Here is a 139,543-nt window from a genome sequence, read left to right on the forward strand (position 1 = left end):
CCCCTCTGAGCTGCTTTTCCTTCCTGCTGCTGGAATGTGGATGTGCCGCTCAGCACTGACCTCCAAGTAGACACCAAATGCTGGGAGTGTTGGAGGGAAAAGACAAGGGCCTGGGTTCCAGTGCTTGTGCAGCCATAACGCTGGCCTGGGCTGAGACTGAAGGAAGAGAAATAGGTGTCTGCACTGTTTGAGCCTGTGTTGTTGGGGTTTTCTGCCTCAAAGCCAAACCTCATCCTGATGGAAGCCGCACAGGATCACAGAGCCTTGGAGGTGAAGCAGAAGGATTCTTAGGGCTCCTCGCTCCTGGTCCCTAAGTCAACCTGCTCTTCCAGTTTCTCTTTGCAGAGAGATCTGGATCACGGCCTGCTCTTTTGTGTTTTCCCTTGGCATTTTTCCCAACTGTCCCCACAAAAGCCCAAAGTGAGAACAGAAAGACCATCCTCATCAGCAGTGGAGTTAGCCAGGATGCCCAGGCCATCACCTCATAATGAAGTGTCACATTCAACCTTCAGTTGCTTGCAACCTGCAGGGAAATGCTGCTTCTGTATAGTAAATACACACTTATGGTAAAAACGAACAAACCAAAAATCAAATAAAAATTTAAAATAGGCCAGGCAAGGTGGCTCACGCCTTTAATCCCAGCACTTAGGAGGCTGAGGCAGGAGGATTGCTTGAACCCAGGAAGTGAAAACATAGTGAGACCTCATCTCTATAACAACAACAACAAAACAAATGGGCTGGGCGTGGTGGCTCACACCTGTAATCCCAGCACTTTGGGAGGCTGAGGCAGGCAGATTACCTGAGGTTGGGAGTTCAAGACCAGCCTGGCCAACATGGTGAAACCCCGTCTCTACTAAAAATACAAAAATTAGCCGGGCGTGGTGGCACACGCCTGCAATCCCAGCTACTCGGGAGACTGAGGCAGGAGAATTACTTAAGCCTGGGAGATGGAGATTGCTATGAGCCAAGATTATGCCACTGTACTCTAGCCTGGCCAACAGAGCAAGACTCTGTCTCAAAAAAAAAAAAATTAAAACTTAGCTAGCTGTGTGCGGTGGCTCATGTCTGTTATCCCAGTACTTTGGGAGGCCGAGGCAGGCAGATCATGAGGTCAAGAGATCGAGACCATCCTGACCAACATGGTGAAACTCCATCTCCACTAAAAATACAAAAATTAGCTGGGCATGGTGGCGCATGCCTATAGTCCCAGCTACTCGGGAGGCTGAGGCAGAAGAATCACTTGAATCCGGGAGGCGGAGTTTGCAGTGAGCCGAGATCACGCCACTGCACTCCAGCCTGGCAACAGGGCGAAACTCTGTCTCAAAAAAAAAAAAAAAAATAGCCAGGCATGGTGGGCACACACCTGTAGTCCCAGCTCAGGAGGCTGAGGCAGGAGAATCCTTTGAGCCCAGGAGGTCGAGGCTGCAGTGAGCCGTGTTTGCACCACTATACTCTGGCAACAAAGCAAGACCCTGTCTCTCACACACACAAAAATTAAATAAATATATAAATAGATAAAACAGCAGCACAACAGGAAATCATTGCTGGTGGGAATGCAAAATGGTATAGCCACTTTGGAAGACAGTTTGGCAGTTTCTTTTTCTTTTCTTTTTTTTTGAGTGCAAAAAAACAGCATGGGAGTGCAATGGCGCAATCTCAGCTCACCGCAACCTCTGCCTCCCAGGTTCAAGCAATTCTCCTGCCTCAGCCTCCTGAGTAGCTGGGATTATAGGCATGCGCCACCACACCCAGCTAATTTTGTATTCTTAGTAGCAACGCGGTTTCTCCATGTTGGTCAGGCTGGTCTCCAACTCCTGACCTCAGGTGATCTGTCTGCCTCGGCCTCCCAAAGTGCTGGGATTACAGGAGTGAGCCACCGTGCCTGGCTGGCAGTTTCTTATAAAACTAAGCATATAATCCAGCAATCACGCTCCTTATATTTACCCAAATGAGTTTAAAACTTATGTTCACACAAAAACCTGTATGCAGTTGTTTATAGCAGATTTATTCATAATTGCCAAAACTTGGAACAACCAAGATGCCCTTCAGTAGGTGAATGGATAAATAAACTCTGGTACCTCCAGACGATGGAGTATTATTCAGCACCATAAAGAAATGAGCTACCAAGCTGTGAAAAGACATGGAGGAGGAATGTTAAATGCATTTTACTAAGTGGAAGAAGCCTATCTGAACAGGCTACATACTGTGTGATTCCAACTCTATGCATACTGGAAAAGGCAAAACTTTGGAGACAGTAAAAAGATCAGCAGTTGCCAGGGGTTAGTGGGGAGGGAGGGAGGGATAGGTGGAACACAGAGGATATTTAGGGCAGTGAAGCCACTCTGAATGATATTATAATGGTAAAATTACACATACAAGATTCAAAAGTGCTCTAGAAAATAAAGACAGTTTTGGCCGGGCATGGTGGCTCAAGCCTGTAATCCCGGCACTCTGGAAGGCCGAAGCAGGCGGATCACCTGAGGTCAGAAGTTCAAGACCAGTCGGGCCATGGTGAAACCCCGTCTCTACTAGAAATACAAACAACTAGCCAGGCATGGTGGTGTGTGCCTGTAATCCCAGCTACTCGGGAAGCTGAGGCAGGAGAATCACTTGAACCCGGGAGGCGGAGGTTGCGGTGAGCTGAGATCACGCCATTGCGCTCCAGCCTGAGCAACAAGAGCAAAACTCCGTCTCAAAAAAAAAAGACAGTTTTTAAAATTAGCATCTGTATTAGTCAGGGTTCTCTAGAGGGACAGAACTAGTAGGATAGATGTATATATGAAAGGCAGTTTATTAAGGAGTATTGACTCACATGATCACAAGGTGAAGTCCCACAATAGGCCATCTGCAAGCTGAGGAGCAAAGAAGACAGTCCGAGTCTCAAAACTCAAAAGTATGTAACCTGACAGTGCAGCCTTCAGTCTGTGGCCTAAGGCCTGAGAGCCCCTGACAAACCACTGGTATAAGTCCAAGAGTCCAAAAGCCAAAGATGTTTGAGGGCAGGAAACATCCAGCATGGGAGAAAGATGAAGGAGGGAAGACTCAGCAAGTCTGCTCTTCCCACCTTCTTCTGCCTGCTTTATTCTAGCCACACTGGCAGCTGATTACATGGTACCCATGCAGATTGAGGGTGGGTCTGCCTCTCCCAGTCCACTGACTCAAATATTAATCTCCTTTGGCAACACCCTCACAGACACACCCAGGAATAATTGCATCCTTCCATCCAATCAAGTTGGCACTCAACATTAACCATCGCAGCATCTTACATATTATTTGTAAATACCAAATAACATCCATAATTATTTTTATTGATTAAAAACAAAAAAAAAACAAAAAAAGGCCGGGCACAGTGGCTCACGCCTGTAATCCCAGCATTTTGGGAGGCCGAGGCGGGTGGATCGCCTGAGGTCAGGAGTTTGAGACCAGCCTGGCCAACATGGAGAAACCCCATCTCTACTAAAAATACAAAAATTAGTCGGGTGTGGCGGCTCACACATGTAATCCCAGCTACTTGGGAGGCTGAGGCAGTAGAATTACTTGAACCTGGGAGGCAGAGGTTGCAGTGAGCCAAGATTGTGCCACTGCACTCCAACCTGAGTGACAGAACGAGACTGTCTCAAAAACAGGCCAGGCGCAGAGGCTCACACCTGTAACCCTAGCACTTTGGGAGGCTGAGGCAGGCGGATCACGAGGTCAGGAGATGGAGACCATCCTGGCTAACACGGTGAAACCCTATCTCTACTAAAAAAATACAAAAAAAAAAAAAATTAGCCAGGCGTGGTGGTGGGCGCCTGTAGTCCCAGCTACTCTGGAGGCTGAGGCAGGAGAATGGCGTGAACCCAGGAGGCGGAGCTTGCAGTGAGCCAAGATCGCGCCACTGCACTCCAGCCTGGGCGACAGAGCGAGACTCCATCTCAAACAAGCAAACAAACAAACAAACAAAGAAACCAAAAAGCATATATGTAAGTCTAGAAAGACATTTGCCATATGTAAGTCTTCTTCTGCCTGGACCCCTGTCCACATAGACACCTCCAGTATGAGAGGACTGGGGCTCGGCCTTCCCATAACAGCAGCTATGGCAGGCTTGTGGCCTGGGCTCAGGTGTAGTGAGGTGGGGATGCTGCAGGTGCAGGCCAGTCGGGTGGTGAATGGGGCTGTAGGATGTCCGGAACAGGGGACCTCATCCATCCCACACTGATCACCAGGATAATGCCACCAATTCCTTCTGTGTATGTTCCCTTAGTTCCTGCCCATTTTCTAAGCGTGAGTCTCCTGGCTTCCCACTGTATTTGTGAGTTATGAGAGAGAGCCTTCCAACAAATTCCTTTTTGGTCTAATTTAGCTAGAGTTGATTTCTGTTGATTACAACCAAAATTTTTTATTGGTACAGAACCCTGCATCTTTTTTTATTTTTATTTATGTATTTATTTATTTTTGAGATGGAATCTCACTCTGTCCCTCAGGCTGAAGTGCAGCGGCATCATCTCGGCTTACTGCAACCTCCGCCTCCCAGGTTCAAGCCATTCTCCTGCCTCAGCCTCCCGAGTAGATGGGATTACAGGTATGTGCCACCATGCCCAGCTAATTTTTGCATTTTTAGTAGAGACAGGGTTTCACCATGTTGGCCAGGCTGGTCTCAAACTCCTGACCTCAGATGATCTGCCCATCTCGGCCTCCCAAAGTGCTGGGATTACAGGCATGAGCCACTGTACCCAGCCCCTACATCTTTTAAAAGGACACATGGATTCCAATTCTGGTCATGACAGAGTGACTGATTGGAAACTTGCCCTCCTGTCAACACTGGACTTTGGAAACAACAGCTTTCAGCCACTAGTCAGCCGGAGCTGTGGTCTCTGGGAGAGGCAAGGGCTTGGGGCAGGCCCCACATTCCCTCTGGCCTCAGTCAAGCACAGTGCTGAGAGGTGGAACCCAGACAGCGGGGACCTCATGGGGCCAAGGAAAGGCTGTGGCCAGGACTCCCAGACAGTTGGGACTTGGGGGACAGGGTCCCAGAGCCAAGAGGGCTGCAGAGAAGCACCACTAGCCCTGGGTGGTGGTTCCTCTTGGGTCTTCAGCTGCACCTCAGGTTGCACGTGTGTGGGATGCAGGCCCAACTTCAGACAGGCGATTCTGGCAGTCACATAGGACTCTCTCTCAGAAGGGCTGGGCTCAGGTTAAGCTCTGCCATTGCTGTTGTGAAATTCTTCATAACACTTGAACAAGTGAGGTCTTGGGAGAGGTGCCACAGCCCTGGGGAGAAGTGCCATTGCACCAGGGTGAGGTGGCACAGCCCAGGCAGCCCCAGAGAGATGTGGCACAGCACCAGGAGAGGTTGGCACACCAACCCAGCCAGGGAAAAGGCCTTTGAACACTTTGGAGTGAGGACCACATCCAGCAATCTCAGGAGAAACGGGGTCTCTTTCCCAATATTTTCAGCACAAGTCCTGAGAAGTTTCACCTAGTCAAGATTTGGGGTTTGTGCCCATCCTGAACCGAACACCAAAGTTTTTACAGGCCAAAGCCAAGTGACTGCTCCATTCTGGAGCTGGAAATGAGGTCAGCTCCACCCAGACCACATACACCGGGCACGGGGTTCTCTAAAGGGAATTAAGGTATTGTTAGCAAAAACAGAGAGCAGTGCTGCCGATCTGTCAGAAGGCATAGGCATCCATCCATGTGATCACTGACTCTTCATTGTTATTTCCTGTGTTTAGATGCCTTGTGTTTTGTTGTTGTTGTTGTTGTTGTTTGAGACGAAGCCTCGCTCTTGTCCCCCATGGGGCAATCTCGGCTCACTGCAACCTCCGCCTCCCAGGTTCAAGCAATTCTCCTGCCTCAGCCTCCCGAGTAGCTGGGACTACAGGTGCATGCCACCACACCCGGCTAATTTTTTGTATTTTTTGGAGAGCCGGGGTTTTGCTGTGTTAGCCAGGATGGTCTCGATCTCCTGACCTCGTGATCCGCCTGCCTTGGCCTCCCAAAGTGCTGGGAGATGTGAGCCACCACACCTGGCACCCTGTGTTTTTTTACACACCCCTACCCTGAGTCTCAGAGCAGGATTGGCACTTCAGAGAGGGGCGCCCCCTCTCTCAGCCTGCCGGCACCAGGCTTTGGAGGAAGCAGGAAGGTGTACCCAGGCTCATACATATCCACTGAATGAACAGAGGTTTGAAATGTGAAAACAAATTGTACAGCAGGACACCCCTTCCCTCCCAGCCTGACCAGGCCACTCACACTGACTGTCTCGGAGGGATGCTTTCTGGTTAACTGGCTGGAGTAGGGTTATTTCCCCTAATCACTGTTTTGTTGTGGGATGGGGTTTGGGGGATTCATCTATGGCATCCCTGCTGTGAGTCTCCATTGGCAGTTGGATAGGACTAAGGAGGGAAGGGACCCATGGAGATTTCCACTGCAATCAGAAGAGAGAGACCTTTTAGGGAATGGGGAACCTCAGGTTTCGCTTTACCCCAAGTCAGAGAAGAGTTACATTCAGCACCTCTGGGAGAGGTGTGAGCCATGGCCCAGTGTGTTCTCCCAGCCAAGAATCAATGATGATTCAGCTGAGGGCCTTGCTGGACAGGGCTGATGGTAGCTGGGAGACCAACACAATGAGCCCAGCCCAAGGTAAGGAAAGGAAAGGGAGACATTTGTTGAGTTTGAATCTTGTCTCAGGAACTTGTCTTGAGCTCCAGTGAAACAGCAGGTAACATAGAACTTTGCCTGTCAAACACCAATAAATGAATCAAATGAAGCAGTGAGGGCAGATGGCAGAGGGGTCCAAGCAGGGAGAGCAACTGCTAGAGGCCAGGAGGCAACTGCTACCGCTTTGCAGCCCCAGCCTTTCGGGAATAGCCAGGCCTGAAGGACACCCCCAAGAGCCAGGGCGCCTCTCTGGAATTCCAAGTAAGGCTTAGACAGGGTTCTTGGTTCTGAATCGGGTCTCACCAGATGATATGCTGGCCCAACTTGTCCCAACCACCCAGAAACACACTCATAACCCGTGGTGAACATTTGTGGCTCCAGGGGGATATCAGCTCTGCTTTATCTTTTTTTCTTTTCTTTTTTTTTTTTTTTTTTTGAGACGGAGTCTTGCTCTGTCGCCCAGGCTGGAGCACAGTGGTGTGATCTTTGCTCACTGCAACCTCTGCCTCCTGTGTTCAAGCGATTCTCCTGCCTCAGCCTCCTGAGTAGCTGGGACTACAGGCACAGGCCACCATGCCCGGCTAATTTTTTTTTTTTTGTATTTTTAGCAGAGACAGGGCTTCATCATGTTAGCCAGGATGGTCTTCATCTCCTGACCTTGTGATCTGACTGCCTCCGCTTCCCAAAGTGCTTTAATCACAGGTGTGAGCCACTGTGCCCAGCCATATCAGCTCTGCTTTTCTAAGGATCATGCCCATTGTAGATCAGTGAGTATCCTCATAGAGGCAGTGCCTTCTCACTGCATCCACACATGGCAAACAGGCAAACAGGCTCCCCCCTTTTCATGCATGTTGTACACTCTTTGCACTGCATCCTGTTAAACATTTCTCATGGCCAATGTCTCTCTGAGAATGTAGGCCATCTCTGGATCTGCTTCTATTGACTGTTGCCTCTCTGAATGATGGATCACATTATCTTGTTTTTTGGGGTGTCTGGATTAGGGTTCTCCAGACAAAGAGAATATATAGGGATCTATAGGGTGAGCTAGCAAGCTGGAGACCCAGGAGAGCAGAAGGCATGAGTTCCAGTCCAAAGGCCAGCAAGCTGAAGACATGGGGAGGACAAATGTTTCAGTTTCAATCTGAAGGCAGGAAAGAGTTGATGACCCAGTTTGAAGGCAGCCAGGCTGAAGAATTTGTCATTAAATGCTAGACCTTGTGTGTAAAAGAATATCAGAGGCCAGGCGTGGTGGCTCACACCTGTAATCCCAGCACTTTGGGAGGCAGAGGCAGGCAGATCACGTGAGGTCAGGAGTTCAAGACCAGCCTGGCCAATATGGTGAACCCCTGTCTCTACTAAAAAATACAAAACTTAGCCGGGTGTGGTGGCAAACACCTGTAGTCCCAGCTACTTGAGAGACTGAGGCAGAAGAATTGCTTAATCCTGGGAGGCCAAGGTTGCAGTGAGCCGAGATTATACCACTGCACTCTAGCTTGGGCAGCACAGTGAGACTCCATCTCAAAAAAAAAAAAAAGGAATAGCAGAGACTGAAGTAAATAGCAGTTCTGCTTGGAGAATTGCATACACCTTCCTCTGGCAGGCTGTTAGTGTTGGGGTCAAGCCCATCTAGTCTTCAGGGAGCTGGGTCTGGACTTTGCTGTGGAATTCAGTTCACCAAAGGCTTCACATTATTTGAGGGCAGACACCTTCCTTTATTGGTTTGGCATCTCCGTGTTTGCAGGGTTTGTTGCAGTCAGCCCTGTGCACCTGCACCCTAGCAGGGTAGCCTGCTGCTGCTCTCCCTTCCCTCTCCAATGAGAGATGGCTGCTGCCTGGCAATCAGTGCAACCCCTGGGAACACCTGTGGTGTTTCTCACACTGCTCCTTGCTTGCAGAATGTACTCACCCTGACAGGCCTCAGTTCTCTTGTCACAGCCCCCATGGTGGCCAGTGTAGGACATGTCCAGCAAGTTCCCACTAGAACTCTGGCTCTGCCCCCAGGTCTCACTCATGCCCCTCCCCAGGGGCACTCTCAGGCTCTCACTGCAAGGCCCCTTGTGTTAGGAGGGCTCCTCTCAGCACTCCTTCTCCACCTTCAGACTCCAGCATCTGTACCTCACGTAGGCTTCTTCGGTCTCTGGACTGGCCTCCACTCTCCCCCTTGAGCAGTGGGCGATGGCTCTTGGGAAAGAGTGGGTGAGTGGGTACAAACTCTCTTGCATCTGGTGCACCTAGAGGTTGACTGCAGTGGCAAGGCCAACGTCCTGGGTGTGAGTGTGCAGCTGCACAGACCCCATGCTCAGAAGGGCTTCGTGTTTGGTTTAATGCTTTGCTGTTACAGTCTTGAAATTCAATTCTTGTTAATTTTTGGATGAGGAGCCCCACATTTCATTTTGCTCTGGCCCTGGGCAGAGGGTTCATCTTCAGCTGCCGCTGTTTTCCCTCCTGCTTCATCCTCACCTCCTGCAATTCTGCCTTTGGCATCAGAAGCCAAGATGATCACCTCAGGGACCAAAATCACCCCAGGAACCTGGAGAACTGGGCCTTGTGGGAAATGTTGACCTTACATTTGGTGGTAGGACCCAAACCCATACCAGAGCTAAATTTGAGTTATTGCGCAGTTGAATACAGGACATGGCCAAATGAACACAAACTGTGCACTCAAAAAAAATCAGGAGAGTCCGAGTGTGGTGACTCATGCCTGTAATCACAGCACTTTGGGAGGCTGAGGCGGGTGGATTGCTTGAGCCCAGGAGTTTGAGACAAGCCAGGGCAACATGGTGAAACCCTGTCTCTACTAAAAATGCAAAAATTAGCTGGGCATAGTGGCACACACCTGTAGTCCAACCTACTTGGGAGGCTGAGGCAGGAGGATCACTTGAGCCTGGGAGGTGGAGGCTGCAGTGAGCCAAGATTGTGCCACTGCACTCCAACCTGGGCGACAGAGTAAGACTCTGTCTCAGAAAAAAAGAATAACAATAGTAAAAATAAATATTTAGGCTGAGCGCGGTGGCTCACGCCTGTAATCCCAGCACTTTGGGAGGCTGAAGTGGGTGGATCACCTGACGTCAGGAGTTCGAGACCAGCCTGGTCAATGGTTTTTTTTTTTTTTTTGAGACGGAGTCTCGCTCTGTCGCCCAGGCTGGAGTGCAGTGGCGCTATCTCGGCTCACTGCAAACTCTGCCTCCCGGGTTCACGCCATTCTCCTGCTCAGCCTCCCGAGTAGCTGGGACTACAGGCACCCGCCACCACGCCTGGCTAATTTTTTGTATTTTTAGTAAAGATAGGGTTTCACCGTGTTAGCCAGGATGGTCTCGATCTCCTGACCTTGTGATCCACCCGCCTCGGCCTCCCAAAGTGCTGGGATTACAGGCGTGAGCCACCACACCTGGCCTGGCCAACGGTTTTCAACATGGTAAAACCCTGTCTTTACTAAAAATACAAAAATTAGCTGGGTGTGGTGGCATGTGCCTGTAATCCCAGCTACTTGGGAGGCTGAAGCAGGAGAATTGCTTGAACCCAGGAGGCGGAGGTTGCAGTGAGCCAAGATCACACCACTGCACTCCAGCCTGGGCAACAGAACGAGACTCTGTCTCAAAAATAAATAAATAAATAAGGTCGGGTGCGGTGGCTCATACCTGTAATCTCAGCACTTTGGGAGGCCGAGGCAGGCGGATCACCTGAGGTTGGGAGTTCGAGAACAGGCTGGCCAACGTGGAGAAACCCTGTCTCTACTAAAAATACAAAATTAGTTGGGCATAGTGGCGCATGCCTATAATCCCTGCTACTCAGGAGGCTGAGGAAGGAGAATCGCTTGAACCCGGGAGGCGGAGGTTGCAGTGAGCCAAGATCGTGCCATTGCATTCCAGCTTGGACAACAACAGTGAAATTCCGTCTCAAAAAATAAGAATATAAATAAAAAAATAAATAAATATTCAAAGGACTGCTGTGAGAATTTAACAATGACCAACCATTAGGGCCAGGTGCAGTGGCTCACACCTGTAATCCCAGCACTTTGGGAGGCTGAGGTGGGTGGATCACCTGTGGTCAGGAGTTTGAGACCAGCTTGGCCAACGTGGCGAAACCCTGTCTCTATTAGAAGTACAAAAAATTAGCTGGGCATGGTGGCGGGCACCTGTAATTCCTGCTACTCGGAAGGCTGAGGCAGCAGAATCACTTGAACCTGGGAGGCAGAGGTTGCAGTGAGCAGAGATCGTGCCATTGCACTCCAGCCTTGGCAACAAGAGGGAGACACCGTCTCAAAAAACAAAACAAAACTAAATAAAAAAACCCAATGACCATTAATAACAGCAACTAACACTTTCTAGGATTCTGTGTTTACTAACTGAAGACTTATTTCTGGGGTTTTTTGTTTTTGATATTGTGGCCCTTCCTGTTAGGGAAATTCCCCACCTTCTGAGCTCAAGTGGAAGGCAAAGTCTGAAGACCTTAGACACCGAGGCCTGAAGGCACAGGCGGAGATTAAGGGCTCAACCCAGCAGGTGCATCCTCCCCGCCCCCAACTTCAACTTTAGCATCGCCCCAGAGGGGTGCTTCAGGGCTGGGTCCACTGAAGAGTTGGTAGAGTCCTCCTCAGGCCCATGCTGGGCTCTGTTTGTGCCAGCTCCCCAGGTGCCCAAGGACTCTCCAGTCACTCCCTTCCCTCCTGAGTGAGGTCATAAGTGCATCAGACATCCACCCATTGTCTACACAACAGGCTTCTCTCTTGCCTTCTTCCTTACTATCAGGACCTTGAGTGGTGTGGGCAGCCACAGGCCCAATCAAAATACAGTTGACCCTTAGCCGGGCATGCTGGCTGCACCTGTAGTCTCAGCTACTCAGGAGGCTCAGGCAGGATTGCTTGAGCCCAGCAGCTCAAGGCTATAATGTACTACGATTGTGTCTGTGAATAGCCACTGTACTCCAGCCTAGGCAACATAGCAAGACCCTATCTCTAAAAAGAAAAATACAGTTGACCTTTGAACAACATGGACGTTAGGGATGCTGATACTCTTTACAGTCAAAAATCCACATATAACCTTTGACTCCTCAAAAAGCCTATTTAGGCCAGGTGCGGTGGCTCACACCTGTAATCCCAACACTTTGGGAGGCTGAGGGCAGATCACTTGAGGTCAAGAGTTTGAGATCAGCCTGGCCAACATGGTGAAACACCATGTCGTTCAAGGTCAACTGTAGTTATCTTCCTGAATGCTTATAGCCAAGAGTGGAAGCTGCCGAGTGGGGCTCCTGGGAAACTTTTGAAACAGGACAGATGGTGGTGGCTCCTCCCTCAACTTTTGCCCTTCTTCCTTCTTTCCTGGTTTTCCTGTCCAATCCCAGGCACCTGTTGTTGCAGTTTTGTGTCCTGTGGCTTTCCTATGTAGAAAGACTATTCAGGGGTTATTATATGTTAACAACTGATATTTAATTCATTAAAGCTACAATTTTAATTAAAGCAATTTTTTTTTGTAGAGATGGGAGGGGTCTCACTATGTTGCCCAGACTGGTCTCAAACTCCTGGGCTCAAGCAGTCCTCCCACCTTGGCTTCCCAAAGTGCGAGGTTATGGGTGTGAGCCACTGTGCCCAGCCTAAACTACAATTTTGTTTTTTATTATTTTATTTTAAAAACATCAGGTTAGTAAAAAATAAACTATAATTTTAAAACCTACTTCTTTCCTGGGTTTTAAGTTTACCTTAGAAATAATATTAGTCTCTTTATAAGTATAGCAAATTTGAACTCTTTGAACATATTTGCAAACTTTTTTTTTTTTTTTTTTTTTGAGACGGAGTCTCTCTCCGTCTCCTTGCTCAGGCTGGAGTGCAGTGGCACGATCTTGGCTCACTCCAACCTCTGTCTCCCAGGTTCAAATGATTCTCCTGCCTCAGCCTTCTCAGTAGCTGGGATTACAGGCGCCCGTCACCATGGCTGGCTAATTTTTGTATTTTTAGTAGAGATGGGGTTTCTCCATGTTGGTCAAGCTGGTCTTGAACTCCTGACCTCAGGTGATCCACCTCCCTCGGCCTCCCAAAGTGCTAGGATTACAGGTGTGAGCCACTGCGCCCAGGCATCTTCTAACATCTTAAACTACATTTAACAATGTAATAAATTTGATTTCCAATTAAAGTATGTAATTGTCCAAATTAACAAAGAAAACCTCCCTGACTATTAAATAACTCTAATAAACTTTTAAATATGTTGAACTTAAAGTTATCTTAAATATTAAAATGCAGGCCAGGCACGGTGGCTCATGTGTAATCCCAGCACCTTGGGAGGCTGAGGTGGGCGGATCACGTGAGGTTGGGAGTTCGAGACCAGCCTCACCAACTGGAGAAACCCCGTCTCTACTAAAAAATACAAAATTAGCTGGGCGTGGTGGCGCATGCCTGTAATCCCAGCTACTGGGGAGGCTGAGGCAGGAGAATCGCTTGAACCCGGAAGGCGGAGGTTGCTGTGAGCTGAGATCGCGCCATTGCACCCCAGCCTGGGCAACAAGAGCGAAACTCTGTCTCGAAAATAAATAAATAGGCTGGGTGTGGTGGCTCATGCCTGTAATCCCAGCACTTTGGGAGACCGAGGCAGGCGGATCACGAGGTCAGGAGATCGAGACCATCCTGGCTAACACAGTGAAACCCCGTCTCTACTAAAAATACAAAAAATTAGCCAGGCAAGGTGGCGGGCGCCTGTAGTCCCAGCTACTCGGGAGGCTGAGGCAGGAGAATGGCGTGAACCCCGGGGGCGGAGCCTGCAGTGAGCCGAGATCGTGCCACTGCACTCCAGTCTGGGCGACAGCGAGACTCTGTCTCAAAAAAAACACAAAAAAACAAAAAAAAAAAAAACAAAAAATTAGCCAGGCGTGGTGGCGGGCGCCTGTGGTCCCAGCTACTCGGGAGGCTGAGGCAGGAGAATGGCGTGAACCCAGGAGGCAGAGCTTGCAGTGAGCTGAGATTGTGCCACTGCACTCCAGCCTGGGCGACAGAGCGAGACTCCGTCTCAAAAAAAAAAAAAATGCAATAAGTTTTGTGATATTTCAATTAAAAATCACAAGTCTCAGTCAACTTTTGCCCACATATGCGCTTACTGGGCGGGAACAGGGAGTTGCTAAATAGAGCACAGGTTTCTTTTGGAGTGAAAGAAAATTTCTATTACTAGATTGTGATGTTTGCGCAATTCTGAATTTACTAAAAATTATTAAATTGTATGCTTAAAACAAGTGAATTTGAGGGTGTGTAAACAACACCTCAACAAAGCTGTTGAAAATGGATACATAAACCAAAGTGAGAAAAAAACTACTATATGTTTTAATTAAAATTAAATAACTATCCCTTTTTAAATGGAACTATAGGTTGTTGCTGTAAAAAAACAAATTCACTTAAGTATTACAACTCCTGAACGCATGCCTGAGGTATGCAACACACCTGCCTATGTGTGTGACAGCTAGACTCTGGCCTGGCTGTGGACAGTGTCCTTTTGGCTGCCCCGGGTGCCTGCCATAGAAAGACCTCTATGCTTGAGGACAGCACAGACCTGTTTTCCTTCCACTCACTGTTCTTTCTCCATGCCCTCCCTGGGTGGAATGTGCGGGTCTCTTTTGCTTCTTCTTCTAAACGCTTTTATATTTGATGAAATCCTCATTTATATTAATATAAATGTCTTTTCTGGGCCAGGTGCTGCGACTCACACCTGTAATCTCAACAGTTTGGGAAGCCGAGGCAAGAAGATTACTTGAGCCCGGGAGTTTGAGACCAGCCTGACAACATAGCAAATAAAATTCTTTTTAAAAAATTAACTGGTGTAGTGGTACATGCCTGTGGTCCTGGCTGCTCAGGAGGCTGAGGTGGGAGGATCAACACTGCACTCCAGCCTGGGCAACAGGGTAAGACCCTGTTTCAAAAAGAAAAAAAATAAAGATTAATGTCTCTGACCATTTCTGTGCTTGACAGGCATTTAGGAATCTTTCATATACTTCAGGGCCTGCATAACTCTTAGGGCTAATAATGTGATACCTATTTGAATTTGTTATTCCACATTGCTTTTCTGACTTCTGATCACCACTTAGTAGGTCCATTCTACTAAGAGCACCTTTGAGTTGCTCTTTGCCTCTGGATTTTTTATTGTATGAGACAAATAAACTCCTGTCTAAGCCAGTATTGATGAAGTTTTCTACTGCTTGCTAGAAAACTTGGTTGGTTTTTTTTCTTTGTTTGTTTGTTTTGAGAAAGTTCTGCTATGTTGCCCAGGCTGGAGTGCAGTGGCTCGATCTTGGCTCACTGCAACCTCAACCTTCCAGGTTTAAGAGATTCTCGTGCCTCAACCTCCCGAGTAGCTGGGAATACAGGTGCACACCACCACCCAGCTAATTTTTGTATTCTTAGTAGAGATGGAGTTTCACCATGTTGGCCAGGCTGGTCTTGAACTCCTGACCTCAGGTGATCCGACTGCCTTGGCCTCCCAAAGTGCTGGGATTACAGGTGTGAGCCACTGTGCCTGACTGAGAACTTGGTTTAGAATCATCTGAGAATTTGAGTCATGGGAAAGGATGAGGTTCATCTTGGAGGGTATGTAAGGAAACAAAACAAGATCAAATGCTTAATTCTGACAGAGGAGAAATTTGTGAAAAAGCTAAAGGGGAAATGGTAAAGGAAACATGAGAGAAAAGTCAAAGCCATCAAGGAAAGGAAGCTTTCCAATCAAGGAGGTGATGAAACCTGTCTGATGCAGGCAGTGTCAGACCTGCAAAAAGCACCTGGGTTTGTGGGCTGAGAGGTCACTGATGGTCTCAGCAGAAGCGGTTTCCATTCAGCCTGGAGAGCAGAGGCACCAAGCTAGGCCTTGGGCAAGAGGCACAGAGAAGACAAGTTACTACCCAAAGTCGTCTGTTTTCATAATTTTGAATACCCTAATTTTTTCCCTGGTTACCTTCTCTCTTGCTCAGGCACATTTTTGAGATAAGCATTTGTTTATAAGATGCTATATGATCAGGAGCTACAGTTGAGTTTCAGAGTTCTGCTTGCTGGCATGGAACACCTCCATCTAGCCAGAACAGGGCACTGTTGAGTTCAGCTGGATTTGCTTTTGGTCTGATTCATCCAAATAAGGCATGGACAGCTCCACATTCCTGAGGTTCTGTGTCTGCTGATATTTTCCACAGTTAGACAGTCCCACTCAACAGATAATGTCAGAAAAGGAACCCCCAGAATATCAGCTCCCCACTTAACAAACAAAACATGAACATTTGTATTCTTGAGTGTACATACCCCATGCCTGTGTAGATGAAATGACAAGAACTAGGACTTTGCTGTGACAATGCTGACGGTGACAAAAAGGCAGGACTTCAAATAGTAGCGAGAGGGAGGACAAGTCACAAGGATGTATTCATTTATTTGTTTTGAGACGAAGTCTCAGTCTGTCACCCACGCTGGAGTGCAGTGGCTCGATCTTGGCTCACTACAACCTCCACCTCCCAGGTTCAAGCGATTCCCCTGCCTTAGCCTCCTGAGCAGCTGGGACTACAGGAGCCCACCACCATACCAGGCTAATATTTGTATTTTTAGTAGAGACGGGGTTTCGCCATGTTGGCCAGGCTGGTCTTGAACTCCTGACCTCAAGTGATCCACCTGCCTCGGCCTCCCAAAGTTCTGGGATTACAGGTATGAGCCACTGTACCCAGCCGGATGTATTTATTTTTATTTTTATTTTTATTTTTGAGACAGGGTCTTGCTCTGTTACCCAGGCTGGAGTGTAGTGGCACCATCATGGCTCACTGCAGCCTCAACCTCCTGGGCTCAAGTGATCCTCCCATCTCAGCCTCCCGAGTAGCTGGGACTATAGGTATGCACCACCGTGCTTGGCTAATTTTTATTTTTAAAAATGTTTTGACCGGGCACAGTGGTTCATGCCTGTAATCCCAGCACTTTGGGAGGCTGAGGCAGGCGGATCACCTGAGGTCAGGAGTTCGAGACCAGCCTGACCAACATGATGAATCCCATCTCTACTAAAAATATAAAATTAGCTGGGCATGGTGGTGCATGCCTGTAATCCCAGCTACTTGGGAGGCTGAGGCAGGAGAATTGCTTGAAGCCAGGACGTGGAGGTTGCAGTGAGCCAAGATCACGCCATTCATTGACCTCCAGCCTGGGCTTCAAGAGTAAAACTCACTCTGTCTCAAAAAATAAATAAATAAATAAATAAATAAATAAATAAAAATAAAATAGGCCGGGCATGGTGGCTCACACCTGTAATCCCAGCACTTTGGGAGGCCGAAGTGGGTGGATCACCTGAGGTTGGGAGCTTAAGACCAGCCTGACCAACACGAGAAACCCCATCTCTACTAAAAATACAAAATTAGCCGGGAGTGATGGCGCATGCCTGTAATCCCAGCTACTTGTAAGGCTGAGGCAGGAGAATTGCTTGAACCCAGGAGGCGGAGGTTGCAGTGAGCCGAGATCAAGCCATTGCACTCCGTCAAGAGCGAAACTCTGTCTCAAACAAATAAAAATAAAAAATAAAAGAAAATACATATTTTTTTGTAGAAGCAGGGTTTCCCTCTGTTGCCCAGGCTGGTGTTGAACTCCTGGGCTCAACCGATCCTCCTGCCTTGGCCTCCCAAAGCACTGGCATTACAGGCGTGAGCCACCACGCCCAGCCTATTTATTATTCATTCATGCATTCATTTACTTTTTTTTTTTTGAGATGGAATCTCACCCCATCCCCCAGACTGGAGTGCAGTGGTGTGATCTCAGCTCACTGCAACCTCCGTCTCCCAAGCTTAAGTGATTCTCCTGCCTCAGCTTCCTGAGTAGCTGGGATTACAGATGCGCACCACCATGCCCGGCTAACTTTTGTATTTTTAGTAGAGACGGGGTTTCACCATATTTGTCAGGCTGGTCTTGAACTCCTGACCTCATGATCCACTCACCTCAGTCTCCCAAAGTGCTGGGATTACAGGCGTGAGCCACTGTGCCCAGCCCTAATTTTTGTACTTTTTAGTAGAGATGGGTTTTCCCTGTGTTGGCCAGGCTAGTCTTGAACTCCTGGCCTCAAGTGACCCACTTACCTCGGCCTCCCGAAGTGCTGCAATTACAGTGTGAGCCACCATGCCCAGCCCTGCCCAGTTAATTTTTGTATTTTTAGTAGAGATAGGGTTTCACTATGTTGTCCAAGCTGGTCTTGAACTCCTGACCTCAAATTATCCACCCGCCTCTGCCTCCCAAAGTGCTAGGATTACAGGCATGAGCCACCTCACCCGGCCTCATTCATTTACTTCTTTGGAGGAGTTCCTAACTGCTCTACGTTTTAGGATGGAGAGAGAAATGGTAAGAATTTATGCCTGAAGGCCTTGGGCATTTTTTTTCAGTGTCAGATGAGGACAAGTGGCTTTCTTAAGATCACAAAGCAAGAAGTGATGTGGAGTGGGGGGGAAAAAAGCAGTTTCCAGTTTGGCTTTGCTAACACTCATAAGCGATTACTCTGAACAAGAAGCCAGAGCTTTACTTTACGCATCTGTAAAATGGGGATAATGGGATGGTGATGAGAACAAAACAACATAGTCTAAATTTCCAACACAGGCTGAGCATGGCGGTTCACCTGTAATGCTAGAACTTTGGGAGGCCAAGGTGGGAGAATCCTTTAAGCCCTGGAGTTTGAGACCAGCCCTGATAACACAGCCAGAACCAGTTTCTGTTAAAAAAATTTAAATTAGCTGGCACAGTGGCTTGTGCCTTTAGTCCCAGACATTTGGGAGGTTGAGGAGGGAGGAATGCTTCAGTCCAAGAGTTCGAGGTTACAGTGAGCTAGGATTGCACCACTGCACTCCAGACTAACCAACAGAGTGAGACCCTATCTCAAATAAATAAATTCCTAACACGTTGGCTCATGGTTATTAACAATGGCAAGAGGCCAGAAACTGTACTTCATCTATCAGATGAATTATCATTTTTGTCTCACCACAACCCTATCCTGGTTGTGCAGATGAAGAAACTGAGTTTTAGAAACATTAAACAACGTCCAGGTGCAGCAGCTCACGCCTATAATCCCAGCACTTTTGGGAGGCTGAGGCGGGTGGATCGCTTGAGTCCAGGAGTTTGAGACCAGCCTGGGCGATGTGGCGAAACCCCATCTTTACAAAACACACACACACAAAATGAGCTGGGTGTGGGTGCATGCCTGTAGTCCCAGCTACTTGGGAGGCTAAGGTGGGACGCTTGCTCGAGCACGGGAAGGGGAGGTTGCAGTGAGCCGATAACACACCACTGCACTTCCAGCCTAGGTGAGAGTGAGACCTTGTCTCAAAAAAACAAAAAGAAACATTAAATAATATCCTTAATATTGCAACTTAAGTGACAGCCCAGGATATATGAATTCCCTTGTAAGGTTTTCTTAACAAAACACCAGTCACATAAGTGCATTTTATTTTATATTTTTGTTTATTTATTTGAGACGGAGTCTCTGTCTCTCAGGCTGGAGTGCAGTGGCGCCATCTCTGCTCGCTGCAACCTCCACCTCCTGGGTTCCAGCGATTCTCCTGCCTCAGCCTCCCGAGGGGGTAGCTGGGACTACAGGTGCGCACCACCATGCCCAGCTAATTTTGTATTTTTCGTAGAGATGGGGTTTCACCATGTTGTCCAGGCTGGTCTTGAACTCCTGACCTCAGGTGATCCTCCCGCCTCGGCCTCCCAAAGTGCTGGAATTACAGGCGTGATCCACCGCACCCGGCCTATTTTTTGAGAGAGGGTCACACTCTGTCGTCCCGGCTGGAATGCAGTGATGCGATCACCGCCCACTACAGCCTCGACCTCCGGGCTCAAGCAATCCTCCCCGCCCAGCCTCCTGAGTAGCGAGCGCCTCGACGCCCAGCTAATTTTTATTTTTATTTATTTTTTTGTAGAGACGGCGTCTCTCTAAGATGCCCAGGCTGGTGGCCGGTGTCGAACTCCTAAGATGAAGCGATCCTCCCCGGCCTTGGCCTCCGCGCCTCCTAAAGCGCCAGGTATGAGCCACCGCGCCTGGCCTACAAGTGCATTTTAATTAAAGTATTATTAATGTCTTTGCCTGAAGAAATTCGCTTTTAAATTGTGACTTATCTTTCACCCAAAAATCAAAGCACAATTCAGCCCCGAGGCGGGGGCGGTAGGAGCTGGGCGGGGCGGGGGCAGGGAAAGACCAGGAGCAGAGATTCAAAAAGAGTAAGAGGGCAAAATGTGCATAATGCATCTTCACAGGTAAGAGCCTGGCCAGGCTCCTGTTTTAATGGCTTCCTCCTGAAGAAGATTCAAGCAGAGTGTAAGATATTTTCGGAAAGTAGAGCATTTTGAAAGCATTTCATAATCTCTCAAAACCGGAGACTGCTCCTGTCCCACCTCGTTAGAGAAAACAGCGATGCTCAAAGGCAACCTCCTTCCTGACATTGCCTGGTAGGACGCGACGTGGTGTTTGCCCGCGCGGAATGCGGACGCAAGGCTGCTCCTAGGTCTCGGGGACGCGCCATCCCCATTTCCGCTCGCGGAGGCGTAGGGTCCGGGCGCGGGACCCCAGTCGACCTTGACTGGCGGCGCGACCTTGAGGCCTGCGTTCGCCTCAGTTGCCCCCTCTGTGCAATGGGGAGACGCGCCTCATCGCTTGACAACGGCCGAAGAGCCGCCGCGCTTCCGTCTCCCGCGTGCGCGCGCCATGCTGCCCACCCCCGTTCCGCACTGACCCTCCCCCGTGCCCCGCGTCCCGTACTGCCGCCCCGCCCCGAGTCCCATGCCGCAGCCACCGCGACGGAGCCCGCAGGCGGGAACCTGCCTCCGCGCGTTAGCGCGCACGCGCGCCTCATGTGTCGTCCCCATCAGCGCCGGCTTCCGTCTATAGGCCAGATGCACTGTCACTCTGGCGAAGTCGCAGACCCGATTGGCCGGGACGGAGGCGCGAGACCGGGTTGCGGGCGGGGCCGAACGTGGTATAAAAGGGGCGGGAGGCCAGGCTCGTGCCGTTTTGCAGACGCCACCGCCGAGGAAAACCGTGTACTATTAGCCATGGTCAACCCCACCGTGTTCTTCGACATTGCCGTCGACGGCGAGCCCTTGGGCCGCGTCTCCTTTGAGGTCGGGCGGGCGGCGGCGTGCGGGAATGGGGCCCAGAAAGTGGGCCGGGGTCGGGGTGGGTGGTAGCGCCCCAAAGGCCCGGGCGCGGGGCGACCCTGCTTGAGGGGCGAGCGCGGGCGGGCTGCGGCGCCATTTCCTGACGAGGGGCCATTTTGGGAGGTCCGCGAGTCGCGGGGAGGAGGCCGGGACGGCGGCGGACAAAGGCAGGCGGGGCGGCTGCGAGGCCGTTGGGGGAGGGGGCCCGCGTCCGCCCGCCCGCCTCATGTGGCCGCGCCCTGTCCTGTCCGACGCACGTGCTCGGCGGCCGCGCTCAGGTCCGCGCCTTGAGAGTCGTTGGGCTCCGCCCTAGCTTGGCCTGGGCGCCGCAGACCGGAGCCAGAAGCACGCTCGCGGGGGCTTGCGACCGCCTTCCTGGGAAGCTGTCCCCTGGCAGGCATGGGTGCTTTACATCCTGAGCTGGGAAGCTGTTTGCTTGAGGGTTTTTCTCAAGGATCGAGGCGCGGTGTGAGCCCGTCCATGCTCGGTCCTGTAGATCCCGGGAGGCCATGTTATAAAAGGAGACTTGCTGGGATGTGACGGGTTGCCACTTGAAATATCTTCCATTTGGATAAAGTAGGAATATTTATACATGTGCCCCAAACGTCCCTCCGTGTCCCCCACCCCCAAGCGGAAATGTGAAAATGGGCCTTGCCTTTGCTGGTGCCCAAGGACCGCCTTCCACTGCAGTGACGGCGCTGGCGGGGGAGGCGCTCTTGAGCCCCTCCCGATTGTCCCTCTGCCTAGCAAGCAAGTTGCGACTGGCCACAAGGCAGGCCTCTTCCGACCAAGGTGGATTACCAGTGATTACCTAATTAGTTTTGAGAGCGTTAAATGAGTTCTTAAAGATCAGTTGTAATTATAGCATAGTATCTAAACTTGGCGCGTGTCTTCAAAGTTAAATATTGAGTACGATTCCGTTCCAGTTAACATGGATAGACCTTAGGGAGTAGCGAAATAGGATGTTAGTGGTTTTATTCCTTTAAATCACATCTCAAAAGGCCACCAATGGCTAGTTTGGGATCTTATTCCGAAAATAGATTGATCCTCATGCAGTCTTCGTGAGGACAGAGCGATTTCCTTGTTGCCTACCCTGTCCATAGTGCCTGGCACATAGGCACTGAAACACTGCATGTTAATCCACACCCCACCCCACCTATGAGTGTAGTCAAAGCTGGTAAGTGACAAGGGCTTTCGTGGAAACTTGGCCTGACCTAATGTTGGGCATCAGGTTACCCAAAGAGCTTCAGGGAAATGAGAAAGGACTTGCAGGTCTTGATGAGAATGGAGGGGTAACTGCCAATGAGGGCTTTGGCTTTAGCGAAAGTCTGAAAGGGAAGCCATAGGAACTTAAACGTACCGACTATAAAGCTCTGAGAAAAGCTGATGTTTTAGAAAGACCATACATTCTAGGTACAAATACCTAAAAACTAAAAAATAAGTACGTTGGCCAGGCGGGCGGATCACGAAGTCAGGAGATTGAGACCGTCCTGGCCAACATGGTGAAACCCCACCTCTATTAAAAATACAAAAATTAGCTGGGCGTGGTGGCGCTTGCCTGTAATCTCAGCTACTCTAGAGGCTGAGGCAGGAGAATCGCTTGAACCCCGGAGGCGGAGGCTGCAGTGAGCCGAGATCGTGCCACTGCACTCCAGCCTGGTGACAGTGAGACTCTTGTCTCAAAAAAAAAAAAGTACATTGCTATAAGAGAAGTGCACACGGATACTAGTAGTTAATTCAGTCACATCTGTGAAATAGCTTATAAAATGCTACTTTTAAACAAGCTGTTTTTATGAAAGGGCTTGTAAATGTTTATGGTATTTAAGCTACCTCTCTAGCCATAACGTATTATACATTCAAGAAAGGTTCAAAACCAGATATACTAGAAACCAATCTTTATTTTTTACCCCACTACTAGGTAAGGGGCCTGGATACCAAGAAGTGACTGCTCATCTAATCCATAAAGCTATGTTAACAGATTGGAGGTAGTAGCATTTTCATTACAAGTGACTAAAAGAACAGCTGTTTACCCCTGATCGTGCAGCAGTGCTTGCTGTTCCTTAGAATTTTGCCTTGTAAGTTCTAGCTCAAGTTGGGGGGTGGTGATAGACATTTAAGAAGCCATATATCTTTTCAGAAGTAGGTGTGATGTACTAAAAGTTTGAGACACTTTCTAGAAGTCTCACTATTTAAGTTATGACTAGTATTGGATTTTTGGCATGTCTTTGGGTTTCATGTTTCTTAACCCAACTGCCTGCAGGGCCTTATGGCTGTCAGGAGCAGTTCTTGGGAATTAAAGTAATTACTGAAGAAGTATTCTAGTGAGAAAATGAATTTATGACTCAGAAGCCCCTAAAGACATGGGTACTAAGCAACAAAATAAGCAGATGTTAATTAACTGTAATTTTCTCTTACAGCTGTTTGCAGACAAGGTCCCAAAGACAGCAGGTTGGTCCATTTTCTAAGTTTAACAAAGATGTTCCAATTGTGACAGTTTGTGTGTGTGTGTGTATATATATATTTTTATGTATGTATATATGTGTTTAATTTTTTTTTAAACAGAAAATTTTCGTGCTCTGAGCACTGGAGAGAAAGGATTTGGTTATAAGGGTTCCTGCTTTCACAGAATTATTCCAGGGTTTATGTGTCAGGTACGAAATTTACTGAATTTTATTTTATTTGGGTTGCTCCCTTCATTTGGGATTGAGCCAGAATATTTCAGGATACACATATCTGAACTGTTACTCTACCATTTCGGTTCTATTTAACCCTTCTATTCAGTTTGAACTTGGGTTTAAAGTTTGAACCTTGCAGATTTGGCACACTTCATGGTTATGTTGTCAGAAGTGACATTTTTCCTATATGTTGACAGGGTGGTGACTTCACACGCCATAATGGCACTGGTGGCAAGTCCATCTATGGGGAGAAATTTGAAGATGAGAACTTCATCCTAAAGCATACGGGTCCTGGCATCTTGTCCATGGCAAATGCTGGACCCAACACAAATGGTTCCCAGTTTTTCATCTGCACTGCCAAGACTGAGTGGTAAGGGTACAACATGGCACACTAACCACCTGACTAAATGAAAAGTTGCCCTGGGGGGAACGGAACAAACACTACTTTTCTTCAACCTTTGCTTCCACAGACTTTTTCATCCCTAAGATACTAGAAGAAGAGCATACATAAACGACAAATATAGCCAATGTGATACAGAATGTCAGATACTATGATAGAAACTTGGCCCTTAGCTGGGTGGTTGAATTAGGTGCTACTTTTTTGAGATGGAGTTTTGCTCTGTTGCCAGGTTGGAGTGCAGTGGCACAATCTGGGCTCACTGCAACCTCTGCCTCCTGGGTTCAAGCGATTCTCCTGCCTTGGCCTCCTGAGTAGCTGAGAATACAGATGTGTGCCAGCATGCCTGGCTAATTTTTTGTATTTTTGTGGAGACGGGGTTTCATCATGTTGGCCAAGCTGGTCTTGAACTCGTGACTTAAGGTGAACCACCTGCCTTGGCCCCCCAAAGTGCTGGGATTTCAGGCATGAGCCACTGCGCCCAACCAATTAAGTGCTTTTTTTTTTTTTTTCTTTTCTCAGACTGGATCTCGCTCTTATCTCCCAGGTTGGAGTGCAGTGGTGCCATCTCAGCTCACTGCAACCTCCTCCCGGGTTCAAGCAATTCTTCTGCCTCAGCCTCTCAAGTAGCTGGAACTACAGGCATGCACCACCACTCCCAGCTAAATTGTGTATTATTAGTAGAGCGGGATTTACCATGTTGTCCAGGCTGGTCTCGAACTCCTGGGCTCAAGTGATCTGCCTGCCTTGACCCCCCCAAAGTGCTGGGATTACAGGCATGAGCCACTGTGCCCACCCAATTAAGTGCTGCTTTTATGTTACTATTAATAACATGCGGTTGGTTGGGTTTTTTGTTTCTTTGGGGTTTTTGTTTTGTTTTGTTTGTTTTTGGGGGAGGGGGGCGCAATTCATTCTATATGTGTAACTCTTTTTTGAGATGGAGTTTCGCTCTGTCGCCCAGGCTGGAGTGCAGTGGCGCGATCTCGGCTCACTGCAAGCTCCGCCTCCCAGGTTCACGCCATTCTCCTGCCTCAGCCTCCCGAGTAGCTGGGACTATAGGCACACGCCACCATGCCCGGCTAATTTTTTGTATTTTTAGTAGAGACAGGGTTTCACCGTGTTAGCCAGGATGGTCTCGATCTCCTGACCTCGTGATCCGCCCGCCTTGGCCTCCCAAAGTGCTGGGATTACAGGCGTGAGCCACCGCACCCGGCCTATATGTGTAACTCTTTAATGGTAATTGGAGAATCATGTTTAATGACATTTAGTACAAAAGGCTTCAGTTAAAAAAAAAAAAAAAAGCTACCTTTCTCGTCTTGGTTCATGACACATGGAGGCTGCTTGTTTGTGGTTGCCAGTCATAGTGATTGTTCTTCCTTTTCAAGGTTGGATGGCAAGCATGTGGTGTTTGGCAAAGTGAAAGAAGGCATGAATATTGTGGAGGCCATGGAGCGCTTTGGGTCCAGGAATGGCAAGACCAGCAAGAAGATCACCATTGCTGACTGTGGACAACTCGAATAAGTTTGACTTGTGTTTTATCTTAACCACCAGATCATTCCTTCTGTAGCTCAGGAGAGCACCCCTCCACCCCATTTGCTCGCAGTATCCTAGAATCTTTGTGCTCTCGCTGCAGTTCCCTTTGGGTTCCATGTTTTCCTTGTTCCCTCCCATGCCTAGCTGGATTGCAGAGTTAAGTTTATGATTATGAAATAAAAACTAAATAACAATTGTCCTCGTTTGAGTTAAGAGTGTTGATGTAGGCTTTATTTTAAGCAGTAATGGGTTACTTCTGAAACATCACTTGTTTGCTTAATTCTACACAGTACTTAGATTTTTTTTACTTTCCAGTCCCAGGAAGTGTCAATGTTTGTTGAGTGGAATATTGAAAATGTAGGCAGCAACTGGGCATGGTGGCTCACTGTCTGTAATGTATTACCTGAGGCAGAAGACCACCTGAGGGTAGGAGTCAAGATCAGCCTGGGCAACATAGTGAGACGCTGTCTCTACAAAAAATAATTAGCCTGGCCTGGTGGTGCATGCCTAGTCCTAGCTGATCTGGAGGCTGACGTGGGAGGATTGCTTGAGCCTAGAGTGAGCTATTATCATGCCACTGTACAGCCTGGGTGTTCACAGATCTTGTGTCTCAAAGGTAGGCAGAGGCAGGAAAAGCAAGGAGCCAGAATTAAGAGGTTGGGTCAGTCTGCAGTGAGTTCATGCATTTAGAGGTGTTCTTCAAGATGACTAATGTCAAAAATTGAGACATCTGTTGCGGTTTTTTTTTTTTTTTTTTCCCCTGGAATGCAGTGGCGTGATCTCAGCTCACTGCAGCCTCCGCCTCCTGGGTTCAAGTGATTCTAGTGCCTCAGCCTCCTGAGTAGCTGGGATAATGGGCGTGTGCCACCATGCCCAGCTAATTTTTGTATTTTTAGTATAGATGGGGTTTCATCATTTTGACCAGGCTGGTCTCAAACTCTTGACCTCAGCTGATGCGCCTGCCTTGGCCTCCCAAACTGCTGAGATTACAGATGTGAGCCACCGCACCCTACCTCATTTTCTGTAACAAAGCTAAGCTTGAACACTGTTGATGTTCTTGAGGGAAGCATATTGGGCTTTAGGCTGTAGGTCAAGTTTATACATCTTAATTATGGTGGAATTCCTATGTAGAGTCTAAAAAGCCAGGTACTTGGTGCTACAGTCAGTCTCCCTGCAGAGGGTTAAGGCGCAGACTACCTGCAGTGAGGAGGTACTGCTTGTAGCATATAGAGCCTCTCCCTAGCTTTGGTTATGGAGGCTTTGAGGTTTTGCAAACCTGACCAATTTAAGCCATAAGATCTGGTCAAAGGGATACCCTTCCCACTAAGGACTTGGTTTCTCAGGAAATTATATGTACAGTGCTTGCTGGCAGTTAGATGTCAGGACAATCTAAGCTGAGAAAACCCCTTCTCTGCCCACCTTAACAGACCTCTAGGGTTCTTAACCCAGCAATCAAGTTTGCCTATCCTAGAGGTGGCGGATTTGATCATTTGGTGTGTTGGGCAATTTTTGTTTTACTGTCTGGTTCCTTCTGCGTGAATTACCACCACCACCACTTGTGCATCTCAGTCTTGTGTGTTGTCTGGTTACGTATTCCCTGGGTGATACCATTCAATGTCTTAATGTACTTGTGGCTCAGACCTGAGTGCAAGGTGGAAATAAACATCAAACATCTTTTCATTATCCCTAGTATTTCTTATTCCATTAATTAACAGAATAGCCTCACCACGTTGTCATTAACTGCTTTTATTCATCCAAGTATTTAACTTTTTTTTTCTTTTTTATTTGAGACAGTTTGGCTCTTGTTGCCCAGGCTGGAGTGCAATGGCACTATCTCCACTCACTGCATCCTCTGCCTCCCAGGTTCAAACGATTCTCCTGTCTCAGCTTCCAGAGTAGCTGGGATTACAGGTGTATGCCACCACACCCAGCTAATTTTTTGTATTTTTAGTAGAGTAGGGGTTTACCATGTTCATGGCCAGGCTGGTCTCAAACAGACCTCAGGTAATCCGCCCGCCTTGGGCTCCCAAAGTGCTAGGATTTCAGGCGTGAGCCACCGCGTCCAGCCCCATTCCTTTTTTTTTTTTTTTTTTAATTTCTCCAGTGCCCAGCGTGATCCCTGACATCTGGTATTAGAGTTCAATACTTGGGCCGGGCCTCGGTAATCCCAGCACTTCGGGAGGCCAAGGCAGGCAGATTACCTGAGGTCAGTAGTTTGAGACCAGCCTGGCCAACGTAGAGAAACTCCATCTATTAAATATGCAAAAATTACATGGTCATGGTGGTGCATTTCTGTAATCCCAGCTATTTGGGAGGCTGAGGCAGGAGAACTGCTTGAAACCAGAAAGCACAATGAGCCAAGATCGTGCCACTGCACTCCAGCCTGGGAGACAGAATATGAGAGACTCTGTCCCAAAAAAAAAAAAGGTCCGGCTGTGGTGTCTCATACCTGTAATCCCGGCACTTCGGGAGGCCAAGGCCTGAGGACCTTGAGCCAAGGAGTTTGAGACCAGCCTGGGCAATATAGGGGGACCCTGACTCTACAAATAAGAAAATAAGCTGGGATGCCAGGTGTGGTGGCTCACTCCTGTAATCCCAGCACTTTGGGAGGCCGAGGTGGACGGATCACCTGAGGTCAGGAGTTTGAGACCAGCCTGGCCAACCTGGTGAAACCTCATCTCTACTAAAAATACAAAAAAAAATTAGCCAGGCATAGTGGCAGGCACCTGTAATCCTAGCTACTTGGTAGGCTGAGGCAGGAGAATCCTTGAACCTGGGAGGTGGAGGTTGCGGTGAGCTGAGATTGGGCCATTGCACTCCAGCCTGGGGGACAAGAGTGAGACTTTGTCTCAAAAAAGAAAGCTGGATGTGGATGCATATGCCTGTGGTCCCAGCTACTCAGGTGTCTGAGGTGGGAGGATCCCTTGTGCCTGGGAGGTCGAGGGTGCAGTGAGCTGTGGTAGCACTCCAGCTGGGTGACAGAGAAAGACCCAGTATCAAAAAAAAAAAGTCTTGCTATGTTGTCCAGGTTAGTCTGAAAAACTGGCCTCGGCCGGGCACGGTGTCTCACACTTGAAATCCCAGCACCTTCGGAGTCTGAGGTGAGCGGGTCACGGGGTCAGGAGATGGAGACCATCCTGGCTAACACAGTGAAACCCTGTCTCTACTAAAAATACAAAAAGTTAGCCGGGCATGGTGGCAGGTGCCTGTAGTCCCAGCTACCTGGGAGGCTGAGACAGGAGAATGGTGTGAACCTGGGAGGCAGAGCTTGCAGTGAGCCAAGATCATGCCACTGCACTCCAGCCTGGGTGACAGAGTGAGACTCTTGTCTCAAAGAAAAAAACAAAAAACTGGCCTCAAGCAATCCTCCTGCCTCCATTTCCCAATGTGCTTGGGTTACAGGTGTGAGCCACCATGCCCAACCACTGGGAAGATAATTATGTGCCAAAGTAGACAATTTCCTCCCTCAACAGACCTTTTGAAAGGAAGGCCGGGCCAGGCATGGTGGCTCATGCCTGTAATCCCAGCACTTTGGGAGGCCAAGGCGGGTGGATCACCTGAGGTCAGGAGTTAGCAACCAGCCTGACCAACGTGGTGAAACTACGTCTCTACTAAAAATACAAAAAATTAGCCTGTAATCCCAGCTACTGCGGACGTGGACATTGCAGTGAGCCGAGACCGCACCATTGCACTCCAGCCTGGGCAAAAGAGCAAAATGCTGTCTCAAAAAAAAAAGAAAAAGGAAAGTGAGTCAGATGCCAAGCTGGTATTGCGGCATCAGCTTGTGTAGTAAGATTTGACCTGGTCAGAAAGGTCTCAAATGGCTACCCTGAGAAAGAAGTGGAGCTTGGAAGAAAGGTAACCAGGAAAACCCATCATTTTTCTGCTGGTTGGAGGCTCTCATGGAAACCCTTAGGAAACTTACAAGCTGAGAGGCGGGAGTTTGCCTAGACCACACTGTGAGTTTGCTGTATATATCCACGCCTTACACAGTGAATAAGAAGATACTCAGGGCCGGGCACAGTGGCTCAGACCTGTAATCCCAGCACTTTGGGAGGCTGAGGCGGGTGGATCACCTGAGTCCAGGAATTCGAGACCAGCCTGACCAACATGGTGAAACTCCGTCTCTACTAAAAATACAAAAATTAGCCAGGCATGGTGGCATGCGCCTGTAATCCCAGCTACTTAGGAGGCTTGAGGCAGGAGAATCGCTTGAACCTGGGAGGTGGAAGTTGCAGTGAGCCGAAATTGGCCCCATTGCACTCCAGCCCGGATGACAGAGACTCCGTCTCAAACAAAAAAAAAGATACTTGCCCCAGCGTGGTGGCTCACGCCTGTAATCCTAACGCTTTGGAAAGCTGAGGCAGGCAGATCACCTGAGATCAGGAGTTTGAGACCACCCTGGACAACATGGTGAAACCCCGTCTCTACTAAAAATACAAAAATTAGCTGGGCGTGGTGGCACGCCCCTGTAATCCCAGCTACTTGGGAGGCAGAGGCACCAGAATCACTTGAACCCGGGAGGCAGAGGTTGCAGTGAGCGGAGATTGTGCCACTGCACTCCAGACTTGGGTGACAGAGCAAGACTCCAGCTCAAAAAAAAAAACCAAAAAACTAAAAACTCTGCTTCTCAGAGTTGTGGGGATTAGATATGAAGTACTTAGAAGAGTGGTTAGCACATGGTACATGCATGAACAGTTCTGTTAGTGTGTAAACACCCAGCAGGGATTTGTCTAGCTTTTCACCAGTGTATCCCAGTACCTAGGCTAAAGCTTGGTTCAGAGAAGGCTCAGAAGAAATATCACAGTAACTGTGTGATAGACCCCTTCTGATCCCTTTACAAATATTCTAGGCTGGGCATGGTGGCTCACGCCCGTAATCCCAGCACCCAGGAGGCCAATGCAGGCAGATCGCTTGAACCCAGGTGTTCAAGACCAGCCTGTGCAACATGGTGAAACTCTGTCTATATTAAAAACAGAAAAATTACCCAGGCGGCCGGGCATGGTGGCTCATGCCTGTAATCCCAGAACTTTGGGAGGCCAAGGCGGGTGAATCACGAGGTCAGGAGTGCGAGACCAGCCTTGCCAACATGATGAAACCCAATTTATAGAGGTGGGGATAAGGGACCATCTTTAAGAGTTGCCTACCACAAGTCTATAAAATACAGTTTAAAGACCAGAAATAAAAAGAACCCCAGCATATCTACTAGTATCCCAGAAATGCCCTTTGCAAGCCCTCTTCAGTTGCACGCTCTTTCCTCTTCAGAGGGAACCATGATTCCAATTTTTTTTTTTTTTTTTGAGATGAAGTTTTGCTCTTGTTGCCCAGGCTGGAGTGCAATGATGCAATCTCGGCTCACCGCAACCCTCCGCCTCCCAGGTTCAAGCGATTCTCCTGCCTCAGCCTCCCGAGTAGTTGGGATTACAGGCATGTGCCACCATGCCCGGCTAATTTTGTATTTTTAGTAGAGACTGGGTTTCTCCATGTTGGTCAGGCTGGTCTCGAACTCCCTACCTCAGGTGATCCTCCTGCCTCGGCCTCCAAAAGTGCTGGGATTACAGGCGTGCTCAGCCCATGATTCCAATTTTTGTGTTCATCAATCTCTAGCACCTGTGTCCCTAAAAACATATTGAGAAAAAGTGAGAAGCAAGCACAAACCTAATTGTGCAAAGAAAGGTCGAAATTGCCACTATTATGAGGCAGGCTCCCAGGAGAAGGCAAGTTGAGCAGGCTGGGTTAGAGTGTGGCCTCAGGGTCTTTGAGAACACAAGAACTATTTCTGGGAAAGTCAGCCAATGCCTTTCTCCACCTCAGAAAATCTGTAAAATCTATAATATCTGGTTCACAGTCAGATGTTCCCCCTTGTTCTTATAATGTGTTTTTATGTTTATTGCTTTTTAAAATTCTTTTTCAGTCCAGGTACGGTGGCTCATGCCTGTAATCTCAGCACTTTGGGAGGCCGAGGTGGGCAGATCACTTGAGGTCAGGAGTTCGAGACCAACCTGGCCAACATGGTGAAATTCCATCTCTACTCAAAATACAAAATTAGCCAGGCATGGTGGTGCATGTCTGTAATCCCAGCTACTCAGGAGGCCGAGGCAGGAAAATCGCTTGAACCTGGGAGATGAAGGCTGCAGTGAGCCAAGATCGTACCATTGCACCCCAGCCTGGGCAACAGAGCGAGACTCTGTCTCAAAATAAATAAATAAATAAAATTCTATTTCAGGGTTAATAGGTGCAGCAAACCACCATGGCACACATATACCTATGTAACAAACCCGCATGTTCTACACATGTATTCCATATTTTTATTATTTTTTTTTTGAGATAGAGTTTCGCTCTTGTTACCCAGGCTGGAGTGCAATGGCACAATCTCAGCTCATTGCAACCTCCACCTCCTAGGTTCAAGTGATTCTCCTGCCACAGCCTGCCAAGTAGCTGGGAGGCACCACCATGCCCAGCTAATTTTTGTATTTTTAGTAGAGATGGGGTTTCACTATGTTGATCAGGCTGACCTCGAACTCCTGACCTCAGGTGATCTGCCCACCTCGGCCTCCCAAAGTGCTGGGATTACAGGTGTGAGCCACCATGCCTGGCCTGTTTTTTTTTTTTTTTTTTTTTTTTTTGAAGAAATAAAAAAAAATTCTATTTCAATCCTGCTCTTTCTATGAGGATGTATTTTTAAAATCATTCTTATTAAGGTATAATTTACATACAATTAGAATGTCTTTTATAACTGTTCCTCCTCTCTCCACCATTCCCAGGATCTAATTTAGTTTTACACATTACATTTGACTGTTAGGTGTCTTTGGTTTCTTTTACTCCAGAGCAGTCTTTCCACCTTAAAAAACAAAACAAAACCAAAACCTGTAATTTCTGCTTACTAGCTTTTAAAAATTTATTGAGATTATAATTTACATACCATGAAATTACCTTTTTTGTGTGTGTGTGAGATGGAGTCTGTCTTTGTCACTCAGGCTGGAGTGCAGTGGCCTTGATCTTGGCTCACTGCAACCACCCCCTCCTGGATTCAAGTGATTCTCCCACCTCAGCCTCCCAAGTAGCTGGGATTACAGACGCCCACCTAATTTTTGCATTTTTAGTAGAGACGGGGTTTCACTATGTTGGCCAAGCTGGCCTCAAACTCATGACATCAGGTGATCCACCCATCTTGGCCTCCCAAAGTGCTGGGATTACAGGAGTGAGCCACTGCACCTGGCCAAAATTACCCTTTTTAAGAGCACAGTTCAATAATTTTCAGTTAGTTTTAGAGCATTCCATCACCCCAGTACAAGGCCTTGTTTCCATATGTGGTCAATCTTGCTTCAACTGCAGTCCCCTCACCACCTGGCAACTGCAAACATGCCTTCTGTCTCTATAGATTTGTTGTTTCTGGACTTTTTTTTTTTTTTTTTTTTAAGACAGGGTCTTGCTCTGTTACCCAGGCTAAAGTGCAATGGCACGAACATCATTCACTAACACCTTGACCTCCTGGGCTCAAGTGATCCTCCTGCCTCAGCCTCCCAAGTAGCTGGGACCACAGCTATGTACCACCACGTCTGGGTAATTTTTAAGTTTTTTGTAGAGAAGAGGTCTCATCACGTTGCCCAGGCTGGTCTCGATCTCTGGGCTCAAGCAGTCCTCCCACGTCTGTCTCTCAAAGTGCTGGGATTACAGGTGTGAGCCACTGGGCCTGGCTGGACTTTTACAGTGAATCATACACTGTGTGGTCTTTGCTCCTTCCCACTTTGTTTGTTTGTTTGTTTAGAGATGGAGTCTTGCTCTGTCACTCAACCTGGAGTGCAGTGGTGCAATATAACTCACTGAAGCCTCAAACTCCTGAACTCAGTGCAGGACTGGACTCCTGGACTTTATTTTTTTTTACTCCATGTTTTTCTTGTTTATTTGAATCAATGGTTCTGTATGAATGCAATTTTAGGAAATATAAATATTCATCTTAGGGGACTGGCTAAATCTCAGTCTCTTGAGTAGCTGGGATTACAGGTGCATGGCGACATTGTTTCCCTTAAGTGAAAATGATTTTTTTTTTTTTTTTGAGACGGAGTCTTGCTCTGTCACCCAGGCTGGAGTGCGGTGGCGCGATCTCGGCTCACTGCAAGCTCCGCCTCCCAGGTTCACGCCATTCTCCTGCCTCAGCCTCCCGAGTAGCTGGGACTACAGGCGCCCGCTACCAAGCCCGGCTAATTTTCTGTATTTTCAGTAGAGACGGGGTTTCACCTTGTTAGCCAGGATGGTCTCGATCTCCTGACCTCGTGATCCGCCCGCCTCGGCCTCCCAAAGTGCTGAGATTACAGGCGTGAGCCACCGCGCCCGGCCTCTTTTTTTTTTTTTTTTTTTAAGACAGAGTCTCACTCTGTCACCCAGGCTGGAGTGCAATGGGCGATCTTCACTCACTGCAACCTCCGCCTCCCAGGTTCAAGTAATTCTCCTTCCGCAGCCTCCCAAGTAGCTGGGATTAGAGGCTGATGCCACCACGCCCAGCTAATTTTTGTATTTTTAGTAGAGAGGGGGTTTCACGATGTTGTCCAGGTCGGTCTCGAACTCTTGAGTTCAAGTGATCCTCCAAACTCGGCCTCCCAAAGTGCTGGGATTACAGGCGTGAGCCACTGCGCCCAGCCGATGTTGACTCTTTTAAAAGTTCAGGACAGGCTGGGCGCAGTGGCTCACGCCTGTAATCCCAGCACTTTGGGAGGCTGAGGCAGGTGGATCACAAGGTCAGGAGATCGAGACCAACCTGGCCAACATGGTGAAACACTGTCTCTACTAAAATACAAAAAATTAGCCGGGGGTGGTGGCACGCACCTGTAGTCCCAGCTACTCAAGAGGCTGAGGCAGGGGAATCACTTGAACCTGGGAGGCAGATGCCACTGCACTCCAGCCTGGAGACAGAGCGAGACTGTGTATCAAAGAAAAAAAAAAAGTTCAGGACAGCTGGGCACGGTGGCTCACTCCTGTAATCCCAGCACTTTGGGAGGCCAAGGCAGGTAGATTGCTTGAGCTCATGAGTTGGAGACCAGCCTGGGCAACATAGTGAAACCCCATCTTTACAAAAAATACAAAAATTAGCCAGGTGTGAGCCTGTGGTCACACTGGATGCGAGCCTGTGGTCCCAGCTACTCAGGTGGCTGAGGTGGGAGAATCCCTTGAGCCTGAGAGGTGGAGTTTGCAGTGAGACGTGGAGTTTGCAGTGAGACGTGATTGTGCCACTGCACTCCAGCCTGGGTGATAGAGCCAGACCTTGTCTCCAAAAGAAATAAAACAGCTGGGTGCGGTGGCTCACGCCTGCAATTCCAGGCCGAGGCAGGTGAATTATCTGAGGTCAGGAGTTCAGGACCAGCCTGGCCAACATGGTGAAACCCCATCTCTACTAAAAAATAAAAAATTAGCCGGGCGTGGTGGCACATGCCTGTAATCCCAGCTACTCAGGAGGCTGAGACAGGAGAATTGCTTGAACCTGGGAGGTGGAGGTTGCAGTGAGCTGAGATCGTGCCATTGCACTTTAGGCTGGGCGACAAGAGTAAAACTCCATCTCAAAAATAAATAAATAAATAAAATAAAGAAACAAATAAAACAAAGAGTTCAGGACATTGACTTTGTGGAATGTCCATTATTCTGGAGCTAATTGTTTCCTGTTTTTCTCTTTTAGCTCCTGTATTTTCTGTAAATTGGAAATTACACTAGGCCTAGAAGCTTAATTGGATTCAAATTCATCATATTTAGCAGGAAGATTTCATAGGTGATACTTTGTGTACTTAATCTTGCCTCACATCAGGAGGCACAAAGTCTCAGGCTGACTCATCAGTGAGGCTAAATTTGAACTTGCAGTTAAGGTAATGCCTGCCAGACTGCTCCACTGGAAAGGTATCTTTTCCCTTTTCTGAAAATTAGGTAATCTTGAGGGGTGATATTTTGCCTCTGCATAAAGACCCTCTTTCCAAGAAGAGAGCCTTTTCACCTGATTGTTGTGTTTTGGCATTAATTATATTTGTCTGAATCAATTATTCCCTTTTGCAGTTGTAAAGTACCCTTCTGATCCCTCCCTCCTCCTGTCACTATGGACTTATGTATTTTTATTCAATATATTAAATAATTGTTTTCCCAGTTGCCTTATTTGAATTTACATCCAAATAGGATCCATATATCTATAGAAGTTTGAGCAGAGGAGTGACAGCATTTGCCTAACTTTTTTTTTTTTTTTAGATAGGGTCTTGCTCTGTTGCCAAGGCTGGAATGAACTGATCTCAGCTCACTGCAGCCTCGACCTCCTGGCCTCAGGCGATTCTCCTATCTCAGCCTCCTGGTAGCTGGAACTACAGGCATGTGCCACCCACCACACCTGGCTAATATTAAAAAAAAATTTTTTTGAGACAGAGTCTTGCTTGGTTGTCCAGGCTGGAGTGCACTGGTGTTATCTCAGCTCACTGCAACCTCCGCTTCCCAGGTTCAAGCGATTGTTGTGTCTCAAGCCTCCTAAGTAGCTGGGACTATAGGAGTGAACCACCACGCCCGACTAGTTTTTGTATTTTTAGTAGAGGCAGGGTTTCACCATGTGGGCCAGGCTGGTCTCAAAGTCCTGACCGTAAGTGATCCGCCTGCCTTAGCCTCCCAAAGTGCTGGGATTACAGGTGTGACCCACCACTCCTGGCCAAAAAATTCTTTTAAAATTTTTTGTAGAGACAAGCTTTCACCATGTTGCCCAGGCTGGTCTCAGACTCCTGGGCTGAAGCAATCCGCCTGCCTTGGTCTCCCAAAGTGCTAGGACTACAGGCATGAGCCACCGTTCTTCTTCTTTTTTTTTTTTTTTTTTTTTTTTTGAGACAGAGTCTCACTCTGTCATCCAGGCTAGAGTGTAGTGGCGCAATCTCGGCTCACTGCAGCCTCCACCTCCCGGGTTCAAGTGATTCTCCTACCTTAGCCTCCCGAGTAGCTGGGATTACAGGCGAGCGCCACCACACCCAGCTAATTTTTGTATATTTATTGGAGACAGGGTTTTGGCATGTTGGCCAAGCTGGTCTTGAACTCCTGACCTCAGGTGATTCACCTGACTCGGCCTCCCAAAGTGCTGGGATTACAGGTATGAGCCACTGTGCCCAACAGAGCTACCTTTTTTTTCCCCCCCGAGACGGAGTCTTGCTGTGTCACCCACTCTGGAGTACAGTGGCGTGATCTCGGCTCACTGCAGCTTCCACCTCCCAGGTTCAAGCAATTCTACTGCCTCAGTCTCCCAACTAGCTGGGATTACAGGCGCCCACCACCACGCCCGGCTAATTTTTTGTATTTTTTAGTAGAGACGGGGTTTCGCCATGTTGGCCAGGCTGGTCTTGAACTCCTGACCTCAGGTGATCTGCCAACTTCAGCCTCCCAAAGTGCTGGGATTACAGACATCAGCCACCGCGCCCGGCCTAAGCCACCATTCTTAAAAAGGTCACTTTGACTGAAGTCTGTTGAGGATAGACTATGTGGCGGAGTGAAATCTGGAGACTACTGCATCATCCAGGAGTGAGGAAAGGGGCTTGGGCCAGGATAGTAATGTCAGTGGTGAAAAGTAAATCTGCTTTAATGACAGGATTACTTTAAATGAAAGAGGAGGATATGATGGCTTATGCCTGTAGTCCTAGCTACTCAGGAAGCTGAGGCAGGAGGATTGGTTGAGCCCAGGAGGTCATGGCTGCAGTGAGCCATGATTGCACCACTGCACTCCAGCCTGGACAACAGAGCAAGACTGTCTCAAAAAAAATACGGCAGGGCGCAGTGCTTCACGCCTGTAATCCCAGCACTTTGGGAGGCCATGGCAGGCGGATCACCTGAGGTTGGGAGTTTGAGACCACCAGCCTGACCAACATGGAGAAACCCCGTATCTACTAAAAATATAAAATTAGCCGGGCATGGTGGCACATGCCTGTAATCCCAGCTACTCGGGAGGCTGAGGCAGGAGAATCACTTGAACCTGGGAGGTGGAGGTTGCAGTGAGCCAAGATCGCGCCATTGCACTCCAGCCTAGGCAACAAGAGCGAAACTCCATCTCAAAATAAATAAATAAATAAATAAATAAATATATATACACACACATATATTAATATAAAATATAAATAAATGCAAGAGGAAATGAGATTGGTTATCTTTAGAACCTTAAATTCTGAAATACTATTTTTTCTCCTTCATGTTTTAAATTTTCTTGCTTTGTTTGAATCAATGGTTATGTACAAATGCAATTTTAGGAAACAGTATAAATATTCATCATAGGGGACTGGCTAAACAAATTACAGTTCTCTATTAATTTATTATTTTATATTATTTTATTTTATTTTATTTTTTGAGATGGAGTCTCACTCTGTCTCCCAGGCTGGAGTGCAGTGGTGTGATCTCAGCTCACTGCAACCTCCACCTCCCCGGTTCAAGCAATTCTCCTACCTCAGCCTCCTGAGTAGCTGAGATTACAGATGCCCGCCACCATGCCCAGCTAATTTTTGTAATTTTAGTAGAGACGGGGTTTCACCATGTTGGCCAGGCTGGTCTCGAACTCCTGACCTCAGGTGATCTGCTCACCTCAGCCTCCCACAATGCTGGGATAACAGGCGTAAGCCACCGCGCCCCGCCTATTAATTTATAATAGCCTTACAGATCCACTGCTTCCTTTTACTGCCCTGAACTCAAATTATGGGTGTGACTTTCTTACAACATTTTTAAAGATCAGTAAGGTCTAACTAGACAATAAAGGACAAAGGAAAGGGAAATCCCTGATGATGAAATAATATGTGTTTCACTCTGTATTATTATTATTATTATTATTATTATTTTTGAGAGGGAGTTTCACTCTTGTTGCCCAGGCTGGAGTGCAATAGCGTGATCTTGGCTCACCGCAACCCCCGCCTCCTGGGTTCAAGCGATTCTCCTGCCTCAGCTTCCCGAGTAGCTGGGATTACAGGCATGCGCCACCACACCCAGCTAATTTTGTATTTTTAGTAGAGACGGGGTTTCTCCATGTTGGTCAGACTGGTCTCGAACTCCTGATCTCAGGTGATCTGCCTGCCTCAGCCTCCCAAAGTGCTGGGATTACAGGCGTGAGCCACTGTGCCTGGCATGTTTCACTCTGTAAATGCTTGGGTCTCTAAGATCACTGGAGAGGGTACAGTGAGAGGTCGAGTCCATCCTGCTGTAACTGCTTGTAGCAAGGAGTGCAGTTTAGGTGTCTTTCAGTATCTCAGGTGACACCAGCTGACTTCCAGAAGTGATGAACAACTCAACAAAATTCCAAACAATGAAGGTGAAGTTCATGCTTTGGCCAGGCACAGTGGCTCATGCCCGTAATCACAGCACTCTGGGAGGCCAAGATGGGAGGATCACTTGAGGCCAGGAGTTCAAGACCAGCCTGGTCAACATAGGGATACCCCATCTCCAAAGAAAAAAATTTATAAAAGTAAATAAGTAAAATAAAGTTCATTCTTCTCTCTGATTACACAGCAGTTTACAGGCCTGGAGAATGTCAGGGATGTTAAAACTTTTAACAAGCAAAACTACAACCAAACCCCTTTGTGTTTATATGTAAAATAGAGTTCTAGACTTAGGCAATGATAAATGAGTTATTCATGTACATGAACATCTGGCTGGACATTTCAGTCATGTGGACAGTGCCATGCATGACAAGATGTGCAACATCTCCCCAACCACTGTTGGAGGCCCACAAATCTTCAAAGTGCCTCCTGGAGGCACTGCTGTCCTGCTGAAACCACCAACATGACGAGATAGAAGTAATTGTTAAAAGACCAGTGTAGGCTGGGTGCTGTGGCTCATGCCTGTAATCTCAGCAGTTTGGGAGGCCAAGGTGGGAGGATCACTTGAGCCTAGGAGTTCGAGACCAGCCTGGGAAACCAAGTGAGATGTTGTCGTAATTTTTTTTTTTTTTTTGAGACGAAGTCTTGCTCTGTCGCCAGGCTGGAGTGTAGTGGCGCATTCTCGGCTCACTGCAACCTCCGCCTCCCGGGTTCAAGCGATTCTTCTGCCTCAGCCTCCCGAGTAGCTGGGACTAAAGAGGCCCGCCACCAGGCCCGGCTAATGTTGTATTTTTAGTAGAGACGTGTTTCACCATGTTGGCCAGGATGGTCTCGATCTATTGACCTCGTGATCTGCCCGCCTCAGCTCCCAAAGTGCTGGGATTACAGGCATGGACCTTGTCTCTATTTTTTAAAAAAAGACCAATGTGCCAGGCATGGTGGCTCACACCTGTAGTTCCAGCACTTTGGGAGGCCAAGGCAGGCGGAAACTCTTCATATGTAATGCAGGTAAAAATAAGTCCTCTCTAGCCACAGTCATTGAGCCTCTACTTGGAGACACCCACTGTGAAACATTTCTTCGCTGTCCTTCCAAGGATATTCTATGCACATGCAAGCATCTCTACTAAAAATATAAAAATTAGCTGAGTATGGTGGCGGGCACCTGTAGTCCCAGCTACTTAGGAGGCTGGAGGCAGGAGAATTGCTTGAACCCAGGAGGCGGAGGTTGCAGTGAGCCGAGATCGTGCCACTGCACTCCAGCCCAGGCGACAGAGCGAGACTCCGCCTCAAAAAAAAAAAAAAAAAAAAAGACAGACGTAAAAAAAAAGAAAGAAAGTAGATAAAGGCCAATGTAGTACATCCTCAAAATAGCCTCAGACAGACGTAGACATAGATTTTGTAAAGTTAGATTTAGAAAAACAAAGAACAGTAGAATGCAATATAACATATGCCACTGTTTTTGTAAAAAGTAAAATTAAATGTATCTTTATGCTTGCATGTGACTATAATATCCTTGGGAGGACAGAGAAGAAATGTTTCACAGTGGGTGTCTCCAAGTAGAGGCTCAAGGACTGTGGCCAGAGGACTTATTTTTACCTGCATTACATATGAAAAATTTCAAAAACATACATTTTAAAATAAATCAGTAGTATGTGGCTCACTCCAAGTGCTTAAACAAATATATTGTTCAAAAATTACTTTTTTTTTTTTTTCTGAGACAGAGTTTTGCTCTTGTCTCACAGGCTGAAGTACAATGGCACTATCTCAGCTCACTACAACCTCTGCCTCCTGGGTTCAAGCGATTCTCCTGCCTCAGCCTTCTGAATAGCTGGGATTACAGGCACCCGCCACCACCCCCAGCTAATTTTTGTATTTTTAGTAGAGACGGCGTTGAGTATAGGTGCACATTACCACACCTGGCTAATTTTTGTATTTTTATTTATTTATTTATTTATTTATTATTTTTATTTTTATTTTTTTCGAGATGGAGTTTTGCCCTGTCGCCCAGGCTGGAGTGCAGTGGCGCAATCTTTGCTCACTGCAACCTTCGCCTCCCAAGTTCAGGCGATTCTCCTGCCTCAGCCTCCTGAGTAGCTGGGATTACAGGCGTGAGCCACCTCGCCTGGCTATTTATTTATTTTTGATACGGAGTCGTGCTCTGTTGCTCAGGCTAGAGTGCAATGGCACAATCTGGGCTCACTGCAACCTGCGCCTCCTGGGTTCAAGTGATTCTCCTGCCTCAGCCTCCTGAGTAGCTGGGATTACAGGTGCCCGCCACCACACCCAGCTAATTTTTTTGTATTTTTAGCAAAGACAGGGTTTCACCACGTTGGCCCAGGCTGATCTTGAACTCCTGACCTCAGGTGATCCACCTGCCTTGGCCTCCCAAAGTGCTGGGATTACAGGTATGAGGCACCATGCCAGGCCATAATTTTCGTATTTTTAGTAGAGATGAGGGGTTTACTATGTTGGCCAGGCTGGTCTTGAACTCCTGGTCACAAGTGATCCTCCCACCTCGGCCTCCCAAAGTGCCAGGATTACAGGTGTGAGCCTCCACATCCAGCCCATTCATTATTACTTTTATTACTTATTAGGCAATTTTCCAAAACAAAAGCTAGAAATCAGGCCAGGCACAGTGGCTCATGCCTGTAATCCCAGCACTTAGTGAGGCTGAGGCAGGAGGATCACTTGAGGTCAGGAGTTCAAGACCAGCCTGGCCAACATGGTGAAACCCCATCTCCACTAAAAATACAAAATTAGCCAGGTGTAGTGGTGGGCGCCTGTAATCCCAGCTACTCAGGAGGCTGAGGCAGGAGAATCACTTGAACCTGGGAGGCAGAGGTTGCAGTGAGCCGAGATCGTGCGACTGCCTTCCAGCTTGGGCGACAGAGCAAGACTCCATCTCAAAAAAAAAAAGAAAAAAGAAAGAAAAAGATCAGGCGAGGTGGCTCACCCCTGTAATCCCAGCACTTTGGGAGGCTGAGGCGGGAGGATCACCTGAGGTAGGGGGTTCGAAACCAGCCTGACCAACATGGAGAAACTCCATCTCTACTAAAAATACAAAATTAGGCAGGCGTAGTGGCGCATGCCTATAATCCCAGCTAGTCTGGAGGCTGAGGCAGGAGAATCGCTTGATCCCAGGAGGCGGAGGTTGCGGTGAGCCAAGATCAAGCCATTGCACTCCAGCCTGGGCAACAAGAGACTCTGTCTCAAAAAAAAAAAAAAAATTAGTCAGGTGTAGTGGTGCATGCCTGTAGTCCCAGCTATTCAGGAGGCTGGCCCAGGAGATGGAGGTTGCAGTGAGCCAAGATTGTTCCACTGCCCTCCAACCTGGGCAACAGAGTGAGATTCTGTCAAAAAAAAAAAAAAAAAAAAAAAAGAAAGCAATTTGTGTTAATCCACTCTTTTTAAATCTGCTTTTCATAGAAAAAACTTTTTTCATATTTATTTCATAATAGATTTACATAATTGCTAACTGAATTGCATATTTAAAATAGATATTTTTCACATATGCAGATCTGGGAAGAAATAGAATGGATTCTTTTTTTTTTTTTTGAGACGGAGTCTCGCTCTGTCACCCAGGCTGGAGTGCAGTGGCGTGATCTCGGCTCTGTTGCAAGCTCCACCTCCCAGGTTCACACCATTCTCCTGCCTCAGCCTCCTGAGCAGCTGGGACTGCAGGCGCCCGCCACCACGCCTGGCTGATTTTTTTGTATCTTTTTAGTAGAGACGGGGTTTCACTGTGTTAGCCAGGCTGGTCTCGAACTCTGACCTCAGGTGATCTGCCCACCTCAACCTCCCGAAGTGCTGGGATTACAGACGTGAGCCACCAGGCCCGTAATCCCAGCACTTTGGGAGGCTGAGACAGGCAGATCACATGAGGCCAGGAGTTTGAGACCAGCCTGGCCAACGTGGTGAAACCCTGTCTCTACTAAAAATTCAAAAATTAGCTGGGCGTTGTGGCACGTGCCTGTAATCCCAACTACTCGGGAGGCTGTCATGAGAATCACTTGAGCCCGGGAGGTGGAGGTTGCAGTGAGCCGAGATCGTGTTACTGCACTCCAGCCTGGGTGACAGAGCAAGACTCTGTCTCAAAAAACAAACTGGCCGGGCACTGTGGCTCACACATGTAATCCTAGTACTTTGGGAGGCCGAGGTCAGGAGTTTGAGACCAGCTTGGCCAACATAGTGAAACCCCGTATCTACTAAAAATACAAAATTAGCCAGTTGTGGTGGTGGGCGCCTCTAGTCCCAGCTACTTGGGAGGCTGAGGCAGGAGAATCACTTGAACCTGGGAGACAGAGATTGCAGTGAGCTGAGACCGCACCATTGCAATCCAGTCTGGGCAACAAGAGCAAAACTCCGTCTCAAAAACAAACAAACAAACCCGCCCACCCTGCCCGCAAAAAAAAAAAAAAAAAAAAAAAAAAAGACTGTTGTTCAGCCAGATGCTTAATTTCCTGAATTTCAGTATTTTTGGGGAATACTTTAGGCAAACAGTAACTAACATATATACATATATCCCTAAAAGTTGTGGACATTTAAGCTTTTTCAAAATTTCTAACCCTAGCTACAACCAGTCAACCCCCAGCACTAGCTGAAGCTGCAGTGGGAGGAGACATCCAGAGGTGGGAGATGGTGAATACCTTGGGCCCAACTTGGGCTCCAGGGGCCTGGTTTTAGGTCAGTGGCCTCCCTGGAGATTTCGACACCCTCTGGGTTGTAGTGCTGCCTCCAGCTCGTTCTCCACTCTGAGATGAGCTCTGGTCAGACTGGCTTTGAGTCCACTTTTATCATTACCACCTGGGGAGCCTTGGGGCAGTGATTTATGCTAAGTCTGTTTCCTTATCTATAAAAGGGGTATAGTTACAGTATTTACTTCCTCTGGTAGTGCCTAATTTTGGTACAAATTGAGTATCCCTAATTAAAAATCCAAAATTCAAAATCCAAAACTTTTAGAGTGCTGACAAGATGCCACAAGTGGAGAATGCCATACCTGACCTCATGTGATGGGTTGTAGTCAAAATGCAATCAAAACTTTGTTTTATGTACAACATTTTAAAAAAATATTGTATAAGCCGGGCGTGGTGGCTCAGGCCTGTAATCCCAGCTCTTTGGGAGGCCAAGGTGGGTGGATCACGAGGTCAAGAGATTGAGACCATCCTGGCTAACACAGTGAAACCCTGTCTCTATTAAAAATACAAAAAATTAGCTGGGCGTGGTGGTGGGCGCGGGGGCGGGTGCCTGTAGTCCCAGCTACTTGGGAGGCTGAGGCAGGAGAATGGCGTGAACCCGGGAGGCGGACCTTGCAGTGAGCCGAGATCGTGCTACTGCACTCCAGCCTGGGCGACAGAGCAAGACTCCATCTCAAAAAAAAAAAAAAAAAAAAAAATATATATATATATATATATATATAGTATAAAATTATCCTCAGGATACATGTATAAGGTATGTGAAACATAAATGAATTTTGTGTTTAGACTGGGGTCACATCCCTAAGATAGCTCATAATGTATATGCAAATATTTCAAAATCCAAAAAAAAATCACAAATTCAATAAGATGGTCCCAAGAATTTCAGAGAAGGGATACTCAACCTGCAATTTTTTTTTTTTTTTTTTTTTTTTTGAGAAGGAGTCTCGCTCTGTCGCCCAGGCTGGAGTGCAGTGGCGCAATCTTGGCTCCCTGCAACCTCCGCCTCATGGGTTCAAGCAATTCTCCTGCCTCAGCCTCCCGAGTAGCTGGGACTACAGGTGTGCACCACCGTGCCCAGCTAATTTTTGTATTTTTAGGAGAGATGGGGTTTTGCTATGTTGGCCAGGCTGGTCTCGAACTCCTGACCTCAAGTGATCCTCCTGCCTCAGCCTCCCAAAGTGCTGGGATTACAGGCATGAGTCAGCTTGCCTGGACTGTATCTTTCATTTATGCAATTTCTAATTATTTTTAAAATCCAGCTGCTCTTTTTTTAATGGTGGTTTGCCTTCTTGTATGGTTTTTTTTGTTTTTGTTTTTGTTTTTGAGACAGGGTCTCATTCTTTTGCCCAGGCTGGAGTGCAGTGGTGTGATCATGACTCACTGTGCCTTGACCTCCCTGGTTCAAGCAGTCTTTCCACCTCAGCCTCCCAAGTAGCTTGGCTAATTTTTTATTTTATCTTTTGTAGAGTCAGGGTCTCCCTGTGTTGCCCATGCTGTTGTTGAATTCCCGAGTTCAAGTCCTCCCTCCTAGGCCTCTCAAAGTTTGTACTTTTTTTAAAAGGTGTTTCCATTAAAGTCCCGTGTGTCCTGGGACACATAAACTTTTTTTTTTTTCGAAATGGAGTCTCACTCTGTCACCCAGGCTGGAGTGCAGTGGCGCAATCTCAGCTCACTGCAAGCTCCGCCTCCCGGATTCACGCCATTCTCCTGCCTCAGCCTCCCGAGTAGCTGGGACTACAGGTGCCTGCCACCATGCCCAGCTATTTTTTTTGTATTTTTAGTAGAGATGGGGTTTCACCATGTTAGCCAGGATGGTCTCGATCTCCTGACCTTGTGATCTGCCCGCCTTGGCCTCCTAAAGTGCTGGAATTATAGGTGTGAGCCACTGTGCCCGGCCCCACATAAACATCTTTACGGCATGGTTCTGAGTCTGCCTAGTTCACTTCCTGCAGGTCTGTTGCTTGCTGCCCAGTTTTTGTATTCATTGATCTGCGGGGCAGTGACATGGTTCTCAGAATGGGGGCTCTATTTTTGCACCTGTGACTCTGGGCAGATGGCAACTTCCTTGATTTCCTGTGAGAGTGTTTGTGTCATTTATCTAGGTCAATTTCAAGGACATAAAGTCTTTTAATTTTTTTTGAGACAGAGTCTCACTGTGTTGTCCAGGCTAGAGTGCAGTGGTACAATCACAGCTCACTGAAGCCTCCATCTCCCAGGCTCAAGTGAACCTCCCACCTCAGCCTCCTAAGTAGCTGGGACTACAGGCACATGCCACCACGCTTGACTAATATTTGATTTTTTGTAGAGACAGGGCCTCACTATGTTGCCTAGGCTGGTCTTGAACTCCTGGACACAAGTGATCCTCCACCTTGGCCTCCTGATGTGTTGGGATTACAAAGTCTTTTCTAGTCCCATAGTCAGGGAGTCGAGCCTAGCCAGCCCCCTTTCCTCAATGGGCCTTGAGTCCTCCTCAGTCCCCACTGCACCCTCTGGCTGTGGTTCCTTAGTACGATTCACCCCGACGCTTTTTTCCTTTCTTACTCTGGTGATAATTTTGTGATCTTTTTTTCCAGTGTGTCTCTATGCATGGAGTAAGAAAGAAACCATCCTACAATAGCACCAAATCCAGCATGGATGGGTAAGAAGACTGACCACCAGGTGTTCTGGAGTAGCCAGCTGCAATGTAGAAAGGGTGGAACAATGACCTCATAATGATGCAGCAGTGACCTTGTAGAAAAGTGGATAGGCTGGGGGCAGTGGCTCACACTTATAATCCCAGCACTTTGGGAGGCTGAGGCAGGTGGATCACTTGAGCCCAGGGGTTCGAGACCAGCCTGGCCAACGTGGTGAAACTCCATCTCTACTAAAAATACACAAATTAGCCGGGCGTGGTGGCATGTGCTTGTAGTCCCAGCTACTTGAGAGGCTGAGACACGAGAATCACTTGAACCTGGGAGGTGGAGGTTGCAGTGAGCCTAGATTGCGCCACTGCACTCCAGCCTGGGCAAGAGAGCTAGACTCCGTCTCAAAAAAAACAAAACAAACAAAACAAAAACAAAAACAAAAACAAAACAAGGCCAGGGGTAGTGGCTCACGCCTGTAATCCCAGCACTTTGGGAGGCCGAGGTGGGTGGATCACGAGGTCCGGAGTTCAAGACCAGCCTGACCAATATGGTGAAACCCCATCTCTACTAAAAATACAAAAATTAGCCGGGCGTGGTGGCAGGTGCCTGTAATCCCAGCTACTCAGGAGGCTGAGGCAGGAGAATCGCTTGAACCTGGGTGGCAGAGGTTGCAGTGAGCCGAGATTGCACCACTGCACTCCAGCCTGGGTGACAGAGTGAGACTGCCTCAAAAAAAAAAAAAAAAAAAAAAAAAGGGTACATGTGATTGCTCATCTCTGGACTGTACTGGAGAAAACAGGAAGTTTTGTTTTCTTTTCTTCCTGACGAAGGAAGGATGAAGGTATCAGAAGACAGGAACAAACTGGGATTTATCCCAAGAACAACTTACTTGTGAATTTTAAAGGGCTCCCATTCTCCTCTGGCAAGCGGCAATTTAGACTATGCCACAATTCTGAGGACTTGCTCTTGGGCCAAGGCCTCAGGGCTCAGGGTCCTCTCAAAGCCTTGACCCGCCCTGGGGTTGTAACTCTCCTTGGTATGGAAAAATGGTTCAAATGCTGTTGCTTTCAAGAGGTTCTTTTTCTTTCTCCTCAGCTGTGTTGGTGCAGGACTTTCACATGTCTTTGGAGTAGAATAAGATGTGCCAATCCAGACTCAACCCCATCTCATCAAGATCCAGTGATCTTCGTTTTCCGATTGTCTAGCCCAAGCTCTCTTCCTCCCCAGACTCATCCTCCACCCTGCTACTGGACTTGTCTTTGTACTCTCAAAGCAGTGTGAGGAGATTCATCAACCGGTGGTGTGGACATGTGAACAGCGTGAGGCAGAGAGTAAGCATCACCCTACAAAACCTAACCCCCTATAGAGTGGCATTCCCTTTCAGTCAGTCTCTACTAGCTACTGATCAGAGGAGGGAATTTGCCCCTCAGCAACTTGACATGCCACAGTTCTCATTCTCTTCTGGAATGCCTGCCTGTCTGTGCTCCCTCCCTCTCTCAATCTCTCCTTCCCTCCACTTCTCGTTTCTTCCCCTCTGTCTCCTCCCTCCCCTCCTTCTTCTTCCCTCCTTCTCTCCTCCACCTCCCTCCCTTTTTCTCTACTTCCCTCCCTTCCCTTAGCTGGGTGTCCCCATCTCCAAGGCTCTCACTTTCACACTCCCAGGACACTCCCAGCCACTGAGTGGAAATCTCCGCCTTTAAACTCTGAGGTGTTTATATTTGGGTACTTTCGAACACTTAAAAACATTTTTTTTCCCTTAGAACACCTTCTAAAAGAACCTTAAAATTAAAAAAAATTTTTTTTGGTGGGGAGATGAGGGTCTCACTATGTTGCCCAGGCTGGTGTTGATCTCCTGGGCTCAAGGGTTCCTCCTGCTTCAGCTTCCTAAGTAGCTAGGATTACAGGCATGAGCCACCACATCCAGCTTTTAAAAAAATCTTAATAGTTTTTACTTGAAAAAACAATCTGTGGCCAGGCACAGTGGCTCATGGCTGTAATCCCAATATTTTGGGATGCCAAGGCGGGTGGATCACCTGAGGTCAGGAGTATGAGACCAGCCTGGCCAACATGGCAAAACACTGTCTCTACTAAAAATACAAACAAAATTAGCTGGGTATGGTGGTGTGTGCCTGTAATACCAGCTACTCAAGAGGCTGAGGCAGGAGAATCGCCCAAACCTGGGAAACAGAGATTGCAGTGAGCTGGATCGCGCCACTGCTCTCCAGCCTGGGCAACAAGAGCGAAAACTCAAAAAAAAAAAGAAAAAAATCTGTGGACAATGGGAAGGGGCCAGTACCACACATCTGGCGCCCTGTCATACAACAATATGCGGCCTTGTGCCTGGAATCCGTCTATATGCCCATGTCTCCTTCCTTCACTTAGGTTATAAGCTTCTTGAGGGTGGCAGCCAGACAGTAGCAGTTTGTGTGCAAAGCCCCTGCAGTGGCATATGGAAGACTTTCAATACATCAGGACCAGAGGATGAGCTGGAAATGAAATCACACTCACTGGTGGGAGAAAACCAAACTTGATGACAGAGGACCAGTAAAGGAAGCAGCTTGAGTATGTGTCCTCAGATGCAGACACAAGGCCTTGCCTTCCTGGATGAGACAGGCACTGACTGGAGCAGGGTTTGCCAGACTCAAAGGGCCACATTTTAGGGACAGTCTAAAATGTGGTATATGGACAGTCTGGCAGTGGTATGTAGAATGGGTTAAAACTGGAAGACTGGGCTGGGTATGGTGGTGCATGCCTGTAATTCCAGTACTTTGGGAGGCTGAGGCAGGAGGATTGCTTGAGCCCAGGAGTTCAAGACCAGCCTGGACAACACAATGAGACTTTGTCTCTAAAAAAACAAACAAAACTGGGTAATTAGGAGGTGACTACAAGAGCATAGGGAGCTAGTGGAAAATGAAAGGATGTGTGTAAATCTGAAGAAAAGGTCAGAACTGAAGGTCAGAATGTGTGCTCTGCAATGTGTGAATACAGTATGAATGTGCTCCAGGAAGAATATCTGAAACAGATTATCATGAGTTTCCAGAAGTATGTGGCTGTACTCAGAGTTGGGGAAGAAGATAGCAGGAAGTGGGCAGAGGCAGTAAAAGCGGAATGGGGATTGAGGAATTGATGCTCCTGATAAGAGAAAAAAAAGGCAGCTTGTGTGGGAGCAGGAGCAAGTTTTTGACAGGACAGGCTGTCACATAGGGTTTTGCTGCTGAACTCCACCAAGCAAAGCCTTGGAGCAGAGTTCCTCAGCTGCTGAGGTCCACACTCACACTCAGCTGTGGCAGGAGGCTATGGAGTCTACAGGCTTATAGGCAATTCCCAGAGTGTTAGTTTCCCACTGGCATTCTGGGCATGTGAGGGGCTTGTAGGGCTGGGCTGGAGACTAGATGAGCCTGCCTGTGTGCAGGAAGTGCTAAACTGAATACTGAGTGCCAGACTTGCCTGGCTCCATACTAAACAGGGAGTCACGGCTTCTGTCCATCCAGGAAATACATGTACCTCTCATATATACCTATTCCACAAACTCTTTTTGAAAGCCCAGACGATAAATAGGCACAAAGCTACCTAAGCTCAAAAGGCCACCTGGCTCTACATGTGAGACATTAACATGAGGGCTTTATAGATACTTTTCTATATGTGGCCTCAAGCAAACCAGAAGAATGTAAGTGCCATCGCATGTCCACGGGCCAGCTGCAGACCCCCTTGAGCAGACTCGTGACTTTTTGCACTGACCTGGATTTGTGGTCAGACTGACCTGGGTTCAGATTCCTGTGTCACCAACTGGAGCCATGTAACCCTGGGCTTGGGCTAACATCTCTTTTTTTTTTTGAGACAGAGTCTCACTCTGTCACCCAGGCTGGAGTGCAGTGGTACAATCTTGGCTTACTGCAACCTCCATCTCCCAGGTTTAAGCAATTTCTCCCACCTCAGCCTCCCGAGCAGCTGAGACTACAGGTACGTGCTACCATGCCTGGCTCATTTTTGTATTTTTTGGTAGACCTTGTTGGCCAGGCTGGTCTCAAACTCCTGACCTCAAGTGATCCACTTGCCTCCCAAAGTGCTGGAATTACAGGCGTGAGCCACCGCGCCAGGCTGTATCTAACATCTCTGAATCTGAATTTCTTTGCTTGTAAAATGAGGCTGGTATTTATTTCCCAGATTTATTCAGGGGGTTAAATGAGCTAAATCCACATAAGGCAGGCTGGTAGGTTTTCAAAGAAATGTTTAGTGACCTTCCCCTTCCATAGGAAAAAAACTTAAGTTTTGGAGCTAAACAGACCAGATTCTCAGCACTTTCCCATTTCAGATTATGTGACCCTGGGATGTTGAATCATCTTCCTCTGCCTGAATTTCCTCATCTGTAAAATGAAGTATTATTGCCTTCTTGCTGTGGAGATGGAAAACTGAGAGGAGCCTGAGGCTCTTCAGCAGAGTGTGGCCTGAGAGTGGCCAGGGCTGGTTAGGCCCACCCTCTCCTCCAACACCTTCAGAGATGGGAGGACTCACTTTTTCAGTTTCTCCTTCTTCTTCTTTTTTTTAAAGACAGGATTTCACTCTGTTGCTCAGGCTGGAGTGCAGTTGCATGGTCATAGCTCATTGCAGCCTTGACCTCCCAGGCTCAAGCAATCCTACTCAGCCTGCTAAGTAGCTGGGACTACAGGTGTGCACCACCACACCCAGCCCTTTCTCAGAGTTTCTAAAGCTGAAAGCCATCGTCCAGAAATATTTAGTCCATACCTCTTTTTACACAGAATATATTTAATTCCATCATATAAGCTAGGAACAATGTTAACCAACAGAAAATGTGATCACGAGCTACATACAATAGATCAAATGAAGCACACATCCATGAAAAAATCATGCCAATTAAATATACTCTGCATTTCCATTAATATTAGTATGCTATTCTTTGATTTTTTTTGCTGATAAGCAGTCAAAACATTTAAACTCAAAATTGACAAATCAACTAGCTTGCTTTTTGTCATTTGGAAGACTACCATTATTCAAATTTATTATGTAATACACTCATCCAGATAATGAAACATCTGCGAAAAAAAGTGTGGGAATCACCTCATCTGTGCATAAAATGGCTATTATACATGAATGCAGACGTTTGAAGTTAGAAAGGAATATAACTCAAATAGCAAAAGGTCCTAATTACAGAGTTTACAAATAAGCAGTTTTATTTTCAAAAGTACATAGTAAGTCCAGACTGGGCTATTGCCAAAGAACTAATCTTTAGTCTACTTCAACATGTTACATGGTATTCCTGACTCTACAGACTATCAGCATCTGTGGAGGTTAGCTCCTAAAGGTCCCAAAGAACAGGAAACATGCAGGAATAAAGGACTCCTCGTGAAGAGCAGGTGGGAGCGAGTGGGCAGGCCTGTATCTTCTCAGCAAAGTAAGGATTGAGTATAGAGAGCTGTTTGTCTTAACTGGGCTTCCCTGAAGAATCTGAGCCAAACTGGAAGAAACCAGCCTCATTTCCAGTGTTGAGATGTTAGCTGTACAGTGGCTGTACAACTGCAGAGTTTATTTATAGAATTAGAAATAATTTTTTAAAATTTTAAAAGGTTTTGTGTAATCATTAACCAGAGATGATATTCACAAATTCTGGTAAAAATTTGACTCTCCAACTATCACCATATCAACAGGAAACAGGGCCATGCCACCAGGGAGGACTGTCTCAGCTGCCATTTAGGGAGTTGACCCCTTTGCTCTCTCGAGACCAGTTCCTGAAAGGAGGGCCTGTTTTGTACAGATGTGGCCATGGAGCTCATGGGGCCCTTGTATCACTTATAAAAATACATATCTTTGGCAGGCGAAACGTTCATTCTGATTTCACTAATTTTCATGTATCCATTTCAAAGGCCTATAACATACATAGTAATTTAGTTTTCTAGGTGCATAATTTGAATCTAGGGTGCTTACAGCTAGGAGACAAGATGAATAGAGCTAATTGTCAGGCACTCCTATTTTAACATGGCTATTTTTTTCTGTTAGTTCACATATTACCAGCAATTAGTATATTTTTTGAAGCTTTTGTGAAACTATGCCCTGTGATGCTCTTCCAACTCAGGGATAACAATACATATGGCTGTGTCTGAGATATACATTTTTCTGAAATGTCAAAGGTCTACTTCTCAACATTCTAATGGATTCACACATTACTTATTATTATTACTGATTCTTAACGACCTTGGTACTTCCTGCAGCAGTCTTCTAAGTGACTGGTCTGGGAGTCCCAGTTTTTATGTTCTCCATTTTGAGTTTACCCTGCCCATGTTCTCACTGAACCTCTGGTAATAACGGCTTTTAGAAATCTTGACTGAAAAACAAACAGGGCCATGGTGCTTTCAGGTGTTGGAACTCTTTGAGCACCAGGAACTGTGCTAAGTGTCTTACATGTGTTCTCATTCAGAGATCAGAGTGAGGTAGGTACTATCATCACCACTTTAAGGATGAAGACAGAGGCTTAAAGCAGTGAAGTCACACAGCCAGGGACTGGCCAACAAAGATCTGAACCCAGGTAGATAGGACTCCAGAACTACAATCACCCTTGAAAGAATTACAAAGCCCAACTCTCCACTGCTCTCTACTTGTAACACAAGCCATAAATCTCTACCCTCAGGGGCCTAAAGCCAACAAATTACCACAAACTTAGTGGCTTTAAACTAAGTTTCTGTAGGTGAGAAGTGTGGCATAGCACAGCAAATTTATATGCTCAGGGTCTCACCAGGCTAAAATCAAGGCATCAGGTAAGGCCAAGCTTCTCATCTGTGCCTCAAGGTGCTTTCTTCCAAGCTCACTGGAAGGATTCACTTCCTTCTCTTGATTTCCACATGGCCCCTCTATCTTCAAGTCAGCAATAGCACCTTGGGCCTTCCTTTGAATCTGACTCCTGCATCCTCTTCCATTTTTAAGGGTTCATGTAATTACACTGGGTTCCCCCAGGTAATCCAGGATAATATCTCTATTTTAGAAATTTTAGTTACATCTGCAAAGTCCCTTTTACCACATAATGTAACACATTCATAGGCATAACACTGGGCAGGGAAGGTGATGGGGACCAAAATTCTGCCTATCACCCCCTCCTGGAACCTCTCTTGTACATCTACAGCACCCAAGGCAAAATGCTGTCTCCCTTAGACACTTTTGCAGTACTCTGTCCTCTGCCAAGTGTCCAAGCAGTTATAGCAGCTGGACTGGGTCTCACTCAAAATATAAATTAACACCATGTATTTTCACCTTAAGAAATGCTGGTTGGCTGGGCCTGGTGGTTCCTGCCAGTAATCCCAGCACTTTGGAAGGCTTAGACGGGCGGATCGCCTGAGGTCAGGAGTTTGAGACCAGTCTGGCCAACATGGTGAAACCCCACGTCTACTAAAAATACAAAAATTAGCTGGGCATGGTGGCGTGCGCCTGTAATCCCAGCTACTTGGGAGGCTGAGGCAGGAGAATCGCTGGAACCCGGGAGGGAGGGTTGCAGTGAGCCAAGATCGTGCCATCGCACTCCAGTCTGGGTGACAAGAATGAGACTCTATTAAAGGAAAAAAAAAAAAAAAAAGCTAAGTTAACTGGTAGAAGATTGTGGAAAGGCCTATTTTTACTGGGGATAGGAATAGGATGATCTTCAACTGTTAAAACATTTCAGGTTACCCCACTCAGGACTCCCTATGAAACAAAACCCGAAAAATGAACACTAACTATAACCCTTTCACTCCCAGGTTCTCACTCTTTCCAGTGCCTGGAGATCCTCAGACTTACTAAGTCTTCACTTAGGATGGTAGTGTGGACCAACACTGCAGCAACACAGTTTATCCAAAAGGTCAAACATAAATAGAATATTTTATACATTCAGAAAATTACTCATGCAAGGAAAAGCGCTCTGAAATTACTTTAAATCAAAGCTGCTCTGAAGCAGATCAAGAATCTTGCTTAAAATTGAATTCACGTATCTGAGAAGCAAATGTCCTTGTTCAGCACATTCGGGCAGTTCCTTGGTTCAGCTCAGCACACATCCCAGTAGAATCTTGTTCCACTAAATCAGCAAAACCTTGCCGTCACCTAATACAATGGCATCTTCTGATCTAAGAACACCTTCTCTTCTCTAACAAGAAATAACAGGACAAATAGAGAATAAAAACAGCAGGCAAATAAATAAGGGCCATCTCATAGATGAGCTGATAACTGGATAAAATACAAGTAAAATGTTAACTATAGATATAGGTGGTGAGTATAAGAATTCACTGGATAACTACTGGAACTTTTTTGCATGTTTGAAAATTTTCATAATGTCAGAAGCATCGCAACAAATTCAACCATAGGCACCAAAGCAAGTCACATTTCTCATTAAATGTTTCATAAAGAGTCAGATACTCTCCAGGCCATTTGTTACAACTCCCTATATAAATGCAATTCTTCATTCTCAAGACCTTATTTGTGTTGTTTCCCCACTGGACTCTTCCCAAATGCAAACCAGGCCCAGTTCAGGTTCTAACACCTTCTATTTAAAAAAAGAAAAAGAAAAATCCTTCTTCTCTCTGCTTAAGTGCCATTGCATTTCACTGTGTCGTACTATCTAAAATACAGATCTGACAATTTTTTAGGTGTTATACTAGTTAGACTGGGTGTTGTTTTTAATTATAAGAAATACTTTCTACGCCAGGCACAGTGGCTCATGCCTGTAATCCCAGCACTTTGGGAGGCTGAGGCGGGTGGATCACTTGAGGTCAGGAGTTTGAGACCAGCCTGGCCAACATGGTGAAACCCCATCTCTACTACACAAATAAACAAACAAACAAAAAACACACACAGATTAGCTGGGCATGGTGGCGCATGCCTGTAGTCCCAGTTGCCTGGGAGGCTGAGGTTGCAGTGAGCCAAGATTAGGCTATTGGACTCCAGCCTAGGCAACAGAGTGAGATCCTGTCTCAGAAACAAAAACAAAAGAACAAACAAACATTAGCCAGGCATGGTGGCAGGCACCTGTAATGCCAGCTACTCAGGAGGCTGAGGCAGAAGAATCACTTGAACCTGGGAGGTGGAGGTTGCAGTGAGCTGAGATTGTGCCACTGCATGCCAGCCTGGGCGACAGAGTAATACTTTGTCTGAAAAAATAAAAATAAAATAAAACATAAAAAAGCTATCTTTTAGATACGTATTAAGATATTATACATGAAGTGATATGATAGCTGGAACGTGCTTTAAAATAACTCAAGGGGTTGGGTACAAATGAAACGAGACTGATCATAACTGTGAGAGCTAAGCCCAGAGTACATGACCTAGTTGTTCTATTTCTATGTTTTTTGTTAGAAAACAAATTGAAAATACAACCCTGGGAAGAAATTATGTAGTCAAGTAACTATACTATCAAAATGAATTAGACATTTGAAGCAATTATCTATAAAACTGTAGTAAAAATTGCCCTGAATCAAGTGATTCAGCCAAAGGAAAGTCTGTTGATTATATTGCACTCCCCCCCCCGCTTCTTTTTTTTCAAACAATCAGCTTTCTATTGCTACTTTTACTGTAGGCCTGACTCTCAATACAGAAACTTCAAAATGGGCGCCTATTCAATCAGAATTTGAAATTTCTATTTTATCCTGCCTCGTGAATTAATGAGCACAAGTTCTTTATAGGATTCCAGCTAATAGATGCAGAAGGAATGACAAGATATCACTGGTTGGCAACCTCTAATGGAATCCCAGATGTGGGCAAATATCATTAATGATGGCTAAATCCATCAGGGGAAAAGCTGATAGAGAACTTTTGTAATGAATGGAGTGGGCTGGCAGCATCCAAACCCACTATCAATCTTAATGTTACAAGATGAGAGCCATTATGTGCCATGATGTGATACAACATGGAGCATATATCACCTATGAATTATTTTTGTGAAAAAGCAAAACAGAACAACAGAAGCCCTCTAGATCTGTCAGTTTATAGAACATATAGGGGACAGAAAAGGTGTACATGATCCCATTAGGATACATTCAGTAAAATCCACTGAAGGACAATTCTATAGGACAAACAACTTAGTTTCTTCAAAAATTAAAAACAGGAAAGTTAAATCTATAGATTATATTAACAAAATGCAAGATCTAGATCTTGCCTGGATCTTGACTCGAATAAACCAACTGTTAAAAAAAACTTACGAGACAATCAGGAAGTTTGAATATTGACTGGTACTTGGCATCAAAAAATGTTTTAGCAGTCTTACACAATGGTATTGTGGTTATGTTCAAAAAAGTACCCTATCTTTGGAGTTATATTTGAATGTCTCTGATCACACAGACATGAAAATACTATGCCTGTTAATGGGACTCAAACTGATCCCTGTGGGTTGGGGCAGGGGATAGGTGGGGATGCAGGTAAACAAGACTGACCACAGGACAGCTGTTGGAGGATGGGTACACAGAGCTTCATTCTGCTATTCTTTTTGTGCATTTGTGAAAATTTCCATAATAAAATGTTTTTAAAAATGAGTTTGGATAGCATTATACTATAAAATATTTTAAAATTTCCTTCTTTAATGAAGACTTGCAAGCAGAAAAATATAATTTTCTAAGGGTCAATTAACTAGTACATTAACTCAAGTAACAGTTACTTAGCGCAGGGCATGGTGGCTTATGCCTATAATCCCAGTACTTTGGGAGGCCAAGGTGGGAGGATGGCTTGAGCCAGGAGTTCAATACCAACCTGGGCAACATAGGGAGACCTCTGTCTCTTACATAAATAAAAAAAATTAGCCAGGTATGGTGGCATGTGCCTGTGGTCCCAGCTATTTGCAGGGCTGAGGTAAGAGGATTGCTTGGGCCTGAGAGGTGGAGGCTGCAGTGAGCCAGGATCATGCCACTGCACTTCAACCTGGGCAAAAGAGCAAGAGCCTGTCTCAAAACAAACAAAAAAGTTTCTTAGAAACTGATAAATAAATATAATTTTTAAAAGATTGTACAAATTACTGTTATTGCATGACTAAGAGACTACTAAAAGTTGGGATTTTTTTTTTTGAGACAGAGTCACACTCTGTCACCTAGGCTGGAGTGTAGTGGCGTGATCTTGGCTCACTGCAACCTCTGCCTCCTGGGTTCAAGTGATTTTTTGTGCCCCAGTGCCCCAAGTAGTTGGGACAACATGTGTGTACCATGCCTGGCTAATTTCTGTATTTTTAGTAGAGACTTTTTTTTGTTTGTTTTGAGAGGGAGTCTTGCTCAGTCGCCAAGCTGGAGTGCAGTGGCGCCATCTTGGCTCACTGCAAGCTCCGCCTCCCGGGTTCACGTCATTCTCATGCCTCAGCCTCCTGAGTAGCTGGGACTACAGGCGCGTGCCACCACACCCGGCTAATTTTTTGTATTTTTTTAAATAGAGACGGGGTTTCACCATGTTAGCCAGGATGGTCTCGATTTCCTGACCTCGTGATTCACCCACCTTGGCCTCCCAAAGTGCTGGGATTACAGGCGTGAGCCACCGCGCCTGGCCGAGACGGCGTTTTACCATGTTGGCCAGGCTGGTCTCAAACTCCTGACCTCAAGTGTTCCACCAGCCTCGGTCTCCCGAAGTGTTGGGATTACAGGCGTAAACCACAATGCCAGGCCAAAAATTGGGATTTTAAACCAAAAGGAGAAACCTTTGATAAACTGAACATCAATTCCAGGTAAAACTAGGCTCTGGAGTCAGCCAGATCTAGGTTTGAATCCTAGCTCTGTCATTTTCTATCTACCAGTTCAATGTTTTTTGGCATAGCACACAATTTCTGTGACCCTTAGGCTCCACATCTATAATGTGGCAGCAACAACTTTCTTGGTCAGTAGAGCACTCTGCAAAGGGCCTGGCACATGGTAAGTGCTTGGTGTAGAATTCAAATAATTCCACTACCATTTCAGTCATAAATGCATACTTTTCTATAATCTAACATCTCTCAAATTGGGATGTCTCATAATTGATGGCATATCATGATTTAATTGGCAGGTTTTTTCCTTAGTCGTTTGTAAAAAATGGTGCTACAGATCAATAGCATCTAAGAGTCAATATACCATGGTATCAATCATTGTAAAGATATATTCCCAATTTCTGTTCTAAGGTTACTCTGAATAACCAATCTGAGATTTAAAATATTTAAAGTCTGAGTAAAATATTTCTAATACATCATGAACAGAACAGTTTTGAGACAAATTAATTTTGTAAAAAATGGTTTATCAATTCCATTTTTGTATAAAACACACGGGAGAAACCTAGCCAATCAACACACAACTGTCACCACATGAAAAGGTACTTTTATCAAACTTCGAGTCTAAGAACATACAAATGTTTCTTTTATCATGTCTACAGTAATTGTCTATGCTTTTCCATTTAACTGTTGTTAAAAATTCCACATATCCCCATTATTTCTTCTGTCCCAGTTACAGTACAATGACGGGGAGGAAGAGGGTTGGTTAAAGCATCCCTCTAAGCAGTTTTCTGCTGTCCCTTCTTTCCAATCAGAGATTTGTGGATGTGAGGGATCACACCTAGAATGAAATTTAAAAAAGTTATTAAAAACTTTTAAAGTTTTTGCCTCAAGTAAAAAGTTAATTATAGAAAAAATGAAATTTACTTAAGTCCCTTTTCATATTCTGATACTGTTAAACTATCTATACCAATGGCTACACCCCAGGGGTCTGTGAACCCTTTAAAACTGTATGTAAAATTGTGTGACTTTCCGTGCATTTTTTGAGAAGAGTAACCATAGCTTTTTTTTTTTTTTTTTTTTGAGATGGCCTCACTTTGTCGCCAATGCTGGGGTGCAGTGGTGTAATCTTGGCTCACTGCGACCTCTGTCCTGGGTTCAAGTGATTCTCCTACCTCAGCCTCCTGAGTAGCTGGGACTACAGGTGTGCACCACCACGCCCAGCTAATTTTTGTATTTTTAGTAGAGATGGGGTTTCACCACGTTGGCCAGGCTGGTCTTGAACTCCTGACCTCGGGTGATCCGGGGCCTCTCAGCCTCCCAAAGTGCTGAGATTACAGGTGTGAGCCACCGTGCCCAGCTGTAACCACAGCTTTCACGAGGTTCTTTGAGGGTTATCCAAAGAAGATTAAGAACCACCAACTTACCTCTCACTTTCATTGATCCTGACCCACTTTTCAAGTGTATTTATTTCAACCCTTTCCAGTGTATGTTATGCAACTTCTCCAACTCATTTTTCAAACACAGTTAAAAAAGTATGGGAAATATGTTAAACATCAGGCTTTAAGTATCATATGAAATTTAGACAAAGAACTGGCTAAAATAAAAATAGCATTACATATGGCTAGAAGGTGAAATATTTATTCAGATCATTATGAAAAGCTTAGAATTGTTATAGATTTAGTATTTATGAAATTAAAGTTTATATGCTTTCTAGTTAACCGATCAAATATACTATATCATTGATCTGAACGATATATTAGTCAGAAAGACCAATAAGAATCAAGGCTTAAGTAGTAATACATACCACCCCCAGCTATGGTAGCCTTGATAAGAGAATCCAACTCTTCATCACCACGGATTGCAAGCTGCAAGTGACGCGGAGTGATACGCTTTACTTTGAGATCCTTAGAAGCATTACCTGCCAGCTCCAGCACCTACAAAGCATCCATGATTAGCATATCAAATGAAGGACCTAGGATCCCAAATGAAGGATCACTTAGCATTTGTACATACAAAATGCACACACAATACATAAACTGATAATATATTTTTCTTTCTTGTATTTCTATAATGCTTTTATAAAGCTCTAATTCATTTAACTTCATTTATATTCATTCTCTGCAACAGAGACACAAACTTGAGCAAAAACCCACTTCTATATAGAAATAAAGGTAAGGACAGGAGATATTACCCCTTAGCCAAGATGCCAGATGTGAACATTTAGAAAAGTCTTTTTTTTTTTTTTTTTTTTTTGAGACAAGGTCTCACTCCATTGCCTAGGCTGGAGTGCAGTGGTGTGATCTTGGCTCACTGCAGCCTTGACCTCCCAAGTGCAGGGTTATTCTCCTGCCCTAGCGTCCTGAGCTGCTGTGACCAGGTGAGCGCCACCAAACCCGGCTTTTTTGTATTTTTGTTTTTTGTAGACACAAGGTTTCCCCACGTTGCCCAGGCTGGTCTCAGACTCCTGTGCTGAAATGATCTGCCCACCTGGGCCTCCCAAAGTGCTGAGATTACAAGTGTGAGCCACCACGCCCAGTCAAAGTCATATATTTTAATATATACTTGTAGACCATTTTTGTACAACCCTTAATAGCTGAAATGTATTTCTTAATGCTTTTAGAAGTTTTCAAATGTATTTTTAAAATTTTTTAAAAATAAAAGAGATGGGACATCATTATGTTGCCAGGGCTGGTGTCAAACCCTTGGCCTCAAGTGATCTTCCTACTTCAGCCTCTCAAAGTGCTGGGATTACAGGTGTACTGGGCCATCGCACTCAGCCTAAAATATAATTTAAAATAATTTCTTTTTTTTGAGATGGAGTCTTGCTGTGTTGCCCAGGCTGCAGTGCAACGGTGTGATCTCAGATCACTGCAACCACCACCTCCCGGGTTCAAACTATTCTCCTGCCTCAGCCTCCCGAGTAGCTGGGACTACAGGCGCCTGCCACCATGCCTGAGTAAGTTTTGTATTTTTAGTAGAGATGGGGTTTCGGCTAGGCGCGGTGGCTCACACCTGTAATCCCAGCAATTTGGGAGGCCGAGAGGGGTGGATCATGAGGTCAGGAGATCGAGACCATCCTGGCTAACACGGTGAAACCCTGTCTCTACTAAAAATACAAAAAATTAGCTGGGTGTGGTGGCAGGCACCTGTAGTCCCAGCTACTCGGGAGGGTGAGGCAGGAGAATGGCGTGAACCCAGGAAGCGGAGCTTGCAGTGAGCCGAGATGGCGCCACTGCACTCCAGCCTGGACGACAGAGCGAGACTCTGTCTCGAAAAGAAAAACAAAAACAAAAACAAAAAACAAAACAACAAAAAAAACAGACACAGGGTTTCACCATATTGGCCAGGCTGGTCTCAAATTCCTGACCTTGACTCCGTCTCAAAAAAAATAAAAAAATCAAACTCCTGACCTTGTGATCTGCCCGCCTTGGCCTCCCAAAGTGTTGGGATTACAGACGTGAACCACTACGCCAGGCCACCTCCTCGTTTTAAATAGAGCAGTGTTGGGTATACAGGAGAATCAACTGCTGAACTTTAAAAATACAAAAATCAGCAAGGTGTGGTGGCACACGCCTGTAATCCCAGCTACTTGGGAGGCTGAGGCAGGAGAATCGGTTGAACCCAGGAGGTGGAGGTTGCAGTGAGCCGAGATTGAGCCACTGAACTCCAGCCTGGGCGACAGAGCAAGACTCTCAAAAAAAAAAAAAAGAAAAAAAAAAAAAAAAAAAAAGTTGACTGCACCCACACATTCATTGTCCAATCTTAACCTAAATTGTTTTTTTTTTTTGAGACATGGTCTCACTGTCATGCAGGCTGGAGTGCAGTGGTGCAATCATGGCTCACTGCAGCCTCAACCTCCTGGGTCAGGTAATCATCCCACCTCACCCTCTCCACTAGCTGGGACTACAGGTGCACACTATCACATCTGGTCAATTTTTTGTATTTTTTTGTAGAGACAGGGTTTTGCCATGTTGTCCAGGCTGGTCTGGAAGTCCTGGACTCAAATGATCTGCCCACATTGACCTCCCAAAGTGCTGAGATTACAGGCATGAGCCACTGTGTAAACTTTAAAAATTTTAACCAAAGTTCCCAAAGATTTAAAAAAAAGGGGGGGGGGGCTTAGATAGATGGGGCTTGAACCTTGTGAACCACAATGTTCAATGTAAGACACCACACCCAGCCAAAGTCATATATTTTAATATATCTATGTGGTCTATTTCTGCAGAACCTTTAATAGCTGAAATTTCTTTTTTTTTCTTTTTTTTAAGACGGAGTCTCGTTCTGTCGCCAGGCTGGAGTGCAGTGGCGCGATCTCGGCTCGCTGCAACCTCTGCCTTCTGGGTTCAAGCAATTCTCCTGCCTCAGCCTCCTGAGTAGCTGGGACTATACACAGACACACGCCACCATGCCCAGCTAATTTTTGTATCTTTAGTAGAGATAGGGTTTCACTATGTTGGCCAGAATGGTCTCGATCTCTTGACCTCGTGATCTGCCCACCTCAGCCTCCCAAAGTGCTGGGATTACAGGCGTAAGCCACCGTGCCCAGCCGTGAAATTTATTTCTTAATGCTTATAGAAAAGTTTTAAAATGTATTTTAATTAAAATTTAAAAATTTTTAAAAATAAAAGAGGCCAGGTGGCCTCTTTTAATAAAAGGTGGCTCATGTCTGTAATCCCAGCACTTTGGGAGGCTGGGGCGGACAGATCATTTGAGGTCAGGAGTTCGAGATCAGCCTGGCCAACATGGCAAAACCTTGTCTCTACAAGAAAATAACAAAAATTAGCCAGGTGTGGTGATGCACACCGGTAGCCCCAGCTACTCCGGAGGCTGAGGTGGGAGAATTACTGGAACCCAGAAGGCAGAGGTTGCAATGAGCAGAGATCATGTCCCTGCCTTCCAGCCTGGGAGACAGAGAGAGATCCTGTCTCAAAACAAACACACAAGAAAAACCCCAAAAACAAAACACCCCTTGATCATGACACAGAGAAGCTGAAACTATCCATAACATCCATAATTCGATGTTAAATCCCCAGTGGGACACAGATGACTTGGTGAGACTAATGAAATAAATGACAGCAATGATAACTGACATACAGATTAAAAGCTAAATTCCTCAGCCTAGCTCCCAATCACATCTCCCCAAGTAAGACCCTTCTGTTTCCACCAGAATGAATGCGTCTACACTTGACCTACTTGTTACTCAAATTACTTCCCCAATCTGGAATGTAGCTGAAGTTTTATGACTTCCCAACGGATTTTTTTAAAGGAGGAATAGGGATGGGGAAAGTGGTGGTCTGTGACCCAAGAACTCTTGCCCAATTAACTTGTCTTCCTGAAATTTCAAACTGAGTAATATACAGCAATTTTGTATGTATAACCCTGCAGAGAACCAGGACAGACTGAGTCTTTTACTTCTATTATCATATTTGTGATTTTTATATATCATCACACTGGCCAAACTTTACATCATCCCAAATCTTCATAAACTACAACATTATGCTCTAACTTCACAAATACTGTCTACTGATTACATACATACTTCAAAGTTCACTGGGGTATGGTGGTTTATGTCTGTAATCCCAGCAACTTGGGAGGACCACTTGAGGCTAGGAGTTAGAAACCAGCCTGGGTAACATAGGGAGCCCTGTCTCCACAAAAAAATAAAAAATAGGCTGGGCGCGGTGGCTCACGCCTGTAATCCCAGCACTTTGGGAGGTGGAGGTGGGTGGCTCACGAGGTCAGGAGATCGAGACCATCCTGGCTACCACGGTGAAACCCCGTCTCTACTAAAAATACAAAAAAAAAAAATTAGCCGGGCGTGGTGGCGGGTGCCTGTAGTCCCAGCTACTCGGGAGGCTGAGGTGGGAGAATGGCGTGAATCCGGGAGGCGGAGGTTGCAGTGAGCCGAGACTGCACCACTGCACTCCAGCCTGGGTGACAGAGCGAGCCTCTGTCTCAAAAAAAAATAAATAAATAAAATAAAAATAAAAAATTAGCACCCAGCGCAGTGGCTCACACCTGTAGTCCCAGCACTTTGGGAGGCTGAGGCAAGTGGATCACCTGAGGTCAGGAATTTGAGACTGACCTGGCCAACATGGTGAAACCCAGTCTCCTCTAAAAATACAAAAATTAGCCGGGTGTAGTGGCGGGTGCCTGTAATCCCAGTTACTGGGGAGGCTGAGGCAGGAGAATTGCTTGAACCCAAGAAGTGGAGGTTGCAGTGAGCCAAGATTGTGCCATTGCACTCCACCTGGGATACAGAGCAAGACCCTGTCTCAAAATAAATAAATAAATAAATAAATAAATAAATAAATAAATAATTAGCCAGGTGTGGTGGCACACACCTGAAGTCACAGCTACTAGGGAGGCTGAGGCAGGAGGATCCTTTGAACCCAGGAGGTTTGAGGTTGGAGTGAGCTATGATCATGCCACTATACTCCAGCCTAGGTGACAGAGTGAGACCCAGTCTCAAAATAAAAAAATAAAAATAAAAGATAAGAGATTGCTGGCCCTTGCTTAACTTTTAAAAATTTTTTTACTTTGAGATAGGGTCTTGCTCTGTCACCCAGCCTAGTCTGGAACTCCAGGACTCAAGTGTACAATCTACCCACCTCAGCCGCCCAAAGTGTTGGCATTACAGGCGTGAATCACTGTGCCCAGCCCCTTGCTTAGCTTTAAAAACAAGTACACCAAGGTTCTTTTACATTGGCATTGGGTAATAGCTGACAAGATGCATCTCAAACTGCTATTAAAGAAACCAATGAGGCCGGACGTGGTGGCTCAAGCCTGTAATCTCAGCACTTTGGGAGGCTGAGGCAGGTAGATCACCTGAGGTCAGGAGTTTGAGACCAGTGTGGCCAACATGGTGAAACTCTGTCTCTACTAAAAATACAAAAATTAGCTGGGCACAGTGGTGCACACCTGTAGTCCCAGCTACTTGGGAGGCTGAGGTGGGAGAATCGCTTGAATCCGGGAGGCAGAGGTTGCAGTGAGCCGAGACTGGCCATTGCACTCCAGCCTGGGAAACAAGAGTGAAACTCTGTCTCCAAACAAACAAACAAAAAAGCCCCAGTGAGCATAATATGTCTTTTTTCAAATATATTCCATGGGTTTCTGTCACTGAGACTAGTGCACCTTCTGGATGGCCATATACAACAGACATTCCTGTACAAACCTCTGCAGTGAGGTACTCCAGAATCGCAGCACTGTACACGGCAGCAGTGGCACCCACCCTTCCATGGCTTGTGGTGCGAGTCTTCAAGTGTCTGTGGATGCGGCCCACAGGAAACTAAAAGAGAGATGTCTTAGTGGGAAGCACTGCAGAGTCTTAACATTGCACTGACTGTAATCAAAGGCTGAACAATGTAAGCATGAAATAATAAAAAACTTGATCACACATATCAGAAGCCAAACCTATTACGCATCAATAGTTCCCAGGGCCTGTGTCTCTGTTCTGGTAATCTGTCCAAAATCTTTAACCTCTGCATAATATGGGAAATATCACTCTAAAATGAAGAAATACCACGCTGGGCTGTCATCAACTGTACGTTCAACATGACCCATGGATCAAATTCCTATCTAGTTAATTTCTTCACATAATAGCCACATGCAACTTTGAACCTCCAATACCTTCCTCAGATCTTAAATGTTCTTTCTTCAGTTTCAAGAGGTGATCTGATAGTTAAGAAAAATCAATACTATTATCTCATTGTGGTTCTTTCTACTTTCTGAAAAAGAGGGTATTTTTCTCATTTCAAAGTATCCTGATCCCACTTGTCTGTGCCCTTTATTATTTTTTTTATTGAGACAGAGTCTCACTCTGTCACCCAGGCTGGAGTGCAGTGGCGCCATCTTGGCTCACTGCAACCTCCGCCTCCCGGGTTCAGGCGATTCTCCTGCCTCAGCCTCCTGAGTAGGTGGGATTATAGGCGCGCCAGGACGCCTGGCTGTTTTGTATTTTTAGTAGAGACAGGGTTTTGAGTGATCTGTCCACCTTAGCCTCCCAAAGTGCTGGGATTACAGGCATGAGCCACTGTGCCCCGCCAGTCTGTGCCTTTCTTACAGGCCTCCCTCAACCCTTCACTGCTCCATTATTTCAACAGCTACAATTACTTCCTTTCCGCTGGTTCCTTTCCTTCTACAGACTTTACTGAAAACTTCACAATCTATGAAAACTGCTTCCAGTTACAGTCTAGACAGTCTCTTTCCAAAGACTGAATTGAAAAAACAAATCCTGAAACCCTTACTTCCTTGTCACCCATTTTTCCTAACCCTAACTTGACCTTTGAAGGCCAGCAGTGACATTTTACTTCCTTAATAAAAACAAGCAATCTTTTTTTTGCATTTATACTTCATCTCTAAGTGACCAAAAGCTTCTTAAGGGCAAGATTTATGTCTTCTTTTCCTTTGTATCCTTAGTAACCAGTATGTTGTCTGGCATACAGTAGGCCCTCAAAAACATTTCATCTTAGACTTCAGAGTTCTCATACCAAGTCTGACTACTCCTCAGCCTTTTCTTAAAGTTTTTCAGGGGTCCACCAACGTCCCTGTGCTCCTTTCTCATTCTCTTAGGTTAGGAAACTCATCCATAACATAAACTATCCATTTTACATAAATGATCTCAAATTCCTAATTCTATCACCTCTATTAGAAAGCTGAACTCATGTTTCCAACTTCTGGACATTTTCACATGGATGTTTTAGTGAACTTCAAAATGATTCCATTTAAATTTACTCATAACTTGCCCCTACTACAAACTCCTCTGTTCCTTAGGTTCTAAGCCTTAGAGAAACCTGTGACTTTCTCTCAACCTTATACTGCTTCACCTATTTTCTGCACACACATGCTTTCTACTCCTTCCCATTCAAGTATGTTACTTTATTCCTAAACCACTGCAAAAACCTCCATTGGCCTTCCATTTTCTACTTCAAATTAAGTATGCCTTAAAATAAATTCTAATTGGGAATATACATGGAGACCTAAAATACAGAATGTGCATATCAGTTTAAGTTCCCATCCCCCTTCTTTCGGTATCATCTGGATAATGTTGTCCTCTGGCTCAAACTCTCAATGGCTTACCACTGCCAAGAGGATAACAGTTTACAGCTTAGCCTTCCTGATTAAAAGGGTTTCTCAGCCAGGCGCGGTGGCTCATGCCTGTAATTCCAGCCCTCTGGGAGGCTGAGGCAGGCAGATCACGAGGTCAAGAGATTGAGACCATCTTGGCCAACATGGTGAAATCCCGTCTCTACTAAAAATACAAAAACTAGCTGGGTATGGTGGCGCACGCCTGCAGTCCCAGCTATGTGGGAGCCTGAGGCAGGAGAATCGCTTGAATCCAGGAGGCAGAGGTTGCAGTGAGCCGAGATTGCACCACTGCACTCCAGCCTGACGACAGAGTGAGACTCTGTCTCAAAAAAAAAAAAAAAAAAAAAAAAAAAAAAAAAAAAAAGTCTGTAGTAATACAAGTAGATTTTTGTAATTGATGAAACATAGGTCATAAATTACAACAGTAAAGAAAATAATAATGTAATGACAGCATGGATTCATTACCTGTAGCCCAGCTCTCTGTGAGCGAGATACTGCCTTAGCCTTGGCCTTCCCACTGTCCTTTCCAGCTTTGCCTCCAGCCTAAATGCAAAAAAAAATTTTTTTGAATGAAAAGAGTTGAAAATACTACTTCAAAAATATTCTGGAAACAGAATTTTTTCTAGTTTTACTTTAGGTAGTTAACAATATGTAGGTGATCCCCTTCCTCATTTGTAAATATACATGGGATTCTATCACCTTTTATAATTTCTATCAAAGAAATCAAACCTTAAACACTTATTTAAAATATTTTTCTTTTTTCTTGAGATGGAGTCTAGCTCTGTTGCCCAGGCTGGAGTGCAGTGGTGCGACCTTGACTCACTGCAAACTCCACCTCCTGGGCTCAAGCGATTCTCCTGCCTCAGCCTCCTGAGTAGCTGAGATTACAGGCGCACACCACCACACATGGCTAATTTTTGTATTTTTAGTAGAGGTGGGTTTCACTATGTTGGCCAAGCTGGTCTTGAACTCCTGACCTCAAGTGATCCGCCCGCCTAGGCCTCCCAAAGTGCTGGGATTACAGGCATAAGCCACAGTGCCAGGCTGAAAAATATGAGATTTTTAAAAACAAACATATTTATCAATTTCCAGATTAAAGAATCTTGCAAGTCAATATAACTTTTATGCATACATGAAATATTTCACAATTTTTATCAATGTCAATGTAACATATATTACTTCCACAGAAATATTTAGAACTTAGCTCTCAGAAAAATAAAGCATGTTCCAAGAAAAAAAAAAAAAACCTCAAAAAATTAAACACAGAATTGTCATATAGTCTAGCAATTCCACTTCTAGGTATACACCTAAAAATTGAAAGCAAGGATTCAAACAAATACATGTATACCCACGTTCACAGAAGCATTATTCAGAATAGCCAAAAGGTAGAAACAATCTTGAGTGTCCAATGATGGATGAACAAAATGATATACATATAATGGAATAGTATTCAGCTTTAAAAAGGAAATTCTGACACAAGCTACAACATGAATGGGCCTTGAGGACATTATGCTAAGGAAAATAAGCCAGTTACAAAAAAGACAAATACTGTATGATTCTACTTATGAGGTCCCTAAAATAGTAAAGTTCATGGTCAGAAAGCAGATTTGTGGTTGCCAGGGGTAGCTGCCTCCTGGGTTCAAGTGATTCTCCTGCCTCAGCCTCCTAAGTAGCTGGTAGTATAGGTGCGCGCCACCATGCCCTGCTAATTTTTGTATTTTTAGTACCAACAAGGTTTCTGCATGTTGGCCAGGCTGGTCTTGAACTCCTGACCTCAAGTGATCTGCCTGTCTCATCCTCCCAAAGTACTGGGATTACAGGCGTGAGCCACTGCGCCTGGCCGAGTTATTGTTGAATGGGTAGAGTTTCCACTTGGGAAGATGAAAAAGTTCTAGAGGCAGAAGGCAGTGATGGTTGCACACTATAAATGTACTTAATGCCACTGAACTGTACGCTTTAAAAAAACCTATTTCTGCATGAAAAAGGCAAAGTATGTGCCAATGTAATGAGCTTTTAAGTAAATATGGGGTATTATAGAGTATATGTGTACACATGTATTTCTAGTAGGTGACACAATAAATTAGAAATGTTATTTGCCTCTCGGGAGGAAATACTAAAGGTCTGACTTAAGAAAACTAATTTTCTCTCATATATTTTGCTTTTACCATTTAAACAGATTATTTCTTTACTGTTAAAAAAAGAAATCAGTTTACAAGATTGGCTGTTTGAGGGGCTATTCTTTCAAAATAGATGGTAAGCTTTGAAATGGCATATCCCCTTTGTAGCTAACCCTTTCCTTAAAAATTTTTTAAAGCTAAAAATTACCCCTGTATACTTCCTCTAATTGCACGTCTAAGTGGATTAAGTGCGTGTCACCCAAGATAATATGGAAGAAAAACAGTAAAACCCTGGCAGGTATCAGAAACAGGAAAAATAAAAATCTAAGAACTAATTCATATTCACTCTCTTATATTAGGTAATTCAACAAGAGACTGATTTAAGTTTACCAGTAAGAACTGAGACGCTCTCTATTTCTACCAGAATGCCTCATATTTTAATAATTTTTGACTATGTTGTTATATAAGAAAAATACAATTTTTGGATTTTTGAGGTCAGCTCCACTAACAAGACAGTCTTACTTACTTCTCAAATAAAAAACCCTTGTTACCTCCATTTGCCCTAATATATAACACTTAAAAACCTCTCAACTGGCATCTAAAATTATAATCACTGTCTTCCTATGACTGGATTGGAAAAAATAAGAAGTAGTCACTAATAAAAAGCCAACAACTACAAAATTCCCCAGGCTCCCCAGGTCATATAATAACTACTCTGCTTAAGCAATTTTATCCTCACTGTTTCAGATATGTCATATTTGGTGTTCTATTTGCTTTTTAAGGAAGTAGACATACAGTCAGGTTTTAAAAGCCTCAATCCATTAAATGACTATTTCCAACATTTAGAGATTCCTGATACATTTCTCATACTTAACAAAAGAAAACTTTTATGGTATCAAACTTATCTGAATATAAAACTATACAATAAATGGATAATTACTTTCTTTCCGATATCCCCTCAAACTGTATATATAGCCTCCCTACTTTGAACATTCATTTTAATATAATTGGTGCTTGAGAACCCAAATCTAAATTTTTTAATTCCAAGAACTGACTTCGTATTAACCTGAGTTAAGGTTGTTGGTTTTAAAAAATTACACACACACACACACACACACACACACACACACACACAGAGAGAGACAGAGAGAGAGAGAGAGGAGGAAGTAGGAGTTCGTTCATTTTACTTGGATAAACTTGCAAACTGGATACTAAGACACTTTCATGTCAGTTTTAACAGACATCTGCTTACTTCCTCTCAGGTTTAAAATCTATCAAGAACGACAACTCAATGTCTCCTGCATTTTTAGCTTATGTTAATACTTATGTATTTTTAGCTACTGGTAAGTGGATATAAAACATATAGCGTATCACTAGAGATTGAAAAATATCTGAAAAACTAGAATTGGCCGTGCGCGGTGGCTCACGCCTGTAATCCCAGCACTTTGTCAGGCCGAGGGGGGCGGATCACAAGGTCAAGAGATCGAGACCATCCTGGCCAACATGGTGAAACCCAATCTCTACTAAAAATACAAAAAATTAGCAGGGCGTGGTGGCGCACGCCTGTAGCTATTCGGGAGGCTGAGGCAGGAGCATCGCTTGAACCCGGGAGGCGGAGGTTGCAGTGAGTGAAGATCGCCCATTGCACTCCAGCCTGGCAACAGAGTGAGACTCCGTCTCAAAAAAAAAAACCACAAAAAACCACAAAAAACAAACAACAAAAAACCAAAAAAAAAAAAAACCACAAAAAACTAGAATCATGAAAATCATCTGTTTGAGCAAATCCTTTTACAGATTAGATGTAAGCTGTACCTCAGTTTGATAAAGTACTATAAAGTACTTTACAATAACAATAAACTATACGTGAGACGTTGGAAGCAATTATCCCTAAAGTCTATTCCAGCTCTAAGATTTGGGTTTTTTACAATAACAATAAACTATACGTTAGACGTTGGAAGCAATTATCCCTAAAGTCTATTCCAGCTCTAAGATTTGGGTATTTTACAATAACCAAACATTGTCCTCTCGACTGGCCAATCTGTTTACAGTTAGGTGTTATGTCTATTCAATACCATATCTGTCACATCAAGCACAAGACAAATCATCTAATACTATCTGCAGTATGATAAATGACAGCTTGGTGCTAACTTTTAAGCAGGTAGCTCCCGTTGAAGTAACCTTTCAACAGAATGCTTAAAGCACGAATACCGGCAAAAATAAGATTCCATAACAGTCTTATTATTTTTACACAATCTTTGATGCAACTCAGAGCGTATCCTTTAGCACCTTCTCTTTTCCCCTCAACTTTAAAATGGGGCTGAAGTTCTATTCACTTTCATTTTTTTAAAGCCACACTCTTCTTATCTAGATCTGAATTTCAGAATGAAAAGATGAATACTTTAAGACTGAAAATCCATAGCAAGGGCAAAGGAAAGTACTGTTGTATAATGAAAACCGCAAACTGCAAGGGGCTCAGAAGATAACGGGCGTTCATTTCTAACCTGTGCAATCACCTAGAACAAATCGTGTGGTTCTGGTCTATAAAACCATTCTTTGTCGCTCAAAAGACCACAAATACAAGCACCCTTTCGCAGAAACCCTCAAACTGACTGCCAGGGAGATTACGTAACCAAACATCGCCAAAGACTTATCTAACTTGTACAGCGGCAGCCTGTTTGACCTCATTCATACAGAGAAGCGATCACATTAAGATCCAGCACTTGTTTCTACATTTCCAAGCCGGATTCTGCCGTCCTCCTCCTTCTAAGACGGGCGGTGCAGCGTCACAAGCGTCGGGACAGATCTATCCGGCTCGGAACAGACTTCGCGCTCTACCCGGCCAGGCCCAGCTCTCACCCGGGGACCCGTGTCGGGCTCCGCAGCTGGGACATGGCGCCCCCCGGCGGGCGGCGAGGGGCTCGGCCGGACGAAGCCCAGACACCCGCAAACTCCCGACTCCACAGGTAGCGGCGCCGACGCCAGGGCCTCCGCGCTCTGCTCTCCCAGGCCCCGTGCCCCCGGCCCACCCGGCCGCCCTTACCATGTTCTCGGCGCCGACTCCGCCTCCGCTCGGCCGCGCGCCCTCCCGCTGCCGACCCGCGCCGCCGCCGCCGCTCTCGCAGCACCGACCGCCGCCGCCGGAGCCGGACAATACCCCGTGCCCGCCTCGCGCTGCTGTGGCCAATGCCCGCTTGTCTTGCTGGTTCGAACCCCAGCGGCTGTTCAATCGCGCGCCTCCTTCTAGCCAGACCCCGCCCCCCCGGCACCGCCTTCCTAACGGCTGTTTGTTTTTGCACACGGCACGCGGAGGCGGGGCCTCCAGCCCCAATAGTGACGCGCTCTCTGCCTTTCACCAGGCGCCCAAGCCTGACGAACAGAAAGGCAAACCAATGAGATTGGACGCCTCGCAGACGAAAGCCAATAAAAATATCGCCCGCGAGCAAGGGAGGCGGGCCACTGGGAAGGACAGCAAAATTAGCTAATAAGGTGAAGCGATTGCAGGCGCTGTGGCTTTCCCGCCCATTCGCGGCGTTGGTTTTCCCGCTTCTGAGACTTGTTTGGGGAGGTAAAGAGTGTTGGACGTGCTTCTCCTGGTGGGTTTTCACAGACTGTGAGGATTTATTCGTCTTAGAACGTGTGGATCAGGAGGGCGCTGGGTTTCAAGGTTAGGCAGGCCTCATGCTCAGCCGTATTCTGGCGGACTGACTACCCTGACGTCCTCTCAGCGCGGACCCTGACAAGGTCCGCGGCAGGCTGAGGCGGGAGAATCGCTTGAACCCCGGAGGCGGAGGTTGCAGTGAGCCGAGATCGCGCCACTGCACTCCAGCTGGGCGACGCATCGTCTCAAAACAAACAAACAAAAACAAAAGCTATCAATTGGCTACATATTGTTATTTGTATGACAAATTCTTTTTCCTTTTTTAGAGATGGAGTCCTGGGACTACAGGCGCGCGCCCCAATGCCCAGCTAACTTTTGTATTTTTAATAGAGACGGGGTTTCTCCGTGTTGGTCAGGCTGGTCTCGAACTCCTGACCTCAGGTGATCTGCCCCCCTTTGCCTCCCAAAGTACTGGGATTACAGGCGTGAGCCACCGCGCCCGGCATGTATTACAAATTCTAAGAACACGAAGATAATGGGGCCGGCTTGGTGGCGCGAACCTGTAGCCTCACCTACTGTCAAGACTGAGACAGGAGGATCTCTTGAGCCCAGGAGGTCGAGGCTGCAGTGAGTCATGATCGCACCACTGCACTCCAGCTTGGGAGACAGAATATACCCTGTCTAAAAAATAATAATAAAAAAAAAGGTAATGGATGAGGCCGATAGTCAGGAATGAAATGACTTTAAACAATTGGGTATGCATGGGATTGGGTATGTGTGTATGTGGGGGCAGAGGGTGGGCATAACCGAAGTCCCATACTCATGTCCCTCTAGGCCTAATACATTTTGCAGACCTCACAGAGCTCAGACTGTTGTGAGCCGTTTTTCTTTTCTCAACCTCTTCAGTGTGTTTATTTTGCTTACATCATTAGGTTAAAATTTGGAGGATAACTCCCAGCTAGAAAGGAAGAAAAGCTCTAAAGTGGAATCGCCTTCCCCCGGAAGCTGTTGTAAAAATTAAAGGATGTATGTGAGTGCACAGGCTCTCCAGCGATCGTTTTTCTTCCACAGTGTTAACACAATTTATTTATTTATTTACTTTTTGAGATGAAGTCTCACTCTGTTGCCCAGGCTGGATGGAGTGCAGTGGTGTGATCTGGGCTCACTGCAACCTCCGCCTCCTGAGTTCAAGCGATTCTCCTGCCTCAGCCTCCTGGGTAGCTGGGACTAAAGGCTCCCACCACCATTCCCCGCTAGTTTTTGTATTTTTAGTAGAAATAGGGTTTCACCATGTTGGCCAGGCTGGTCTTGAACTCCTGACCTCAAGTGATCCTCTCGCCTCAGCCTCCTAAAGTGCTGGGATTACAGGCGTGAGCCACCGCGCCTGGCCTGTTTCCACAATTAAAAAAGGCCCATCACCCTATCATGATCATCTCTATTACAGTCTGGACAATATGAGCTTTCTGGGAGAGCCAGCTTCATTTCATAACTGAAGAAATGGGCTTAGGTGAACTTAGTCATTTGCCTGAGACCGCATAGCCTGTAGATAACCAAGATACCAGCTCACATTTGTTCCAACTCATTCCAGCTTTAAATTCTTTCATTCTTTTCACAGTATGATGCATTGACTGTGCTAGAATGTGTTCTTGGTGTTGGTGAGTTAATAGTGAAAAAAACAAGTTTCTGCCTTAGTGGAGATTCTGTTGTCATAGGATTTTCCCAGGCTGGCACTTTAGAAATTTATATCCAGGCTGATGATAGCTGTTCCAAAGTTTGAATCAGGAGAAGCAACTTTGGGGAAGTGAGTCTTTAAAAAAAGGTAACTTAAATTCAAGAAGAGGAAGAGGGTGAGCTTCTAAGTAAGAATTTGGAAAAATACGGATGAAGGTACAGACAAGTGTGAGGAAGGGTGTCCAGTGAAATAGGAAGGAATGGAGCAATGTGCCCAGATTAATAGAAGCCTCAAAACTAGGTAGAAGAGTGGAGTTACTTCAGTAAAAATAGCCATTGTTAATTCCTGCTCCTCTGTGTTTCTGGCCTCAGTGGATGGCATTACCAATCTACCAAGGCATAAGCCTGTGAGTTATTCCTTTAACAAATCACTCAGTGCCTACTGTTTGCAGGCACTGTGCTAGGTACTGAGGATTTGGTGATTAGCAAAATAGACATTGTCCTTGCCCTTGTGGTCCTCTGCAGCGGGAGTCAGATGTTAAAGAAATAAACAAATACCATATGTGAATTATAATAAGTTCAAGTGTGCTGAAGGAAAAGAACAGGGTGCTTTAAGAGAGAAACAGGGAATGTAGTTTAGCTGGTGTGGGTGGTCCACAAAGAGCATGCAGGCTGGGCGTGGTGGCTCACTCCTGTAATCCCAGCAATTTGGGAGGCCAAGGTGGGTGGATCATCTGAGGTCAGGAGTTCGAGACCAGCCTGGCCAACATGGCAAAACCCTGTCTCTACTAAAAATGCAAAAATTAGCCAGGCGTGGTGGCGCATGCCTGTTATTCCCAGCTACTCAGGAGGCTGACGCAGGAAAATCACCTGGGCCCAGGAGAGCCTGGGAAGCGGAGGCTGCAGTGAGCTAAGATTGCGCCACTGCACTTCAGCCTGGGCGACAGAGCAAGACTCCACTCCATCTCAAAAAAAAAAAAAAAAAGAAGAGTTGCCCTTGTGAAGGGGGGCTGAAAGAAGTGTCCAATAATGTATGAGAAAGCACCTAGCACTGTACCTAGCACATAATATCCAATAAATGTTAACTTCCTTCCTTAACAGGAAAATCATTTTCTCACCACTCTCTACCCCTCAGCCTTCATGTCATTGATTCAGATTTTGATGAAAGTGGAGTTAGGTTGAAAAAGACTGGTTCTCATTGTAGATAATAGTAATCCTTTCACTGATTTATATATCATCACTAAATTATATCATCACTGTAAACACAGATGCCAGAAAAAAGTCTGCCTACTAACAGTTTTATAAACCAAGTGTGTTAGTAAAATTTAGTTTCTAGTGAACTAGGGTAACAAAAAAGGCAAAGATGAGCTCATGAAGAACACCAGTCTAACCAGAAAATGTTATGTATTAGCATCTATAAATGATAAACTACAAACATTGACAAATTATTCAACTTTGGGCTGGGGATGGTAGCTCATGCCTGTAATCCTAAAGCTTTGGGAGGCCAAGGCATGAGTCACCAGGGCAGGAGTTTGAGACCAGCCTGGGCAACATGGCAAGACTCCACTTCTACAAAAATTAAAAGAAAAAAATTAGCTGAGTGTGTGGCACATGCCTGTGATCCCAGCTAGTTGAGAGGCTGAGGTGGGTAGAGAACTTGAGCCCACGAGTTCAAGGCTGCAGTGAGCTATGTATGATTGTGTCACTGCTCACCAGACAGGCAACAGAACCAGACTGTATCTCTAAAAAAAAAATTATTCAATGTTGCTGGATTTAACCCAGTAATATATAGTATAATTGTTCTCAAAGTGTGATCCTTAGACCACCAGCATCAGCATCACTTGGAACTTGTTAGAAATGTATTCTCACCACCACCCCAGACCTGCTGAATCTGACACTGAGGGTGGGACCTACAAGCGCTCCAGGGGATTCTGGTGCATACTGAAATTTAAGAACCACTGGTATAGTATATGCTGCAGTGCACAGTCCAGAGCCCACGTATTCCTTATAAAACTGGAGCACTTGGCCAGGTGTGGTAGCTCATCCCTGTAATCTCAGAACTTTGGGAGGCTGAGGTGGGCAGATCACCTGAGGTCAGGAGTTCCAGACCAGCTTGGCCAACATGGTGAAACCCCATCTCTACTAAAACAAAAATTAGCTGGGTGTAGTGGCATGCGCTTGTAGTCCCAGCTACTCTGGGAGGCTGAGGCAGGAGAATCACTTGAACCCAGGAGGTGGAAGTTGCAATGAGCCGAGATGACGCCACTGCACTCCAGCCTGGGCAACAGAGCAAGACTCTGTCTCAAAAAAACAAAAACAAAAAAACTGGAGCACTTATTTAGCTCCTGGAAGTGTTGACTGATCATTACTCAGGGATCTCTACCCAGGAATTGGACTTGGCCAAAGGAAGCTGTATCGCCCAAGTTTACACTCCTTTTTAGGGGGCCTACCTCCAGTGACTGGTGGATGTAGGATATAGTGCCTAGCTCTTTTGCCTTAATTTGAGACAATTCTGAAGGGCCATTCCAGCTCCAGAGTTTCTTGTGTGATTAGTTTTGACTTGATCTAACTGCATTGAAGTTCAACTTCTGCGTAATCCTACTTCCTCTATTTTCTCCTAGTAATGTCCCCAAGAGCATTCCATACTATTACCTCTTGAAAGCAAATCCCATTTGTTTCCTGGGAAACCTGAACTAAGACAATGACTTTTCTCTGCAAAAATGTAGTCAATTTTTGAGTAGGCAAGATATTCACACGTACAAAATTTCAAAATGTACAAAGGGTATACAGTGAAAAGACTCCCCTGGTGCAGTGGCTCATGCCTGTAATCTCAGCACTTTAGAGGTTAAGGCAGGAGGATCGCTTGAGCCCAGGAGTTCGAGACCAGTGTGGGTGACATAGTGAGACCCACATCTCTGTGAAAAATAAAAAAAATAAGCCGGGCGCGGTGGCTCACGCCTGTAATCCCAGCACTTTGGGAGGCCGAAGCAGGCAGATCACGAGGTCAGGAGATCGAGACCATCCTGGCTAACGCGGTGAAACCCCGTCTCTACTAAAAATACAAAATATTAGCCGGGCGTAGTGGCGGGCGCCTGTAGTCCCAGCTACTCGGGAGGCTGAGGCAGGAGAATGGCATGAACCCGGGAGGCGGAGCCTGCAGTGAGCCGAGATTGCGCCACTGCACTCCAGCCTGGGCGACACAGCAAGACTCCGTCTCAAAAAATAAAAAAATTAAGAAAATAAGCCAGGCATGGTGGCGTGCACATGTAGTCCCAGCTACTCAGGAGGCTGAGGGAGAAGGATCACTTGAGCCCAGGAATTTAAGGATGCAATGAGCTGTGATTGTGCCACTGCCTTCCAGCCTGAGTGAGAGCAAGACTCATACACACAGACACACAAACTCCTCCCATCCTTGCCCTTAGTCATCAGTTTCACCTCTGCAGAGGTGTTGCTGATACAGTGAAGTGTGTTAGCATTTAGAGACTTCAGACTTAAAGATTACTATACATAGATTGCAGGAGCTTTTTATCCCTGTGTTCACTTTTAAATTCCATTTTAATGCTGCAGTGCTCTTCAAAATATCACAAAGACTGTAAGAGACAGAAATTTTCTTTTGGCTATTCCTTTTTTTTTTTTTTTGAGACGGAGTCTCGCTCTGTCGCCCAGGCTGGAGTGCAGTGGCGCGATCTCGGCTCACTGCAAGCTCCGCCTCCGAGGTTCACGCCATTCTCCTGCCTCAGCCTCCCGAGTAGCTGGGACTACAGGCCCCCGCTACCACGCCCAGCTAATTTTTTTTTGTATTTTTAGTAGAGACGGGGTTTCACCGTGTTAGCCAGGATGGTCTCGATATCCTGACCTCGTGATCCACCCGCCTTGGCCTCCCAAAGTGCTGGGATTACAGGCGTGAGCCACCGCGCCCGGCCTCTTTTGGCTACTTTTGTAAAGGATAGCCAAATTCTCCTTTTTAAAGTACAGTCATGCATTGCTTACTGATGGGGATACCTTCTGAGAAATGTGTCATTAGGAAATTTCATCATCATGCTCACATTATAGAGTGTACTTACACAAACCTAGATGGTATATATAGCCTACTAGACACCTAGCTATATGGCATAGCCTGTTGTTCCTAGGCTACAAATCTGTACAGCATGTTACTAGTGCTGAATACTACTGTAACATAATGGTAAGTATTTGTATACCTAAACATAGAAAAGGAACAGTAAAAATACAGTATAAAAGATACAAGGCTGGGCTGGGGTGGCTCATGCCTATAATCCCAACACTTTGGGAAGCTGAGGTGGGCAGATCACCTGAGGTCAGTAGTTCGTGATTAGCCTGGCCAACATGGTGAAACCCCATCTTTACTAAAAATACAAAAATTAGCTGGGTGTGGTGGCACATGCCTGTAATCCCAGCTACTGGGGAGGCTGAGGCAGGAGAATCGCTTGAACCTGGGAGGCAGAGGTCGCAGTGAGCCGAGATCGTGCCATTGCACTCCAGCCTGAGCAACAAGAGCGAAACTCTGTCTCAAAAAACAAACCAACAAACAAAAACCCCAAAAAAGATACAAAATAGTACACTTGTATAGGGCACTTACCATAAATGGAGCTTGCAGGACTGGAAGTTGCTTTGAATGATTCAGTGAGTGGGTGGTGAATGAATGTGAAGGCCTAGGACTTTATACTGTATAGTACTGGAGACTATGAACAGTGTGCATAGGCTCCTCTAAATTTATAAAAATATTTTTCTTCAATAATAAGTTAACCTTAGCTTACCATAACTTTTTAACTTTATAAACCTTTACATTAAAAAATTTTTTTGAGTTTTTGTAAAACACTTAGCTTAAAACACAAATACCTTGTATGACTGCACAAAATGTTTTATTTCTTCATATCCATATTCTGTAAGCTTTTTGCTTTTTATTGAGAAGGGATTTTACTCTGCCACCCAGGCTGCAGTGCAATGGCGCAATCTCAGCTCACTGCAATCTTCGCTTCCTGGGCTCAAGTGATTCTCTCACCTCAGGCTCCTGAGTAGCTGGGACTATGGGCACAGATCACCAGGCCCGGCAAATTTTTGTATTTTTTGTAGAGACGGGGTTTCACCATGTTGCCCAGGCTGGTCTCCAACTCCTGGACTTAAGTGATCCTTCCCCTCTTGGCCACCCAGAGTGCTGGGATTACAGACCCGTGAGCCATGGCACCTGGTCTATTTTTAATTAAAAAAAATTGTTTTTTCACTTTTAAAAACTTGTATGTTAAAAATGAAGAAACAAACACACATATTAGCCTTGGTCTATACAGGGTGAGGATCATCAATATCACTGTCTTCCAGCTCCACATCTTGTCACACTGGAATGTCTTCAAGGGCATTAACACATATGGAGCTGTCATGTCCTGTGATAACAATGCCTTCTTGTGGATCCCTCCTGAAGGACCTGCCTGAGACTGTTTTACAGTTCTTTTTTTATGAGTAGAAGGAGTACACTCTAAAATAATGATAAAGGGCCAGGCGTGGTGGCTCACGCCTGTAATCCCAGCACTTTGGGATGCCGAGGTGGGCGGATCACTTGGGGTCAGGAGCTTGAGACCAGCTTGGCCAACATAGTGAAACCCCGTCTCTACTAAAAATACAAAAATTAGCCGGGCGTGGTGGCAGATACCTGTAGTCCCAACTACTCGGGGGAGCTGAGACAGGAGAATCGCTTGAACCTGGGGCGGAGGTTGCAGTGAGCTGAGATCGAGCCACTGCACTCCAGCCTGGGCGACAGAGCGAGACTCTGTCTCAAAAAATAAAAAATAAAAATAAATAAAATATTGATAAAAAGTACCAGTAACTACTGGGCGCGGTGGCTTATGCCTGCAATCCCAGCACTTTGGGAGGCCGAGGCTGGCAGACACCTGAGGCCAGGAGTTCGAGACCAGCTGCCCAACATGGTGAAACACTGTCTCTCTAAAAATACAAAAATTAGCTGGCATGGTGGCACACGTCTATAATTCCAGCTACTCAAGAGGCTGAGGCAGGAGAATCGCTTGGACCTGGGAGGTGGAGGTTGCAGTGAGCCGAGATAACACTACTGCACTCTATCCTGGGCCACAGAGCAAGATTCTGTCTCAAAAAAAAAAAAAAGTATCAGTAACATAGTTTTTTATTATCATTAGCAATTATATATTGTACATAATTGCAAGTGCTATACTTTTATACAACTGGCAGCCAGTAGGTTTGTTTACACAAGCATCACCAGAAACGTGGGTAATGCCTGGCACTAAGAGGTTATAATGGCTAAGATGGTTATGATGTCACTAGGCAATAGGAATTTTTCAATTTCATTGTAATCCTATGGGGCCACAAATAAATGCCCTATGTGGCACATGACTGTATTATTATTATTACTATTATTTTGTAAAAATTCCTGGAAAGGTTTAGGGCAGATTGCAGTGGCAAGGCAGCTACTCACATGAGCCAGAACCTGCCCAATTTTTCTTTCTTTTTTTTTTTTTTTTGAGACGGAGTCTCGTTCTGTCACCCAGGCGGGAGTGCAGTGGCGCCATCTCGGTTCACTGCAAGCTCCGCCTTCCGGGTTCACGCCATTCTCCTGCCTCAGCCTCCGGAGTAGCTGGGACTACAGGTGCCCGCCACCACACCCGGCGACTTTTTTTTTTTGTATTTTTAGTAGAGACAGGGTTTCACCGTGTTAGCCAGGATGGTCTCGATCTCCTGACCTTGTGATCCGCCCGCCTCAGCCTACCAAAGTGCTGGGATTACAAGCGTGAGCCAGTGAGCCTGGCCCAAGCCTGGCCAGTTCTAAATGAGGTCAATCAGGATGCACCCACCCTTCTATACTCAGCTGTGATGCCTGGGACTCTGCAAAACACACTTCTGCTTTGCCTTTGCTTCCCTGCTAGGCTTTGCCAATAGGGGGAACTAGAGGGAAATGGAAAGACTGAAGGCGCCCTCCAGTCCGCTTTCTGTTTCTCTGAGTGTCACTTATTCAGGACTTCACTCTGGCTGGAGCAGTTCGTTAGGTAGCAGCAGCTGACTCAGTTTTTCCAACTCTTGAAAAGCCAGCCTAATTGTCTCTAACCCCCTCACCAGCACCAGCCGGCTCCTTCCTCAGAGGTTTGAGTTGCAGCTCTAGAGGTCCCTTTCTCTAGGTTTCTAAGATTTTCCCTTTGATTTTTTCAAGGTAGCTGCTAGTTGCTACCTCCATGACACCTTAGAGTTCTCTTTTTACCCTTTAGTAGTTAACTATAGATATATGATCATATATGTAGTTATATATAGTATATATAGTTATATATATATATATATATATATATATATATATTTTTTTTTTTTTTTTTTTTTTTTTTTGAGACAGAGTCTCACCCTGTCACCAAGGCTGGAGTGTAATGGCGAGATCTCGGCTGACTGCAACCTCTGCTTCCTGGGTTCAAATGATTCTTCTGCCTCAGCCTCCCCAGTGGCTGGGATTACAGGCGCCCACCACCACGCCCAGCTAATTTTTGTATTTGTGGTAGAGACGGGGTTTCACCATGTTGGCCAGGCTGGTCTCGAACTGCTGACCTCATGATCCACCCGCCTTGGCTTCCCAAAGTGCTGGGATTACAGGTGTGAGCCACCGCGCCTGGCCCTAGTAGTTAACAATATTATACCCAGTTAATGATATCTTATATTGTCTCTGTTCAGATAAGTGATGGGCTGGGCACAGTGGCTCATGTGTGTAATTCCAGCACTTAGGGAGGCGGAGTTGGTGGTAGGAGGATCCCTTGAGCCCAGGAGTTTGAGACCAGCCTGAGCGACAGAGTGAGACCCTGTATCAAAACAAAAAAACATTGTATTTTCTGGAACCTGAATGAATGTTGACTGATACAGCATATGATTTTGTTTTGTTTTGTTTTTAAACTTTCTCTTATCAAAAACTTTAAGCTCATATGAAAGTAAAACAAATAGTGCAGTGAACCTGGCATCACTCAGCTACAATAATATCTCATGGCCTCTTTTACTTTATTTTATATTCTCATTTATTTTGCCCCATTTTCAACTGGGTATGTTGAAGTAAATTTAAAGTAAATTGGCAACAAATGTTTTTACAAGAAAATTGTTTCTTTAAAAAAAACTTGGGTCACTAGAATTTGTACAATGTGCATGCATTACCTATTTTATCCACTAGCAATGCACAAATGGAAAATGAAACTTTTTTTTTCTCTTGCAGAAATGTAACTTGTATATATTTTTTTCCTTTTTTTTTTTGAGCCAGAGTCTCACTGTGTCGCCCAGGCTGGAGTACAGTGGCAGGATCTTAGTTCACTGCAACCCCTGCCTCCCATGTTCAAGCGATTCTCCTGCCTCAGCCTCCTGAGTAACTGGAACTACAGGTACCCGCCACCATGCCTAGCTAATTTTTTTGTATTTTTAGTAGAGACGGGGTTTTGCCATGTTGGCCAGGCTGGTCTCAAACTCCTGACCTCAAGTGATCCGCCCGCCTTGGCCTCCCAAAGTGCTGGGATTACAGGCGTGAGCCACCCCACCCAGCCTGTTTCATCAAATTTATATGCTACAAAATAGTAAGCCCTCTCAATTTCACTCCATTCCAGTACAGAATATAATGGGTTTTTTTTGTTTTGTTTTTTGTTTTTTTTTGAGACAGAGTCTTACTCTGTCACCCAGGCTGTAGTGCAGTGGCTGCCATTTCAGCTCATTGCAACCTCTGCCTCTCAGGGTCAAGTGATTCTCCTCCCTCAGCCTCCAGAGTAGCTGGGATTACAGGCATGCGCCACCACACCCAGATAATTTTTGTACTTTTAGGAGAGACGAGGTTTCGCCATGTTAGCCAGGCTGTCTCAAATTCCTGACCTCACGTGATCTGCCAGCCTCAGCCTCCCAAAGTGCGGGGATTACAGGCATGAACCACCACGCCTGGCCAGAATATACATTTATCCAATTAAAAATGGAAGTTCATTGCTTCGAGAGGCTGAGGTGGGAGGATTGCTTGAACCCAGGAGTTCAAGACCAGCCTGGGCAACATAGCGAAACCCCATCTCTACAATAAATACAAAAAGTTAGCTGGGTGTGGTGGTGGTCCCTGCCTATAGTCCCAGCTACCCTGGAGGCTGAGGTGGGAAAATCACCTGAGCCTAGGAGGTTGAGGCTGCAGTGAGCCAAGATCGTGCCACTGCACCCCTGCCTGGTGACAGAGTAAGACCTGTCTCAAAAAAAAAAAAAAAAAAAAGTTGCATTACAAGATTTTTTCCATAAGCCAAGGTATTTCAGAGTGATTTATCATTATTTTTTCAAGCTTTCCCTGCTAGGGATCAAGTCTAATGTCTTCCTGTTTGCAAGTATTGCTCTCAACACTTTGCAACTTAGTAAGGGCTCATAAACCGAAGTTTCTTTCTTTCCTTTTTTTTTTTTCTTTTAGATGGAGTCTCACTCTGTCACCCAGGCTGAAGTGCAGTGGCATGGTATCAGCTCACGGCAACCTCCACCTCCCAGGTTGAAGCAATTCTCCTGCCTCAGCCTCCTGAGTAGCTGGAATTACAGGTGCCTGCCACTGTGCCTGGCTAATTTTTGTATTTTTAAGAAAGACTGGGTTTCACTATGTTGGCCAGGCTGGTCTTGAACTCCTGACCTCAAGTAATCTGCCTGCCTTGGCCTCCTGAAGTGCTGGGATTACAAGCCTGAGCCACTGCTCCCGGCCTGAAGTTTCTTTCTTTTTTTTTTTTTCAGAGTCGGAGTCTCACTCTGTCACCCAGGCTGGAGTGCAATGTTTCAATCTCAGCTCACTCCAACCTCCACCTCCTGGGTTCAAGCAATTCTCCTGCCTCAGCCTCCCAAGTAGCTGGGATTACAGACACCCACCACCATGCCCAGCTAATTTTTGTATTTTTAGTAGAGGCAAGGTTTCACCATATTGGCCAGGCTGGTCTCTTGACCAGGCTGGTCTCGAACTCCTGACCTCGTGATCCACCTGCCGTGGCCTCTCAAAGTGCTTGGGATCACAGGCATGAGCCACCGTGCCTGGCCGAAGTTTCTTATCATTCTATTCATTCAATGCTCAGATGAAAGGTTCCCAATTGATTTTAAATAAAATACTATCAGCTGGGCGCAAGTGGCTCATCTGAGGTCAGGAGTTGGAGACCAGCCTGGCCAACATGGTGAAACCTCATCTCTACTAAAAATACAAAAAATTAGCTGGGCGTTGTGGTGGACGTCTCCAATCCCAGCTACTCAGGAGGCTGAGGCAGGAGAATCGCTTGAACCCGGGAGGCGGAGGTTGCAGTGAGCTGAGATCACACCCTTGGACTCCAGCCTGGGCAACAAGAGTGAAACTCCTTAATCAATCAATCAATCAATCAATAAAATACTACCAAAATTTAGAGGCTTCATTTATCAAAAATTTCAGTATAGGATAGGTTGATTTTCAAAGGCTTAAACATTTCTAAAAAGGATGATGGGCAAAACCTGCCATGCTGAAGTGCTTTTTAAAAATTTATTTATTTTTATTATTATTTTTTTTTGAGACAGGGTCTCTCTCTGTTGCCCAGGCTGGAGTGCAGTGGTGCAATCATAGCTCTCTGCTGCCTTGAAGTCCTGGGCTCACATGATTCTCCTGCCTAAGCCTCCCAATTAGCTAGGACTACAGATGCCTGCCACAATGCTAGCTAATTACAAAAAAATTTCTTTTATATAGATGAAGTCTTGCTATGTTGCCCAGGCAGGCTGGCCTCAAGCGTTCCTCCCAGTTAAGCCTCCCAAAGTGCTGAGATTGCAGGTGTGAGCCGAAGTGCTTTTTAGATTCAACATCTACTTTATCACAGCAATTTTGTAGGTTAGTTACTCAAAACTTGTTAAAATTTGGCTACTACATCTTCTATTTTAGTTGGTAAAATAAAACAGCTTGCTTGGACATTATTATGAATTATATGTACACTACATCCAATTCCAAGTACATTTATCCTCCATTGATTTCCTAATTCATTAAATACATTTTTGTATTACCATGATCTGCTCCACCCAACTTTGTATTATCACAAATACAATTTTAATTGTTGAACTTAAAAAAAATTTTTTTTAAGTTCCTGGGTACATGTGCAGAATGTGCAGGTTTGTTGCATAGATAAACATGTGCCATGATGGTTTGCTGCACAAATCAACCCATAGCCTAGGTATTAAGGCCAGCATGCATTAGATCTTTTTCCTAATGCTTTCCGTCCCTGCAATGCTTCCCCGACACGTTCCAGAATTGTTGGACTTTTAAACTAATTTCATAGTAACATTAAAATATCAGATTGTTTTACTTCAACACTGATTAAAAGAATTGAGTGAAAAATTTGAAACTTACCAGAATTAATGAAGTCAATTTTTCTATTTGAACCTGAATATGTTACTGATAAAACTGGCATCACATAACTGGAAGTTCTATGTAGTAACATATATCTAGTCTAGTCTGCATATTAAGAGCCGTGGCTTCACTTTTTGTATGGGCATAAGAAAACTCTGAATTGAAGATGAGAAGATGAGTGAAATTAATTAAAAACAGTCAATTTATTTAAGTAAAAAGTCTTGCTTCACAGAGTGATTTGTAAGTGTACCTTCTGTATTAATTGTATTAATTAAATCATTGTCTCTGGGTAATTTTTTTTTTTTTGAGACAGAGTTTTGCTCTGTCACCCAGGCTGGAGTGCAGTGGCACAATCTCAGCTCACTCAATGTCTGCCTCCTGGGTTCAAGTGGTTCTCCCGCCTCAGCCTCCCAAATAGCTGGGATTACAGGCACCCGCCACTATGCCCAGGTAATTTTTGTATTTTTAGTAGAGATGGGATTTCACCATGTTGGCCAGGCTAGTCTTGAACTCCTGACCTCAAGTGATCCACCCGCCTCAGCCTCCCAAAGTGCTGGGATTACAGACATGAGTCACTGTGCCTGGCCTCTGGGTAATGTTTATTTAAGATAATTGCTAAATTTTGAAGTAGATGCAGAAACTTCTACAGAAAATTTATGTCTACTGGATTTCCTGTGGTTATTGATCTTTTTATTTTTTGAGACAGAATCTCGCCCTGTCACCCAAGCTGGATTGCAGTGGCGTGATCTTGGCTTACTGCAACCTCTGCCTCCTGGGCTCAAGTGATTCTCCTGCCTCAGCCTCCTGAGCAGCTGGGATTACAGGCGCCTGCCACCACACCTAGCTAATTTTTGTATTTTTAGTATAGATGGGTTTTCACCATGTTGGCCAGGCTGGTCTTGAATTCCTGACCTCAAGTGATCCACCAGCCTTGGCTTCCCAAAGTGCTGGGATTACAGGTGTAAGCCACCACGCCCAGCCTGGTTATTGATCTTGATATGGCATTGATAGTAAATGTCAACAAAAAATTTGTGCAGGTTATACACAGAAATGGAAATTCAGTATTCACTTAGGTATTTTTTTAGACACCTTTTAAGCTCATTATTGAAGAAAGGGCTTATTGCAAAATAAAAAAATTATCAAATAACAAATATAGATTTCTACCATACAATAAGTGGTAAAATAGTTGTAGCAAGAACGTTTAGAATTCTCTCTGTACATGGTTCATACATCACTAGCCTATCATTTATTACTGATCCCAGATAGCAGCCTGAAAAACTTCTCCAACCACCACAACTACAGAAGGAATGAGCTCTTCCCAGCCACTCCAAGTGCACTGTTTTGTCAGCAAGTGCTGTCCATGCTGACTTGAGAGGAAAATGTTATATTGAGTTTGGGAGGGTCAAGCACAGGGACGTCATTGCTGGTCTTTTTTCAAATTTAACCAGGTGTTCAAGCGAGAACTCTGTTCATTGAGCACAATACTAGACCATGACAAGCTAGGAATACAAAGTAGAGGTCTAGTAAGCTAATCCCTGCTTATTCTAGTAAAAGTAAAAATCATATTACCTTGTAAAGACTGAAAAATCTGGGACAAATGCTAAACTGATGGCATACTGAGACAACAGACAAAATGGGACTGTCCAAGGCAAATGCTACTCATGGTAACGAAGAGGATGGATAGAGACAGAGTTAGGATCAAGATTTCTCAATCTCCATTTTATGTTATTTCAATTATTATTTATTATTTTATTTTATATTTTATTTATTATTTTTTTGGAGACAGAGTCCCACTCTGTTGCCCAGGGTGGAGTGCAGTGGTACGATCTCTGCTCACTGCAACCTCTGCCTCCTGGGTTCCAGCAATTCTCCCACCTCAGCCTCCTGAATAGCTGGGATTATAGGCACCTGCCACCATGCCCAGCTACTTTTAAAAAAATTTTTAGTAGAGATGGGTTTTGCCATGTTGGCCATGCTGGTCTTGAACTCCTGACCTCAAGTGATCCACCTGCCTCAGCCTCCCAAAGTGTTTGGATTGCAGGTGTGAGCCATCGTGCCTGACCTGTTATTTCAATTTTGAACCATGCAAATGTATTATCTATTTTAAAGTTAGACTAAAAAAAGAAAAAAAGACATAGAATAGTGTATAGAATGCCAACATCTGTGGGCATCTGTTTATATAAAAAAAAAGACCTACTTATTTATAATTTACTTTATTTATTTATTTTTTTGAGATGGAGTCTTACTCTGTCACCCAGTCTGGAGTGCAGTGGCGCAATCTCAGCTCACTGCAACCTCTAGTCTCCTGGGTTCAAGTGATCGCCCTGCTTCAGGCTCCCAAGTAGCTAGGACTACAGGCATGTGCCACCATGCCTGGCTAATTTTTTTTTTTTTTCGTAGAGATAGGGTTTTACCATATTAGCCTGGTCTTCAACTCCTGAGCTCAGGTAATCCACCTGCCTCAGCCTCCCAAATTGCTGGGATTACAGGTATAATTTACTCTTTTTAAACTAGCAGTCTCCAATGTTTTTGGCACCAGGGACCGATTTCATGGAAGACAAATTTTCCATGTCCTAGGCGGGGGGATGGTTTGGGGATGATTCAAACGCATTACATTTATTGTGCAATTTATTATTATTACATTGTGATATATAATGAAATAATTGTACAATTCATCATAATGTAGAGTCAGTGGGAGCCCTGAGCTTGTTTTCCTGCAATTAGACAGTCCCATCTCAGGGAGGATGGAAGACAGTGACAGATCATCAGGCATTAGATTCTCATACAGAGCACACAACCTAGATCCATTGAATGCAAAGTTCACAATAGGGTTTGTGCTCCTATGAGAATCTAATGCCACTGTTGATCTGACAGGAGGTGGAACCAGTGGGAACTCAGGCAGTAATGTTCACTCGTTGGCTGCTTACTTTCTGTTATAGGCCAAGGACCCAGTACTGGTCTGTGGCCCAGGAATTGGGGAACCCTGTTTTTAGTTTTGTTTTGTTTTTTGAGACGGAGGCTTGCTGTGTCACGCTGGAATGCAGTGGTGCGATGTCAACTCACTGCAACTTCTGCCTCCTGGGTTCAAGCGATTCTCCTGCCTCAGCCTCCTGAGTAGCTGGGACTACAGGCACACACCACCATGCCCAGCTAATTTTCGTATTTTTAGTAGAGACAGAGTTTCACCATGTTGGCCAGGATGGTCTCAATCTTGTGACCTTGTGATCTGCCCTCCTCGGCCTCCCAAAGTGCTGGGATTACAGGCATGAGCCACTGTGCCCAGCCGGGAACACTGTTTTAAACAATATTCTGAGGCTCTTCATATTTTACTTGTAGTCAGTGAAGAGAAGATCTAAAAATAAGGAAATGCCTTTGTCATTCCAAGTACAAAATTTCTTAGCTTGCCATAAATGAAGAGGGTTAGAATATAAGTCCTCACTTAATGTCATTGATAGGTTCTTGGAAATGGAACTTTAAGTTAAATTGGTTTTTAACAAAACCAATTTTATCATAGGCTTGTGAAAGTTAGAGATACCAGGAAGAAATCACTTTTCTCAGACCCAGGCAAAGTAGGACCAGGAAGGTCTGAAGGAGAGGAGGCTCATGCTTGCATATCTGAAATAAGAACTGTTTCCAAGGACTTTCTAAAAATCCTTTCATATCCTTCACAAATCTCCTGCTTTGATAAGGTTTATCACTAGACATTCTTTAGGATTTCAGTAATTCGGTTAAGATGTTCTTGAAAGAACACTTGCATCTCCACCAAGGAACTGACAACTCTGGCTTTGAACCTCTGGAAGTGATGAACTCTGTTTCCAAGCAGCTTATGTAATCTCTTTTTGCTAATAAAAGCTCCCCTCACCCTTCCCTCACTAAATGCACTTGTAGCTTGCCATTTCATGCACTCTAGATTTCTTTCTTTTCTTTTTTTTTTTTTTTTTTGAGACAGAGTCTCACTCTGTCGCCCAGGCTGGACTGCAGTGGCGCGATCTTGGCTGACTGCAATCTCTGCCTCCCAGATTCAAGCGATTCTCCTACCTCAGCCTCCCAAGTAGCTGGGATTACAGGCGCATGCCACCATGCCTGGCTAATTTTTTTTTGTATTTTTAGTAGAGACGGGGTTTCGCTATGTTGGCCAGGCTGATCTCGAACTCCTGACCTCAGGTGATCTGCCCACCTCAGCCTTTCAAAGTGGTGGGATTACAGATGTGAGCCACTGCGCCCAGCTGCACTCTAGATTATAATCCTTATTTCTATTCCAGAGTAAACCCAACACCCAACATATTTAGAGTTAATTTTTTTCTAGTGTCTTTTTTTTTCAGGTTGACAGGGTAATTGATATAAACAAGAGTTAAGTTCCTACAGCATATTTCTGGTCACAAAAACATTACCAAACTTCTAAATAAAGACCCAAAAAGCTTCTAATATTAAACATTGAAATAAATTTGAGCTATACATACATTTAAGAAAGATTAATAAAAACAGGCTGGACACGGTGGCTCACGCCTGTAATCCTAGCACTTTGGGAGGCCAAGGTGGGCAGATCACCTGAGGTCAGGAGTTCAAAACCAGCCTGACCAACATGGTGAAACCCAGTCTGTACTAAACATACAAAAAAAATTAGCTGGGCATGGTGGCGCACACCTGTAGTCCCAGCTATGCAGGAAGCTGAGGCAAGAGAATTGCTTGAATCTGGGAGGTGGAGGTTGCAGTGAGCTGAGATTATGCCACTGCACTCCAGCCTGGATGACAGAGTGAGACTCCATCTCAAAAAAAAAAAAAAAAAAAAGATTAATAAAAACAAGTAGGATAATTATTTGCCTCATTTTTGGTGAATGAATGAGTGATGACTGTCACAGTGGGGTGGGTTAAATTAAGGAATAAATGTTTATAAAGCAAAATTTGTAAGGAATGGCCTCTGCTACCACACAGTTAAAAAACAATCACACATTTGGCAGGCTCACTGAGCAATTTCATTCCTCATTGTTCATTGCCTATTGTCATGCATTTGTATAATTATCATATTCTTTACCAATTTTTATTTTATAATAATTTGTATTCATTTATCCATACATTGATTTTCTAACCCATTTATTCCAGTTCAGGGTTGTGGGTGGCTGGAGCCTATCCTGGCAGTTGAGGGTACAAGGTGGGAGCCAATCCTGGACTGAATGCTATTCTACACACGGCACATGAACTCAGACTGGGACACTTTAGACATGCCAATGAACCTAACCTGCACATCGTTGGGATGTGGGAGGAGACCAGAGTACCCAGAGAAAACCCACACAGTCATGGAGAGAAGGTGCTCTAGAACACACCCCAGCAATGATGTCAGGCGTAGCCTCAGAGGGTGGATGGGAGCAGCTTGCAGGGAAATTGAGAGAGCTGGCTCCACTCCCAAGCCCCCCTTCTTTTGAGACAGGGTCTCATTCTGTTGACGAGGCTGGAGTGCAGTGGTATCATCATGGCTCACTGCAGGCTTGATCTCCCAGGGTTGGGTGATCCTCCCACCTCAGCCTTCCAAGTAGCTGGGACTACAGGCACATGGCACCATGCCTGGCTAATTTTTTATATTTTTTAATAGAGGTGAGGTCTCACCATGTTGCCCAGGCTAGTCTTGAACTCCTGAACTCAAACGATCCACCCACTTCAGCATCCCAGAGTGCTGGGATCAGGAGCCACCTGCCTGGCCCTGGCTCCCTTAAAGTGTGACCTTTGAAGGCAAAATGGTAGGTACAATATAAAACACTGCAACAAACCCTGATAATTCCCACGCTTGTTTCTATCCTAAGTCTTGCCCACAAAAGAGAAAACCTATAGCTGACAAAGGTTTGGGAGAGTTCAGCAGGTGTAATCAAAATAGAGTTTGCAGTCCCCACCAGAAAAGATGTGGTGTCAGATGAGGAGCAGATAAATGAGAGCACTGCTCTGATGAGTCACTTGCCTAAGTGATGTCACCAGCTGGGTTTTCACTGCCAGAAAATCAGCAGCTGCTGGACTAGAACATTCCACATCGCTGACAACAGCTCTTCTTCCTTCAGAAGTTTGTTTTCTGCCATTCTGCCAGAACACCTAGCATGCTTTCTCTTTTTATGTTATTTATACTAGAAGGTGAGGAACCTGCCTTTATGTTCTGAACTATGCATGATAGAGGACCCAATTAAAAAAAAAAAAACTCTTTCAGAATTCCAAGCCAAAGCTTCAAGGCCAGAAGCAGCTAGATGTAAATAAGGGCAGGGATTTTTTTATGCAGAGAAACAACTCACTTAAGGTCATACAACAAGCCAGTAAAGACAATACATTTTCTTATTCTTAAACTTAGCCATCATCTCATAAGGCCAATTGGATCCCAGTACTCCTTCATCCAGTGAATTATCAGCAGAGAATCACTTCATTTAGTGACTTGTTCATTTTATTTATTTATTTTTTTTGAGACGGAGTCTAGCTCTGTCACCTCGCCCAGGCTGGAGTGCAGCAGTGCGAATCTCGGCTCACTGCAGCCTCCACCTCCAAGGTTCAAGCAATTCTCCCGCTTCAGCCTCCCGAGTAGCTGGGATTACAGGTGCGTTCCGCCACACCTGGCTAATTTTTGTATTTTTAGTAGAGATGGGGTTTCACCATGTTGGCCAGGCTGGTCTCGAACTTCTGACCTCAAATGATCCACCTGCCTTAGCCTCCCAAAGTGCTGGGATTACAGGCATGAGCCACCGCGCCTGGCCAACTTGTTCATTTTAAATGTAAGTTGTTTAACTCAAAGGGAAATATGCACCTATTAGGTGATTTTTTTTTTTTTTTTGAGACAGAGTCTCGCTCTGTTGTCCAGGCTGGAGTGCAGTGGCACAATCTCGGTTCACTGCAAGCTCCGCCTCCCGGGTTCATGCAATTCTTCTGCCTCAGCCTCCTGAGTAGCTGGGACTATAGGTGCGCGCCACCACGCCTGGCTAATTTTTTTTCTTTTTAAGTTTTAGTAGAGACGGGGTTTCACCATATTGGCCAGGCTGATCTCGAACTCCTGACCTCGTGATCCGCCCACCTTGGCCTCCCAAAGTGCTGGGATTATAAATGTGAGCCGCCACGCCCGGCTGAAGACCAAGAATTTTCATTTTACCATTACATGAGATGTACTTACCTGAGTCTGATTAAATGGGGCCTAAAAGAAAGAATGAAATTACCTTTCTTTTTTCTTTTTTTTTTTTTTTGAGACGGAGTTTCACTCTTGTTGCCCAGGCTGGAGTGCAATGGCACGATCTCGGCTCACCACAACCTCCGCCTCCCAGGTTCAAGTGATTCTCCTGCCTCAGCCTCCCTAGTAGCTGGGATTACAGGCATGTGCCACCACGCTCAACTAATTTTGTATTTTTAGTAGAGACGGGGTTTCTCCATGTTGGTCAGTCTGGTCTCGAACTCCTGACCTCAGGTGATCCGCCCTCCTCGGCCTCCCAAAGTGCTGGGATTATAGGCCTGAGCCACCGCGCTGGGTCTGAAATTAATTTTCAATTTATTTCTGCAAAAGAAAAAAATCTCGGCATGGTATAGCGCAAAAAAAAAATTATTTCTGCCTAAGATTTGTGGGCCTTGTGCACAGCTCAATATAAGACATGTATGTTAGAAAATGCCTCAGGAGGCTGGGCGGGGTGGCTCACGCCTGTAATCCCAGCACTTTGGGAGGCCAAGGCCGGCGGATCACGAGGTCAGGAGTTTGAGACCAGCCTGGCCAACATAGCAAAACCCCGTCTCTACTAAAAATACAAAACTTAGCCGGACATGATGGTGGGCACCTGTAGTCCCAGCTACTCAGGAGGCTGAGGCAGGAGAATCACTTGAACCCCAGAAGCAGAGGTTGCAGTGAGCCGAGATTACGCCACTGCACTCCAGCCTAGGCTGCAGAACTAGACTCCGTCTCAAAAAAAAAAAAAAAAAAAGAAAGCCTCAGGAAAAAGCCATCAGTGTGCTCCACATAAATTCATTATCATTTTATTTACTGAGCTAATACAATTTTTTTCAATATATATTAATACATACATAAATGTGATGGCCACTTAACACTGTGAGATTTAAAAAATACTTCATTAAAAAACTACAAAAGGATGCATACTAAATTGTTTAACAGCAGTTATCTTTACAGAGTAGGTTTGGGGAAAGGAGGCACATTCATTTATGTCTTTTTTTTTTTTTTTTCTAAAAATCATTTGGGCAATTTTATTTTTTTATTTTTATTTTTTTCTATAAGAAACTACTTTTATTTCAAAAATAAATCTTAAGACTGATATGTAGCTTCATCTATTCAGTAAACATTTGATCCAGTATCTACTATGCTGGATACCTAGCAGATACAAAGATGAATCTCATGTGGGTGGACCTTGATCTCAAGAGGCTTAGAGTCTAGAAAGACACATACATGTTACATACATATGTATACATTCCTATACATACCTACATATTACATCCTTTTTACTCTATTAAACAGGTAAAATGCAAGGGGAATTCAGAAGAGAGAAGATAGTCATTTTGGATGTGTAGTGCTGAAAGGCAGAGTGACATTATGGCTTTGGGCTCTGGAGTCAGAATGCTTGGATTCTGGTGGGGCACAGTGGCACAACCCTGTAATCCCAGCACTTTGGGAGGCAGATCACTTGAACTCAGGAGTTTGAGACCAGCTTGTGAAACATTGCGAGACTTCATCTTAAAAATATATGTATTTTTTTTTTTTTAAAAAAGAATGGCTGGATTCAAATCCTGTTTTAGAATTTATTATCTTAGGGTCCTTGTATGATTATTTTATTTTATTTTTTTTTTAGTATTTATTGATCATTCTTGGGTGTTTCTCAGAGAGGGGGATGTGGCAGGATCATAGGATAATAGTGGAGAGAAGGTCAGCAGATAAACACGAGAACAAAGGTCTCTGGTTTTCCTAGGCAGAGGTCCCTGCGGCCTTCGCCCTGTTTGTGTCCCTGGGTACTTGAGATTAGGGAGTGGTGATGACTCTTAAGGAGCATGCTGTCATCAAGCATCTGTTTAACAAAGCACATCTTGCACTGCCCTTAATCTATTTAACCCTGAGTTGACACAGCACATGTTTCAGAGAGCAGGGGGTTGGGGGTAAGGTTATAGATTAATAGCATCCCAAGGCAGAAGAATTTTTCTTAGTACAGAACAAAATGGAGTCTCCTATGTCTACTTCTTTCTACACAGACACAGCAACAATCTGATCTCTCTTTCTTTTCCCCACATTTCCCCCTTTTCTTTTTGACAAAACTGCCATCGTCATCATGGCCCGTTCTCGATGGTTGCTGTCTCTTCGGAGCAGTTGGGTATACCTCCCAGACGGGGCGGCTGGGCAGAGGCACTCCTCACTTCCCAGACGGGGCGGCTGGGCAGAGGCGTTCCTCACATCCCAGACGATGGGCGGCCGGGCAGAGGCGCTCCTCACTTCCCAGACGAGGTGGCCAGGCAGAGGTGCACCTCACCTCCCAGACGGGGTGGCGGCCGGACAGAGGTGCTCCTCACCGCCCAGACGGGGTGGCGGCTGGGCAGAGGCGCTCCCCATATCCCAGACGATGGGCGGCCGGGCAGAGGCGCTCCCCACCTCCCAGACGGGGCAGCCGGGCAGAGGCGCTCCCCACCTCCCAGACGGGGCGGCCGGGCAGAGGCGCTCCCCACCTCCCAGACGGGGCGGCCGGGCAGAGGCGCCCCTCACCTCCCAGACGGGGCGGCCGGGCAGAGGCGCCCCTCACCTTCCAGACGGGGCGGCCGGGCAGAGGCGCCCCTCACCTCCCAGACGGGGTGGTGGCCGGGCAGAGGCGCTCCTCATTTCCCAGACAGGGCAGCCGGGCAGAGGTGCTCCCCACCTCCCAGACGGGGTGGCGGCCGGACAGAGGCGCTCCTCACCTCCCAGATGGGGTGGTGGCCGGGCAGAGGCGCTCCTCACTTCCCAGATGGTGCGGCGGGGCAGAGGCACTCCTCACCTTCCAGACGGGGTGGCTGGGCAGAGACGCCCCTCACCTCCCAGACGGGGTGGCTGGGCAGAGGCGCCCACTTCCCTGACGGGGCGGCCGGGCAGAGGCGCTCCCCACCTCCCAAACGAAGGGCGGCCGGGCAGAGGCGCCCCTCACTTCCCAGGCTGGGCGGCCGGGCAGAGGCGCTCCTCACCTTCCAGACGAAGAGCGGCCGGGCAGAGGTGCCCCTCACTTCACAGGCGGGGCAGCCAGGCAGAGACGCTCCCCACCTCCCAGACGGGGCGGCCGGGCAGAGGCGCTCCCCACCTCCCAGACGGGGCGGCCGGGCAGAGGCGCCCCTCACCTCCCAGACGGGGCGGCCGGGCAGAGGCGCTCCTCACCTCCCAGACGGGGCGGCCAGGGAGAGGCGCTCCTCACCTCCCAGACGATGGGCGGCCGGGCAGAGGCGCTCCTCACATCCCAGACGATGGGCAGTCAGGCAGAGACGCTCCTCACTTCCTAGATGGGGTGGCGGACGGGCAGAGGCGCTCCTCACTTCCCAGATGGGGGTGGCCAGGCAGAGGCACTCCTCACTTCCCATTCGGGGCAGCCGGGCAGAGGCGCTCCTCACTTCCCAGATGGGGCGGCCGGGCAGAGGCGCTTCTCACATCCCAGATGATCGGCGGCCAGGCAGAGACTCTGCTCACTTCCCAGACGGGGTGGCGGGTGGGCAGAGGCTGTAATCTTAGCACTTTGGGAGGCCAAGGCAGGCGGCTGGGAGGTGGGGGTTGCAGCGAGCCGAGATCACGCCACTGCACTCCAGCCTGGGCAACATTGAGCACTGAGTGAGCGAGACTCCGTCTGCAATCCCAGCACCTCGGGAGGCCGAGGCGGGCAGATCACCCAAGGCCAGGAGCTGGAGACCAGCCTGGTCAACATGGCGAAACCCCGTCTCCACCAAAAATACAAAAACCAGTCAGGAGTGGCGGCGCGTGCCTGGAATGCCAGGCACCCGGCAGGCCCAGGCAGGAGAATCACCGGAGCCCGAGGCAGGGAGGTTGCAGTGAGCCGAGATCATGGCAGTACAGTCCAGGCTCCGCAAGAGAGGGAGACTGTAGAAAGAGGGAGACGGAGAGTGAGAGCGAGAGCGGGAGGGAGAGAGACGGAGAGGGAGAGGGAGAGGGAGAGCTCATTTATGTCTTTACAGAGAATCTATACTGTTCATCTTTGTAAAAATGAGTTGCATTAATTTTGTAATAAAAGAAAGTTTGGAGACTATAACTTCAAAAAAGAAAAGAAATGGCCACCAACTATAAGGGGTACTGAGTAAATGAGGCAAAGGATAGGATGATTTTGAGTGTGAGGACAGTGTAGGGTTGCGTGGAGGAATTCCTGGTACAGTCCTGCATGTGAGAAGGTGGGGAAGTGTGTGTGAGGGTTGAGTCTAGGGCAATCTCTGTGTTACCCACAGGCTTGAGAGACTTAGTCCATTCTCTCCAACCTCTGTTCTACAAACTACCAGTGGATTTGTTGTGTCATCTCAGACACACAGTATAGGAGTAAGAAGTTTGTCCTTTCTATAACAACATGGTGTCATGTCAAGAGAGCTAATTTAGATGTATGTTTGCTGTTGTCATTAACTAGTTTGGAGACCTTAATTAGGTCCACTGAGGGGTCTACATAAGGTACCATGGATGTCTAAGATAAGTTAAACATCTGTCTTGTGTAGGGAGTATTTCCTTTTCTTTTAAATTTAAATGGGGCTGTCTCTTGTAAGGAGCAAATGTCTGGGTCAGGAACGATGTTGCAAATCAAATTATCTATTGCTTGAATGGAGGCCTGGTTAGTAGCTAGGGAGACTAGTTCTTCCTAAAAGCTTTCTCTTCTTTCTCCCGACCCACTAAACTATAAGTCCCATATGAACGACAACCGTATCCTCTACCCTAGTACAATACCTGGAATATAGCAGCTACCCAATAATTAACTGAATGAATTTACAAACGATCTGAGCTAAGAATTGTTATTAAAAGATTTTGGGGCTGGGCGTGGTGGCTTACGCCTGTAATCCCAGCACTTTGGGAGGCTAAGGCAGGTGGATCATGAGGTCAGGAGTTCAAGACCAGCCTGGCCAACTTGGTGAAACCCAGTCTCTACTAAAAATAAAAAGAAAAAATTAGCTGGGCATGGCGGCGGGCGCCTGTAATCCCAGCTACTCAGGAGGCTGAGGCAGAAAATTGCTTGAACCCAGGAGGTGGAGGTTGCAGTGAGCTGAGATCACGCCACTACACTCCAGCCTGGGTGACAGAGTGAGACTATGTCTCAAAAAAAAAAAAAAAAAAAGATTTTGGTACTGAAGGTACTTGCCCAAAATCAGACTGTTAGTTTAGAACAGTCAGGGATAGTCATGACATGAAAAAATACAAAAACTATAAAGGTAATAGCCCTGTTCCTGCAGGCATTTGCTCTAATGCAGCTCTTCAGGCTGTAGCCTGGCTGCATCTATTGTTTAAACTTGTACAGTAACAAACTTCACATGAATCTGAAAAATTCAAACCATCTACAGGGTTTCTAGTGAACCAAACCCAGCCTCAGCAGCACTACAGCAGACTAACTCATCAGGGCAAATACTTCCTGAGACCTGTGTCAGTTGGCAACTAAGCTAATTCTTTCCATAACTTTTGTTGATTTCTGCAGTTAGTCCCCAAGCATGGTCCTCAAATCAGCAGGATCAGCATTATCTGGGAACTTGTTAGAAATGCAACTTAAGGCTGGGCACGGTAGCTCACGCCTATAATCCCAGCACTTTGGGAGGCTGAGGCGGGTGGATCACCTGAGGTCAGGAGTTTGGGACCAGCCTGGCCAACATGGAGAAACCCTGTCTCTACTAAAAATACAAAAATTAGCTGGGCACAGTGGCACGTGCCTGTAATCCCAGCTACTCGGGAGGCTGAGGCAGGAGAATCACTTGAACCTGGGAGGTGGAGGTTGCAGTGAGCCGAGATCGTGCCATTGCACTCCAGCCTGGGCAACAAGAGTGAAACTCTGTCTCAAGGGGAAAAAAAAAAAAAAGAAATGCAACTTAAGTTCCCTCTAGAACTGCTAAATCAGAAACTCAGTAATCCATGTTTTAACCAGCCCTCTAAGTGACTCCGATGCATGCTAAGGGTTCCTCTGTGCTAGTAAAACCCCAGATTTTCCCAGGGAGGGACTACTAATATCAATACTGAAGGATTCCATTTACAAACTTTTCTCAAGATGAGTTATTTTAGAGGTTTAAGTGGTAATTTAGGCACAGTGGTTGGGAGGTGAAAGCCATACATTCAAGGAATGTTCTGCTATACTCTTTTGTTTTCCTCTGGCAGAGATTCCCAACCCTTTTCCCTTCTTTATACCTTAAAATCCCACAGGCCACTGGTTTCACCCCTGACTGTAGGCTAGAATCACCTTGGGGAACTCAAAAAGGCAAAGCATTACCAAAAAACTCCATGTCTGTGTCTCAAAGATTGATTCAGTTGGTCTATGGTGGTGCCTGGGCATCAGTATTCAAAGCTTTCCAGGTGGTTCTGCAGCCAGCATTGAGAACCACTTAAGAGATTGTAGAAATGGACAATCACAGGAAAGTTATGTATGTTGTGTGTTGGGGGGGCTGGGGGCGGTGTAGGCATTTCGTAGCAGGAGCTTCTAATATAAAGAAAATATACGAGAACTAAAGGATTAAGCTATCTATACATAAAAAACCATCCCTCATTTTCAGAAAGGCACTATTTACTTATTAGTCTAGTTAGTGGTTCTCAAGAGTGTGATCCAGAATCCCCTAGGGTTGCCCGAGACTCAGGAGCCCAAGAGGTCAAAACTATGTTCATAAGAACATTCGCATTTTCCACTTTCATTCTTTCATAAATTTACAGTGGAGTTTTCCAGAGGCTATGACATTATCATGTAATTGCTCTGATAGCTGATGGAATGTGTGCTTGTTATTTTTGTCTGGAAAATGTTTCAGCTTCTTGGCCGGCGCGGTGGCTCACGCCTGTAATCCCAACACTTTGGGAGGCTGAGATGGGTAGATCACGAGGTCAGATTAAGACCATCTTGGCCAACATGGTAATACCCTGTCTCTACTGAAATACAAAAAATTAGCCGGGCGTGGTGGCACGTGCCCGTAATCACAACTACTTGGGAGGCTGAGGCAGGGGAATCGCTTGAACCCAGGAGGCGGAGGTTACAGTGAGCTGAGATTGCGCTGCTGTACTCCAGCCTGGCGACAGAGCAAGACTCCGTCTCAAAAAAAAAAAAAAAGTTTCAGCTTCTAAAATGGTATCTACGGATAAAGCCTAGAAAGATAAAACCTCCTTGGGGATATTCAGTAAATTTAATTGTAAAGGGGTTCCTGAGACCAACCTGGCCAGGATAAATGGACACAATTCAGTTTTTTTCTTAAACATTAGGGCAAGAAAAGGCTGCCCTAATTTACCTCCTAAGCAACTACAATGTTGATAAACAATGAATGAAGACTTAGCAGTTTCTTTCAAGCCATTGTAAATGATGGAAGAAATTAAGGGAACCAAGTGGCTGTCTAGGTTATCAACCAAAGCATAAAATTAATTTGCAGTTTTGATTTACTCCACAAATTGCTTACTAGAAAAGGGTTACGGCAACCCAGAAGTTCTAGAACAGGCTATAGTTCAGATGAAATGTGCAATGACTTAAGTCATTTTAAGTGGGAACTCCTGATTCCATACCCATTCGTGAGCCCCAACAGATGGGATTTCCCTCCCCTATCACCACATAATTACTTAGAGACACAAGCACAAGATTGTCATTCACTTTTCTGCATACTTTATTTGTTACAAACATACAATTTTTTTTAAATATAGACTGTAAAACTCCATTTGCAAAAGTCTATTGTAAGGAGTGCACACCAGCAGGAAGGATTCTTACATTTTTTCTCTGTGAGTTTTTCTGTCAGTTTTGCTAGTTAGTGGTAAATACGGGACCCGCCATTTTTACAGACCAGTCTGAAGCTTCTGACTGTATTCACATTGCTCTTTTGAAGCAGCCCTGCTCCTCTCAAAATTGATCAGAATCTGAGCTTCAACCTACAGGCAGTGAGATCAACAGCCCGTCTGGACTCTGCTTTTGAACGGTTTTCAGGAAGTGTGATTTCTGAATGGGTACTGCACTTCACAGATTTGTTTGAATTGCCCATGCAGCTCTATGTTTGTTAAAGTGCATTCTTCTTTAAAAAATAAGAGGAATAATCTTTACTCTTTAACCAAGGTACTTAAAAAAATGAACTTTTTGGTCTCTCAGCAGATATTCCCAAATTGATCCTATCACTACAAATTTTAGTGTTTTATTTACAGACATTTATAGGGTTACAGGTGGAGGGGACCTTATAAAATTAAAGGTGCAGCTTCTCTTGAAGCAGAAATCAGTTCTACAAATTCATACACAGGAATACACACTTGGTTTACAATGCATAAGCATGTGGGTATTTACACAGAGATTGAAGACATCCCCAAAAAACACATTTTAAAGTAATTTCCAACCTAAACTCTAATTGTACATCTAGATCAGGAAGCTGTCTCCTGCTATCAAGATTTGGTTTTAATTCATTCAAATTATTTCTGTAGATTCTCTACTGGCAGGACATCAGTCCCAGCTTTGGAGTGAATAGTCTAAGAAAGCCACTGGTAGATACTATGATTGGCAGTGAAGATTCCTATAGAACGGAAAGTATGTTATCTGGAAACAGAAGACAAATGAATTTTAAAAATGATCTTGGAAAAACATCTGGATGGAGGCCCAAAATAATAAATCCCTACTATAATTGTTTTAGAACTTCAAAAAAAGAAGTCCAGATACACTGACGATCTTAGTTACTATTCAAATATTGGTAAGTCATTGAAAAATAACTCAGATTTACTTGTCTACCGAAACGTGCAAAACCATGGACTCTTTATAAGTACGTCCCATACTGACTTAAAGCCAGTTTCTAGACTTTTTGGTCAACCTACTGACTTTTAGAAATTCAGAGAGTAGGCTAGGCGTGATGGCTCATGCCTGTAATTCCAGCATTTTGGGAAGCTGAGGCGGGCAGATCACTTGAGGTCAGGAGTTCGAGACCAGCCTGGCCAACATGGTGAAACCCCGTCTCTACTAAAAATACAGAAAATTAGCTGGGCATGGTGGCACATGCTTGTAATCCCAGCTACTTGGGAGGCTGAGGCAGGAGAATCGCTTGAGCCCGGGAGGCAAAGGTTGCAGTGAGCTGAGATCAAGCCACTACACTCACTCCAGCCTGGACGATAAGAGCGAAACTCCGTCTCAAAAAAAAAAAAAGAATCCAGAGAGCTTTTGTACACAGGGATGACACATGTGGGCTGGAACAAGGGTTTATGTCTAATATCTTATCAGTTCAAAATGAAACTCCCAAATTCCTACAACACAAATGTGTTTAATGATATAATCCAGTTCTTCAGTTCTCTTGGGACTCTCCCTGCAGTTATGTCTCTGAAAAAGGAATTTTACAAGAGAATAAACAAACCACTCACCATCCTATTTCTAAATATAAAGATTCTTCCAACCAGCCTGATCTTGCAACTCAGAGTTAAGACTGGGGACGAAATATTTGGCTTTAAGAAATAAGAGATGGCCTAAATGGATATTTTGGAAAAAGTTAGCTATTGAAGTGTTATTTAAGGTAAGGGGGAAAAAAGGACAAACTCATGCCTTCTGCAATATCCATCCTAGTGGACACTGAATAGGGCTATTGCTTTCTTTCCAATACTCTGGGCCCACATTTCATCATACTAAAAAGACATAATTAGTTTTCTTACCCATGTCAATGGATATTAGATATAACACAAGGAAAATGAAATTTGCTTCTAGACTCAAAATCTGTTGACACTTAAAGTATAATTATACTTTTTTATTAAACTGTTAGAATCATCTATGGAGAAAAATGAGTTTTAGCTTCCAATAAAGCTCTGCTCTTATTAGAAATCATATTGAGCAGTGAAACTACCAATATGGCAGTTGCTATTCTATTGTTTTAACATGACTCTACCTATCCCAATTGGAATGTCTAATTCAAGAGACATGAGTTAGATTTTCAAATTAAATGACTGTGAATAGAGGTGATTACACTGATGGCATATTCCCTATTTCTTTAGGAAATATAAAATACATTCATAAAGGCCTTACTTGGATCAGGGGTACAGATATCAATTGGGAATCTCTAAGGTAATAAGTTTTCTTGATGCGATTTTATTATTTTTTCATTTTCCAAATCTAATTTTCAGTACTGATAATTGGACAATTTTCAAGTAAGAGTCTGTTAAATCCGTCAGTAATAAAACTGAGTTTTAAGACTGAGGGCTGGGAAAGGAGACTTTAAATAGCAAAGTCAGACATATCAAAAGAAATCATTATTCAAGAGTCCAGCTATCTGCTGAAACTTCTGGGGGGCTAATACTTGAAAATTAAGGACTTTGTTTTTTCTAAGTTAAAAATGGGGGAAATGAAGTTATAATCTGCCATTTCCACCTTACATTTGGAATTTATTTATTTATTTTTTGAGACGGAGTCTTGTTCTGTTACCCAGGCTGGAGTGCAATGGCGCGATCTTGGCTCACTGCAACCTCCGCTTCCTGGGTTCATGCCATTCTCCTGCCTCAGCCTCCCAAGTAGCTGGGACTACAGGCATGCACCACCATGCCCGGCTAATTTTAGTATTTTTAGTAGAGACGGGGTTTCACCATGTTGTCCAGGCTGACCTGAACTGACCCGCCCACCTCAGCCTCCCAGAGTGCTGGGATTACAGGCGTGAGCCACCACGCCCGGCCGCATTTGGAATCTCAAATGGAGCATATGACACATACTTTATTCTTTTTTGTCTGTATTTTCTTAAGGTAAATGTGTTTTTTTTTTTTTCTTTTTTCTTTTCTACAAACTATCTCCCGCCCTCCCCAGCCCCACCCACACACCCATTATCCAGTATACTGAATGGGAGTTGTAACTCTTTAGGAAGACAGCTAATTGATTTACAGTACTCTAAAACCAACCCTGAAAACTGATAATCTCATTCACTTACTATAACTTCAGTGCTGTAGTTGACAGGAAAGAAAAAGTTACCTTAAGGCTCAAGGGAAAGTAACTTATTAAATTGTGAATGCAGCATTATTTACTCTCCCATCCATTGGAAACTAGCAAAATGCATTCTGGATCAATAATACAAACCTTCTAACATTAGCAAAGATTTCTACTCTTCTTACACAGAGTTAGAACAATATTCATAAGCAATTATCTAAGGGAGCCTGAGAAACTATGATCCACATCACACAAAGATTTCATGTATTTCATGATCAAAAAGTGCTTTATCTTTGAGAAATGTCAGGGTTACAATGGAAATATACAATGTAAAGTCACTTGATATTTTTTCAAGTGAAGTACAAAGTAGAAAAGGAGCAAAAAGATGGAGGCTCTGCTCTCTGAACAGGCCTTATGCATGTGACTTTTAGGGTGTACGAAATTAAAGTTGTTTTAAGAATTAAAAATAGTGGGACTTTACACCACTATATTCTAAAACCTGAGATTGGACATCAAAACAGTCAACTTTGTTATTCATCAGAGCAATTCTGATACTTCCTAAAAATATAAGATAACTCAACTGAATTAACTCCAGGGTCAAAAACATTAACTTTCCCCAATCAAAAAGGAGACCGATCACTATATACCAAGAGTGCTGCAGAAAGACAAACTCTCAGCAAATGAGTCATTTCTACATAAGCAAAAAAGTCACTTTTCTCCTTCCCTTTCTCACTGATCAAGGCCACACTATTTTCAAATGAATATCTACTGAGAGATCAGTTGTGCATTGGATAAAGTACCATAATTGGGTTAAAAATGAAAACAAAATTTACAGTGAAGAATACTTATGTGCATGGCTTACACACTCCAGCTTCTCAATTTCATCCACCTCAAGAGCAAGATAGATGCAAAGTCACCTTGTGTAGATTACATTCTACACCCCTGTAAAGCCAGTCAAGGTCACATTTAACAAAGCATCTTCAGCAACTACAGTGCCTGAAGTGTGCAGCCGTTTACAGACCACTCAATATGAGGGCATTATTATAACCAGCCTCTTTTGCCCACAACCCTGCATCTTCAGATAAGACAGGATAATTGTTTTGTTTTGAGAAAACTGAAGCTTAAATCTCTTAAAAGACCTGCAATTTACTGCAAAGTAATCCAGAGGTAACAAAGGAAGCAGGAGGTTAACGGCTGCCTGCACCAAAAGCCTCTCAATCATTTTGCAGTAAATAATTATGGAAAGTGATGTGACAAGTAGCCATGTGTGTATCACAGCTACAGTCATTTATACCACGTATATGCCTCCGATAGTTACATAGGGTGTTTGGGTTTTTGGTTTGGTTTTCACTTTGATTTTTGGTGCCATACAGATTTATATTTTGTTCTTGTGCAGCATATGCACTGAAAAACTTGCTGCTGTTCCACTTGCTGAAATGATAGGGACAATAGAAACCAAAACCAAAACATAGAAGGAAGAGTAGTAGGATCTCTTCACAGATTTTTATTCTTTTGATTCTGTTCCTAAAATTTGGCTTTTCACCTTTGTAACTATGGTAGTTTGGGAAACAAACCTTCTAACAATTATATGAAAAGAAGTTTTAGTTTCCTACTTCTCAGGAATATGACTATTTTGATTAGCTGGGATGTTTGCCAAGCTTAAAAAAAAAGGCTCAAAATCATTCATAGCAACAACTGAAAAACAAAAAAATTGGTTGTTTCCCATGTCTGTACAATGCCATTATCTGACTGGAATTAACAAAGACCATTTCCTTTAATAAGCTATTAATAATATTTACGAATGAATCTGTGTTTTGCAGGTTTCTATTGTCCCTAGTGACTGGAGTGAAGATCAGTGAAATGCTACAATTAATCCACAGCCTTCTGCAATCTTCCTGCAGTGGGAAGAGAGGCCATGAACCATCCCTTGCAGGAGAAACAAACCTTAGAGATTGGTTAAGACTTAAAAACCCACCACTATGACATTACCACTTAATCTTACATAGGCAGGTCAAAATTTTAATATAAATTACTTTTGCCAACACATAGCTTATGCATTCTTTGCTCCTTTTTTTGGAGGATTTTCAAATTGATATCTAAAGATTTACATATGATATATTACTGTTACATGGTCTAATGACTAAGAAAATTTCTCTGGTAACCAAAGCTGATGCCATATATGGTAGTGTTCTTGGCATATACTCTATATGCCTCAGACCACTTCCACATTCTTTCTATTCAGCTAATTATAGCTTAGTAGCCACTGGTGAAGGATTGTGAAGACCCTGTCATTTCTACAGAATAGAAAGGCAAGGCTAGTTACTGCAATTCAGCCAAACAAAAAGAAAAAAGAATAAACCAACCCCTTAAAAAGGAGAGGTACTGCACCTTTGCAAAATTGAACTGGCTCACTGCAGCTGAGCAACAGAACCACCACTGAAGCAAGAAAACAAGTTGGTCTATACAAGAATTGTACATGGTTTGAAAATGAAAAAGTTACAGCAATCAACTAATAGCTGCAACTTAAATTTTCATTGCTGCCTCAGAGTTGAAACTTAAATAGTTTCTGCAAACCTAATGCTAGCTTCTCAGCTCCTTTACTAAAACTATTTAGGAATTTGTTCTCCGCAGCAAAGAAATAGACACTCAAAACACGTAGGTAAATACAGCAGGACATTATTGAAAAACAGCTGCCTTGTAGTACAAAATACAGTACAAGTATACGGATGTCATTAAAACATCAAAAATACTATTGCTCCCATACAATTTAGGAAACATTCTTTGCAACGGAGAAAAATTTAAAAGAAAAGCTTTAAAAAAATCTGTTTAAAAATTCTACTGTGGATGATGAGAGTAGAGAAATAGTCTGAAAAGGGCACCAATGTTTGTGGCTCTTCCACTTTTTAATCTAAGATCAACAATATTCTGCATCATAATCTATTTTTTTAAAAAAGCCTAATTTTATGTACACAATTATTTCCCGCCCTCTCAGCCACAAATACATGAAAACCTTTTTGTATATTACTCATTTCCCAATAAATACAAAAAGATTGTATAGATTGAATAATACCAAAATAAGATAATAAAAAGGATATGCAATAAATTAAAAAGGCAGCTCAAATAAGGGGCAGGCATGCAGTTTAAAAAAAATACTAAGATTGTGGAGGCGGGGTTACTTGCCTCCTGGTTGAGAAGGTGTCACACAAAGAATACCTGAAAACTTTGGAAAGAACGTTAGCTCCCATTCAATTCAAAGTTACCTAGGTCTATGACATTTCTAGGAATACCTTTTGATGGGGTGGGATTAACTTGATTAGTAAAAATCATTTCTACTGAAAATCCATTTAAAATATAGAAGAGGCGATCCTTGAAAACCCCAACTTTTATTCTTGAAAGACAGCTGGATTAACTGGCAAAAGCCAGTTTGTTGAAATTTCAAGATGGTATAAAAATGCTTCCAGGATATAGTCAGCATATTCACGTTCACTTCAGTTCCATTCACAGATGGATTTCAGCTTCCACCGGGTGCACTGCTTGAATCACTCATCCATCATTTGCCAACTCTGATTGTGAGGTACTGATACAATGGATCAAGTTCTTAAAAATTTTAAAAGAATAAATGATGCTGGAATTCTGGACCTGAGGATCTTTAGTATTTGAACAAATCCACAGATTAAACTGAAGGTAAATTAAGACTTCAGTTTTGGTTATTTCCAACTTTTCTGTGAGGATGTATATCCATTAAAGCTCAGGCTTATAGCCACACTGTTACTTTTGTAGGTAATCTTCAAGTTTTATGGTTTAAAATCCAGCCAACCAGTGGCTGTAACAGCCGAATTAGCCATAATTCACTGGCTCACACAGTGGAGATCTGGCTCTCATTCATACCAAAGCATTTCTTGGTAATGACCTCCATATTTAGAGATCAGGGGAACAACTTTAGTGAGCAGCAACCAATCCACTCAAACAGTCTGCCTTGTGCTTTATGCCTGACTTTTTCTTGTGCCTACCTCAGCAACCCCCAATGTAAAACTGCTTTTATCTTTGAAAATTTTTTGTCAACTTTGAAACTATTTTAGTAACGGATTCTACTCCAAGCATTGCTATCTGAATCCACTGGCATCCTGGAAAACAATTCTGCGAAGAAAAGACATTTGCCTTGGTCCAGGTTCCATGCAAAACCATTTTTTTAAAAAAATGGATCCAATTTGGTTCTGTATTCTTAGATGGCTTCTTGAAATCTTATCTTTAACCTGTTCATGATTATCCCAAGTTGCATTTCTTTTCGTGAACCTGAACCCTCAGAACTGGGTAATTGTAAAGGCCTCTCTTCTCAAGGATTCCATGAAGACCTAGATCCAAAATGCTGATTTCAATGGAGGTGAAGGGATAGACACCGCAACAGTGAGGCCTAGAGAGATCTTTTATGCCAGATTACCCAGGTGCAACCTAAATGCAACTGTTATCAATGGTCTGGGTAACTTGGACATGTTTCTTGCCCTGGATGTGCAAGGATCTATTCCCTCCAGGGATTATCCTGATGGGTTTACGAACCTCAGTTGAGAAACAACAGAAGCTGAGACAATTTTACGCAGGTGAGGAGATGCTGTTTTCCTCTTTGCAGGTTGCTGTCAGTTCCTTGGAACTTGACTGCTTTTCTCAAGTTGTCCGTCACTGTTCTCTTACGATTATTTCTCTTAACTGTGTTACGTTTTGTTTTTTCCCTCTGCGGCCTCCCTTGCTCCCTCTCCACTAGCTCACTGGGGATGAGCAGGAAAGGGAATTCTCTAGCCAAGGGGATGGTGGTTGGGTGGAGGCCTGTAGGGGAAGCTGCCCGTTTCAATCCTCATCCACCTCCTCACCCTCTGACTCTTCGCCGCCGCCGCTGCCCCCACCACGTCGCTCATAAAGCTTATCCCTCTGTCGTTCCTGGATTTCTTTCATCTCATCCGCATACCGGCAAAAGGCGCCTCCGAACTTGCCCCAGGCTTTGAAGGGTACGGTGATGGCATTGCGGTAGGACGGCTTCACCTCGCTCACTCGCAGAAACACCCCGTATTTGTTGCAGCCCACATCGAAGAAGAAGCGCTTGGAGTCCACGGTGATGGAGGTGCCCTCCGGGAGCTCTCCATACAGGCCGCCCCCTGGGCCCCCGGCGCCGCCTCCCGGGCCGCCTGCCAGCTCGTCGTCCTCGCCTCCGTAGTCGTCTATGAGCTTCGCCAGCGCGTCGCGGAACTCGATGAGGCCCTGCGCAGGCAGCGCGATGGTCTGGCCGCTCTGCAAGCCGCCCGGCCCGGGGCCCGCGCCGAAGCCGCCACCGCCGCGGTTGACCGTTTGGCGGATGCGCAGGAAGCGGCCGCGCTGGTTCTCCTTGAGGTCCAGGTAGTACTTGCGGTTCTCACGCACCAAGAATTCGCTCTTGAGCGCGCGCCGCGGCCCGCCGCCCTCCTCGGCGCCAGCCGCCAGCTGCTCGGGGCTGCTAGGGCCCAGCTGCGCGTAGTGTTCTATGAAGTCGCCCAGCGAGTCGCGGAACTCGGCGGCCACCGCCATGGACAGCGTGAGGCGGCTCTTGGAACCGCCCGCGCCCACCTCGGCGATCTTGAGGAAGCGGCCCTTGGCGTTCTGCTTCACATCTAAGTAGAAGCGCTTGTTCTGGATGTCCAGCCGCTTCGAGGCCAGCTCCTGCGTCTCTTGCTCGCCGCCGCCGCGGGACGCGGGCTGGAACCCGCACGGCCCACCGCCGCCGCCGCGCTCGCTGCCGCTGTCGCCGTCCGCCATCTTCTAGGCCGCCGCCTCGCCGCCACCGCCCGCCGCGCTCGCGCCCCCGCCCTCCGGCTCGCGCTCCGGGGCCCCCCAGCCTCGCCCGCCCGGCTCGCTCACGCGCTCCCGCCGCTCATCGCCGGCCGCCGCCGCCCCCCCATCGCCTCCGCGCCCCGCCCCCGCGACTTCCGTGCAGCCCTAGCCACTTCCGGCGCGCGATTTCCCGTGAAGTCACTCCGTCCCGCCCTCCGCGGCCTCGCGGCCGGAAGCGCCGCGGCGGCGTGGCGCAGAGGGGTGACGTCAGGGGCCGCGCCGGGCGGGCGGCAAGCTGAGAGTAGGCTAGTGTTACTGCTCGGTTTCTAGCCCTGGGGACTTGCCAGCCTTAGCGTGACTCAGCCGCCCGCTGCGTCTGTCTACGCGCCTCTTCCCGTGACACTTTTACTTTAGACTCCGGTGTCGTCCACTTCCCTCCTTCTCGCTTCCGGGGCGTTAGCTGAGCATACTCAGGCCCCAGCCTGCTCGCGCTGGTTGTGTGCTGGGAACAGAGTTCCAGTCTATACACTGGCGACCGGGGGGAGGGAGATCCTTTGGAGCACTCGGAAGCGGGTTCTGACCAGCCTGTGGGGTTCCCTAGAGGAGGCATGAGCTGACTCTGAAGGGCAAACTGCAGTTGGCCTGGCAACTCTGGAGAAGAGCCACCCAGCATAGGAGACGGCAGTGCAGAGGCACCCAGGGCCTGATGCTGGGAGCTCAGAGCAGCTGGGGGTGTGTATGCCTGAAGAATGGTCGTAGATGACACTGGAGGGTGGATTAGATCAAGGAAAGCCATTTGCAGTGCGGGAGAGTTAGTGCCTACCCCAGAGTCTGGAGCCACCGTATGTGATCAGGTTCACATTTTGGAAAGATCACTGTGGGAACAATATAGAAAGAAGATGATTTAGGATGAGGTTAGATTTGGGATCCAGAGATCAGTTAACTGTCCCCACAGTTAGCCATATTAAAGTGGTTAAGGAAATTGACTGCCAATCTTTAGTTTCTTTATCAATAAAATGAATAATTCCTATGAGGTCTTTTTGTTGTAAGCATTGAGGTGTAACAAGAGGCAGAATTGGAATAGTGTTAAAAAGTGTAGGCTCTGCAACTGCACTGGGTTTGAATCTGTGACCTTGACCAGTTACTTGATTTTCCAAAGCCAAAATGTCCTCATCCTTAAATTTTTTTTTTTTTTTTTTTGAGTCTTGCTCTGTCACCCAGGCTGGAGTGCAGTGGCGTGATTTTAGCTCATTACACCCTCCACCTCCCGGGTTCAAGCAATTCTCCTACCTCAGCCTCCTGAGTAGCTGGGATTACAGGCAACCGCCACCACACCCGGCTAATTTTTGTATTTTTAGTAGAGATGGGGTTCCACAATGTTGGCCAGGCTGGTCTTGAACTCCTGACCTCAGGTGATCTGCCCGCCTCAGCCTCCCAAAGTGCTGGGATTACAGATGTGAGCCACCACACCCAGCCTAAATGTAGTTATTCATAGATAGTGAATCCAACAATGGACTTGTAAAGAACACAAATAATAGATAACCCAATATAAAAGGTGAAAGATTTTAACAGACACTTCGTCAAAAAAGCCAGTAAGCACATGAAACAGTGCTCAACATTATTCATCATTAGGGAAATATAAATTAAAGTCAGAATGAAATACCAACTAGAATGGCTAAAATTAAAAAATGTAACATCAAGTGTTGAGAAGGATGTGAAGAAACTGGAACTCATACATTGCTAGTAAGGATATAAAATGGTATAAATGCTTTGGGAAACAGTTTGGCAGTTTCTTATATACCTTTCATAAAATAAGACCCAACATTTCCACTTTTTTTTTTTTTTTGAGCAGTCTTGCTCTGTTGCCCAGGTTGGGGTGCAGTGGAACAATCTTGGCTCACTGCAACCTCTGCCTCCTGGGTTCAAGCAATTCTCCTGCTTCAGCCTCCTAAGTAGCTGGGACTATAGCCATACCCAGCTCATTTTTTGTATTTTAGTAGAGATAGGGTTTCACCGTGTTGCTCAGGCTGGTCTCGAACACCTGAGCTCAGGCAATCCACCCACCTCGGCCTCCCAAAGTGCTAGGATTACAGGCGTGACCCACCGCAGCCAGCCTCCACTTCTAGGTATTTACCCGAGGGAAGTGAAAGTATGATCACACAGTTTGTATGACCCCATTTATATAAAAGTATATGAAAGAGGAAGGTGTGTGTGTATGTGTCTGTGTGTGTGTGTGTCAGAGAGCAAATCAGTAGTTGCCTGGGCCTGAATATGGAGGGACAGATTGGAAAGGGTAATACAAGGAAACTTTTAAGGGTGATGTATTCTGTGTCTTGTTTATGGTAGTGATTTCACAGATTTGCCAAAACTCATTCAAATGTAGTTTATTATAGAGAAATTAGACCCCAATAAAGTAATTATTATTATTTTGAAAAGACACGAATCAAAGAGGATGTTGGGGACAACTGCACTAAAAAAAAAAATACCTTGTAGGGTTGTTGGGCAGTAATCCTTGAAACATGTTTAGCGTAATGCCTGAATTACAGTGAGTGCTCAATAAATGTGAATTCGGGTGCATCCACATGGGTCAGTAGTAATTAGGTGTGGGAGCTGCCAGCAGGTAGGGTGGATTTGACATCAGTTTCCTAGAAGAAGGAGAGTTCAGAGGAAGATACCAAATTTTGGGTCGTGAACAATTCAATCCTTGGAGAGGATTGAGACATTAAAATCCCTAAGGAAGGAATGCAATGTCAGGCATCACTTGACCTTTGTGAAAGATGTCCACCCAGCTCCTTCTCTGGTTTCTTGCTAACCAACTTTCTGATTTCTCCTCTCTAATGCAACTTCCCTACATAGAGGACACCAACATTCAGTTCATGAAAAGGACTATCTCTCTGTTCATTTCTTTTTTTTTTTGAGACAGAGTCTCACTCTGTCACCAGGCTGGAGTGCAGTGGCATGATCTCAGCTTACTGCAACCTCTGTCTCCTGGGTTCAACGGATTCTCCTGCCTCAGCCTCCTGAGTAGCTGGAACTACAGGCATGTGACCACCGTGCCCAGCTAATTTTTGTAGTTTTAGTAGAGACAGGGTTTCACCATGTTGGCCAGGATGGTCTTGATCTCTTGACCTCGTGATCCGCCCGCCTTGGCCTCCCAAAGTGCTGGGATTATAGGCATGAGCCACTGCGCCCAGCCCCCTCTGTTCATTTCTTTCTTTCTTTCTTTTTTTTTTTTTTGAGAGTCTTGCTCTGTCGCTCAGGCTGGAGTGCAGTGGCGTGATCTTGGCTCATTGCAAGCCACGTTTCCCGGGTTCATGCCATTCTCTTGCCTCAGCCTTCCGAGTAGGTGGGACTGCAGGCGCCTGCCACCACGCCCGGCTAATTTTTTATGTTTTTAGTAGAGATGGGGTTTCACTGTGTTAGCCAGGATGGTCTAGATCTCCTGACCTTGTGATCTGCCTGCCTCGGCCTCCCAAAGTGCTGGGATTACAGGCATGAGCCACCGCGCCCGGACCCCTCTGTTCATTTCTTATCAGTTTGATTTTAACCAGTCCAATTCTATTTAATGAGTCAGATATATTGCTTGTTTCTTTTGAAATTTCATTCTTTGCTTTAAGCCTAGGATCTTCTCCCCTTTCAGATATTCGGTAGTCATGTTTTTGAACACTTTTGGAAGCTTTTTATGGTTTTATTTTTTATATATGTGATTTTACTATATATTTACATTTTACGTTTAACTATCTGAAATATATTTTGGTGTATAGTATGAGTGAAGAATTTAAAAAATTTCCTCCAAATGACTAACCAATTGTTCCAGTACTATTTATTGAATAATCCTTTAGGGATGGATCTCAACAGGTGGAGACAGGGGTAGATTATTTTGGGCAGAGGGAACATATGTCCCCAGATGGTGAGAAGTTCAGTTTGGATAGAGCCCAGCATCTATGAGGAGTAAGTGGTGAACAATGGATCTGGAAGGTAGTTAGACTGGGTCCTACTGGGGAGGCCTTTGACTTGTAGGCAGGGAGCTTGGGCTAGATTGAAGAGTCAAGGGGGAGCCACTTGACTGTGCGAACAGAAGTGTAACACCTCGAGCTCTGTGCTTCAAGGAAGTGATCCATAGTAGAGGATAGCATGGGTGGGTTAGGGTGGGACCTAGGATGGGCTCTTAGTTGGAGGCAATGACTGTGTTGCAGACAAGAGCCAGCAAGGATTGGGTGCAGCTGGTGGCAGTGCTGGTGGGAGGGGAGGGAGCATGTGGGGCCTTTGGCTCAGGATTCGAAAACTAAATGTGGGGCATGAGAGAAGGAGAGGAGGATGATTTTTTTTTCTTTTTTTTCGGAGACAAGGTCTTGTTATGTTGCCCAGGCTTGTCTTGAACTTTTAGGCTCAAGTAATCCTCCTACCTCAGCTTCCCAAGTAGCTGGGATTACAGGCACACACCACTGCACCCAGTTGGAGGATTATTATTATTATTTAGACAGAGTCTTGCTGTGTCGCCCAGGCTGGAGTGCAGTGGCACGATCTCCGCTCACTGCAACCTCCGCCTCCCAGGTTCAAGTGATTCGCCTCCCTTAGCCTCTCAAGTGGCTGGGACTACAGGCGCCAGCCACCATGCCTGGCTAATTTTATTTTGTATTTTTAGTAGAGATGGGGTTTCACTATGTTGGCCAGGCTGGTCTTGAACTCCTCACCTCATGATCTGCCTGCCTTGGCCTCCCAAAGTGCTGGGATTACAGGCATGAGCCACCACACCCAGCCGGATTATTATTTTTTATTATTTATTTATTTATTTATTTTTATTTTCATTTTCGAGACAGTCTTCTCTGTCACCCAGGCTAGAATGCAGTGGCGTGATCTCGGCTCACTGCAACCTCCACCTCCCGGGTTCAAGCGATTCTCCTGCCTCAGCCTCCCAAGTAGCTGGGATTACAGGCGCCCACTACTGTGCCCGGCTAATTTTTGTATTTTTAGCAGAGACGGGGTTTCACCATCTTGGCCAGGCTGGTCTTGAACTCCTGACCTCATGATCCACCTGCCTTGGCCTCCAAAAGTGCTGGGATTACAGGCGTGAGCCACAACACCTGACCTATTTTTTATTTTTTTATTTTTATTTTATTTTTTGAGGTGGAGTCTCACTCTTTCGCCCAGTCTGGAGTGTAATGGCACGGTCTCGGCTCACTGCCACCTGCCTCCCAGGATCAAGTGATTCTCCTACCTCAGCCTCCCGAGTAGCTGGGACTATGGGTGTGTGCTACCACACCTGGCTAATTTTTGTAATTTTAGTAGAGACAGGGTTTCACTGTTGGTCAGGCTGGTCTCAAACTCCTGACCTTGTGATCCGCCGGCCTTGGCCTCCCAAAGTGCTGGTATCACAGGCGTGAGCCACCGTGCCTGGCCGAGGATTATTTTGAAGTAGGTGCTCAGATGATGAGGGACCAAGGCTAACCTTAGCAAAATAAGGCTAAGAGGATGAACTCTTTAGATGAAGATGATATCAAACACTGAATTGAGGCTTTCACAGTTCCCCTTGCTGCAGATGTTAGGTACTTCTCCCCTGTGTAATTCACAATACATGGCACATAACAGGATGAGCTGCTTTGATGCATTTTTGGAATATCAAATACTTTCCTCAGAAGTTTTTTACTTCTTAGTGGCCTTGAGTCCCTGCTTTGACTGCTTTTTGGCAATTTGAGCGTAATTGAGGATGGATCTCACTGTTGGCATGTTAAATTTGAGGAGCTGGCCGAATGCCTGAGAGGATATTTCCAAGTGTCTCTGGAACTCAGAGAATCAGAGTCCAGAAAAGAGGCAAGTAACAGAGATGCAGGTTTGGGAGCCACCAGCAGACAGGTGGAGTGGACATCAGGCTCAGAGAGGGTTGTGTGGGGAAATCAGGGAAAGATGAAGAGGATGAGGAGAGAGAAAGGCCAAGGGGTCAGAAGACTGTGAGGTCACAGGTGATAGTTCATAGTGAGCTGTATATGAACTATGTACTTGGGCTTCCCACAAGTTTTGGAAACACATCACAAATCACCCAGCTCTTAGGAGGTGGAGCAGAGACTGGAACTCGAGTCTTCTGATTCTAAATTCTGTGTCTCTGACACTGTGTCACTTTGGGGCCCCAGGGGATGGAAGCCAGATGTCAGAACGCTCACAAGTAAATGCAGGGGCAGGAAGTGTAGATTGAGGAGGTATTTCATGTGGCAGAAGGTGACAAAAGATGGGTACTGGCAAAGGAAGGCAGGATGAAGGCTGTTTTACCCCAGAGAAACCTGAGCCAGCTCTGAGGCTGAGGAGAGGAGAGGGGTGCTGAGGGGTCATGACAGAAGCCTCTCAGTGAGGCCTGGAGTAGGCACAGAAGTTGGGCACTCAGGAAAGGAATTGGGTCCTAGAACATGAGAAGGCATCCTTTTTCTTCTGAGATCAAGGAGAGAAAAGGAGATACTGGAGCTTCCAGTGGAGAGGAGGGAAGTTGGAGGAGTTCTTGGTGAAAGGGCCTAAGAGTGAGGCCACACTAAGGAGGAGGCTGCAAAGACCTGTGAGGCCTGGGCTGGACTAAAAGCCTGCTGAACAGCCCCAGGGCCTGGCCAAGACTAGGGCAGAAGCAGGATGGGCTAGATCTGCACCTTGGAGGAGCTGGGAGTCTGGGCTGGAGGCAGCAGATGGAAGTGGGCCTTGCCAGGGCTGGGAGATGGTTGTGGGGGTGCCAGATCCTGGGGACAGTAGCCTCAGATGGCCAGCCATGGGCAGACAAAGCTGGGCATTCAGGAGAACCAGGCCTGGAGAATGAGGAAGGGTTTGCACATTGCAGGGTGGGCACGCCTTTTTTCCCTCATTGCTTTTCCTTGTAGACTTTTTACTTGTTTATTTTTGAGACATGTTCTCGCTCGGTTGTCTAGGCTGGAGTGCAATGGCGTGATCTCTGCTCACTGCAGCCTCTGCCTCCTGGACTCAAGCAATCCTCCCACCTCAGCTCCCAGAGTAGCTGGGATTACAGGCATGTGCTACCACACCCAGTTAATTTTTAAAATATTTTTTGTAGAGATGGGGTTTTGCCATGTTGCCCAGGCTGGTCTCGAACTCCTGAGCTCAAGCAATCTAACCGCTTTGGCCTCCCAAAGTTGGATTACAGGCATGAGCTCGGCCTTCCTTTTAAACTTAAAATGTAAACTTACAGAACAGCTGCAATAATAGTATTCTTCACACAGATTCCCCAAAATGTTAACATCACGGTGTTTGTGTCATTACGCTTTTCATCTTTATGTTTCTTCATCTCTGTCTCTACACACACACACACACACACACACACACACACACACACACACGCTATTTGACATTTTTCTTTCTCCTGAACCATTTGAGAATAAACTGAAATATGATGACCACTTACCTTTAAACACTTCAGTGTCTATTCAAGGTCATTCTCTCACCTATCTAGAGCACAACAATCAAAATCGAGAAACCAGCACAGATCTGACAATGTTGTCTAATCTGCAGACTTTATTATTCAGATTTCACCAAGTGTCTTGATTGCATCCTCTACAGCAAAGGAGACTTTTGCAGCATTAACTGCCACAGGCCCACCCCCAACCACCACTTCTTTTTTAAGACAGAGTCTCACTCTGTCACCCAGGCTGGAGTACAGTGGCGCTATCTTGGCTCACTGCAACCTCTACCTCCTAGGTTCAAGCGACCCTCCTGCATCAGCCTCCTGAGTAGCTGGGATTACAGGTGTGTGCCACCATGCCCGGCTAACTTTTGTAATTTTAGTAGAGATGGGGTTTCACCATATTGGCCAGGCTCGTCTCAAACTCCTGACCTCAGGTGATCTGCCCACCTTGGCCTCGAAAAGTGTTGGGATTACAGATGTGAGCCACCGCGCCCAGCTACCCCACTCTCTTTAATCTGGAGCCATCCCTGGGTCTCTCTTTGTCTTTCACATGAGTGACATTTTGAAATATGAAGGCCGATTATTTTGTAGTTTGTCCCCATTTGTGTTTGCCGGGAGTGCTTCCTGACCACAATCTGAAAACTCCTCACGTCCTGGCTGGCTCAACTTCCCGTAGTGAGTGAGACGTTGCCTGTTGTGCCTGATGCTGAGAAGAGGACGAGGAGATGGTTGAAGGTCCCAGGGTCAGGGACAGGCTGGCAGGAGAGCTTGGGGATGGTCAAAAGGGGATTGCGATGGATGGAGACTGCATATGTGCTTCCTGGGCCCTCCTGCTTTGAGCTGCTTAGAAGCTGCAGTCTTCTTTGCCTTTCCTGCCCATCAGGCATTAAACTGAACTAGAGGGAACAAGACAAGATGACAGTTAGGAGAAACTGGTGTCCAGGATATGCCATCCTAGCGGGTGCTGACACTGAGATTCCCAGGCCAGGCACCCCGTGCTGCAAATGCTTTGCAGCTTGACACTCTGGGCCAAGTATCCAGCTGGCTTGCTTTGAAGCCTCCAGTGATGTTTTTTGGATTTGTGTGGCTGAAAGGAAGTTTGTGCATCTTGCACAGTCTAAAGAGATTGCCTAATTCTGGCTCTGGGCAGAAGGCCCACACCTGCCGTTTATTCTGGGGATTTTTGTCTTATGTAAGGTAGAAAATCAATTCCTTGTGTTAGTATTGGGTTCCAGGAAGCGGAGTTCTCAGCCTCAGGGCTTATCAATCAAATCAGCTGCCCTCCATGATTTGTAGTTCCTCTTCTGGCACGCCCAGAGGTTGGGAAGCTGCGTTAGGCACAGTTGCTGTGCCCTGTGGAGTCTGCACTCACCTAGTGCTCCCTGGGGGCCTCATGAGCCCCTGGAAGATTGATATGTTAAAGGACTGGAGCCTTGAGGCCCTGCGTGTGGCTCACGCCTGTAATCCCAGCACTTTGGGAGGCAGAGGCAGACGGATCATTTGAGGTCAGGGGTTTGAAACCAACCTGGCCAACACGGTGAAACCTCGTCTCTACTAAAAATACAAAAATTAGCCGGGCATGGTGATGGGCACCTGTAATCCCAGCTACTTGGGAGGCTGAGGCAGGAGAATTGCTTGAGCCCGGGAGGCAGAGGTTGCAGTGAGCAGAGATTGTGCCGCTGCACTCCAGTCTGGATGACAGAGTAAGACTCTGTTTCAAACAAACAAACAAACAAACAAACAAACAAAAAACTGGAGCCTTGAAACATTCCAAACCTTCACTGCCCAGTGTTCCTGGGACAAGTTACTTCACTTCTGTGGGTCATGCCCTCCTGGAGGGCAGGCACTTGCACCTTACAGAGCTGCCTGAGCAGTAAGGAAGGTATTGTGTGCAGGCCACTTGTGGATGTGTTTGGTACATCCATGCTCAAATATGTTGCTGCTGTTATTGATGTTATTCATGAATATGGTTGAGCTTTCTCCATAAATCTCCTGGCTGGCTCCATATTCTATAAGACTCTACTGGTTTCAGCTAATGTTGGGTGGAGAGAACCTGCAAATAAAACACAGATGTACTTGGATGAGGGAGTTGAAACCCCCAAATGCAATGATCTTCAAGGGAACAGGATGCCTAGGAACATAGTGGTTGGAAAGCATATCAGCTGGTGATGAATAAGCAGGTCTGAGGCAGTCATAACCAGGGTCACTGGTGTTTGAACCCACTCATTTATATCCTGAAACAATAGGGGAAGGACTTACACACATGGCCTTCTGTGGGGTGGCTTCTGCCCTTCATGCCCTGTCTCTCAGCCAACAGCTGAGTATGAGAAGCCTCCTCCTAGACTCCCAGCTGCCCCTGACCCCTGGCCAGGGCCAGCTGTTGTGCCAACAAAGCCTCCAGTCAGGGGCTCTGGTCCCAGCTGCTGTGGGGAACAGGTTTGACCTTTCCAAGCGCCCATAGGTCACTTGTGGTCTTTCTGTGGAGACAGCCAACAGCCCATCTGTTCTTGCTTCTCATCTCACTCAGAAAATCCTAGCGCTCCCCCTGCTCCACTGGAACCCCTCATTTCCTGGGGATTCTATTTCTGCCTCCCCTGAACCTTCCAGAAGGGCCTTCTGGCTCAGAACCAGACCCCTGCCTGGTTACTCCGTCTGCCCTTCTGCCTGATTAGAGCAAGGGTCTCGCACAGGCTGGACAATGCCCAAGTCTGTGCTGAGCACAAAACAAGGCCATGTGATGGAGGGGCAGGGTTTCTGGATGCTGTCATTAATGATAACAGCCTGAACTATATCCATGACCTTTAAAAACATCTTTAACTGAAGGAAGTTAAAATACAGAAAGAGGGAAGATTAGGACAAACCTTATGGTTGGATTAGATTTAGAGATATTGGTAGGAGCTCATGATTTCATTACATGCACACACACACACAGAGATTGATATAGAAATTTGGCTGGGCGCAGTGGCTCACGCCTGCAATCCCAGCACTTTGGGAGGCCGAGGTGGGCAGATGACTTGAAGTCAGGAGTTCAAGACCAGCTTGGCCAACATGGCAAAATCCAGTCTCTACTAAAAATACAAAAAGAATTAGCTGGGTGTCATGGCGCATGCCTGTAATCCCAGCTACTCGGGAGGCTGAGGCAGGAGAATTACTTGAACCCAGGAAGCAGAGGTTGCAGTGAGCTGAGATCGCGCCACTGCACTCCAGCCTGGGCAACAGAGTGACCTGTCTCAAAAAAAAAAATACACATATGCATATTTACACACAGATATGGGAGTACACACATAAGCGAATTCACACTCATGCAGACAGATATAGAAATACATACATATGCAAATTCATATGCATACAGATATAGAAATACACACGGCCACATAGGTATGGGTGCGTGTATATTTGAACACATGTATGTGTGCTAGAAGCAATGATGGCCTCGGGGGGAACAAGCACAACTGGGACCCAGATCTTGGTTTGTTGATACCATGCTCTAAAAGGAACCAGAGCTCCTTGGAGAAATGACTGATTTTGGGTTAGAGAAGAGAAAACATAAATTGAGCCTGGAATATCTTGTGTCAGAAAGTAAGTCTTTAAAAAAAGGAGGGATGGCCGGGTGCAGTGGCTCATGCCTGTAATCCCAGCACTTTGGGAGGCCAAGGCGGGCGGATCACGAGGTCAGGAGATCAAGACCATCCTGGCTAATACGGTAAAACCCCGTCTCTACTAAAAATACAAAAAATTAGCTGGGCATAGTGGCGGACGCCTGTAGTCCCAGCTACTCAGGAGGCTGAGGCAGCAGAATGGCGTGAACCCGGGAGGCGGAGCTTGCAGTGAGCCGAGATTGTGCCACTGCACTCCAGCCTGGGCGACAGAGTGAGACTCTCTCAAAAAAACAAAACAAAACAAACAAAAAAACAAAAAAACGAGGGGACATGTCAAAGGGACACTCTTGCTGGCTAAATCTGTGACAATTTAGTCTTGAAATAAATAATGATAGCAACAGGCAAAGGGACACTCCTGCTGGCTAAATCTGGGACAATTTAATCATGAAATAAATAATAATAGCAAGAGAATATCAGCTACTGAATAAAATAAGGATTCATGTATACGTGCTGATATACATAAATAAATGAGAGCAAGAATCGTTCTTCCTTATAATAGAATGCCACATGATAAATATGGGAAAAATGATGGAATTTGAAACCAGTGGGTTAAAGTTTGCTGAGTAAAAATATATACATTGGCCAGGCGTGGTGGCTCACGCCTGTAATCCCAGCACTTTGGGAAGCCGAGGTGGGTGGATCACGAGGTCAGGAGTTTGAGACCAACCTGACCAACATGGTGAAACCCCATCTCTACTAAAAATACAAAAAAATTAGCTTGGCATGGTGGCGCGTGCCTGTAATCCCAGCTACTCGGGAGGCTGAGGCAGGAGAATCGCTTGAACCTGGGAGGCAGAGGTTGCAGTGAGCTGAGATTGTGCAACTGCACTCCAGCCTGGGCGACAGAGTGAGACTCTGTCTCAAAAAAAAAAAAAATTACATAGTCTCCCCAGAAGTACATATTAATTACAGAAGGAAAATTAGCAACTCTACAGTGATAAACCTGGCATTCACTGCCTTATCCCAGTGATCACAGTTAACAGCAGCAGAAATGGGACACATGGGCATCATGAACCTCCTGATACGATCACCAAGAAGGACATAGCATCACTTCTTTAGTATTTCCACACAAAATGCAAAACCTGAGTCTCATCAGGAGGAAATAGCAGACAAACTCACATTGGGGGAAATTCCACAAAACCACAGGCTATGAAATAACTACAAAAATGTCAGTGTCATGAAAGAGAAAAACTGAAGAATGGTTTCAGATTAAAGGAAAATTAAGAGAAGTAATGACAGTATGTGTTTGGGCTCTTCTTTGCCATAACAAACATTAAGGTCTGTAAATCAGATAATAACACTGTGTTAATGTTAATTTCCTGATTTTGATAATTGTACTTTGGTTATGTAAGGTAATATCTTTGTTTTTAGGAAATACACACTGAAGTATTTAGAAATGAAAGAGACATAATTGCTGCAATTTACACTCATTCAGAAAAAGGCATACACATTCACAGAGAATGATAAAGCAAACGTGGGAAAGTATTAACAGTTGGAGAATGGTAAAGGGTGTTAAATTAAATATGCTGGCTGGGTGTGGTGGCTCACACCTGTACTCCCAGCACTTTGGGAGGCCGAGGTGGGAGGACCACTTGAGCTCAGGCCAGCCTGGGCAACAGAGTGAGACCTTGTCTCCAAAAAAATTTAAATAAGCAGGAGGCCATTAGCCTGAGGCTGTCTCTGTTTTTTGAATTCCGGCATAATACAATGCAACCTAACTTAGTATATAAAGAAACCAAAACTTAAGAGTATGTTTTTTGTAATAAATAGCCAGATTTCAGCCAATCACAACAGCCAAGCTTCAGCAAATGACAGGCCGCCAACTCATCATACCATGCCCAAATAAGGCAGATGCCTGGCTGTAGCCAATCAAGTGATTTCTTTATTTTTGTGTTCAGCCTATAAAAGCTCACTGTTCACTGCCAGGCAGAGGTCCCTGAACCTCTCCTTTTTTTTTTTTTTTTTTTTTTAAGATGGAGTCTGGCTTTGTCGCCCAGGCTGGAGTGCAGTGGCGTAATCTTGGCTCACTGCAAGCTCCGCCTCCCAGGTTCACTCCATTCTCCTGCCTTAGCCTCCCGAGTAGCTGCGTCTACAGGCGCCCACCACCATGCCTGGCTAATTTTTTGTGCTTTTAGTAGAGGCGGGGTTTCACCGTGTTAGCCAGGATGGCCTCTATCTCCTGACCTTGTGATGTGCCTGCCTCGGCTTCCCAAAGTGCTGAGATTACAGGCATGAGCCACCTCACCCGGCCCTGAACCTCTTCTGATTCTGAGTGCTAATTGATTCAGGAATTGTTATTTACTCAGATAAACTGTTAAACTTGTTTCTAAAGCTTTTTTTTTTAACAAGGATATACAGAAATTCTTTTTATTTTATTTATTTATTTATATATTTTTTTTGAGACGGAGTCTCACTCTGTTGCCCAGGCTGGAGTGCAGTGGTGTGATCTCGGCTCACTGCAACGTCTGCCTCCTGGGTTCAGGTGATTCTCCCGCCTCAGTCTTCCGAGTAGCTGGGATTACAGGCACGCGCCACCACGCCTAGCTAATTTTTGTGTTTGTAGTAGAGACAGAGTTTTGCCATGTTGGCCAGGCTGGTCTTGAACCCCTGAACTCAGGTGATCCTCCAGCCTCAGCCTTCCAAAGTGTTAGGATTATAGGCATGAGCCACCATGCCCAGCCATATACAGAAATTCTTTGTGCTGTTCTTGCAACTTTTCTCAAAGTCTGAAATTATGTAAAAATAAAAAGTAAAAAGAAACCTTCAACTTCTTGAAATGTTTTAAAAATGATTTAAAATAAATTTTGTTAGTGCTCTTTTTCCCATTGTATTCTTTTCGTTTTCACTGTCTAGTTTAGCATGAAATCCTTGTAATTGGTCCCTTGCCTATTTAGAATCTCTATGAAGATCTTCTAAGGGCCTCTGAGCCATGGTGAGTTCTCTCTGGACAGAGACACACAGCCCTCTGGTATACTCTTAAGCATTTACCATGTTCTGCCTTAGGATGCAGCTATTTCTGAAGTCTTCTTTTCCTGCATACTTGCAAACTCCTTAGGGTCAGGGACTATCTCTTATTTTTGTATCTTCGTTGTAAACACTCACTAAATATTTAATGGAATTAAATTGAAAAGTAGTACACAATTTTCAACTTTCCATTCATTAAACATGAAAATGAACGCACATTAGACAATCATAACTGAGTTTCAACAGAACATCCTGATGATGTCACTATGTTTCTTCTCCTATTTAAAAATGTGTTCTTGGCTGGGCGTGGTGGCTCACGCCTGTAATCTCAGCACTTTGGGAGGCTGAGGTGGGCAGGTCACGAGGTCAGGAGTTCGAGACCAGCCTGGTCGACATTGCAAAACCCCGTTTTTACTACAAATACAAAAATTAGCTGGGCATGGTGGTGGGCGCCTGTAATCCCAGCTACTCGGGAGGCTGAGGCAGGAGAATCGCTTGAACCTGGGAGGCAGAGGTTGCAGTGAGCCAAGATCGTGCCACTGCACTCCAGCCTGGGCAACAAAAGCAAGACTCCATCTCAAAAAAAATAAATAAATAAAAAATAAAAAATAAAAATGTGTTCTCCTTTGACAAATATGCTTTTATTGTAGAAAATTTTGAAATTTCAGAAAAGAAACAAAATAAGAACATGTAAATGATTCAGAATGCTGCGTGCTACACAGAGATATTAGTGTCTAGCCTTCTGAGTTTTTCCTATGCAAAATTTTAAATGCAAATTTACACATATATGGGTGTATAAATATATATATGTATATATATTTGTATTACATAACTAAGATCCAACCATGCATACTGATGTGTAACATGAAATTTTTATTTTATGCACAGGATTAGACTGATCAAAATCTTTGGTTCATGATACACTCTCATTGTTAATCCATTTATTCATTCATTCATTTGCTAATAATGTTTTCATAAAACTTCTTGAATTACCAGCCAACTCAAGAACTAGAACACTGACAATAATTCAAATCTACTATATGTCTTCCTTCCATATTTTATTCTTCCCCCACCTCTCAGGTGGCCAAAATCCTAAATTATTTTTAAAAAATCATTTAGTTTTATTTTTTAAACATTATAAAAAGAGAATCATATTATACATTGTATTAGTCAGCGTTCTCAAGAGAAGCAGAACCAATAGGATATCTATCCATCTGCCTTTTTTTTTTTTTTTTGAGATGGAGTCTCACTCTGTCACCCAGGCTGGAGTGCAATGGTGCAATCTTGGCTCACTGCAACGTCCACCTCCCAGGCTCAAGAGATTCTCCTGCCTTAGCCTCCTGGGTAGCTGGGATTACAGGCGCACACCACCACGCCTGGCTAGTTTTTGTATTTTTAGTAGAGACAGGGTTTCATCATGTTGGCCAGGCTGGTCTCGAACTTCTGACGTCAGGTGATCCACCAGCCTTGGCCTCCCAGAGTGCTGGGATTACAAGTGTGAACCACCGAGCTGGGTGTCCATCTGCCTATCCATCTATGTATCTATCTGGGAGATTTCAGTAAAGAATTGGCTCACAGGCCGGGCACAGTGGCTCATGCCTGTAATCCCAGCACTTTGGGAGGCCAAGATGAGTGGATCACTGGAGGTCAGGAGTTCGAGACCAGCCTGACCAACATAGTGAAACCCCATCTCTACCAAAAATACAAAATTAGCTGGGTGTGGTGGCGCATGTCTGTAATCCCAGCTACTTGGGAGGCTGGGGCAGGAGAATCACTTGAACCCTGGAGGCAGAGGTTGCAGTGAGTGAAGATCACGCCATTGCACTCCAGCCTGGGCAATAAGAGCGAAACTCCATCTCAAAAAAAAAAAAAAAAAAGAATTGGCTCACATGATTATAGGGGCTGACAAGCCCCAAATGTGCAGGACGGATTGTTGGGCTGGAGATGCAGGGAAGAGTTGATGTTAGATGTTGCAGCTTGAGTCTGAAGGCCTTCTTGAGGCAGAATTCCCTCTTTGGGAACTTCAGTCTTTTCTCTTAAGGCCTACAACTGATTGGATGAGGCCCACGCAATATGGAGGCTCATTTGTTTTCCTCAAATGCTACTGACTTAAATGTTAATTCATCTAAAAAATACTTTCACAGTAACAAGACTAGCGTCTGACCAAAAACTGGGTGCCATGGCTCAGCCAAGTTGATGCATAAAATTAACCATTACATATGCTTGATGGACTTGATTTTTTTCACTCCACATTATGGTTTAAAAGTTTACCCATGCTTTTTGTGTTTAGCTAAAGTTAATTAATGTTCACCACTGTATACTATTTCTTTTCTTTTTTTTATTTTTTAGACAGAGTCTCACTTTGTTGCCCAGGCTGAGTGCAGTGGCGTGATCTCGGCTTACTGCAACCCCCGCCTCCTGGGTTGTATATTATTTCATCATGAGCAAATATCACCACCATATCATCTGCCCATGGGCATAGGGTTGTGAATGTTCTCACTCAGTGGAACTTGTCTCCTGCGGCAGATGTGTGGGGCTTGTCATAGGTACGCACCTGAGAGTGGTTTTCTGAGTTGTCAGGCATGTGAATTTCAGAGTTTGTGAGAAAATGCCCAGTGGTTTTCCCATATCATTATAACTTTTCACTTCCCTCATGTATATATAAGTGATGTCTTTAATCCAGAACCTTTTCAGCTCTTGGCATTGTCAGATTTTTAATTATTGCCAGTGGAATGAATGAAAAGTACTATCTCTTATCTTGGTTTACATTTCCCTGATTACTGAGGAGGCCAAGCATCCCTCTGAGTGCCTGTTGGCTGTATGTGTTCCCCCTTTGGTGAAATGCCTCTTCATGTCTTTTGCCCATTTAAAAAAATAGGGCTAGGAATTCTGTACCTGTTCTTTTTTTTTTGAGTCGGAGTCTCGCTCTGTCGCCCAGGCTGGAGTGCAGTGGCGCGATCTTGGCTCACTGCAACCTCCGCCTCTGGGGTTCAAGCAATCCTCCTGCCTCAGCCTCCCGAGCAGCTGGGACTACAGGCACCCACTACCACGCGCGGCTAATTTTTTGTATTTTTAGTAGAGATGGGGTTTCACCATGTTAGCCAGGATGGTCTCGATCTGCTGACCTCGTGATCCACCCACCTTAGCCTCCCGAAGAGCTGGGATTACAGGCATGAGCCACTGTGCCCGGCCACATGTTCTTTAAATATTTTTTTAATTAAAAGTTTGTTGGCTGGGCGTGGTGCTCATGCCTGTAATCCCAGCACTTTGGGAGGCCAAGGCGGATGGATCACCTGAGGTCAGGAGTTCGAGACCAGCCTGACCAACATGGAGAAACTCCGCCTCTACTAAAAATACAAAATTAGCCGGGCATAGGGGCACATGCCTGTAATCCAAGCTACTAGGGAGGCTGAGGCAGGAGAATTGCTTGAACCTGGGAGGTAGAGGTTGCGGTGAGCCGAGATCGTGCCATTGCACTCCAGCCTGGGCAACAAGAGCAAAACTCCGTCTCAAAAAAAAAATTTTGTTTTGTTTTGTTTTGTTTTGTTTGAGACAGAGCCTCCCTCTGTCACCCAGGCTGGAGTGCAATAGTGCGATCTCAGCTCACTGCAACCTCTGCCTCCTGGGTTCAAATGAATCTCTTGCCTCAGCCTCCCAAGTAGTTGGGATTATAGGCATGCGCCACCATGCCCGACTGATTTTTGTATTTTTAATAGAGACGGGGTTCCGCTGTGTTGACCGGGCTGGTCTCAAACTCTTGGCCTCAAGTGATCCAACTGCCTCTAATTTTTAATTTTTTGAGGACAGAGTTTTACTCCGTCACCCAGGCTGGAGTGCAGTGGTGTAATTACAGCACTGCAGCCTTGAACTCCTGGGCTCAAGTGATCTTCCTGCCTTAGCCTCCTGAGTAGTTGGGACTACATGCATGTGTCACCATGCCTGGCTAATTTTTATTTTTATTTTTAAATTAAATTAAATTTTATTTTATTTTGAGACAGAGTATTGCTTTGTCGCCCAGGCTAGAGTGCAGTGGTGCGATCTCGGCTCACTGCAACTTCCACCTCCTGGGTTCAAGTGATTCTCCTGCCTCAGCCTCCTGAGTAGCTGGGATTACAGGTGCCCACCACCACACCCAGCTAATTTTTGTATTTTTAGTAGAGATGGGGTTTTACCATGTTGGTCAGGCTGGTCTGGAACTCCCGACCTCAGGTGATCCACCCACCTTGGCCTCCCATAGTGCTGGGATTACAGACGTGAGCCACCATGCCCAAGCCTAATTTTTATTTTTTAATTTTTTGTAGAGACAAGGTGCCCAGTTGCCCAGGTTGGTCTTGAACTCCTGGACTCAAGTGATCCTCCTGCCTTGGCCTCCCAAAGTGTTAGGATTACAGGTGTGGGCCACCTCACCCTGCCTGTACCTGTTATTAGTGCAATCATTTGTTGATTATGTCTTCTCTTATTTGTAGCTTATCTTTTATTTCCTTTAGACTATTATTTAAAAACATTCTTTAAACATTTTTTAATTGTAGTAAGAACACAATGTATCTACCCTCTTAACAGATTTTTAAGTGCATAATACTGTATTGTTAACTATAGGGAAAATGTACAGAAGATCTCTAGGGCTTTATATGCATTGATTAGCAATTCCCCTTTTTCCCCTGCCCCTAGCCCCTGGTAACCACATTGTAATGGCTTATTTCACTTAGCATAATGTTCTCAAGGTTCATCCGTGTTGCTGCATATTGTAGAATTTCCTTTCTTTTTAATATGTCATTGGATTTACACACCACATTTCCTTTGTCCTTTCATCCATCAATGGACATTTAGGTTATTTCCACAGCTTAGCGATTGTGACTAGTATTGCTATGAACAGTGAGTGCAGACATCTCTTCAAGATCCTGATTTCAATTCTTTTGGATAAATACCCAGCAGTGGGATTGCCAGATCATATGGTAGTTCTGTTTTTAATTTTTTGAGGAGAGGTCAAAGCAGGTGTATCTCTTGAGCCTGGGAGTTCAAGACCAGCCTGGGCAACATGGCAAAACTCCGACTCTACAAAAAATACATGCACACCTGTAGTCTCAGCTACTTGGGGGGCTGAGATGGGACGGTCAGTTGAGGCCAGGAATTCGAGACCAGCCTGGGCAACATGGTGAAACTCTGTCTCTACTAAAAATACAAAAATTAGTCTTGGCAGGTGCCTATAATCCCAGCTACTGGGAGGCTGAGGTGGGAGGATCACTTGAGCCCAGGAGGCAGAGGTTGCAGTGAGCAGAGATCATGTCATTGCACTCCAGCTTGGACGACAGAGCGAGACTCTGCTTAAAAAAAAAAAAATTTTTTTTTGAGGAACCAAACCTCCATACTGTTTCTATAGAAACTGCATGAGGCTCTTCAGGATATTCTTAATAACAGCCTATTAATTTACCAATATATCACAAAGGATGTACAGTGTATCACTGAATTCCCGGTTCTCGTCTCAGAATCACCCAGTGAATCTGTCACATTCTGATTTAATTACCTGGGATGAAGCTGGGGCATTGCTATGTTGCAAAAGTTCTCCAATTGAGTCTAATGTGCAGCTGGAGTGGAGAACCATGAACCACTTCTAGCTGTTGAGAGGCTCCTCAATTTGAGTAAGAAATAAAGAAAATGTGTATTTATTAAGACAGCACTCAGGCAGTTTCAGCAAGGTGGACGGGGAGTGGAGCATGAGCATGGGAAACCTTCCAGCATCGAATCAACTGTGTAGAAGCTGAGAAGGATGCACCTGCAGGTGGGAGCTGGGAGGTAGGCCCTGGGTCCCGGTGACTCTTTGGTGTAGTTTACAGCTGAGCAGTTCCCGCCTGCTTCTCAGCAAAGGTCCCTTATGCATCTCTCATGTGCTTCTCCCACTCATCTTGCAAGACTCTGAAGTGTGAGTGCCATCTTTTCAGTTAAGTGAGCAGTATATGGAAACTTTCTCATGGGAAAGAACCGCATGTGGCGCACCCTGGACGTCACTCCTTGGCTGGTCCTGGATGCCCACCTCACCCCACCACACTCATGCCCCTCCCAGGAGGCGCCTTCTTGACAGTGTGGTCCTTCCTGGCTGACAATGACTTGGGTTTTCGTCGCCTCAGTTCCTGGCAGAGCTGTTCCCGTGCCCCGGTGCCACTGTGTGCACCTGCTTTAATCACCTCCCACTGCAGCTTCTGTCCTGCCACCCCTTGGGCTTCCTGATCTTTCCTTCATGCTTGCCCTTGAGCATCTTATGGCCTCTTTGAGCTTTCACTGTTTCTGCAATGGGGCCATTTCCATATCGACAGCTCTAGTGTTTCTGTCACTACTGGATTCTCCCATTCGCTTTGTGATGCATCATGGCTCTAGCTACACATCCTGCCTCTGTCTCAGACTCCATGTGTCTGTGACCAGCCCCCTGACTCCCTCCAGCCACTCACCCTGGCTGTCCCCACCATCAGGGGCCTGGCCACACCATCTGCTGCTGAGCTGCAGGACATGGCTGATCAGAAATGGAGCACAACAGTCAGGGGCAGAGCCCATTGACCAAAGCCTTGAATATACCATGATTTCCAAGATGTGTCTTGCTCTTCTGTCTTCAGAGTACAAAAAGGTAAACTCCTCTCAGGCAAGGATTCTACTTTCTCTCTTTTTGATAAATTAGCAGCATAGTTATTTTCCTGCTTGCTAGGTTAGATAAGCAGTGAGATCTGTCACCTCTTTGTCCTCCTCTGGTTGAATTGCTTCTTTAATTCAAGTTTTAGTTTAGGAGGTAGAACTTTTTTTTTTTGTTTTTTTGAGACATGGTCTCATTCTGTCGCCCAGGCTGGAGTGCAGTGACACGACTACAGTCCACTGCAGCTTCTACCTCCCGGGCTCAAGTGATCCTCTCACCTCAGCCTTCTGAGTAGCTAGGACCACAGGTGCACACTACCATTCCTGGCTAACTTTTTTATTTTTTATTTTGTAGAGAGGGGGTTTCCCAGACTGGTTTCAAACTCCTGTGCTCAAGCAATCTTCCCACCTTGGCCTCTGAAAGTGCTGGAATTATAGGCACAAGCCACTGCACTCGGCCAAATATTTTTAAGGTATATTTTATTAAAACCTTACTAAAATATTACAGAAAATTTCCGTTGTTTTTTTTTTTTTTTTTTTGAGATGGAGTTTTGCTCTTGTTGCCCAGGCTGGAGTGCAGTGGCTCAATCTCGGCTCACTGCAACCTCCACCTCCTGGGTTCAAGCAATTCTCCTGCCTTAGCCTCCTAAGTAGCTGGAAATACAGGCACCCACCACCATGCCTGGCTAATTTTTGTATTTTTAGTAGAGACGGGGTTTCACCATTTTGGCCAGGCTGGTCTCGAACTCATGACCTGAAATGATCTGCCTGCCTTGGCCTCCCAAAATGCTGGGATCACAGGCGTGAGCCACTGCACCTAGCCAGACAATTTTAAGTGAACAAAATTTCATACACAATCTTACCATCCTAGTGCACCTGTTGTCTTCATTTTTGTTTTTTCTGGTTTCCTTCTACTTTCTACTAACATGTACATCTGTTTTTACATTGTAATTATAGTATGTAGCTGCATATAGTATAATGAAACAAAATTGTTTTCTGTTTTTCCTCCTGCTTTACATTATTGAGAAAACATGGTGCCATGTTTAATGTTGTCTTAGTGATTACCAATTTAAATGAGCTGATGTAATATATTTGCATGCTCTGTGGTTGAAGATTTAGGTTGTTTCCAGGTTTTTGTTTGTTATAAGTAATACTCATATGGGCAGCTGTTTTCACTCAGTAAATCTGCAGGGCTGACCACCAGGTCAGAGGCGTTGGAAGTTGGCCTTTCCACAGTGGTTTCGTCCACATCCTCTGGCGAACGTTGTTGATCGCTGAATCTGCTTTCCCACGACTGTAGAATCCCCCGGCCCCACAACTATAGTTTGATCACTTCCCTCCAAATGTAGATGTTAAGAGATCAGCAACGAATAACTATATGGGAAAACGTGAGGAGAAAATAGAAATACATGCGGGAAGAAGAATCGGGACTACAGGTTGAATATCCCTTATTTGAAATGCTTAGGACCAGCAGTGTTTTGGATTTCAGATTTTTGTGGATTTTGGAATATTTGCATATACATAATGAGATGTCTTGGGAATGAGACTCAGGTCTAAACATCAAATTCATTTGTTTCATGTATACCTTATACACATATCCGGAGGATAATTTTATACAGTATTTTTCACAATTTTGTGCCTGAAACAAAGTTTGTATACATTGAACCATCATCTCAGCCACCCATGTGTGACATCATGTCATTGCTCACAAAGCTTCAGATTTGGCCGGGGTGGGTGGCTCACACCTGTAATCCCAGCACTTTGGGTGGCTGAAGTGGGTGGATCACCTGAGGTCAGGAGTTTGAGACCAGCCTGGCCAACATGGCGAAACCCCATCTCTACTAAAAATATAAAAATTAGCTGGGTGTGGTGGTGTGTGCCTGTAATCCCAGCTACTCGGGAGGCTGGGCTGGAGAATCTCTTGAACCCAGGAGGTGGAGGTTGCAGTGAGCTGAGATCATGCCATTGCACTCCAGCCTGGGCGACAGGAGTGAAACTCTGTCTCAAAAACAAACCAACCAACCAACCCCAAAACTTCAGATTTGGGAGCATTTCCGATTTTGGATTTTTGGGTTAGGGATGCTCAACCCATATTCGCTCTCCCATGTCCCTGCACACGCTGTGCCATGGGGCATCCTTTCCTGCCGTCCTGGCTCCCTGTCTGACTTCTCTTATTCTCTCCAGGTTGAGTTTGAATTGCCTCCTGTGTGACCTGGGCCCAGCATCTGTGCCGCACTGTGGTGGTCTTGCTGCAGGGTGCAGGCCTATCCTCACTAAGTCCCACTTAGCATCTCTAGTTAAGACTTGAATAAAACACGATTATAAAGTGTGCAGATCCACAGATTGACCCAGCTCTTGTTTGCTCCCTGTCTGGTTCCTCCAGCATCGTATCTATGAAGAAAGTGGCTGAAATGCTCTGGCTAGAGGATGGTCTCCACTGTGTAAAAGCTTCCCAGGCAGCTGCAGTCTTAAAACAATTGTCTGCAGAATGCTCAACGTGACCCTCTGCTTCCTGGAGTTTCTTCAGGTACAAATACCTCAGACCCCAGAAAGTGTGTTCCCAAACCGCTTCTCATGAACCATTGAATATTCAAAAGAGAGCTAAATTTCAAGCCTACTATATAAAAGCGTATCCCTGTAACACATGTGCCATAATACATAACTTCTACTTTTGTCAGTCCTTACCATCTACCTCTCTGAATTTTCATGAATTTCAATTTCACAAGGGTAATTGTTTTACATATACAGGCAGTAGCATACAATAAAATACTCAGTATGTGTGCTGAGCACAGTGGCTTCTTCCTTTTTTTTTTTTTTTTTTTTTTTTTTTTTGAGAGAGAGTTTCCCTCTTGTCACCCACTTTCCCTCTTGTCCACTGCACTAGAGTGCAGTGGCGACATCTCTGTTCACTGCAACCTCCGCCTCCCGGGTTCAAGCAATTCTCCTGCCTCAGCCTCCCAACCAAGTAGCTGGGATTATAGGCATGTGTCACCACGCCCGGCTAATTTTTGTATTTTTAGTAGATACGGGGTTTCTCCATGTTGGTCCAGCTGGTCTCGAACTCATGACCTCAGGTGATCCACTTGCCTCAGCCTTCCAAAGTGTTGGGATTACAGGTATGAGCCACCGCACCCGGCTGGCTTGCACTTGTTATACAAACGCGTTGAGAGGCCAAGGCAGGAGGATTGCTTGAGGCTAGGAGTTCAAGACCAGCCTGGACAATATGGTGAGACCATATCTCTACAAAAAATAAAAAATTGTCCAGGAGTGGTAGTGTGCACCTATAGTCTCAACTACTTGGGAGGCTGAAGCGGGAGGTTTGCTAGAGCCCAGGAGTTTGATGTTACAGTAAGCAATGATGGCAACACTACAACATTGCCACTTCAGCTTGGACAACAGAGTGAAACCCTGTCCCCCTGAAAACTCCCAAAAACCTCAGCATAAAAATAAGTAAATAAATAAATAAAATGTGCAGACAAACTAAAGCCAGCCGGAACGGCTAATAAGAGAGAAAATGAATCAAGATTTGAAAAAAACACAGGAGGCTGGGTGAGATGTGAGATGGCTCACACCTGTAATCCCAGCACTTTGGGAGGCTGAGGCAGGAGGATCGCTTGAGCTCAGTAGTTTAATATCAGCCTGGCCATGGTGGAGAAACCCCGATTCTACGAAAATTTAAAAAAAAAAGAAGAAGAAGAGGCTGAGTATGTGGTGCGTGCTTATGGTCTCAGCTACTCATGAGGCTGAGGTAGGGAGATCACTTGAGCCTAGACATTTGAGGCTGCAGTGAGCTGTGATTGCGTCACTGCACTTCAGCCTGGGTGACAAAGTGAGACCTTGCCTCAAAAAACAAAGCAAAACAAAACAAATCCACAAGAGACCCTGGCAAAGATCTCTGTGCGAGGCAGAGAACTTCAGTGGTTCAGCTGCACCCCCACAATGTTTATTAAAATTAATCTATGAACATAGACAAAGATTCAAAGGCAGCACAGAAAATGATTTTATTCGTAGGCATGGTAGAATTGTGGGTGCCTTTTTCCTTTTCCTTAAAATTCCTATGTTTCCCAATTTAACTACTGTGCAAATACTACTAATAAAGAAATCCTGTATGAAAGACAAGATTGGAGAAACCAGGTTGACAGCAGCTCAAGAGAAGGAGGCTCAGAAAGGCCTGGCCTCAGGCTCTGTCATTGTGGGTGGGGCCCGCAGAGCAGTTCAGGAGGATGAGTCCAGACTGGGCAACACAAGAAAAAAGGAAGACCACAGAATGGGACAAAATAATTGCAAAGCATACATCTGATATGGGATTAATATGCAGGCTATCATATAAAGAATTAAAGCTGAGGTTGGGCATAGTGGCTTGTGCCACCATGGATCACCTGAGGCCAGGAGTTCAAGACCAGGCTGAGCAACATAGTGAAACCCTGTTTCTACAAAAGATAAAAATAAAAATAAGGCCAGGCACGGTGGCTTCCACCTGTAATCTCAGCACTTTGGGAGGACAAGTGGGCAGATGAGTTTCAGACCAGCCTGGTCAACATGGGGAAACCTCGTTTCTACTAAAAATACAAACATTAGCCAGGCATGGTGGTGCACACCTCCTGGTCTTGGGAGGCTAGGCCCGAGAATCACTTGAACCCGGGAGGTGGAGGTTGCAGTGAGCACTCCAGCCTGGGTGACACAGTGAGACTTTGTCTCAAAAATAAATAAATGAATAAATAAAAATAAAAAGTAGAAATTAGGTGGGTGGGTATGGTGGCTCACGCCTGTAATCCCAGCACTTTGGGAGGCCGAGGCAGGTAGATCATGAGGTCAGGCGTTCGAGACCAGCCTGGCCAACACAGTGAAATCCCATCTCTACTAAAAATATAAAAAATTAGCCAGGCATGGTGGTGGGCGCCTGTAACCCCAGCTACTTGGGAGGCTGAGGCAGGAGAATCGCTTGAACCTGGGAGGCAGAGGTTGTGGTGAACCAAGATTGCACCATTGCACTCCAGCCTGGGCAACAAGAGTGAAACTCCGTCTCAGAAAGAAAGAAAGAAAGAAAGAAAGAAAGAAAGAAAGAAAGAAAGAAAGAGAGAGAGAGAGAGAGAGAGAGAGAAAGAAAGAAAGAAAGAAAGAAAGAAAGAAAGAAAGAAAGAAAGAAAGAAAGAAAGAAAGAAAAGAAAGAAAGAAATTAGCCAGGCATGGTGGCACACGCCTGTAGTTATAGCTACTTGAGAGGCTGAGATAGGAGGATTGCTTGAGCTCAGAAGTTGGAGGCTACAGTGAGCTATAATTGCGCCACTGCACTCCAGCCTAGGTGACAGAGCAAGATACTGTCACTAAAAAAAAAGAAAAAAAGCGGCGGGCGCGCTGGCTCACGCCTGTAATCCCAGCACTTTGGGAGGCTGAGGCGGGCAGATCACGAGGTCAGGAGATTGAGACCATCCTGGCTAACACGATGAAACCCCGTCTCTACTAAAAATACAAAAAATTAGCTGGGCATGGTGGCGGGCACCTGTAGTCCCAGCTACTCGGGAGGCTGAGGCAGGAGAATGGCATGAACCCAGGAGGTGGAGCTTGCGGTGAGCAGAGATGGTGCCACTGCACTCCAGTCTGGGTGACAGAGCAAGACTCTGTCTCAAAAAAAAAAAAAAAAAAAAAGAACAAAAACTCAACAATAAAAAACCCACATAACCCAATTCAAAAATGGCAAAGGACCTGACAAAGCATTTCTCTGGAGAAGACATACAAATGGCCTACAGCACATGAAAGGACCTAGTGCTCACTTTGCATAAGTCACCGACTGAATACTTAGGATATATATCTGTTATACTTCAATTAAAAAGTTTAAAATGTATTACGGGGACCCTGGGGGGTCATTTAGATGGTAATGATTTGGCTGACCAAACTTCTAGATCCTAGAAATCCATGCGTCTTGATTGCCAAACTTCAGGCCTGGCCTTGGAAGAAAGACGTTGGCAGGAACCCAAGGAGGTTCAGGGGTCAGGGGTCAGCAGTCAGGGTGAATGGGGATCCAGGCTGCAGCCCATACAGCCAGGGCTAGTGCTGGGCTCAGTCCCAGCAGGAAGTCACAAGGCCAGGAGGCAGATGGCCTCTGCAGCAGGGCAGAGTGGGGCTGAGGCCCGGGCCCGTGTGGTGTCTCAGTCTGGGGTGACCGTTGAAGCTGCCCGTGTCCTGCCCTGATCTCTCATGGCTTCTGGCCGGTGGTCCTGGGCCTGCAGCCAGCAAGGCAGAATGACAGGCAGGGACTGTGTCCCGGTGGGTTCTTGCCAAGAAGGGACCCAGTCCCCCACTGTGGCCCATGCCTTTCCATCTGTGACTTGTGACCCAATTCCATAGTCTTCCCACGGACCTGGGAAATTGCTTCATTCCCAATAATGGGAACTTTTTATGATGACTTTGCTGGTCTCAGAGGTATGCCAACTCAGCTCTCCAGAACTATAGGGAGAGACTGACACCCAGAGAGATGGCATGATTTGTCCCTGGGGGCAGAGTGAGAGAGAAGAGCCAGGGTTTCTAACAGCTGGGGCTCTCAGGCTCACTGCCCACCCCAGGGAGGGCAGTTTCAACTCTGCTCAGGACGGGTCAACACCTCTCCAAGTGCATTGTGGGCTGAGCCATATCTGAGAAACTGTTTAAAAGGAGGCATAAGAACATCATTTCTTTTAATTAAAAAAAAAATCTCAATTGCAAAACAAAATTGAGAGCCCAGGGGCTCATCACATTCCTGGTGCTGATGAAGTACAGAACTACAAGGCGGGGTTCTGTGCTTAAGGTCAGCTTTCTCTGCCATCTTCCCGACCCTTGCATCTACTTTCTCAGCTCTGGACAGTGTGGGATATTAGGAAAGGGCCGACTCCCATCCCATTTCCAGAAGCTGCAGTCTCTGCTCCTCACCAGCTGTGTGTTCTTCCATGTGGCTTGGCCAGATTCAGCAAATAGAGGCACCAGGAAGCACCAGGCACCCTGCTGCCCTCCCTTCAGCCTCGGGGGACATAGGCCCTGGCATGAGGAGGACCTGCATAGGCTTTCAGGAAGGAAAGCAGGAAATGGGCCCTGAGATAGGAATGTTTCTAAGGGCAGAATGGCCAGGCCGAGGTGAGGCAGGTCCTGGATCTGTCCAGGCCTCTTTCCTACCTGCCCTCCCACCCCCAACCCCCAGGCCCAGCCCCCGCCTTCAGATCAGCTGTCTACCTGAAGCTCCTTTCCTCCTGGCTGGTCACTGACTTCTGGCCACCACCAAGCTCACCACGTGGCTCTCTTTACAAACCTGCTTCACACACAGGCTGCTTCACACGCATGGTCCATTAGAGAGCCTGCTCCTGATGGCACACTTTGGGACACAGACACAAGCTGTCATTTGTTCAGACAGTATGGGAGTGCTCAGATTTAGAACCACTCAAAAATCATCCACAGTTATTGAGCACCTACTCTTTGTTGGATTCTGGGTCAGTAAAACCTGTATAGGACGGAGGTAGACAGGCTGTGAGAGTAGGGTGACTGATGGAATCCCGTAGTCGCTGTGTCCAGCCATCTAACTGAGCTGTAGGTAGCGTGGTAACTCAGTTTGTATTCAAAATATTGCTTCTCTGGCCAAGTGCACTCTGAGGTCCAAACAGTGACTGTATAGATGAGCTTTGCTTTTCTTTTCTTTTTTGTTTTCTTTTGAGACGGAGTTTCTCTCTTGTCACCCAGGCTGGAGTGCAGTGGTGCGATCTTGGCTCACTGCAACCTCTGCCTCCTGAGTTCAAGCGATTCTCCTGCCTCAGTCTCCCGAGTAGCTGGGATTACAGAGTGTGCCACCGCACCCAGCTAATTTTTATTTTTACTTTTAGTAGAGACGGGGTTTCGCCATGTTGGCCAGGCTGCTCTCGAACTCCTGACCTCAGGTGATCCATCCTCCTCAGCCTCCCAAAGTGCTGGGATTACAGGCATGAGCCACTGCACCTGGCCTTTAGATGAGCATTTCAACTATGCCAGGCCCTCTGGCATGGCTCCCAAGCCCTGAGGGAGATGGTTTGGCCTGGAGCCCTGAGGGAGATGGTTTGGCCTCTTCTCCTGGCCCTCCAGCCTCCACACACTCCTGCCCTAGCTCTGCCTTCTCACCTGGAGTTGCCTCTTCCCACCCCTGGTTGTGCACCTGCCCCAGGCCTTCACCCATGGTCTCCTCAAACCCTTTCCCTCCCTCCCTCTTTGGGTGCCTTCAGAGCCCAGTTTCAATGACACCTACTCCAGGACCCCTGATCTGCCTGAAAACTTGGTGGCTAAAAGCAACATCACATTGATTTTGCTCACAAATCTGCAGTTTGGCAAGGCTCAGAGGGGATGGCTCAAGACTGAGGCTGGAGCCATCTGACATCTCACTCACTTGCCGGCTGGCTTTTGATGGCCTGCTGCAAAGGGGCAGAGTCGCCTCCATTTCCACATATTCCTTAGCCACACACTAGGCTGCCCCAGACTGGAGGCCACAAAAGGGCCTCTTTCTTTCCATGCCTTCGGTTTCTTCCAGTGAGCATGCATGATTTCTATATTTTAAAAGGACAGAAAATAAAACATAATTCTAATTTCCTTTTACTTTCATGTCAGGTTTACATCTCTAATTGTAATGTCTTCAAACCATGGTATCTGAACATCCCATATTTTGCCCACTCATCTTCCCAGGTACCATTTCTAATTATTTGATAAAAATAGTAGAGTGGGCTGGGCATGGTGGCTCACACCTGTAATCCCAGCACTTTGGGAGGCTGAGGTGGGTGGATCACCTGAGGTCAGGAGTTCGAGACCAGCCTGACCAATATGGTGAAACCCTGTCTCTACTAAAAATATAAAAACTAGCTGGGCCTGGTGGCATGTGCCCGAAGTCCCAGCTACTGGGGAGGCTGAGACAGGAGAATTGCTTGAACCCGGGAAGTGGAGGTTATAGTGAGCCAAGATTTTGCCACTGTGCTTCCAGCCTGGGTGACAGTGAGACTCTGTTTCAAAAGTAAAATAAAATAAAATAAAATAAAATAAAACAAAATAAAATAAAAATAGTAGAGTGAATTAATACTCCACATTTTGAAAGCTTATCGGTTTAAGGCTGAGTGAAAACATTTCTGCTTAGAAATGCTGCTTCTGGTGATCTCTGTGCTATTGAAGTGGGTTCTGGCCCACATTTCAGCCCAGACACGCGAGCGCCCATTTGGGGCTGTCCCAGGAAGTGTGCTCGTATGTGTGCGTAAGCATGCATAAGTGTGCGTAGCTTGTGTTGCCATAGTGATTTGGTTTGGGAGAACTAACAGAGAGCTCAGGCTTTTATGGACAGTTATGTGGTTTAGACAAGTAGTCTTTCTTTTTCCTGGAATCATAGAAAAGCAGCCTTGTGTGATGGTGAAGTCTGCATCTTCTCCAGTCCCCCAATTCTGCCCCCACAGGCTCAGCGCTGCCTGTGGCTGTCACAACCACATACTGTTCCAAATGGGAATCTGTACCAGTAAATGGATTTGGGTAAATCTATAAGACTGGCTTGACTTTTTAGATATCAAACAATATAAACACCTCAATGATTAATATAATAGATCTTTTGAAAAATTATAAAAATTATTTGCTGGCCAGGCGCGGTGGCTCACACC

The 139,543-nt window shown here is 45.6% G+C and overlaps 3 protein-coding genes, 3 long non-coding RNA genes and 1 other non-coding gene across 15 annotated transcripts, besides 18 other annotated features; 3 read left to right on the forward strand and 4 right to left on the reverse strand.

Annotated features, from left to right (window-relative positions):
• Positions 10,742-11,246: an enhancer, noted in NCBI's record as "H3K4me1 hESC enhancer chr7:44826409-44826913 (GRCh37/hg19 assembly coordinates)". NCBI's record gives its function as "activates a minimal SCP1, AML or CMV promoter by ChIP-STARR-seq in naive H9 embryonic stem cells {active_cell/tissue: H9 hESC(naive)}" and the evidence as "EXISTENCE:reporter gene assay evidence [ECO:0000049][PMID:30033119]".
• Positions 11,247-11,750: an enhancer, noted in NCBI's record as "H3K4me1 hESC enhancer chr7:44826914-44827417 (GRCh37/hg19 assembly coordinates)". NCBI's record gives its function as "activates a minimal SCP1, AML or CMV promoter by ChIP-STARR-seq in naive H9 embryonic stem cells {active_cell/tissue: H9 hESC(naive)}" and the evidence as "EXISTENCE:reporter gene assay evidence [ECO:0000049][PMID:30033119]".
• LOC105375259 (uncharacterized) lies at positions 19,048-20,462 on the reverse strand. Its single transcript, XR_007060300.1, has 2 exons — positions 20,000-20,462; positions 19,048-19,356 (listed from the first exon to the last, which is right to left on the reverse strand). It is a non-coding gene; the product is annotated as an uncharacterized LOC105375259 (long non-coding RNA).
• Positions 20,154-20,353: a silencer, noted in NCBI's record as "silent region_18152". NCBI's record gives its function as "represses an Ori minimal core promoter by ATAC-STARR-seq in GM12878 lymphoblastoid cells {active_cell/tissue: GM12878}" and the evidence as "EXISTENCE:reporter gene assay evidence [ECO:0000049][PMID:35858748]".
• Positions 20,444-20,713: a silencer, noted in NCBI's record as "silent region_18153". NCBI's record gives its function as "represses an Ori minimal core promoter by ATAC-STARR-seq in GM12878 lymphoblastoid cells {active_cell/tissue: GM12878}" and the evidence as "EXISTENCE:reporter gene assay evidence [ECO:0000049][PMID:35858748]".
• Positions 20,613-27,049, forward strand: PPIA (peptidylprolyl isomerase A). Of its 4 annotated transcripts, none has more exons than NM_001300981.2 (6): positions 20,613-20,725; positions 22,680-22,836; positions 23,179-23,209; positions 23,324-23,412; positions 23,634-23,806; positions 25,219-27,049. In NM_001300981.2, exons 4-6 carry the CDS (start codon positions 23,404-23,406, stop codon positions 25,352-25,354), a joined length of 318 nt encoding a protein of 105 aa, NP_001287910.1. In that variant the 5' UTR covers positions 20,613-20,725; positions 22,680-22,836; positions 23,179-23,209; positions 23,324-23,403; the 3' UTR covers positions 25,355-27,049. The 4 variants fall into 4 exon arrangements, with proteins under 4 accessions (NP_001287910.1, NP_066953.1, XP_047276492.1 ...); XM_047420536.1 differs by lacking the exon at positions 20,613-20,725 and adding an exon at positions 21,051-21,553; XM_047420537.1 differs by lacking the exon at positions 20,613-20,725 and adding an exon at positions 21,051-21,553 and having other exon boundaries at positions 22,680-22,746.
• Positions 20,734-21,083: a silencer, noted in NCBI's record as "silent region_18154". NCBI's record gives its function as "represses an Ori minimal core promoter by ATAC-STARR-seq in GM12878 lymphoblastoid cells {active_cell/tissue: GM12878}" and the evidence as "EXISTENCE:reporter gene assay evidence [ECO:0000049][PMID:35858748]".
• Positions 50,821-72,058, reverse strand: H2AZ2 (H2A.Z variant histone 2). 5 transcript variants are annotated; one of them, NM_138635.3, is made up of 5 exons: positions 71,901-72,058; positions 67,209-67,286; positions 64,831-64,944; positions 59,461-59,590; positions 50,821-54,095 (listed from the first exon to the last, which is right to left on the reverse strand). In NM_138635.3, the coding sequence occupies exons 1-5, from the start codon at positions 71,901-71,903 to the stop codon at positions 54,076-54,078; spliced, it is 345 nt and encodes a 114-aa protein (NP_619541.1). In that variant the 5' UTR covers positions 71,904-72,058; the 3' UTR covers positions 50,821-54,075. The 5 variants fall into 5 exon arrangements, with proteins under 5 accessions (NP_619541.1, NP_036544.1, NP_958844.1 ...); NM_012412.5 differs by lacking the exon at positions 50,821-54,095 and adding an exon at positions 55,910-58,494 and having other exon boundaries at positions 71,901-72,019; NM_201436.3 differs by lacking the exons at positions 50,821-54,095; positions 67,209-67,286 and adding an exon at positions 55,910-58,494 and having other exon boundaries at positions 71,901-72,019.
• Positions 71,602-72,159: an enhancer, noted in NCBI's record as "H3K27ac hESC enhancer chr7:44887269-44887826 (GRCh37/hg19 assembly coordinates)". NCBI's record gives its function as "activates a minimal SCP1, AML or CMV promoter by ChIP-STARR-seq in naive H9 embryonic stem cells {active_cell/tissue: H9 hESC(naive)}" and the evidence as "EXISTENCE:reporter gene assay evidence [ECO:0000049][PMID:30033119]".
• Positions 71,645-72,034: a silencer, noted in NCBI's record as "silent region_18155". NCBI's record gives its function as "represses an Ori minimal core promoter by ATAC-STARR-seq in GM12878 lymphoblastoid cells {active_cell/tissue: GM12878}" and the evidence as "EXISTENCE:reporter gene assay evidence [ECO:0000049][PMID:35858748]".
• Positions 72,160-72,718: an enhancer, noted in NCBI's record as "NANOG-H3K27ac-H3K4me1 hESC enhancer chr7:44887827-44888385 (GRCh37/hg19 assembly coordinates)". NCBI's record gives its function as "activates a minimal SCP1, AML or CMV promoter by ChIP-STARR-seq in naive H9 embryonic stem cells {active_cell/tissue: H9 hESC(naive)}" and the evidence as "EXISTENCE:reporter gene assay evidence [ECO:0000049][PMID:30033119]".
• Positions 72,295-72,354: a silencer, noted in NCBI's record as "silent region_18156". NCBI's record gives its function as "represses an Ori minimal core promoter by ATAC-STARR-seq in GM12878 lymphoblastoid cells {active_cell/tissue: GM12878}" and the evidence as "EXISTENCE:reporter gene assay evidence [ECO:0000049][PMID:35858748]".
• On the forward strand, positions 72,403-73,497 carry H2AZ2-DT (H2AZ2 divergent transcript). 2 transcript variants are annotated; one of them, NR_187580.1, is made up of 3 exons: positions 72,403-72,453; positions 72,785-73,164; positions 73,391-73,497. It is a non-coding gene; the product is annotated as a H2AZ2 divergent transcript (long non-coding RNA). The 2 variants fall into 2 exon arrangements; NR_187581.1 differs by lacking the exon at positions 72,785-73,164.
• A 26,733-nt stretch (positions 73,498-100,230) lies between these two features.
• On the reverse strand, positions 100,231-109,462 carry PURB (purine rich element binding protein B). The gene has a single exon (NM_033224.5). It carries the CDS (start codon positions 109,278-109,280, stop codon positions 108,342-108,344), a length of 939 nt encoding a protein of 312 aa, NP_150093.1. The 5' UTR covers positions 109,281-109,462; the 3' UTR covers positions 100,231-108,341.
• Positions 101,602-101,896: a silencer, noted in NCBI's record as "tiled region #12861; HepG2 Repressive non-DNase unmatched - State 23:Low". NCBI's record gives its function as "represses a minimal TATA promoter and a strong SV40 promoter by Sharpr-MPRA in HepG2 cells {active_cell/tissue: HepG2}" and the evidence as "EXISTENCE:reporter gene assay evidence [ECO:0000049][PMID:27701403]".
• MIR4657 (microRNA 4657) lies at positions 105,680-105,732 on the reverse strand. The gene has a single exon (NR_039801.1). It is a non-coding gene; the product is annotated as a microRNA 4657 (primary transcript).
• Positions 108,534-109,493: an enhancer, noted in NCBI's record as "NANOG-H3K27ac-H3K4me1 hESC enhancer chr7:44924201-44925160 (GRCh37/hg19 assembly coordinates)". NCBI's record gives its function as "activates a minimal SCP1, AML or CMV promoter by ChIP-STARR-seq in primed H9 embryonic stem cells {active_cell/tissue: H9 hESC(primed)}" and the evidence as "EXISTENCE:reporter gene assay evidence [ECO:0000049][PMID:30033119]".
• Positions 108,534-109,651: a biological region, named in NCBI's record as "NANOG-H3K27ac-H3K4me1 hESC enhancer GRCh37_chr7:44924201-44925160".
• Positions 108,952-109,001: a silencer, noted in NCBI's record as "silent region_18157". NCBI's record gives its function as "represses an Ori minimal core promoter by ATAC-STARR-seq in GM12878 lymphoblastoid cells {active_cell/tissue: GM12878}" and the evidence as "EXISTENCE:reporter gene assay evidence [ECO:0000049][PMID:35858748]".
• Positions 109,292-109,651: a silencer, noted in NCBI's record as "silent region_18158". NCBI's record gives its function as "represses an Ori minimal core promoter by ATAC-STARR-seq in GM12878 lymphoblastoid cells {active_cell/tissue: GM12878}" and the evidence as "EXISTENCE:reporter gene assay evidence [ECO:0000049][PMID:35858748]".
• Positions 109,642-109,891: an enhancer, noted in NCBI's record as "active region_25956". NCBI's record gives its function as "activates an Ori minimal core promoter by ATAC-STARR-seq in GM12878 lymphoblastoid cells {active_cell/tissue: GM12878}" and the evidence as "EXISTENCE:reporter gene assay evidence [ECO:0000049][PMID:35858748]".
• Positions 111,489-111,588: an enhancer, noted in NCBI's record as "active region_25957". NCBI's record gives its function as "activates an Ori minimal core promoter by ATAC-STARR-seq in GM12878 lymphoblastoid cells {active_cell/tissue: GM12878}" and the evidence as "EXISTENCE:reporter gene assay evidence [ECO:0000049][PMID:35858748]".
• Positions 128,633-132,712, forward strand: LOC105375262 (uncharacterized). Its single transcript, XR_927228.2, has 2 exons — positions 128,633-129,924; positions 132,310-132,712. It is a non-coding gene; the product is annotated as an uncharacterized LOC105375262 (long non-coding RNA).
• Positions 135,534-136,035: an enhancer, noted in NCBI's record as "H3K4me1 hESC enhancer chr7:44951201-44951702 (GRCh37/hg19 assembly coordinates)". NCBI's record gives its function as "activates a minimal SCP1, AML or CMV promoter by ChIP-STARR-seq in primed H9 embryonic stem cells {active_cell/tissue: H9 hESC(primed)}" and the evidence as "EXISTENCE:reporter gene assay evidence [ECO:0000049][PMID:30033119]".
• Positions 136,036-136,535: an enhancer, noted in NCBI's record as "H3K4me1 hESC enhancer chr7:44951703-44952202 (GRCh37/hg19 assembly coordinates)". NCBI's record gives its function as "activates a minimal SCP1, AML or CMV promoter by ChIP-STARR-seq in primed H9 embryonic stem cells {active_cell/tissue: H9 hESC(primed)}" and the evidence as "EXISTENCE:reporter gene assay evidence [ECO:0000049][PMID:30033119]".

The sequence above is a fragment of the Homo sapiens genome, chromosome 7 (genome assembly GCF_000001405.40).
Source record: "Homo sapiens chromosome 7, GRCh38.p14 Primary Assembly".
NCBI classification, from domain to species: Eukaryota; Metazoa; Chordata; class Mammalia; order Primates; family Hominidae; genus Homo; species Homo sapiens.

What these genes read in the sequence shown, in the direction of transcription:
- PURB (NM_033224.5), bottom strand. Translation starts at nt 109,280, where the DNA reads ATGGCGGACGGCGACAGCGGCAGCGAGCGCGGCGGCGGCGGTGGGCCG.
- PPIA (NM_021130.5), top strand. Translation starts at nt 20,657, where the DNA reads ATGGTCAACCCCACCGTGTTCTTCGACATTGCCGTCGACGGCGAGCCC. An exon ending in TGGGCCGCGTCTCCTTTGAG is followed by an intron (nt 20,726 to 23,178) that starts GTCGGGCGGGCG and finishes TTTCTCTTACAG; the next exon opens with CTGTTTGCAGACAAGGTCCC. An exon ending in TTCCAGGGTTTATGTGTCAG is followed by an intron (nt 23,413 to 23,633) that starts GTACGAAATTTA and finishes ATATGTTGACAG; the next exon opens with GGTGGTGACTTCACACGCCA.
- H2AZ2 (NM_012412.5), bottom strand. An exon ending in TGGAGTACCTCACTGCAGAG is followed by an intron (nt 59,591 to 64,830) that starts GTTTGTACAGGA and finishes GATGCTTTGTAG; the next exon opens with GTGCTGGAGCTGGCAGGTAA. An exon ending in GGCTACCATAGCTGGGGGTG is followed by an intron (nt 58,495 to 59,460) that starts GTATGTATTACT and finishes ATTTCATTCTAG; the next exon opens with GTGTGATCCCTCACATCCAC.